Source organism: Bacillus rossius, chromosome 1 (assembly GCF_032445375.1).
Source record: "Bacillus rossius redtenbacheri isolate Brsri chromosome 1, Brsri_v3, whole genome shotgun sequence".
Lineage (NCBI taxonomy): Eukaryota > Metazoa > Arthropoda > Insecta > Phasmatodea > Bacillidae > Bacillus > Bacillus rossius.
Genome location: NC_086330.1, coordinates 335,322,378 through 335,466,556, shown reverse-complemented (window position 1 = coordinate 335,466,556; position 144,179 = coordinate 335,322,378). Strand labels below are relative to the sequence as shown.

General features: G+C 36.5%; 1 protein-coding gene and 1 long non-coding RNA gene across 5 annotated transcripts; both read right to left on the bottom strand.

Annotated features, from left to right (window-relative positions):
• Window positions 1–66,475: 66,475 nt before the first annotated feature.
• LOC134528087 (uncharacterized) lies at window positions 66,476–74,146 on the bottom strand. Its single transcript, XR_010074346.1, has 2 exons — window positions 71,974–74,146; window positions 66,476–69,731 (listed from the first exon to the last, which is right to left on the bottom strand). It is a non-coding gene; the product is annotated as an uncharacterized LOC134528087 (long non-coding RNA).
• A 7,029-nt stretch (window positions 74,147–81,175) lies between these two features.
• Window positions 81,176–126,050, bottom strand: LOC134528086 (uncharacterized). 4 transcript variants are annotated; one of them, XM_063361340.1, is made up of 3 exons: window positions 125,925–126,050; window positions 83,458–83,643; window positions 81,176–81,534 (listed from the first exon to the last, which is right to left on the bottom strand). In XM_063361340.1, exons 1-3 carry the CDS (start codon window positions 125,971–125,973, stop codon window positions 81,329–81,331), a joined length of 441 nt encoding a protein of 146 aa, XP_063217410.1. In that variant the 5' UTR covers window positions 125,974–126,050; the 3' UTR covers window positions 81,176–81,328. The 4 variants fall into 4 exon arrangements, with proteins under 4 accessions (XP_063217410.1, XP_063217409.1, XP_063217407.1 ...); XM_063361339.1 differs by lacking the exon at window positions 125,925–126,050 and adding an exon at window positions 88,549–88,668; XM_063361337.1 differs by lacking the exons at window positions 81,176–81,534; window positions 83,458–83,643 and adding exons at window positions 95,823–106,207; window positions 108,622–108,886 and having other exon boundaries at window positions 125,925–126,030.
• Between the last annotated feature and the right edge of the window lie 18,129 nt (window positions 126,051–144,179).

Genomic DNA, 144,179 nt, shown 5'->3' with positions numbered 1-144,179 from the left:
TCATTGGCTCCAATATTCATTGGCACCAATATTCATTGGCTCCAATATTCATTGGCTCCAATATTCGTTAGCTCCAATATTTATGGGCTCCAATATCAATTGGCTCCAATTGCTCCAAATGCTCCAACAGGGTCCAAGAGGCTCCAACAGTCTTTTGGTTCCTATAGCCATTGGCTCCAATATTCATTGGCTCCAAATTTATTGGCTCCAAAATTCATTGGCTCCAAAATTCATTGGCTCCAATATTCATTGCCTCCAATATTCATTGGCACCAATTGGCTCCAATATTCATTGAATCCAATATTCATTGACTCCAATATTCATTGGCTCCAATATTCATTCGCTCCAATATTCATTGTTCCAATATTCATTGGATCCAATTTTAATTGGTGAGACACTTCGGGTGTCTCATGTGATTTTGTTTAGTGTTTATTATGTTTAATTATAATTTTAACGTAATTTTTTAAGTAATGTTTTTATATTTATTTTTATATACGTCTTTACTAGTTTTAGTTAATATTTAATCAAGTACTGTGGTTTACCGTGCAGCCATTGACCCCTGCTGAATGGACTTGTCCACGCGTGAGAGAGGGGGAAATTAGCGGAGGAAGGTGGATGACGTCACGGGAGTGTGACGTATGCGGCGAGCGGACTGTTTGGACTCTGGGCAGTCAGAGTCGAGAGAAGCTTGCGGGCGTTGACCGACGGCGGGTCAGTTGTGAATATGGGTTCCCAGGGTAACTCCGTGCACGGGAGTTGGGACACGACCCATACTTCGTTATGAACGGTTAACCATGGACATTGCTACGCGGAGTTATCGTTGCCGCGGCCCGCATCAGCTGCATTATATTTTTTTTATAATTTGGAATGTATGGGAACGTATTTCGCATCAACAATTTTAAACTTTTTCGCAAGTCGCGAGTGTTAATCCACCACGCCCCGAAGTGCGTCGACCGGGCCCATTTGACCGTGCAACAGGTGTCATTTACGCCCAGTCTACAGCCCGGGTACCCGAGGCGCGACAGTTTTGTAAATTTCTACTGCACGGCGAGCACCAATGTAAGTAAAACTTTAATTTATTAATGTTGAAAGAAGAGGTTGTTTTTGGGACGGTAGCCAAGATTTCGTGTGGACTCACCCCCCCCCCCCCCCCCCCTCGCGCGGCGATGAAGGACAGACTTAGACTTATGCGATGGCAAGGTTTTTGTGCCGCAGATAACGTGATCGCTACGGCCGGGCGTCACGTATAGTATTTGTAAATTTTATGTCGTTTTTTATATATTTTATTCCACTTGTCTGTAGTTTATGTATTCTAATTTATCGGGAATAAATTTAAACGTTTGCATATAATTAAATTGGTTTGAACGCTGCAATAACCTACTGCACACCCAATCAATTTTGTAATTTAGTTTTGCGTCTCTACCGCGTTTACGCAAGTAGCCTTGGCGAAGTCAAGGTTAGCGGGGTTGAAAAACAATGCTTGTAACTGGCGGTGCAGGTAGAGATGGACGTGGGCTGTTTGCCCCCGCACGGGGTAATTTTTTACACCCACATTGGCTCCAATATTCATTGGCTCCAATATTCATTGGCTCCAATATTCATTGGCTACAATATTCATGGGTTCTAATATCAATTGGCTAAAATTGCTCCAAATGCTCCAACAGGCTCCAAAAGGCTCCATCAGTCTTTTGTCACCATTAGCCTTTTGGCTCCTATAGTCATTGGCTCCAATATTCATTCACTCCAATGTTCATTGGCTCCAATATTCATTTGCTCCGATATTCGTTGGCCCCAATATTCATTGACTCCAATAGTCATCGACTCCAATATTAATTGGCTCCAATATTCATTGGCTCCATCAGTTATTGACAACATCAGTCTTTTGGTTCCAAAAGTCTTTTCAAAAGGCTCCATCAGACTTTTGGCTCCAACAGTCTTTTGGCTCCTACAGTCATTGGCTCCAATAGTCATTGGCTACAATATTCGTTAACTCCAATATTCATTGGCTCCAATATTTATTGGCTCCAATATTCATCGGCTCCAATATTCATTGGTACCAATATTCATTGGCTCCATCAGTCATTGACACCAACAGTCATTAACACCAACAGTCTTTTGGTTACAAAAGTCTTTTGGCTCCAAATATATTTTGCCTAGAATTCTTCGAGTCTAAGAGACTATGAGGCCACATGACTACGAGTCTAAAATGATCTAGCTGGTTACGAGTTATACATGGCTTGCGAGGCTACAGAGATACGAATCCTCTAGAAAACGAGTTTACGTGACTGCGAGGATAGAGGTCTACAAGTCTGCATGAGTACTTGTCTACGAAGCTACTTGTCTACAAGGATCCAATTGACGCATCTGTCTTCGTCGGAATTTTCTCTTTTGCTCCAACTGCACCACCAGCATTACGTTATAAGATTACAAGGCTACTTGCTTAGGTAGCTTCAAGTCTGCGAGACTCCAATGCATCATGACTACGAGACTACGACCCATGAGGTTACGAGACTATGCGATAACAAGTCTTCAAGGTTACGTGATCGCGAGGCTATAGGACTACGAAGCTTCCAGAACGCATGGTTACGAGACTGCATGACTAATTGACCGCGTGGCTTCGAATCTTCATGTCTCTAACTGACTACAATAGCACTATTCAGTGGTGAGAGTTAATTTATCTTATGCAAAGGTACTTGCTGCAAGTAGTTCCGCTTTTCAACATCAGATGGCGTCACGTGTTGCTTGCAGGTAAATAATATTTATTTTATGCAGGATGCGGGATGCTCACTATCGATCGCATAAGAAGGATAGCTACGATAGTCTCCAAGGAGAAGGAAGTTCGTCCTTCCTGCTAGTGCTTCTCAGATTTCTCACGGTCCGCCATCTTGGTACCATGGAAGCTAACCTAGAGGTTACTGAGCCAGTCCTTACCTTTACTGTATCAAGAGGTGCGGAATGTTCGCGGATTCATATGGTCGCAAGCTGGATTGCGAAACTTAGCACTCTTGAATTGTTACTGGGACAGGACCCTCTACGAACTTGAGCCAACGATATCCATCTGGGAGAGAGGTGAGAAAATCAGGTAGTGCGATTAATGCGAGCAAAAAAAAAAACCTTCTCGCTCAGAAATCAGCCAAATGTAAAAAGCATGCTCTAGTAGAGCGAACACGAGGCTTTAATTTATGGACTGACTCCAAAGTGAATTTACTGAATTTCCGGGTCTGTAAGTAAGTACATCAGAGTTATTTGTAGTTTGTTTTTTTATGCTATCGAGGCCAAGAGAAGAATGTTTGATGCGGAGGAGAGAGAGCTTGCAAGTCTAGCCACCGAAGGAAAAGAGAAATAAAAGCGCAACGGCAGGTTTGTGTACCAGCTTCCAGAGTGCTAAGTGAGGTATCGTGTTTCGGGAAGTCTGCAGGATGTATAGGTATATATAACGAATAAGAAATTTAAGACGCGGCCGCAAAGAAAGAGCAATGGAGGGTTGCCGGGACGCGATAAATTGACTGCGGGACAGTTTGACGCGGAAGCTCCATCCCTTAGGGTGGGGGGGAGGGGGGTTGGAGTGTATCCGTGGACAAGACTTTGATTTTCCTCGGGACTCTGGCGTGTAGCGGAGATCGCTACCGATTTTCCGCGGAGTTTTCTGCTGTCATGGCGTGGCAAACGGGACGGAAAAGTTTTTTCGTGAGGGATGGTGAGAACTCCCGAGACATTTTGACACCACCAGACAGATACACGCTGCGGATCCATACATTGCCGGCTGCTCAACTACTCCTTCCTTGGATACTGGGAAAATTAGCACATTTATTTCATGATAAACTAAAATTCAAATACTTGTTCTTTTACACTGCGCCTTTAATTTGGTGTATATATATATATATATATATATATATATATATATATACACACACTTATTGCAGACTCCTGTGTTAATGGGAAACGCATAAAAATTATGAAATAATTGGAAACCGCTTTGAGACATAACTCAACTGAACAGCCAATGAGCAGGTGGCATGAGGAGGAGATTGAACAAGACTTTGGAGTCCATTCTACAGGTAATTGAAATCACGAATTTATTTGGACCCCTGCATATCATCCACTATATTAAACTGATTTTTTTTTCTAGTACAACATAGTGTTCGTTTGTTTATAAGTCAGCCAGTTTGGAATATGCTGCATTAAAACATGTTTTTTTTTATTTCAAACGTATTTTTTTTTGTCATTGTAATAGTGAATCAAATTTATTGAGAATGAAATTAGCTAGTATTTTTTAAAGATAATTTAGTGTAACAAGCTAAATTATTTCTACCGAATAAAATAGTAATAAAATAAAATATCACTAACTATGATCATATTATAAAATAGTGACCGATTTCGGTTTCGCACGGATGCGATCAACTTATGCGGCGCCATTTATTTAGTTAGTACCTATTAGTATCAATTTCTCGTAAATGTCTGGTGTTTTGAAAACAATTTGATACGTACTAATACGTACTGTTCGTAACACCAGGGTATGTTGAAAGCTCAAAACGTAATCTAAAACCGACTTATTTCATTAATAGATAAATAAAAATCACCTAGGATTCGTTGCCAGAACCTAAGTTCTAACTATCTACCTATTTTCAATCATACATTAGGAAGGTATAAAAGAAAAACCGACAAAAATAATTTGGTACATACCTACTTATTAAATAATATCTCGCAATAAAAAAGAGGTTTTATATAGCGCATATTATATGATTTAAACATCAGTTTTGATCTAGTGTAAATGCCTAAGGTAACTAAGATATTTAATAACATACCAATTAATACTATGTTGGTGATAACAGCTTCACAAATAACTCATTTTTCAACCAAATTTGAAAAATTTAAAATGGTTATTTTGAAATATCCTTAAAATATAGACATATTCTATTATGGACTGTTCGAAGGCCTTTTTCAGACCTCAAATTCAGTAGTATATTAATTTGATGCGTCAGTCATATGTAAGTCACCGTCTTAAAAGCGTTATTTTACGACTTGATTACCATACATCGAGATATATCTATTACCTATACATATAATAACCTTCCGGAAAGAATTCTATAAATGATGGTGAAAACAACATGAAAATCTTCCGAGTAGTTTGGAAAATGTTAACTAACAAATAGACAGACGAATATAATGACTTTATTTTAAACTGTTTAAAGATAATGTCATGGAAAACTAAATTAATTTCAATAAAACATTTGTTTGTATATTTATTTAACGATGAGGTGGCGCATAAGGAAGACACGTGACTCAAATTCCAGAGAACACGGGTTCGAATGCTGGTACGCCCATCATGATATCTGTCTTCCACGGTTTCTCAGAGTCATTTCATGTGAACCTTAAGATGGTTCCTTGTAATTATGACTTAGCTGATTTCTTGCCCAATATCCCTGTCTGTGTGCTATCTACTCTACTTTGTTATTAATTCTTGTAAATATAGAACTAAAATATTCATGCAAAATTACAGAGAAACTCTAAATGCCGAGACTGTGACCTAGGTTATGAAGTAGTTTTGGGCACACGCACTATATAACAGCTTTCATTGTAGATTTTCAACATAGCTACATTGATTGTGAGACATAATGCATCAGTTATTATTAAGCAAACAAACTAGTAAAAAAATTATTTCACTTTATTTCGGTAGCCACATATTTTGTGGTGTGGCATACCAGAAATACTCCATCTCCTACTTTTACACATACATACCTATATAAAATAATTCGTTTTATTACAACCCAGTATTATTTGTTTTTTTACACAGTGATCGTGTTCTACTAAACAATTAGTCATCAAGTAGTTAAATTATCATTATGTAGTCAACACTTTAGATTTGAACATTCCGCCCGAAATTTTTTTGCTAGTAGCTAAGGGCCCACCCAACAGATAGCATCACATGTCGCGCAAAACATGGTTTCAGTTTCCACTGAAAGAGTCGCACTTCTATGTCCCTCCTTGTTTTATTATCTTTACGTTTATGCAAAAAAAGAATACGTTTGTATTCCGATGTATTTATTTTCAACTCGGATTTTTAATGATGCTGTTTTTTGTGTGTGTTTGTGTTCAGGAACAAAGAGATCCTTGTATTTCTACTTCCTTGCTAAAAAAAAAGTTTTATTGTGTAAAATAACTGATGCTTAGATGGTATCTAAACGCATGAACCGATTTCCATCAAACATAGTCAACGCGATTAAACCATACTTCAAATAAAAAAGGCGGATTGAAATCGATCAATTCATTTGGGAGCTACGATGCCACAGACAGAGAGGTTTTAAACTTATAATACCACTCTTTTTGCGTCGGGTGTTAAAAATCTAAGACACTCGCCCACAATTACTTTTATAATTGGTTGCTGGTTGGTTTCCTAGGGTAACTCCCGGTCACTGGTTCAGCTACTTTTTTTCAGTCCGCTGTCTAACATCGTCTCCAGGATAACAGAGACTAGTTTCCTGCACTAAGCGATGCCAGCAGCAATCTTAGACGATCGACGAATTCGTTTGTGTCTTCCCAATACACACAGTCAAGGTTCCGACCACTTTCTAGCTTTTTTTTTTACACCTTCTCCATGAACTGCAAGTTCACTGAAAATATTAGCGAGGATGTAGATTTTTTTCACGATATTCGACTTTATGTATGATACTCTCTGGATCGCTATCGCGGTCGAGGATTTTGTGCGATTTCCTGTCACGAGACGAAAATTGAAAAATTTTTCCGAAACTGTATGACTCACTTTCCTCGTGACCACCCGTGAGTTGTGCTAATCAGCCCCTTTTTTTTGTCAAAAATCCACTGGGAGATCAAAAAAGATGCTAGTTAGAGGTTAACGAGTTCAGTTCAGCTCCGACATAGAACCAGCATTGTCGATGTATCGCTCTCGAGGTATCGCTGTAATAGTGTAGGATTGGGAGATTTGTTGGGAAAAAAGTTCCAAAAAGGGCGGAGAGGGGGGAAATCGCGCTCAATTGCCTTGCCAATTATCAGCGCGGCAGGCGGCAAAGGGAATCCCCGGGTGCTGTTTCAAATTGGCGGCGGCAGTCAAAGAGGCATTCAGGGGTGCCGTGCGCGCCAGGCGAGGCTATATTGGCGCCCTTTCCCCCCTCCCAGTCACCAGCAGGAGCAAGAGGAGGGGGGCAGGCCAGCAATAGTGGGTTAATTGCCGTCCATCCAATTACACTGATTGCCGGCGGAGTGGGGTGCTAATGAGCACGCGGTTCCGCTGCACCGCGCCGAGGTGAGTGGGGGGCTCGATGCCCGACGATACCCCGCCTCCTGTGAACGACAATGAACTGACGTACTATCTTTATTTATGCGTAAACATCTTAGTTCTCGGTATACGGCGTTTGGTTGGAGTCATTTCGTGAACGCGACGGAAGTAAAGGAACGGAAATGTGTAACAGACGATGCTGATATCTACGGCGAATGCAAAGTTCACAAAGCCAAAGCGAAACTTTATAGTATTATCTGTTTAGTGAATTTTAACATTATGGTTAGTACTTTTCCTTATTGAACTTCAGGTCCGAAGCCCGTTTTTTTTTAAATTATTTTTCGCTTTCATCACAGCTGTTTGGGTCTGCTAATCAAATGATTCGATATCGACGTAACTGCTCCATCAGCTAATTCTAATGGTAAGTACGGAAAGTACGTGTGATTCGCGTCCATAAATGTAGTTGTAAACACTATTTGCTTCCATTTATCACGCTCGGCCTTATTTTAAGAGTTCTGCGTAAATTTCGTGTCCGAGTTTCGTATTATATGTGTATTTGCAACATGAGAACACAGGAGTTTACTCGTTACCGCGGTTAGACGTTGCACATCTCTGACGAGTAGCATACTGAAATACTAGCTAACGGTTTTATAAGGTTGATTTCTAAGAAGGACTACCCTTCCGTGTTGATACTTTAGGAAATTTTGTAACTTGTCCTTGGTTTTACTTTCCCTAAATCCGAAAACCATCATTGAATTAATGTTTATGTAGTGAGTCAGAATTAAAACGGCGAAATTCGACTGCAGGTCTATTACGAAAACAAAATGAAAACCGATTTACGAACTATCAAATGAAGTGCTTTCCAAGTCTGTTGTGCGCCTTTAAATTGAGAGCTAAATAGCCATATTTATTACAAATATGAAACACTAAATATTCGAACAAAGATAATAAGACTGTTCTAAAACGACCACCAATATTTCGCTGTAGAAAAATGATTTGATTTAAAGAAATTAAGGAAACACCTTCATTTCCCACGAGTTGTTTACCCAGATATAATATAATCATGATATATATATATGATTACGGAAATTTTTGTTAATGGTTGTAAAATTATTTTAATAAACATAATTAAGATTCTCAGTGTTCCATTCAAAACACTTTTCTATTTATTTATTTTTTTTAATTATTGGTTAATCAGTTTCAACTTCAAAGGCGTACGCCAGCTTTAGGAAGCACATTAGACCTAAGCTGCATATATGATTTCAACTTATTGTTTTGTAATAAACCTGCAGCCGAAGTTTTTTGGTCGTTTCTTACTTATCCTGTGTATATATTTATATATGGTCTCACTATACTCGAAATGATTTTTATGGACAGGATAGCATCCATAAATTCCTACAAAATACTTTCAGGCTGATACATAAGATAAAGCGATTAAATATCGCGGCTAAGTTCGATCATGGACAAAATCGAAACACTGTATTGTAATTGTAGGCTAGTAGTATATAATAGCCAGTTCTGCGGCTGGCTTCTGCCTGAGGTGTCGAGGTGTCGGCTGCCATCTTTGATTATAACGACATGGCTGCCATCTTGGTGTCAAATTTTCTCAAAATTCCTCAAAAATGAATCAAAATTCCTAAATATTCCTAGTAATTTCCTTCTTTAGAAGGAAAAATAACCTTTCTGAGGGAATAATTCCCATTTTATTCCTGAAAAAAGCCACCAGCTTGAAAATTCATAAAAAGTGGCTTAAAACTCCTAAACGCAAGCCGCCCTAAGACGCTGATACCAGGACCTTGACCTCGAGTGACATCGTTGCACTTTTCGTTACGGTCGCCATCTTGAAAGTCTATAGTTTTCATGAGAAAAATTAGGAAAAATTTTAAAATTAATAAAAAAACTTAATTAATAAAATTGTATTCAAAAATCATCATGAAGTCCTCGATTCGAAACCGATCAGGTCAGTAGATTAAAAATAGTGACTGATTCTTCCTCCGCGGAAGCCACTGACAGATTTACCTCCCACCACTAATATAAAGTCAAATATTATGTCGGTATGATGTCATTATGGCCATCTTGTTTTCGTCACTAGATGGCACAGTTGCCATATTAGTTTAAATTTTACCTGATAGAGTGTGGTATTCATTTATTTCCAGGCCGCCCGCCACCATGTTAATTGGTTGCCATCTTGAAATTCTTTAATTATCAAGCTATGAATTCGGAAAAAAAATTCAAATTTTATCCAAAAAAAACACTTGCAAAAAAAGATTAATTCGATCAATTCATGTCCATGGTTTGATACCAGGCAGCAAGAACAAAAAAAATATCATTATTGCATGAAACAACAAGACAAGGGAGTTAGCATACACACCAAGTGCTAGTCACTCATGGACAATGTGATCGTTATCTACTCGTCAACTTCGGGTTTTTTTTTCTTGCCGCATTTAGAAAAACAAATTCCAATACATGCGAAGTTAAGAGTATTCACGCAACACTAGTAAAAGTACCTCAATTCAAGCTCGTTAACAAAAAAGTTTTTTAAATAATTCACGAGAATCGTCTGCCGGCGCGCGGGGAGAGATTCGCCAGCTTGCAGAAGTGTCAGGTAGCCGACCACCTCTGGCCTGGCGTTGCTTCTCAGCCGTGTCGCTAACATGTAAAAACTTCGCTGAGACCATAACCCAGTACATTAAAAGAACTTGCTGGAATGGCTTCAAAGTACGAAAAATTGAACGAGTAGAAAACTAGCCTACGAATGTAACACTTACACCTCGAAAATGCTGCAGTACATTGACCACAGTCTAACCCAGGCTATATGCCACAAAAAAAGACAACGTCCCGAATAATAAAAATCAACCAAGCTTTATACAGGTCAAGTGTCTCCGAGCCAAGAGGTTTTATTTTCGACAATACTCACGAACATTTTTAACAGTTAATGTTTAATATCAGGCGTAAAAAAACAGGCTTCTTCGAACCATGAGGTCAATCATGACCTGACTGCAGTCTTGACTACACACATTTAACGAAACGACACACATTCAACAAAAGAAAAGAACACACAATGCATTCAATGAACACGTATTACATACACTTGACAAGCAATGAACATGGAATGCACACACAGAACACGCAATGAACACACTGAACATGCAATAAATATGTAATGCACAGACCGAAAATGAAATAAACACACCGAACACGCAATGTATACACTGGACACGCAATGGACACGCATTGTACACATCGAACACTTAATGAACACGCAACGAACACACCGAACTCGTAACGAACACGCAATTTACTCACCGAACACATAATGAACACCAATGACACACATTTGATGAAGAGGATGTATATGTGCACGAACATTAAAATAAGAGGGGATTTAATAGTGTGTATATTATGGGAGTTATGAATTTTTTTGTCTTTTAACACCTGTTATTTTCCACCCCTTGCAGTAATGGTTGGCCATATAAAAAAATATTTGCTCTTGAAAATTGTAGATATTATATTAATGATTAACAATAAAAATTAATGGATTTAATAAGGTTCAAGATAAGGATTTTATGATTTTTGTATAATTTCCATCCTCATTTTTAATCCCCTTGCAGCAATGGTTCGTCTAATTAAAAAATTGTTTCAGGTAAAAGTTTTAGATAAAAATTATATATAAGAAATACGAACATTTTGAAAGTACTTGATAATATACATACTAAGGGATTATGATGTTGTTTTGTCCTTCGACCCTTGTTTTTTCAACCCCTTGCAGTTATGGTTGGTCGCATCAAAAACTGTTCAGATAAAAGATTTTGTTATTATTCCTACGAGTTATAATATGTTGAAACGTATGTGATAGTTTGTTTATTACGGGAGTTAGAAAAAACAATAATAAATAAACCTTCCCTCATTTCTACCCATTGGTCGGATATTGCCCATTAACGAACTCGAACGAGATTTTCCACTACTTGATTTTATGTCTCAGTTTGGAATTTATTTGTGAAAAAAATTGCTACAGTTAGGTATCGTTTCCACAAAATTGTGATATATGTGTGTGTGTAAACTTTTGAGTTGAATATGGATTTGGGGGTCTGTGGACCATGAAACGGAAAACTATATTAAATATTTCCGAAAGTCTCGCCATGGTAACGGCTACAATACGTCGTGTTTCTTTGAAGTCTGCCTTCTTTATTTTCATTACAGGAGCGGCGAAGACGCAGACTTTGTCTCCACCGGGTGGTTCGTCGGGACGATGACGTACAGCTCCCTCGTGTTGCCAGGGTTGCCAGGAGGAGGCTCCCCCCAGACATCCGGTGATTGATCGGCGCCGACTGGCTGCGGATGCAGGCAAGCCCTCCTGTGGCAACGGTTGCCAGGCCAACAGGACTAACAAGGCGATATTCCACCCGGAGCGCGATTCGGCGGGCCTTTATTTATCGTGTTCGTGGGCGGGTTTTTTTCCTTCCCACGAGCCGCGACTGACTCCGATGCCCGGCCTGACTTCCGCCGCACTCGCGTCTGTCCGCCCACGCGAGTTCCCCTCTCCGCGACGCCCCGTGGGCTTCTGGGTCCAGCCGCGTCCCTAGTGACGGCGACGGCGTGAATGAGTACGAGACCCAACAATGAGACAGACGAAGCACGGCAGCTGAATCGCAGCTATTTTACACGCATTTTCCATACCGTGTCTGTTTCAACACGCTTCCATTAGCTTTCACTTGCAGCGGAATACCTAACCAACCAAACTACGAATGTGTAATCCAATCTTGGAGGTCGATATGAATGCCACTTCTAACTGTCGTATCGATTTTTTGAATCTTTGCAAGTATGTGTATTCCGGATAACAATGCAACAGTTTTTATCACAATGGCTTAAAGAAATAAGTGAGTTCATAGGGGCCGAAAACACTACTTTCAAGCTATGGGCAATAACCATGATTTTTGTCTATAGATGACGCCGACCCTCCCCCCCCCCCCCCCTAACGGCCCGACGAGTTGTCTTAAATTAATTTTCTACCACTAATTTATATTCATTAGGATAGAGTCAGTATGAAAATGAAAGAAGAGAGCAAACAATTTTTTTTCCATGTCAATTAATTTTTTTATTGCTTGATTCTTATTTGAAATTTATTTAAAAGATAACGTTTTACATATTTGTAGGTCATTGCATTGCTGTTGAACAAATTACTTAAATGCAATGTTTATATTTTTTTTACTTTTTTGTTCAAAACAATCCAGTTATTTTTCTTGTTAGATTTTAAAAAAAAATGTGTTTATCGAAACTTTCACTTAACCATAAACTTCTTGCGAGCATTTTTTTCAATAGTTTTGATGTTAGTTCGATAACATTTCCTTTCCCTCAAAAAATATTTCGGAAAAACACAGGGCAAGAACGGTGAAAATAATAAGAATTATCCTGATGTAGTGGATACAGACTTGTGTGCTCAGTAGAAAGAGATAGGAAATGTGATTCTTTAGCTCCCCACGCGACGCCGCCGCTATATTAAATAAACGACTACAACGCTTTCTTCTGTCATACAGCGATAACTACGAATGTAATTTTTTTTTTGTAAATGAAAGAGAAATATTAATTTAAATTACAGCTATTTGTAAATAAGTACATTTACGTGAAAACAACTGTATCACTACAAAATAGAGTTCGCACTAATAATTTCATTGTGTTGTCTCAGTACCTCCAATTGTTAAAGTCAATTGTTAACCGTTCCCTGAATAGCTTTCCAGGATTCACTGCGCCCATTAGCAAGCATAATAAAACAAGGTATTTTTTTCCGTGGTTTAAAATGTTATGCTTGAGTGAAACATTACTTAAAATACAAATTTTTCTTAGTAATTTTCTTAATAAATACTCATTATATCTCGAAAAACGTATTTCATTTATGCGGAAAAAAAACATAGCAATGTGTTGTACATGGTTTGTACTTTTTTGTAGTATTACAAACTGTTTCATGGCAACTGGTTTCCAGAGGAATTGATTGTAAGAGTACCATATTTGTGTGTGGCGTTTATCCGGTAGAAAAATATCGTTAAAAGCCTTTTGTAAGCATTTATATTCAATGACCGCACCCCAGCCATAGGCCCGAGTGATCGACCAGAGCGTAACTGGGGCAAACTAGACTATGTGAGACAGCAAAGTTTATCCTTCGCCTGAAGCAGTTTGGAAGTGAATGAACAACACAACAACCAGTATTGTGCACGGGAAGGAAAAATTACCCGTCCTTGCCGGGAAATTAACCAGAGACCTTTCGCTCACCACACTTGCATTAATTACATTTAATTTACTAAATTCTCAATGAAAATTTCACCTCGAATAAACGAAGGGATCTTAGAGTTCCAAATAACCTCATCTCCGCAAAAAAAAAAAAAATATATGTATTGTTACGAACGTGAGCAAGGCCGCGTCACTCGCAGGTGCAGAGCTAGCTGGCTGACAGGTGGCCACTGCAACATGAGACATGCTGCGCGCACCTGGGTCGCCGCTTCCCCCCTCATCAACGCTCCCCGCGCGACGCTGATAGATTGACATCCGAAACATGACAGCTGCGGAGTTACGCGAGCCGCCGACACGTGCCTTCGAGAGATTTCTGCCGTCGGGTCGGCACGGAATGACGCGGCTGGCCCTGGCCGCGCTCGTGAGTTCTGGAAATGGCGGCTGATATATAAAACGAGGACGGCGGCTTCGGAGGGGAGTCAGTGAAGTTCAGAGTGAGGAGTTCAGCTGGGAGCTGGGAGTGTTCCCGCGGCGGAGCTTCCGGGGCGATAGTGCCGCGGGTGCGGCAGAGTGGCGAAGTCCTTGGACAAAGGTTCCAGGGCATGGAGGGTGTGAGTGGAGTCGGGAGTTTTACCGCGGCAGAGTTTCCGGGCGATAGAGCGAAGAAGTCCCTGGACGAAGGTTCCAGGGCAGAGAGTTCAGTTCCGAGCGATAGTGTCGCGGGCGCGGCGGAGTCCCGAGCGAAGTTCCAAGCGAGGCATCGGGTGGATCCTCGGCGAAAGCAAGTGCGTCGGCGGCGGCGGAGTGTGGTGACGGAGTCCCACGGCAGAGATCCACGAAGGGTGCGGCGAGAGTTGCGCCAGAGGTGCGGCCCAGCGAGGTGTGTGGATTGTAAAAACGAGTGACTGGGGAAGCAACATTATTTTTAAGTGCAATTGATTATTTGCCATTTTAGAAGATTAATTTGTAAGTGACATAAGTAGTGGCAATAAATAAAACTGCGTAGTGTGTAGTAAAATATATTAATTGGGCTATCCTTTACGAACCCGCGGTAAATCGTAACAATATACTGTATGCGCTGTATCCCAACATCTTATTTCTGTATTTTGTTTCAAACAAGTTAAACATGCGCGAAAAAAAATTATTTTTTCGTTACGTGAATACATCTATTAAATAGAGATTACAGTATTTAAATCGTAGTGTAACGAAAGCAAGATAAAACATAAACCGGGCTTAGTATTTTTAATTTGCGCATACTAATTATAAACAGTTATGTATATTTATGTATATGTGTGTATACATATATATAGAGAGTTCATTATGAGAAATAGGCAAATTTCTCGAACGTTCGATTTCGGGTGACTCACCTACTTTGGCGGGTTACGTGTGATTGGGCAACCACTTCTCATTGTTAATAACTCAGTGACGTCAAGGTCTTTACAAGAGCATAGCTATCCAATCATCATCATGAAACAGAATTTAATTTTGTTTCAAGTTTATTTTGTTACTTAATGAATTCGCAAATATACTGTGGCTCTACTTCATCAATAATCGCATTACGACCTCTAGTTTCTCAAAAAAAATCTCTTTAGGACTATGTAACCGTTATTAGAAATTTGAGTATTAATATTCACCACTGAAATGAGAAAACTAAAATCGTTTGTGAACGTCGACGCCAGTCTTGGTGTAAACGAATGACAGTGATATTAGAGCAATAAGAATGACAGTATCGGATCAGTGAACCTCTCTTATGTTTTAGGTGATGTTGTGGTAATATATTGCCTGAGACACATAATTTGTTTCAAATTTGTTAGTTCTCAAAAGCAGTACCAATGGTTCGCGTATCCTTCTACAACTGTTGTTTGTCAGCGTGTTTGTAAACAAATTCATGAGGTTGGCAGTGATCGTAAACTATTATCATGTGGTACTCTGCAAGAGGCATTTGGGAAAATGTTGATACTTTTTAGAAAGGTATAATTCGAGACAATTCAAATATCACTGATTATATAGTAGTAAAACTTAAAAAAAACATAGGTATATAACAAAGTTTTTGTTACACTGGGCTTTTAATTACTACTTTTTTGTGATTGATTCTAAGTTATGGCTTAATGGACGTGTCAATTTCTTTGTACTTTTTTGAGATACTTGGCTCGCGCGGTGTTAAGCTTGTCTACGAATTATACAGCTTGCGATTCGTTAATGGAGCTTTGGAATGCTGCCTCTACAACGTCGCAAAATTTATAACATAAATTTTACAATTTTTTTTAAACAAAAGGACAAAGTTATTATTATAGTTTTATTTTGAAGCCATTATTTTAAAGTTGCTGACCTTTATTTATTTGTTTTCTTTTCAGCGTATCGTCCTTTGAAAGGTTATGTTATTTATGACGAAAGTTGATGTTCGTAGGGGATTGAAGTAATCAAGCTCTGCGTGTATTGCGCTGGAAGGTGTAACTCGTCCAAAGCTAAGTGCGTGCTGCCAACGAGGAAGGGGGGGGGGAATATCGCCAGCTGCCCGAGTAGAAGAAATAAAGCCGCGGCTTCTGGCGACGGTGCGGAGAAAGTCGCGTCACTTTGGCCCCAAGGGCCCTCAGGAGACGTTTTCGTTGTGCCTTTCCGTCAACACACGCCTCCCTCGCTCGACGTCCCTAGGGGCACCGCCGATATTCTTCCTATTCATTCGAGTCACCTTCGAACGAGGCGCGGTGGGGAAATATAAAAAAAAAAAAAATGTGTGAGCTAGTTCTTCAGTACTCGCCAGCAAATCCATGTGTTTGTTCTCTCATGTTGCAATACACTTGTAATACGAAACTCTGACACGAAATTTAAAGTAAAATTCTTTAGAAATAATGCCGAGGGTGATAAATACACGCTGATTTAATTTTCAACTACAGTTCTGAACGCGAATCCCAGGTAGTTTCTGCGCCCGCCAATAGGATTCGTTGCCGGAGCAGCTACGTCGACTATTGAATCATTCGATTTTCAGAACGAAAGGTAAAACTATATAATGTATCGGCTCTGATAAAAGCGAAAAGACTTGAAAAAAATACTAAACCCTGGCTTTGGACTTGATGTTTGACAAAGAATTCTATTAAAACACAGTCCATCTTGTTAAAAATATTTAAACAGGTAAAACTATAAAGTTTAGTACTCTGGTACATGCTGTGGTTACACATTTCCGTTCCATGGGACTTCCTGTGCCATTCACGAAATTACTCCTACCAAATGCAGCATACCTGGAGCTAATATGTTACACATGAAATAGCGTTGGATCTAGGCTGACTGCGTTCGTCGATGGCGACCGTGCTTGGTCTTGATTGGCGGGTGATGATGCTTAGCGTAATTAGAAGTGAATCAAAAAATTCTCGTTTTATTGACTTCCAGTATTGACCACAATCCTCTGTAAACTCTGGCGAGTGTGATCTGATGATTGCCTGCTTACTGGCCAGAGATCTCAACTTGGCCGTCTGTGATTAGATTCTTCTTTATTCGAAGGTCGCTCAGACCAATCCAAAAGAAACTGAGGGAAAATCTCTGAATCAGTGAAAAGGCGAATGTGTAGGTCCCATAAAAATCTTAATACCATCGGTAGATTTGAGGTGATAATGTTTGTGAACTACTGGTATAAATTACTTATGAATCTTAATGATTCTTAGATTCTCAACAAACATATTGTTATAACTTATAACAATGATAATAATGATTCCAATTTAAGTAATTATTTGTTAAACTAAACAACATTTATTTGGAATAATTGAATTTGTATTTTTTCTCTCTTTTTTTTTTTATTTTGTGAAAGTTCAGCCACTCAAAACGTTTGGCGGGTTTAACCATATGGAACGTAAACGTAAAATAATGACTTTTAACGGGCACACAACCTTAAGGGCAGGGGCGTCGGTTCCAGCCGTAACTCCAGATGTTTTGGAGCCCAACTATAACAGTGGAGGCCCCGAGGCCTACGACATTTTTGGATTACAGTGTGACGTAACACCCATAATTATGTCCAGGCACTGGAATCGTTCTTGTTTTCAATCACATCTACAATTAATATTTTTTTAAACGGAACTAAATCATTCATGTAAAATTATAGATATTTGTAAATTTGTACATTCACATGAAAACGACTGTATCACTACAAAATAGTGTTCGTAGTGATACTGGGTTCGGATTATTTCCCGGGCATTTATGCTTAGTGTTGTCCCAGTAGGTACCTCCAATAGACCAAGTTATTTGTAAACCGTTCCATGTAGAGCTTTCTTGTAATAACTGCGCATATTAATAAGCATAATAAAACAAAATGAAGTATAAAATTAATTATTAAGTTATCTTTACCGTGGTTAAAAAAATAGGCTTGTACGAATAATCAATGTAAATATAAAATTATACGCCACTTTTCTTAGGAAATAGTATTATTTCGAAACATGTATTTCACATATGTAAAAAAAAACCATAGCCATGCGTTGTACAAATTTACACTAGGCCTATATTTCTTGTAGTACTATAAACTGTTTCTTGGCAACTGGTTTCCAAAGGAATTTTTGTAAATGTATAGAAATTTTTTTTCTGTGTAGGATAGCTTCCACGATATCTGCTTAGTCGGATAAATGCCACTTGTAAATCAGGTGCTGACTTGTGAGAGATCTGTAGTGGTTAGCCCGTAATTCGGCGCTCATTTTTGATAGCCTGTCAAAAGCTCAAAAGTTCACGTAAACTATGAGCAAACTGCAGAATCAGCAAAGTTACAACTATTTTAATTTTTATCATATCTTGAAGTGAAAGAAATTGCGAATTTTTTTCTGTTTGTACTTTTGTATTGATCCTTGAAGATAAGTGCTACAAGGCATGCTGAAACGCCTTGGAAAACATCATTTTTACGGGCGTGGGTTTTATCCAGGAGTCAAGAAGCGGTCAGAGATTATTATCACTAAAGCCTTTATTTATTGTTGGATTGGGGTTAATGTATGTACAGTTGAAGAAGTTTGTAATGCAAAGTAATGATAAAGAACGCAGTGTTTGGACGTTTTCGACAGCTGTCGGCTATTGAGCTAACAAAGTAAAAATACGTCCTAGCTCGCTTAACAGCTTCTAACTTGCAAGACTTCACAGGCGAACCACAGAATGTTTTTTTCTTGGTAACGTCCCTAAATTATTGTTATTATCAACTTCTACTATTGAATGAAATGTTATTTACACAAATATGCTATCCATGCCATTATCAATTATGAAGATGTCAAACGCACATTATTTGTATGGTACATTTACGACACAAGCGTGTGGGTTAATATGTGCTTGGAGCCACAATTATTTAGCGGATTCATTGGGCAGCAAAGTAGACTTGAAGCACACATACATCTGATTCACGTCGATGATTTGACTACAGAGCTCTTGTCACTCCCTTAACGATCCTGAGCCAGTTATAAACAAGGATGAGAAGGGTTCACCCAATCACGTGTAACGCGCCAAAAGTTGTTCCTTTTCATCAACCAATGAGCTCTCTAAAAAGGCTTGTTTGTATACAGGAAAGAATATCATCAAACTGATTTACTAAATTACTCTTGTGACATATGTTAGAACAAGGGTGCTTTGACTCATGTTACAGAACTATCTTGATACTACTACTACTTCACGACCACGAAAAGACGTGTGTGAGAGAGAGATGGAGGGAGAGAGAGAGAGAGAGAGAGGTCTAGCAAAATTACAACCTATTGCCTATCGCTCTTTAAAGAAACACCATTTGCAACGATTAATACAGTGTACAGTCCTGGATTATTTTAGATGACGCTAATCTAAGCTAACCAAACTTTCCTAACCTTCCAAAAGCTCAAAATGTGAGCGAATCTTTCAGTACGCGCGTGTAATGTGTACATCTAAACTTGGTAACGAGAAAATTCGTGTTCTCATGTTACAAAAATACTTATAATACGAAACTCGGATTCAAAATTTAAAGAAGATTTCTTTAAAGTGATGCCTATCGTTAGAAATCTACTGATCAATAAAAATATTCGTTTTTCAAATATACAAACTAAAATTTATAGATGCGAACCACACACACTTACTATCTGCGCCCGCCACTAGAATTCAGTGCCTGAATCGTAAATTGTGCTTGCCACCATCACCAGCAGATGGCAGCATGAAACAAATAAAAATCTTAAACTATTAGAAACGGCTCCGATAAAAGCGTAAAGACTTGTTAAAATTCACTAAACAGTTAATAATATAAACTTTTCGCTGACGTTTAAATTAATACTTCTGTAGCATTACTGTAATATTAATTTGAAATATATTAAAACACATATTATAACACTAAGCACTAAGTGTATGTTTGTATAATTTTTTTGCTTAAAAGTATAAAATCAGTCTCTAAATAGCTAATTACCACAAATAAACCTTATCCTTATTGAGCTGAATCAACATTATTTATAATATTGTTATATTAATATATTATTAAAAAGTAAAAACTAAATTCCAGTGACGAGAGTTGAACCACGTCCCTTAAGAGTAGTATAGGATAGCCGGTCCGGGCACATGGCGCCGGCGCGTGGATTGTGATTGTCGTTCCGCCATATTGGATAGTGACGTCACGGCGGCAAAAATTCCTCAAAATTTCTCAAAAATGACTCAAAATGACTCAAAAATTCCCGTTTTAAGAAAAAAATTCCAGTTTTCGAGGGAAAAATTCCCGTTTCGAGGGAAAATTTCCCGTTTTATTCCTTAAAAATACCAGCAGCTAGGAATGTCCATATGTAGGCTTAAGCATCCATGTCTACAGCCTCAGATAAGACTCTGGCGTCATCATGGATGATGACGTCACCGTTGCAATTTCCGTTACGCCCGCCATATTTAAATTTATTATCCGATTTTAAAAATTTTAAAATTTATAAAAAAAATTCAATTAATAAAATTTTAATAAAAAATATAAAAAAAATTCATTAAGGACACGGAGCTCGGAGTCCTCGGTTCGAACCCGGTGAGGGCAAAAAAATAAAAATGGCGACCGATCCTTCCTCCACGGAAGTCACCTACAGACTAACCTACCACCACCAATAACAAGGTCAACTAGTATGATGTCATGTCCGCCATCTTGTCTTCGATGCTGGAAGCCATCGTCATTGTATCGTCGGCTAGAGTGCGCTGACACCATGTTAGTTGAATTCTCACCCGCTAAAGTGCAGTTATCATTTATTATTGCTGTGACACCCGCCATATTGGCATTTGGCCGCCATCTTGGAATCGTGTAATTATATAGCTAGGAATTCGGATAAGATTCCAAAATTCATTAAATAAATCACTCATCATTTTACAGATTGATTCAATCAGTTTCAGTCCTTGGTTCGATACCCGATCGATGCAATAATGTTTAATTTTATGTAAAAAAAATAATAATTTCATTAAACCATGTTCAACATTCTTAAAGAGACCTAAATACCTCTACTACCATCATCCTATAAGCCATCAACACCACCATCTTGGAAATTTCGTAATTATAATGCTAGAGATTCAGGAAAAAGTTCAGAAATCATTAAATAAATTTCCATTCAATATACTGATTAGTTAGATCGACTAAGGTCCTTGGTACGATCAAGGATGATGCAAAAAAATTAAATATAACGTCAATTTAACATAATAGTAACAGGTTCGAGGAATTAAACACCGCAAGTTCTTTTACAAACTAATATTTATTACATAATTTCTATTCTACTACAGGATCACTTACGAAAGCTAGCAAATTTATAATCAATCCTTTAGTTCCGCATCGGTGTGAAATGACTAATTCTTAGCTCCAATCGGTTTATACTAGACAGAGTCCAACCAGAACCTTTACTGACATAGTTCTCCTCTTCTTGACAGAGTTTCTGGATACCGTTTTTAACAGTTTGCTTCACATCGTCAGAACTGTAAATTACTGCAGCCGATGTCTTGAATGCACACTTCTTCACTTTGTAATCTAACGGATATGGCTTTCCATATAGACAGTCCAACCACAAGTTATATTTTAATGGACCGTTCGTTGCTACGTCATCAGTAAGCTGATTGATTATGTCCTGTCTGATATCATCAATAAAAGTACAAATGTCCTTCGATTCACCGAACGTATTTAGATAATAGTTGTCATTCAACGTTCCACGAAATGCAGACTGCGCCAAGTAGAAGCCATTATCGTTTACTTGTAATGCACCGAGCACAGTCTAAGGTTTATTTTCATGTTCAGACGTCATAGCAATCGGTTTCTGCATATCTGTTTTTTTTTTTGCTTGTACGCTCACGAGTCACCAATCTAAAGCGAGGAGTGGAAATGTCGGGAGGTAGTTTAGCAGTAGGTGCACGGACTTCACCTTTACATGTCGGCGCAAATTATCGATTCGAGTAAACCATTTAAGGCACTCATCACAGCGAAACTTCATGCGAGAAGGATTCTTCATGCATTTGCTCCGCTCATGTCTTCGTGCATCATGGGAAAATGCGAACGACGTATCACAGTAGCTGCAAGGATGCCTAGTTGAAGACAAACCCGAACCAGATGACGTTGTAACTGTGGTTGTACCATTTCCAGGCACGCTCTTATGCACATCGATGCATCGTTGTTGCACCGATACCTTTACTTTCTGCCGCTCTGCAGGGCCTTTACATGTCTCCAAGTGATGCTTCAAATTAGCATTTCTTGTAAATTGCTTGCGACACTTAATACAGCCAAACATTTTACGATATGGGTTCTTAGCACATTCTCTCTTCTCATGTCGACGAGAATTGCTGATGTTTGAGAAAATCTTGTCACAGTAACGACATCGATGTTCGTTAACTGTTGAGGATTCGTCATCCATTGAAGTCTCCATCGAGGGTGAAACAGCGTCCGTTGAGGTTTCCTGTACAGCCAGCACTACCGGCATTAAAGTCTCTTCTGCTGGTGGTATCATCGCTGTCGAAGTCTCCTCCAATGTTGTCGTCGACGTTGCCAACGGGATCTGCTCCATCATCTTCGTCGCTGACGTCAAGGTTCCCGTAGACGATGGTACATCGTCCATCGAGTTCATCGTTAAATACGGTAAAGATGCCATGTAGTTCGCAAGTACAGGTAATTGACACGACTTATGCACCAGAAGAATCAAAATAGGTGATCCTTACACCGTCAACGCCAGTAACCAACTGAACGACCTGCTGTCTAGGACTCGCTTATATATATGCATCGTATGGAATAATATGCTAGTCAAATCAAAAACCAATTACTATAATACTAGAGTCAAATCAACATTTAAAAAAGAGTATATGATCAAAAAATTCGACGAGATGTTATACGTTCGCGTCTCATGAATTCAATCTCTCCAACAGTCATTGACTCCAACGGCCTTTTGCTTCATCAGCTCCAATGATTTTTGGCTAGAATGCTACGAGTCTAATAGACTATGAGGCTACAATTCTAAGAGTGTACAAAACTCCTCCAACTACCTTCAAGTGTATAAAGCTACAAATGCTTCAACAGCTCCAACACGCAATGTACGCAATGTACGCGCAATACACGCAATTTACACGCAATTTACACGCAATAAATGTAATGAACACACAGTACACGTAGGAAACGAAATGAAGAAATAGTACACACAGTAAACGGAACGAACACGTAATATTCACGCAATTGACGCACAGTACACGCAAAGTACACGCAATGTACGCAATGTACGCAATATATGCAATGTACACACAATGACTACGCTTCGTTCGCGCAGGACAAGCATTTAATGAAAACGAAGCACGTTTTGACGGAAATTCTATAAAACGAAAAGGAGGCCCATTCTCTCGTTCATTCAACTTGGTAGGATGCGATCGTCAATGATAAGTTAGGATATAATCTCTCCAACAGTCTATGAATCCAACAGTTTTTATTTCCATTAGCCATTGACTCCAACAGTCATTGGCTCCAACAGTGATTGGCTCCAACAGTCATTGCCTCCAACAGTCATTGGCTCCAACGGCCTTTTGCTTCATCAGCTCCAATGATATTTGGTTAAAATGCTACGACTCTAAGAGACTATGAGGCTACAATTCTACGAGTGTACAAGACTCCTCCATCTACCTTCAAGTGTACAAAGCTCCAACTACTCCAGCAGCATTATGTTATAAGATTACATGACTTTTTGTTTAAATAGCTACAAGTCAACGAAACTACTTGGCTACGTAGCTACAAGTATACGAGGCTCCAAGACATCATGACTACGCTACTACGAGCCATGAGGTAACGAGACTGCGTGACTACGGGTATTCAAGTTTACGAGACTGCGAGGGTACAGAGCTACGAAGCTTCTAGAACATAAGTTTACGAGACTGCGAGGATACAGGACTACAAGTCTACACGAGTACTTGACTACGAAGCTACAAGTCTACATGGCTCCAATTGCATCATCTGTCTTCGTCTGAATTTTCTCTTTGGCTCCAACTGCTACAGCAGCATTATGTTATAATAGTAAAAGGCTACTTGACTACGAAGCTTCAAGTCTACATGGCACCAATTGCGGCATCTGCCTTCGGCCAAATTTTCTCTTTGGCTCCAACTGCTACAGCAGCATTATGTTATAATATTACAAGGCTACTTGGTTACGAAGCTACACATCTACAAAGCTCCAATTATCCCATCTGTCTTCGTCGGCATTTTATCTTTTGCTCTCACTGCTCCAACAGCATTATGTTATATGATTCCATGGATACTTTGTTACGTAGCTACAGGTCTACGAGGTTCCAATGCATCATGTTTACGTAGCTTCCAGAACACAAGGTTACGAGACTGCGAGGCTACAGGACTACGAAGCTTCCAGGACACGAGGCTACATGGCTACGAGACTACATGACTCTAACTGATTACAATAGCACCAGTCAGTGGTGAGAGTTAGGTTATCTAATGCAAAGCAAATTGATGCAAGTAGTTCTGGCTGTCATCAACAGATGTAGCCACGTGTTGCTTGCAGGTAAATATTAATTAGTTATTTTATGTGGGATGCGGTATGCTCACTAACGATCGCAAAAGAAGGAGGGCTTCGCTAGACACCAAGGAGAAGGAAGTTCGTCTTACATGTTAATGCTTCGCTGATGTCTCATGGCATATTATTTGAATGAGTAATGGTTGTTTATTTCTTTAATTCCACCTGGTAAAATTATTGCAAGTGTCAATTTATTAGCAGAAATTCACTAATTAAATGTAACTCTGAATAAAATGACATGACTCATTAAGTAAATATCCTTCATGCAGAGATCGATTTCTCACAAATAATCAGCAGCACTCGGAGAAAAAAATTAGATGTCTAGCCGGGAATAACCAGAAACACTTGGAGAAAACCATCAAATTATTAACAACAATAATCGAGAGCACACGGAGAAAACCATACACATATTGAAAAGAATATTCATGAGCAAACATAATAACAAGAATAATCGAAAGCACACGGAGAAAACCACCACACGTTTTCTTTGATATAATAAAATTACAGGAAAAAATATTTAATAAATAACAAATAAATAATAAAAAATTTAAAATGTAAAAAATACAAAAATACATAAACAGATTCTGCTAGCTTGTGAACTTCTCATTGTTGAGCAAAGTTAGAGTTCTAGTACAAGCCAGAATTTTATGTATTTTTGTATTTTTTACATTTTAAATTTTTTATTATTTATTTGTTATTTATTAAATATTTTTTCCCTGTAATTTTATTATATCAAAGAAAACGTGTGGTGGTTTTCTCCGTGTGCTTCCGATTATTCTTGTTATTATGTTTGCTCATGAATATTCTTTTCAATATGTGTATGGTTTTCTCCGTGTGCTCTCGATTATTGTTGTTAATAATTTGATGGTTTTCTCCAAGTGTTTCTGGTTATTCCCGGCTAGACATCTAATTTTTTTCTCCGAGTGCTGCTGATTATTTGTGAGAAATCGATCTCTGCATGAAGGATATTTACTTAATGAGTCATGTCATTTTATTCAGAGTTACATTTAATTAGTGAATTTCTGCTAATAAATTGACACTTGCAATAATTTTACCAGGTGGAGTTAAAGAAATAAACAACCATTACTCATTCAAATAATATGCCATGAGACATCAGCGAAGCATTAACATGTAAGACGAACTTCCTTCTCCTTGGTGTCTAGCGAAGCCCTCCTTCTTTTGCGATCGTTAGTAAGCATACCGCATCCCACATAAAATAACTAATTAATATTTACCTGCAAGCAACACGTGGCTACATCTGTTGATGACAGCCAGAACTACTTGCATCAATTTGCTTTGCATTAGATAACCTAACTCTCACCACTGACTGGTGCTATTGTAATCAGTTAGAGTCATGTAGTCTCGTAGCCATGTAGCCTCGTGTCCTGGAAGCTTCGTAGTCCTGTAGCCTCGCAGTCTCGTAACCTTGTGTTCTGGAAGCTACGTAAACATTATGCATTGGAACCTCGTAGACCTGTAGCTACGTAACAAAGTATCCATGGAATCATATAACATAATGCTGTTGGAGCAGTAAGAGCAAAAGATAAAATGCCGACGAAGACAGATGGGATAATTGGAGCTTTGTAGATGTGTAGCTTCGTAACCAAGTAGCCTTGTAATATTATAACATAATGCTGCTGTAGCAGTTGGAGCCAAAGAGAAAATTCGGCCGAAGGCAGATGCCGCAATTGGTGCCATGTAGACTTGAAGCTTCGTAGTCAAGTAGCCTTTTACTATTATAACATAATGCTGCTGTAGCAGTTGGAGCCAAAGAGAAAATTCAGACGAAGACAGATGATGCAATTGGAGCCATGTAGACTTGTAGCTTCGTAGTCAAGTACTCGTGTAGACTTGTAGTCCTGTATCCGCGCAGTCTCGTAAACTTATGTTCTAGAAGCTTCGTAGCTCTGTACCCTCGCAGTCTCGTAAACTTGAATACCCGTAGTCACGCAGTCTCGTTACCTCATGGCTCGTAGTAGCGTAGTCATGATGTCTTGGAGCCTCGTATACTTGTAGCTACGTAGCCAAGTAGTTACGTTGACTTGTAGCTATTTAAACAAAAAGTCATGTAATCTTATAACATAATACTGCTGGAGTAGTTGGAGCTTTGTACACTTGAAGGTAGATGGAGGAGTCTTGTACACTCGTAGAATTGTAGCCTCATAGTCTCTTAGAGTCGTAGCATTTTAACCAAATATCATTGGAGCTGATGAAGCAAAAGGCCGTTGGAGCCAATGACTGTTGGAGGCAATGACTGTTGGAGCCAATCACTGTTGGAGCCATGACTGTTGGAGTCAATGGCTAATGCAAATAAAAACTGTTGGATTCATAGACTGTTGGAGAGTTTATATCCTAACTTATCATTGACGATCGCATCCTACCAAGTTGAATGAACTAGAGAATGCGCCTCCTTTTCGTTTTATAGAATTTCCGTCAAAACGTGCTTCGTTTTCATTAAATGCTTGTCCTGCGCGAACGAAGCGTAGTCATTGTGTGTACATTGCATATATTGCGTACATTGCGTACATTGCGTGTACTTTGCGTGTACTGTGCGTCAATTGCGTGAATATTACATGTTCGTTCCGTTTACTGTGTGTACTATTTCTTCATTTCGTTTCCTATGTGTACTGTGTGTTCATTACATTTATTGCGTGTAAATTGCGTGTATTGCGCGTACATTGCGTACATTGCGTGTTGGAGCTGTTGGAGCATTTGGAGCTTTATACACTTGAAGGTAGTTGGAGGAGTTTTGTACACTCTTAGAATTGTAGCCTCATAGTCTCTTAGACTCGTAGCATTCTAGCCAAAAATCATTGGAGCTGATGAAGCAAAAGGCCGTTGGAGTCAATGACTGTTGGAGAGATTGAATTCATGAGACGCGAACGTATAACATCTCGTCGAATTTTTTGATCATATACTCTTTTTTAAATGTTGATTTGACTCTAGTATTATAGTAATTGGTTTTTGATTTGACTAGCATATTATTCCATACGATGCATCTATATAAGCGAGTCCTAGACAGCAGGTCGTTCAGTTTGTTACTGGCGTTGACGGTGTAAGGATCACCTATTTTGATTCTTCTGGTGCATAAGTCGTGTCAATTACCTGTACTTGCGAACTACATGGCATCTTTACCGTATTTAACGATGAACTCGATGGACGATGTACCATCGTCTACGGGAACCTTGACGTCAGCGACGAAGATGATGGAGCAGATCCCGTTGGCAACGTCGACGACAACACTGGAGGAGACTTCGACAGACATGATACCACCAGCAGAAGAGACTTTAATGCCGGTAGTGCTGGCTGTACAGGAAACCTCAACGGACGCTGTTTCGCCCTCGATGGAGACTTCAATGGATGACGAATCCTCAACAGCTAACGAACATCGATGTCGTTACTGTGACAAGATTTTCTCAAACATCAGCAATTCTCGTCGACATGAGAAGAGAGAATGTGCTAAGAACCCATATCGTAAAATGTTTGGCTGTATTAAGTGTCGCAAGCAATTTACAAGAAATGCTAATTTGAAGCATCACTTGGAGACATGTAAAGGCCCTGCAGAGCGGCAGAAAGTAAAGGTATCGGTGCAACAACGATGCATCGATGTGCATAAGAGCGTGCCTGGAAATGGTACAACCACAGTTACAACGTCATCTGGTTCGGGTTTGTCTTCAACTAGGCATCCTTGCAGCTACTGTGATACGTCGTTCGCATTTTCCCATAATGCACGAAGACATGAGCGGAGCAAATGCATGAAGAATCCTTCTCGCATGAAGTTTCGCTGTGATGAGTGCCTTTAATGGTTTACTCGAATCGATAATTTGCGCTGACATGTGAAAAACTGTAAAGGTGAAGTCCGTGCACCTATTGCTGAACTACCTGCCGACATGTCGACTCCTCGCTTTAGATTGGTGACTCGTGAGCGTACAAGCAAAAAAAAAACAGATGTGCAGAAACCGATTGCTATGACGTCTGAACATGAAAATAAACCTAAGACTGCGTTCGGTGCATTACAAGTAAACGATAATGACTTCTACTTGGCGCAGTCTGCATTTCGTGGAACATTGAAAGACTACTATTATCTAAATACGTTCGGTGAGTCGAAGGACATTTGTACTTTTATTGATGATATCAGACAGGACATAATCAATCAGCTTACTGATGACGTAGCAACGAACGGTCCATTAAAATATAACTTGTGGTTGGACTGTCTATATGGAAAGCCATATCCGTTAGATTACAAAGTGAAGAAGTGTGCATGCAAGACATCGGCTGCAGTAATTTACAGTTCTGACGATGTGAAGCAAACTGTTAAAAACGGTATCCAGAAACTCTGTCAAGAAGAGGAGAACTATGTCAGTAAAGTTTCTGGTTGGACTCTGTCTAGTATAAACCGATTGGAGCTAAGAATTAGTAATTTCACACCGATGCGGAACTAAATGATTGATTATAAATTTGCTAGCTTTCGTAAGTGATCCTGTAGTAGAATAGAAATTATGTAATAAATATTATGTTTGTAAAAGAACTTGCGGTGTTTAATTCCTCGAACCTGTTACTATTATGTTAAATTGACGTTATATTTAATTTTTTTGCATCATCCTTGATCGTACCAAGGACCTTAGTCGATCTAATTAATCAGTATATTGAATGGAAATTTATTTAATGATTTCTGAACTTTTTCCCGAATCTCTAGCAATATAATTACGAATTTTCCAAGATGGTGGTGTTGATGGCTTATAGGATAATGGTAGTAGAGGTATTAAAGTCTCTTTAAGAATGTTGAACATGGTTTAATGAAATTATTATTTTTTTTACATAAAATTAAACATTATTGCATCGATCGGGTATCGAATCAAGGACTAAACTGATCGAATCAATCTGTAAAATGATGAGTGATTTATTTAATGAATTTTGGAATCTTTCCCGAATTCCTAGCTAAATAATTACACGATTCCAAGATGGCGGCCAAATGACAATATGGCGGGTGTCACAGCAATAATAAATGATAACTGCACTCTAGCGGGTGAGAATTCATCTAACATGGTGTCAGCGCACTCTAGCCGACGATACAATGACGATGGCATCTAGCATCGAAGACAAGATGGCGGACATGACATCATACTAGTTGACCTTGTTATTGGTGGTGGTAGGTTAGTCTGTAGGTGACTTCCGTGGAGGAAGGATCGGTCGCCATTTTTATTTTTTTGCCCTTGCCGGGTTCGAACCGAGGACTCCGAGCTCCGTGTCCTTAATGATTTTTTTTTTAAATTTTTTATTAAAATTTTATTAATTGAATTTTTTTTATAAATTTTAAAAAGTTTTAAATCAGATAATAAATTTAAATATGGCGGGCGTAACGGAAATTGCAACGGTGACGTCATCATCCATGATGACGCCAGAGTCTTATCTGAGGCTGTAGACATGGATACTTAAGCCTACATATGGACATTCCTAGCTGCTGGTATTTTTAAGGAATAAAACGGGAAATTTTCCCTCGAAACGGGAATTTTTCCCTCGAAAACGGGAAATTTTTGAGTCATTTTGAGTCATTTTTGAGGAATTTTGAGGAATTTTTGCCGCCGTGACGTCACTATCCAATATGGCGGAACGACAATCACAATCCACGCGCCGGCGCCATGTGCCCGGACCGGCTATCCTATACTACTCTTAAGGTTAAAAATCGCGCACGTGCAATAGAATATGCTACAGTTGAGCCTGCTATCTATGTGTCACAATTCCTGATCATAGGCTTTCGTTCCATTTCCACCAAATTACTCCTACCAAATTGCCTTACGCCGAGAGCTAAGATGTTTACATACCAGTGTATTATTTATTACGCCCTGACCGAACCTAACCTGATATTTGACTTCGGTGAACTTGGGAAATGTTCGGGTCGTGGTTGTGGGTTTCTCCATTTTGCAGTGGCTCTCGAGCCTCGCGGATTGCAAGCGAAGCGCAACCCGGGTGTTGGTTCGCAACCATCGAGGCGGCAGGTGTTAGCTTCGGCAGAGCGTGGAGAACACCGCGCGCGTCTCGGCGAGAGGTCGTGGTGATCGAGCCGTCCGCCAGGGGAGCCACCGGCGTGCAGCGACCCCTAGACACGCCCCAACTGCCGTCGTCGTCGCCGTCGGGTTCCCGGGCCTCTCCGCTCGGGCGCGCGCGAGCCAGAGGGGAATAATACTGCTTTCCACTGATCCCCAGTCGGACCCACGAATCCGTCAGCCTTCGAGCTACTTCGGGTTGCTTCGTTTTATTATCGGTTTCAATAGTAAAAGCTAATGTTAGGTTAGGAGTGCTGCACAAATTAAATTCATGCAGGAATTATTATTTATTTTTTTAGGGAAAAATTTTTACGTCAACGGGAACGCAACGAAAATGAAAAACGTAGCAAATAATACCTAAAATCATTATTTAAATATTAAAATGCTTGCATAAATATATTTATGCCCCCCCCCCCCCCCCGTCCTTTTTCTCGTTCTCTCTCTCTTTGTTTACCCAATTTAATTTTGGATTTTGCACTTCTGTAGTCGTAACTGAAATGAAAAGTTGGTTAGGTTAAGTAAGTAACGTTCAAAATATTCAAAATTGATTAATCATCGTAATCTTGTGTTTTATTTTTGTCCCGAATGTGAAATTGCAGGATCGAGTAGCTAACTTCGGGTATGTTTAGGACTGTTTGTTAGAGAAGAAAATGGGTGGGGGAAGTGCTAAAATGAAAAAGGTACATTTACACCTGGCCTTCTTGAAATAAGGGAAAAAGTGATTGGATGGAAAAGTACCAGCGAAAGTCTACATAATTTCTTCTACACTCCATAGGATGTGAACAACGGTTTTATTTTATTTAGAATTTTGATTAAGTAGTGTGTAGAATAAGTTGTCGACCACCAGTGGTTGCCTATGTTAACTTAAAAAAAAAAAAAAGATACCTCATCTGACGGTGACTAAATATAATTGCTATGTATCATAAATCAACTCCGTGAATGGCTCGCGAGAAAAGACTCTGTGGTCTTGTAACTATACTCGTAGTGTGTGTAATTAATTATTACTGTGAAATTCCGCTGGTACTTTTCCTTTTCGGTGGTTTCCCATCATGGCAATTTTCTCACCCTCCCCACCCTCCTCGAAAACAACGCCGACGGTTGAGGGTCAGTGAATCTTTGGCTTCCCGCGGCGAGGCCCACCTCCTCCCCTCGTACTAATTGCACTAACCCCCTCGCCCGGGGCACTTGGCGCATGGCCTCCTGTCGTCGCGAGCAGCCAGCCTGCTGCGTTGTTCCCTCCCCGCCGCACGCAACGGCGAGGACAGTGGCGCTCGCGTGGGCGAGGCGTGAACTAGCGCCGGCTGAGGAACAGCTCGGTCGTTGTTAAGGGGCCCGCCTACCCGGGCACACACACGGTGCGCAGAGCTTCAGGAAAAACAACGCGATTTCAAAACTACTCAAGATATCCTATTGGGGTATGTTTACGAAAAGTATTTAAGAGTTCGCTGAGGCCCGAAAAGTACTTTTAATTTTGGATCATGTTTTTAAACTGTATTTCTAGAAGAGTTAAAATGGCTAAAACGCATGTTTTCAGAGTAATTTTTAGGAGTAAAACAACCAGTACAGATTATTAAAAGCACTTAAGGGGCTTGCATTACATCTTTATCTTCATTTCTCCGCCATATAATGTTGCGGTCACCGCTAAAATTTCACGGTTATCCTGTGACGACGAGAAGACTGCGCGTCAGTTCAGAGCCTTGCGCTTAGAGGCGCCACCGCGCTAGAAGCACCAGCGAGCGTTGCGCTTATCATCCCGCCTCACTAACACACATACACCCCTGACGAGGCGGGCCCCTTAACTCAGGACGTAGCACGATGTGCGTTGCACAGCTCACCGAACCAGCCAAACTGGCCAACCCGACCGTGCCCGGTACAGGATGTGGCACAAGTGACTACGTAAGAAAGAATTACGATTACTGTTTCTGATTAACAACGCATCGCTGCAATACCATTTTGCTTACTTTTCTTCCCTTCCAAAGAAGTGTTCTGACGTGAATACGTCTTTAAAGTCGCTTCCATAGTGGGAGGCAATTAAAAAAAACGAATGATAACAAAATCGGGGGATACAGTTTGGTGTTGCAGCTACATATCTATCATCTCCATCCAAAATTTAATTGCACCATTGGTTAGCTAAAGGATCAAAGAATTCGTTGCGCTAAGTGAGGACTGTGACGCATCACGCGCGGTGGAAGGTGAAGCGCCACCATTTGAGGTCATTTTGCTGCGTTTCGAGATTTACATTTAGTAAAACTTTTGACTCGGAGAAGCTAAGACGTTCTTTTGAGTTTCAATCTTCAACTCTCGTCAAAATCTATCAATTCTATATACAAAAAATTAGTGTAAAATAGTTACAGTTAAAATACATATGGTGTTAAAATAAAAACTAGCGTATTTTATATTTTGTATAGAAAATATTACCTGTTACGTATACGTATTCACGTACAACACACGGCCGTGTCCATGACACAGCCACACCCAATTGTTTTAACTTAGCAATGTGCAGTGGGTATATTTTTCCTCTTTTGTTTTAAGCAGGTTTTTGAAAAATATCTTAACACATTATAATGTCACACTTGAAGTTCACTCCATCTTCACGCCGGATAAAATAACTTCATGACACAAAGTAAAACAAAAAAAAATTGTTTCACCCTTCACTATGATAATTTAATCTGTTAAAGTTATTTTTTAAAAATGTATGACTACCGTAAAGCTAAAAAAAAAAAAAAACAAGCTAAATTTTATGAAATACTACTCTTGATGTGCTTACGAATATAAATTAGCATATATTCAACAGTAACACTGATAATATTGATTAAATTTCCATGACCAGAAATATTGGCGCGTTTTTAATGAAGGTTTTGTCATGAACCCAAATACTTTAGCGCCCTCAAAAAAAAATTCTACGTCCAACTTTGTAAAAGTTTTTGAAAATGATTTTCGAACACTTATTTGAATAAAACTGTCTTCCACGGAATTAATGCATATGGTGTTTAAAATACTTATTTCTTTGAATATACAGTAGATAATTAATGTACTTAAGGAGCTTCTGTGTAAATAATATTCATAATTCTTCTTTTGGGAATAAGAAATTACATATTTTTCACAACAGTTCTCTTTTATGGATAGTCTGTTCCGTTAATGGCGTAATGATCTCGACATTTGAAGATTATAAGAATCAGACAGAATTGGCAAAATGAGGCTGAAAATCGCTTAAATTTTAAATGAAAAGTCTTTAAAATTGCCATAATTTAATTTTAATTTTAATATAAGGCAATTTGCGCGAACTGAAGATCCTGTGTATGACTTTTTTTCCCTTTGATCAGCGTGAATATGTGAAACTTTTGAACCCTATTATAATTCGATGCTAAGAAAAAAAATTTCATCCCGCCCTAATGAACAGTTATCTTCCTAAGAAAGCAGGGGACTGTGAAAGCTATCTTAAGAGATCGTTTTACAGCTATTTTTTTTTCCATTAGCTATAGCCATAACTAGAGACACGATTATTTCGCGGGTTCATCGCACTCTAGGTTGTACAATCAAGCCTTTTTAGCTTGCCCATTGGTCGACAACAACGTCGCATCCTTTACTTCTCTTCCGTGTTCATCGCCGTCTTGTAGTCGCCGAGGTCGTATCGAGAGCATTGCAGTGGAACCATCAACGTGCATATCAACATGTATGTGCGCTCGAGGTCTACTTTGCTACCTGATGAATCCGCGAGACATTCTCGGCTGTTGTTGGTGGCACAAATTGAGGAACAATAGGAGGCATTTGCGTGGATTTATTTTTTTCGGTGAAACTACGGTCGGACTTGCTTCGTTATTCGTCGTCGTCACGTTTTGTAGGGGTTTTGAGAGGGGGGGAGGGAAAAGGGTTGGCGAAGACATATTTTCCTCATAGTTCGTGCTGCCTCGCCGGGCGCCGTGATGTATACGTCGTCGGTACTTAACCCCAGGGGGCCAGCGTAGCGGAAGCCCGGCGTAAGGATTTACGACCGCCGAACACACACCCCCCATCCCGGGCTACGCGGTACGCCCGTGTGCAACACCCTCCGCATCGCTGGGTCGACCGCAGAAGAGCGGCCGTCCACAGAGCTGGCTCCTGGCAGGGTTTTTGACCTCGCCCGCGCGCCAGAAAGAGAGAGACGCACACACACAACAACCACAGTTGGAAACAAATGCCGGCGTTGCTGCTGGCTGCTGCGCGCGCGTTCATTACTCAAAACAAATGGCGTCGTTCCGTGAAGAGTTCGTGGCGTGGTGCGGCGGCGTGTGACGCGTTTAAGATTTATAACACCGCGCGGTCGGTGTTGCTCGACTGCAACGGTAAAACCACAAAAATCCTGCTAGCTTTTTTTTTTTAAGTTACGAATTGCGCATCTCTTGTTTCGCTACGCGGTACTTGGCTCATCATTTTGTTTGACCTCTTTCCTCCCTCAGCCTTTCATTCATAATATTTTTCCTTTCTACGTAGCTTGTTTCAAAAAATGTTCTATTCTCTGAAAGTACTACCTACATAATTATCTACGTATTCTTCTGCGACTGTTGTTCTTACTCATAACTATCAAACTTGAGTAAGGCTTCGGGACACAGACTTAAAAAAAACTGCTTGAATTTAGTGCAGAATGAATTGAGTCCACAAGTTGAGATTTAGAAACCGAAATGAAGAGCCAAACTTTCAAACCAAGAAAGCTTTAAATATAGGGCAACATAAAATTTCAATTTCCTTTGTCTTTATGCATTTTTTTCCGACATACAGACGTTATAGTCAGCTCTTCATTAAGTGAATCCTGAAAAAAGAACAGCCTACGAGACGAGACCATACATAACTGACTGGTACTGAAGCCAATGGCAGGAAAGCTGTACTCTCATTAGCTGGTACTAGACCCAATAGGAGGAGGCATCTCGTGATTGGCTTCCTGAAGAAGTCCCCTGATAGTAATATGGATGTCCGTGAAAGAATGTCCCAGTTTCAATGGTATATTTAAACAGTTTATTTTAGACTATTTACAACAAGTCATACATCAAATTCAAGGTAAACTAATCAAATTTTTCTTACAAATGTTCAATATGTGCACATTTAGTTATACGGCACACATACAACCTAAAGTCCAATTCTCCCCACACGTCCGAAGTAATGGAAGCAATAGCCTCGTCAGTTCTGTGTCTCAACTCTGGCAATTCATTAGGCCGAACGTAGACACGATCTTTTATAAAGCCCCAAAGGAAAAAAAAAATTGCATGGCGTTATGCCAGGTGAACGTGGAGGTCAGCGGAAAAGAGCTCTGTCGTCTTGACCATTACGACCTTTACAGCGGCCAGGGGCGTCAACGTCTAACCACTCTCGTAACAAGAGATTCCAATGGGGAACGCACGCTGATCTTAAATTACAGAATCAATATTAGCAAACTGCAGAACACAAAACGCTTTACGCTCAGGAGTCGCCATTACGCGTGGGTGGCGCTGCAAGCGAGAAAACAACAAAACAGGACTCGCGCATGCGCTTAACTAAAAAAATTTGGGTTACTTTTTAAATGTGATTTTGAACCAACACTATAAAACCCTCACAGTTTATACTGTTAAAATATATAACTTGGGACCTTATTTAATTTTTTTTTAATCTTAGTTAAATGCTCGTCGATTCAATCAAAGACATAAAATTAAAACACTAATTTTATTTTGATGGAGGTCTTCAAACATACCCCAGACATACGTTTTGTAGGGTTTTGAGAGGGGGAAAGGGGAGCGAAGACATATTTTCTTCATAGTTCGTGCTGCCTCGCCGGGTTATGTGAGCACAAAAAGTTATCTCTACGTTTCCTTACGAAATCATGTTTACTATAGCTCACTGCTTTTACTGAAGCACAGCTTAAACAAAAACAAAAGAGCACTAACTAAGGGAGGGTTCAAGTATTACGTAACGCAATTTTTTTGATATTTTTGACCCCCCCTGCCCCCCATGTAACGCGCCGTAACGTTTTTCTGTGCCCCCCCCTCCCCCCTAGTAAAACGTTACGTACCACCAAGTGACCATTTTTACCTAAAAGTCACAATTATGTGGCGTAACGTACCGGAATAAGTCACTAAAATATCTTTGTTATTGTTTTAATCGCAATAATGTTATTTATTAACATTTGAAATGTCTTGTTTTTAAAATCAAGAGCTTTCTAATGTTTTTTTTTGTCCTAATAAATTTTTACTACTCAATCATACATTTAGCAATCATACATTTAATTAAGTCGTTTTCCTGACTTTACACACCTTACACACTTTTTGCTTTATCCGCCATTGTTCTTCTCATGCATTCTCCTATTTTAGCGTTTTACTAATAAAGCTATTAAAATTAAATAACAATTTTTATTTCTAATAATTATTTTTACCTTTGGCAATGCAATTACAAAAATAAAACTAACTGAAATAAAATATATTTGTCAAAATATAATCGTATTTAAGAATACGATCGAACGAAAACGAAAAACATTTAAAATAAAATTAGCCATAATTAAAATAAGTAGATTGTAAAAAAAAAAAACAATTAAATTGGAGTTTTACTGCTCCTCTGTCCATGAGTTTGCCAGCCACTCAGATTCTTTCATTACCGGCATCCGGAGAGCAGACGAAGAGGGATCCGGAATTGTTAACCCGCTTGCATCAACTTCGTCTTCGTCGAGCCAATCGGCATCCTCAGACGATGTTTCACAGCGACGCACAATGCAGAGAAGCTCATTTGCCCTTCTTGCAGCAAGTCGCTGTGGCCGTACTCGACTTTCACGAAGGTCTTGGGCAGTCTTGCCATGCATGTAACGATTGTGCATTTGCACACTCTTGTGGGATGTAAAAAAAAAACCACAGGTTGAACATTCTCGGTTCTTTAGGTCGGATTGTACTGATGGGCAAAAGAAATCGTAAGGCATCTGCTTAAACCCTTCTAGAGGAGGCGACACATCAACAGACAACCTCACAAGAAGTGGCGAAAACTTGCATGATCCTCTGTCTATCTAACTAGGTACCACGAACTTGTTTGCGGTTTGAAGGATTGGGCAGGGTGGCGGCAGGAAAGTTTCTGGAAAGACAGATTTTAATGCACTCCTCAAGCTGGAACAGCAGGATTCATCCGCGCATTTAATAACTTGCAAGAAATATTGCGATTCACGGACGTGAGCGCTATACCACGCCATATTAGGGTCTGCTGGATCCTGCAAGCTATCTTCAGGGTTTCTATATTCCGCCGAAACATCGTAGTTTTCAATTTTCATACAGTCGGTCGAGTGCTTGGAGCACATAAACGAAAAGGGTTGCCATCTTAGGAGAATAAAATACGAACAATTCAATCGGGAATCCTCCGTAAAAAATAAACGTAAAAGGGTTGCCAACTTGGGAGATTTTAATTCACTAGTTTTGTTATTAACCTTTCAGACCAATCGTCTTTCATACCACAACATTACTGTTGTGATGAGAGAAAATCTCACACATAGAAAACATTTTTAATATCAATACCTATATAATTTCTAATATGGCGATTGGAGTCTACGTTGAGAACCGAAGTATAACGAAGCCATCCGAATAGCGGTATTTTTGTTTTAACTACTTTACTGGAGTGACGAGAAAAACTATCACAGCTGTTGATATATATATATATATATATATATATATATATAGCTTTACTTTTGGAGTTAAAAACAACAATATTCACTAATCCTGTAAAGCTAGCAGAAGCAATTTTGTGAAGGTAAAAAAAAATTTAAGCTATCATGCCATTTGAAATTTTGAGAAAAAAAAGTTTTAAAAAATGCGTGAAAGAATCTGTCTCTACGCGACCGTTCTGAAGGGTTGAAAAAAAAAACAATGTGACGTAACGCGTTGTTCAAACCCCCCTCCCTCCCCTGTAACGCATCGTAACGTTTTACAAGCCCCCCCCCCTCCCCTAAATTCGTTACGTAATACTTCAACGCTCCCTAATTTCTTTTTAATGGAGTTCTCCAAACATACCCAAGACCGCCTTACTTCTTACAATATAAAAGTGTATTGAACAATACACTAAAAAAATATTTTGTACTTTTTCCTAGGAAAATCCTTTAAAACGCAGTTGCCAACGATTTCACTTGTTAACTACATACAGAGCTTTGTAAAATTGCATATAATACAAAGCCTTTCCTTGCAATTTAACAAGTGATATCGTTGGCAATAGGGTTTCCAAGGACTATCCTTGTAAAATATAAAATATTTTATAGAGTGTATTCCATCTTTACATCAATAAATTCGCAACTATGTAACTGCCTTATCAAATTTTTAACGGAAGAGCAAAAAATGGAAACATATATTGTTTAGTGCCTAAGTAATATACTAAAATACAATTTTTTTTAACCTTAAACACTGTCATGAGCCACATATTCAAAATAATTGACAATAATAGGATTGCAGTGGTATACAAACACTAACGAACGGGTGCGCTTACGCATTTGACGACTATGAACACCTCAAAACTTACTGCTTGCTTAAGGTTCATACATAGCAAATTCCAGTTAATATATTAAAAATTATATTTCATATGAAACCCTTGCATATTACCCTAGTCCAACTGACTTTGCTAAAAGTTAGTGCAACGAGACATTTTACGAAATTATTGCGAAGCTAGCAAGAACTTAAGCCACGTGGCAAGGAAACATTAAGGTAACATTACATCTAAAATAAGACAAAGGGAATCCATGACGTTACTAAAAAAAATGAAAACTTAATACCAAACGACGGAACCAATCAGAGTTTTGGAAATGTCGCAAGAATACTACAAGAAGTTCCCTTACATAACACGCAGTCCCCGCGTCCTAACGCCCGTTCTACAATGGCACATAAACGGAGACGGATCACGTAAACGGAGACGAATCTCCCTAAACATTTCACTGTCGCGTCTGCTGCTTCCACAGTGAATGGAAACGCAACAAAGGGCAAACAATGAGATTGCATTTCAAGGCAACGAAATAAAAATTTCAATAAAAAAAATATTAAGCTTCGAAATCATACCACAGGTAGAATTTACATTAATAATAAAAAATAACTAAAAAATTTAAAATGGAACACTAGATATTCTTGTACTTGAAACCATTTTTAACGTACTTAGGGCATAAACAAACATGGCTTCCACCGCAGCCAAGTACTCGGCTTCTATTGGTCGCACGGAGCAACGTAAACGGAAGAGCTCAGCATTGCCGAGCTGATCCGTACGGGTCCGTCTCCGTCTGCGTGCCGTTGCAGAAACTCCGTTCCGAGAGATCCGTCTTCGTTTTCCGTGGCTTTGCAAAAATGTGCGTAATACCTAACGGCCCCAGGGAGCTGAATTAATTACGGCCAAGGGCAGTTAGAACATGCTTCAACAGCTTGAAGAAGAAGACTTCGCATCATACAGATGACGTAACAACGTGATCCAAAAAAACCCTCTTTCATGCGCACAATGTTCTTTTGTGCCCTCGCACTTTAAGGGGAAGGGAGTTAAGGTGAAAAGGAGAAGCTAGGGGAATGCAATCGTCTCCAGGCCAGGGGGAATACGGAGATAGAAAACTGCGCTCTTCAAAACTCTGGTAGCTGCCAGCTTAGTTAGAATAGTAATATTAATGGAACAGTGCTTATGCAAAACCGTACCTGTTGGCGCACGTTACCTTAGTTTTTTTTATTTGCTTTAGAGAGTTATTACAGAAAAAGTCACAGTGTAATAGCACTATCCATAAACGAGTATGATATTAAATACCTGTTTTTATAAATGCAAAAACTTTACCTTCCAGCCTTATCGAAACATATATTTGTATATTACGAAATTCAGATAAAGCAGAGTTGTGAGCTCAGACAGAAAATTAACTTTTTTCTTTACACGGCTTGATCTAACGCATAACACGCCACATTTTTGTGCAATGCAGCTACTTTTCAGTCAGATAAAGAACAGCTATAGGCCTACATGTATGTGCTTCCCATTGTTCCTAGACGACTGCTTAAACATTCGGTGTTCGCAAGAGAACCTTTTGTGTATACTGACAAGCTTTAATTTTAATTTGTTCTAACCTTTAATTGGAATCTCCGTATTCTTTTTAAGGTATTATGAAAATTTTGAACTCTCTAATACGTATGTAGATCCACAGTTAGTAAGTATAGCCCACATAGACCAGACTTTTGGGAGGAATTACTTTCGGAGAAAAAGTGTCCTTAAATTACTTTCAATTTAATGGGGTTTGTGAATAATAGGAAGGACAAGACAGTCTTGAAATATTATTCTTTCAATACATACTATTTTCTAATTAAAAGTTTTAAAATGAATACTTTGAAGCTGACACATATTAAAAAATTAAAATGAACTATAATTCAATAAAAACGCAATTTATTAATATTCATTCACAATCCTATGAAATAATCATAAAAATGAGGAATAGTATATTGTAAACACGAAACTATATTTTTCTATAAATTAAATAAAAATACTATATTTCATAATTTTTAATGAAATATCGACAGTTTGATTTGCAAATTATTTGGATTTCATAACGTGCAATAAATATTTTGAGGACATTGTAGGTTATTAAATAATTTATCATAACGTTTCCGTCAAGTGTTAAAAGTAAATGTGTGTAATTTTAATACAAACGATGTAAGTTCCATGATAAGGTATCAATAATAATAAAAAGGTTACGAAAAATTTCGTTGCATTCTTTTTGAAGACAAAAATGTCAACCATATGGGTCATCACTTGAGAAACATCAAATAATTTGGTTCCTATAGCTCATACTAGCTTAAAATCAAATATGTCTCGAAATTCAAATTGTAAATGACATATGTAGCTTTATTAGTCCAGTTTAGTCAACCCTGAGCTTACCTAAATTCAGTTTTTTTATCAGAGAAGATATTTTTATTATTTCTCAACCATAACAAAGTAAAAATACTGATGATTCACGTAGTCTGTAAGTGAACTGACACTGGGTATAACGTTACTGCACGTGGGTATTGCAGCTTGCTAAACAAAGAACTGCTACTGATCCTCGTCCTTCGTTAACTAACACGAGTATAATTTAAATTTTTCTTGCCTTAAACAAGTGTTCTTGCTTTCTTTTTACCCACTTGCATTTTATATTTATCAACAAACTAAGAAGTAGTGTTGTACGCAGGTGTGTTTGGAGAAATCGAAGTTTTTACAGATGACTGAAAAGTGATAAAATTCAAAAGCAAAACTAATATTCTTAACTGACAGAAATGATTTCAACTTATTAGACGCGTTTTTACAAGTCCATAAATTTATAGTAGGGACTCTTAAATATCCGTTCTTTTAAATTTTATCTGTCATATAATTTATTTTGTAAACTATATGACTTGCTCGGACGAAATACTTTATTGTAAACTACTTACTTTAACTCGGTTTATACTTTATAAAAATTGCACAAATATTTTTAAATTACATTCGCATATTCACAAAACTCGCAATTTATTACCTTCTACTGCTTAAATCTGTGTCTTCGAAGTAACTTGATATCTAAATTATGATACGAAAATTCGCGATTCGAGGGGTTTTAGTTTTAATTCTTGTACAGTAAAAATATAGCTTATGTGTAAGTTATGTGTTTGAAAATTTATGTAAACTTGAAAATATATTTTCTTGTAGTTTTAAAAGGTTGCAATTGCCGTATCCGCAGCAGGAAAGCATTTCCACATCAAATTTCTTGTTATCAACACAAAAGTACAAGTCTACCAAACATGGCGCTAAATAGAAATGCAGTTACGCCACCCTCTTTCTGATCTTTACTTTTTTCGTAACGCTCTGAATGTTACATTTTTTCTCGATTCAATTCTTTTCGTTATTTCATCGACTCAAAAAATTAAAAAAGCTATAAAACACTTTAAAATACGTGGCTGGCCTATTTTATTTTTCAGTGCATTAACTACCAAATTGAATCTTTCACTTTAAATATTTTTTTAAGGACAAAAATAATAATTAAAGGAAATTTTATTGCGAGTATCATTACTGTGATGTGATATAGGCCTACCTACGACGTTTTCATTATGATACGTCAAAAAAAAAATTTTGACAATGTAATAACGTTGAAATAATTTTACTTACATCTTTTAAGCAAATTCACTCAAAACTTTGTCACGAATCGACATTATATTTGTTGTTGTTTGGGCGGAGCGCGGTACGTAACGAGTTAAGCCTTGAACTAGTATTGGTGAGAAGACGATTTCGAATTCCGGTCCATGCATGCTGAATTTGGTTTTCCATGACTAACCGAAAACATTCTAAGCAAATTTTGAGGTATTTCCTTTCTGAAGGCCATGGATGAATTCTTTCCCTAAATTCGCTGACTGAAATATTGTTCGCCCATCTTCCTAATGGCCTTCTTTTGAAAAGTCGTAAATCCTATATCAATAAATCGTATTGCTTGAAATTTACAAATAAAATTTTTATGTTTTTTATCGAGTAACCATCTGCCCTCGACCACATATCAAGGTGCATATCATGGTTTAATTTAAACTTTAAACTACCTAAATGCCATTCACTATCTGATCCCTTTCTGTATATTTTAAATTGTATCCATGTTATTATTATACTATTTGAAAATACCATTACTTTTTTTTATGTTTAAACATCTCAGCTTTCGGTATACGGTATTTGGTATGAGTAATTTCATGAATGGAACAGAAGTCGCATGGAACGGAAATTTGTAACCACTGTGCTGCCATCTGTGGTGGATGGCACAAACCAAAGTTCATAAAGCTAAGGAGAAACGTTATAGTGTTATCTGTTTAGTGAATTTTGAAAAAAATATGGGCAGTATTTTAATAATAACTCTTTGTCATTAATCAGATCCAAAACCGGGGTTTAATATTTCTTAATTTTTTTTTTCTTTTATTGGAACCATTTTATTACATAGTTTAACCTTCCACTCTGCAAATCGAATGATTGGATAGTCGACGTAGCTGCTTCGGCAGCGATTTTATTGGCGGGAGCGAAATTACGAGTGATTCGCGTCGAGAAATATAGTTAAAAAAAAAACAATTTACGTATATCTATCACGCTGGAAATTATTTTTAAGAATTCTACGTTTAATTTTGTGTCAAAGTATCGTATTATAAGTTTATTTTCATATGAGATTACATGAATTCGCTCGTTATCGACGTTAGATTTTTACATATCACTGGCGAGTACTGAAAGACTCGCTCACATATTATTATTTTTTTTAAAAAAAGGAAGCCTGTAGGAACGAAGAATTTTGCGGGACCTGCACACAGATATTTTGTGTAGCCTACATAGCATTACTTCAGAATAATCTTACAATGACATTAAACCTGAGAATTGGTGCTTTATCTCTCAAAAAAGGAGCAAGCTTCGTCATATTATAAGATTAATTTTCCGATTGTTCTTCATTAAGGGATAATGGTCCACACACACACACACACACACATACATACACACATGTATATATATATATAGCTATAGTATTAACTATAACTTGTGTTATATCCAACGAATTTCATTTCAGAGATCGAAATGGCAAAGTTACTAGATTTGGGCAAAACATTTATGTAAGTGAATATTCATGGACTTTAGTAGTAATGTTTATTGTTATAGTTGCTCGCGAAATATAATCAGTTATTTCCTCGCGATAATTATGTTTAGCTTGGAGTCTACCTATGAATTCCAGAACGTAACATTTATAACAGCTTGGGAAAATGTTATTTATGACCTTTTATGGCAAAAGGTTTTAGATGAATATCTTTGAAACTGTTATCATATATCTACAATAAATACAATAAAATATTAGTGTGACTTATTCATCTTAACTTTTTATGCCGGTAGGCTAAACGAGCGACAGATTTTAAGTACCAATTTAAACTTAAGCTTAACCAACCTTAAGAATAAATTCGTAAACATGGTTCCACGTCTAAACGTGGCATTCGAACTCTGGTCTTTTATGCGCGCTGAAAAGTTGACCGACGTGGAAATTCATGTGCGGAAGTCGTCATTGGTGTAAAAGGCAAATATTGAACACCTGGGAGGTTTCTTTTTCTTTCTGAAAGCTTCGACTTCTATTGAGAACTGACGGCAAAGCAATATTTGCTGTAATACTGACTGAGTCGTCAGAACTACAACGTTATGGATTTCCCGGCTGATAAAAAATCAAAAGGAAGCCTTACCTGAAGACGAAATAAAGAAATTTATTTTTTCTTTGGAACTTGTGAAAAATTAACTGACAGATGATTAAAAGGAAGTTTAAGCTGCACGTATAAACATGCTAGCAGAACTTCATGGTGTATGCCCCGTTCCAGGTTATTGTTTTATATTTACGTTCCACACGGTCAAACCGGCCGAATTTTTTATAGGCTGAACTTTCACAAAATATAATTTATATATACTAACTGCAGCAGTACCTGGACTGAACACAGGGTGATATATTGTCCGTGAGTTGAAGCAAAAATGATAGAGCTATATGACAGTGTGGTGGACATAGAGAAATGACACACAATTTATGTTTGTATGACTATGACCTATGATTTTCTGCTTACTCTTGGCGATCGGCTGAACGATTTAAATGTTGATGCGCTGCAGCGCCATCTAGCGGTGAGTTATAAAAAAATGGATATCATAAAAACCTTCTCCGTGAAAAAACACTTCGATGTGCCAACTTTAAATTGAGATCGGTCAAATGGTGTCGGAGTTTATCGACTTCATACATACATACCAACTTCCTATTATATATATATATATATATAAATTGCAAACGTTTTGCATAATTAGCTTGCAAAGTTTAATTTTTAACGTTTTAGATCATTATGGCAAAAGAGAATTAAATTTAATATAAAATTTGAACTTTTGACGTGACAACGTCTAATAAATCGATGAAAGCCGGGTGCACGCACGAAAAAGTGTCCCACTACGGATGTGTCCTGTTTGCTCATTGTACGCATGCGTGGCATCTCTCTTCATGCTCATTGTACGCATGCGTGGCATCTCTCTTCTACTCGATTGGAACAACTATCGATTTGACTTTTCAATCATATTTTCGTCGTTTGAATTATTAATATTATGTAATTTAACGATCGTCCACCGATTTTCAGCACAATCGGTACGGTTATTCAAAAGTAATGTTGAATATTCAAATACGTTTTGAACCGTTTTGAAACGTTTTGGTGTTTTACAGTTACACATAATAATTCTAATTACACCCGGGATCTTTTGCACAATGTTTTAAAAAATATTATAACACATTATAAATAAGTTTGGTGTATTTGGGATGCGTATTTGTTATAAAATCGTGTTATAAAAACGAAATAATATTATTGCTCTACCTTGAACAAAATTTTTATAAATATGTATATAACATCTGAAACTATGAGTTTTTAAGTATGGTCTCATAGCCGATCGGTCAGCGTGGCTAACTTCCAAAGGTTTTTTAAAAACATTGCTAAAGGTTGTTTAAAAATTTCCTTTAATTTTAAATATTGTTTTACTATAACCATATCAGAAATGTGTATATATAAACTAAATTAGGTAAAAGAGCACTGGGTGCTGGAATGCCATGTTGCAATAACAAGATCTGCAAAATGTAAAAAGTTTGTCAATAAAAACCTATTGAATTGAATTCCAATCTAAAGGTTGTCGGTTCGAATCTCAGCAGACGCGAACTTTTTTTTTTGGTCTTGTAAAAAGAAATACGGCGCACGCAACATTTCAAAAGTAGTAAATATATTTGAATTAATGAATGCAAATAAAAGTAAATGTATTAATTAAATTTTACATTTCATTTCACTCTTTTGTATCCATACAAAATAGTGATAATTCAATAAAAATTATTCAATTTTATTCATAAAAGTATGCAGAGGTAGATTTTATCATACAAAAGATAGAAAAATTATAAAAAAATTCTTCTTCAAAGAATATAATATTTTTAATGCCTAACTGGTTTGATTGCAAAAACCTATTACGGCTCAGTCTCAGGCCGAATATGATATTTTCTTTTCTTCTGGATCAATCATTTCATCGATGTTTTGTTATGACGTCACGTTAAACTATCGTCCGTAAACCGACTTTACAGACAACCAATTTTTTAGGTTTGAAGACAATTTTACTGCCTGCTATATGATATAGTTTATTTTGTTTAAGGAAAAATCATTTAACCTTAGCTAGCCTTTTAAATTTTTCAGGATATTTATGATTTTTAAAGGTTAAATATCATTAATATTTTTTAAAATAAATGCGTAACATACCTCACAGTAGGACCCACCCACCCTCCCCCACCAAAAAAAAAATCCGTTTTTATTTCATTTGGTTTTCCTTATCAATACTGCACGAAAATATTACAGATTCCACTTTGCCAGATAATTATGCAAAACGTATGCAATGATATAATTATTTTATTTTTTTAGGTTAAACCACTTAAAACGTCTACAAGTGTAACCATGTTAAACTTAAAAATAAATAATTACCTGGAACGTGATGTACCCTCTTGAGGTGGAGAGATAAATACCGAAAGATGGCATCTTGGTTTCATTAGTTTTTAGGCCATAACAATGTCCAATCTTTTAATTTTCAAAATGTGTGCTTAGTTGATAGATAGAGCATTATCTAGTGGGATGCCTGAAGTTAATATTGACTGGGTGCGACAAATAATTTCGCTTGTGAAGTGAATTACATTTAGTATTGAAATAATTTTATAACATGAAAATACGGTCAATAGACCCTATGTTATGTACTTCGAAATTATCTTAATGTATCAACTCTGCCTTAACAACAGCAATTGTTTTTATGTCAGATGTTAAAAAAATCATTGCATGTTCATAAACTGTAGAAACCTATATGGTGTATTTTTTCTGCCTCTTCTCCTTAACTCATAATTAAAAAAATGCTAACAACTAGGAGGTAACAATGTGACACATCACTGTCAATTATATTGTTGTTACCTCTTCAAAGACTGGCCAAGTTGTTTGCTTTCACAGTAGTGATTTTATTCAGTACATGTCATTTGAGGTAATGGCCACAGTGAGTTAAGAGAAGCTATTAGGTTCCATAACAAATTATGGGATAACATGATTAGCAAAACGGTCGAACAATTAAGTCCAAAACCCACTTTTTTAAAATTCAACCTGTCTTTACAACAAAGCCACTCATTCTTAAATAGATTTCATTCTTGAAACTTTTATCCAACAAGTCCGCAAACTGATAAGGGAATAATAAATGCACAAAGGAAAACCTTCCTCCACTTCTATTGTCGTTTCATCTGCTCTTTCTTTGCTTCGTTAGCTCTTGTAATTTTGAAAAGAGATTAAAATCTTTATTCTCTCTAGTCAATTTCAATTCTCGGTCGTTATTAAAATAATGAAGGAAGCTCTTCAAATTTCAATATATTAAGTATTTTCTCATGCCGAAAGAGATAATTTACTCCTTTACGTACTATTAATTTTCACCTACATCTTTCTTGACACATTTTTTGGTGATTTGTGTATTTTCATCGATTTGGAAGTCTAATTACTTTTAAATAATATCCTAAGAATTTTCCGAGACACGAGGAATATAAAATAAAAAATATATAAACAATTTAAAAACTGATTTAGAGAAGTAATTTTCAAATCAATCACGATTAACGTAAAATACGTGTTTTACTTATGTTGCAAAATTAAGGCAAATGCTAGCCTGAAGATTATGACTGCAATTCAGGCCGAAACGTTTGCCTAAAACCTGCAATCAAGCTCATGAAGTTAATTTGATTTTTTTAATTTATACTACTTGCACCACAACAGATTATCTGCAATCGTTCGTGTCTAACAGATTGTCAGAGATTTTTTTTAATGACGATATCTAACAACGTCTGACAAACGGAATTTTGGCGCTCTTGCTAACATATTTTACGTGTTCAGAATACTTTTGGATGCTAATGTGTGACGTTGTGATGTAGGGCAACCACGTCAACACTCAAGACTTACAGGTTGCCTAAACGGCAGGCAAATAAATATTTTGTTTCTTTCCCATTTCTTTATCAACGCCTTTCAAGAAGAGCTAGAGCCAAATTTTCATAAACGTTTATGCCTATTTTGCATTTCTGATCCCGTTTTAGGTTATGAAACATACCTTTATGTATTGGGTTACGCACAACCCTTCATGTAAGAAAGAATACAAGTTATATATTAATTTTTAAAATTATTAATTTAAGTTTCATTCTTTTAAATTTGAAGAATGATAATTTAAGTTTCTGAATAATTTATCTATATTGCGTAAAACCCATTATTTGACAAAATATAGCAAGAAACAAGACAAAAGTAGTTACTGCCGAGAGACATTTTTATGTAAAGCCACGATTATTTCATGGATTCACTTCACTCCAGGCTAGACTGAATATGCATATGTATAATCAAGCATTAAAATAGTGCTCCTTGGTCGATGAAAAGGTTATATACTTTGGCGAGTTACACGTTGATTCTTTATGACTGGTTCAGTGTTGTCACATAAGTGTCAAGAACACGGGTAGTCCAATCAACGGCGCGAAGCAGCTTTATACCTGTATGTACTCCAAGTCGACTTTGCTAACGAATCAATTTTTCCGATGAATCGTGGCTCTAGAAATTATCAAACAAAAAGTGAGCGCCTTATGAAGGTATGAGATACGGGATCTTGAAAAGTTGCTACAGACAAATCACAGTTTATCCCTCGACGTTTCAATGGTTTATCACTGGATATTTCCTATGATAGGGCTTGCGTTCAGATAGCCATTCGCCTCTTTTGTTTTTGTCATCCAGTCGACCCCACCCGGCAGCCTCTGGCGCCGTCAGTTTCGCATTATAAACTTGTCATCCGTGGGATGGCGTAGACTATTGCAATTAAAACTTGTGTATAGCCGCGCACGCGCATTCACCTTCGGCAGGGCGGACAAAGGACAGTGTCAGCCATTGTAGCACGGCGATAAGTTCTCTTGACGGGTAGCTGGCACTAGACCGAAAGTCATTTGGTATACTTTCGGTCAAGTGCCTTTCTGTCAAGGGTCTGTTTGCTAGATTCAGGACATGTTCATAGTGACATAAATACTAAAGTTTTTGGTTTAGTGCCTTTTGTGCTGTGATTTTCGGCCTACTGCCGCGCCTCCCTCTTGGCTGCTTTAATCCGTCGATGTTACAGACAGCACATTGAGAAAAATTTAAAACTGAGTTAAAATTGTAATTAAAATTAAAAATAACCATAGCTTTTTATTGGCTTTATTAGTTTATAGGAAAAATACAATATACATTTTTAAAAAAAGTAAAAATTATTGTGTCGAGCGTTCTCACGGAATTACTACAAAATATTTAACTCTTCTTTATATCGTGGAAATACTTTCGCAAGAGCCACACTGTAAAATATTTTTTTTTGTAAATTGAATTGAAACAAGCCTGTAAAAATACATATATTTGTAAATGTGTACATTTGCATTGCACCTAAATGTTTTGCTACAAAAAAAAATGTTCTCAGTAATACTAGGTTTAGATTCTTGCCTGGACATTTGTGCTTTGCAATATCCCAGCACCTATACATTAGTTAAAATTATTTCTTAACCGTTCAGTGAATAGCTTTCTATTATTTACTTGCGCACATTAATTTAATATAGAAAAATTAATGTTTGTTTATTTGTTCGTATTTTATGTGCTGCCATACCGTTTATCCGACTGCGATTAAATTTTGCACATTGGACCTTCGAAACACGGGGAAGATCGCTGTTTATGTGAGATTCTGATGAAACCAATCCTTAAAGAAGAATTGAATTTTTCTTGATAAAATTTCGCCATTGCATAGATAACTCATCGTTAATATGTCTATGACATTTTGCACGCTTGACCTTTGAAACCATGGAGGTATTAATTAGTCTATAGAGTAGTTGTCTGTTCTGAAGTTGAAGTCAACAGGTTAGCAAATGGGTTGCAAAACATCGTAGCTGTATAAAGGCTAATATGCTATAAGTAGTTTGTAAGGAACTCGCCAGGAAGTCTCGTAAAGATGTAATGAATATTGCTTAACAATCATCATACCAAACCTCTGCAAGAAATTAGGGTTGAACTTCATCATAGCCAGAAATTGTTTTTCTATGCAAAAGGAAATTGTGGGAAGGGGGAGTTAAAGGTCGTTCTCATTTTGATTTCAATTGTTAACATGGCAAAGTTCGTATACATCAGCTACCTCATTATTTATAACACGAGGAAGGTAACTGTTTAGGTGAGAATTCGATAAAACCAACCCATAAAGGTAAATTAAGGTGGTGCGCGAGTAGTATCAGATAATTACCAGTAAGTATTTTATGTCAGTTTCTTATTTCTATGGTCCGAATAATAATGGTGGCGTGAGAATTGAGAGAGATCTATAGAAAGATAATGAGAGATAGACATAGCGATTGAGAGAGATAGAAAGATAGAGAGGCAGAGAGTAATAGAGAAATATAGTGATCGAGAGAGATATAGATATATAGATAGATGTACAGAAGAGGTATAGGGATAGAGCTGTAAAGAGAGTGGTGTATATATATGTATAGATTTATATTTTAAAATATATACATAGAGGAGACAGATATATAGAGATAAATTTAAGGGTTAGAATTATAGAGAATTATACAGCTGTATTTATATATACATAGACCGTTTTATGAGAATAGAGATATGGTTATATAGTGAGATATATAGATATATTGAGAGAACTGGAGTGATATGGAGTGCGGAATAGAAAGAAATATATAGAGATATTTAGATATATATAGATATATAGTTACAGAGAGATAAAAAATATATAGATAGAGACTTTGTATGTGTGTACCAACTTCAAATAAATTACAAAATTCTTAAAGAGGCTTTGCAACGCTTGCCGTGCATTAGCTAGTAAGTATAATGAAAGAAAATTTAAGTCCTATTGTTTCTAAGGTTTAAAAAATTTATGCTTGTATAAAACATCAATCAAATTTTTAAATCATGGGCTCATTTTCTTAAGCACAAAATTAGTATCTAGTATTGTTTTGTAGCAGCAAACCACGGTCTTATTACCATTTTTGTTTTGCTGGGTGGATCTTTAGGTTTCACAATGTTATTAGTAATGAACAGAAACAAGGCGTGATTCCGTCTGAAATATAATTACTTCATACTGAGTAAACTTATAGCAGATACAAGAGAATATTAACGTACAATATTAATTACATTCTTAAACAGCTCTCAGGTATATTCAGAAAGAAAGAAAAAAAATATGGGCCAGCCGTACATGAAATTATCAAAAGTTTCATTTACTAAAAATACATAAACCAATAAAAAACACAAATATATTTAAATAATCCCAGTTCAGGTATGTACTTAAAGTCCAGAAATTATGTTTGTATGATTAACTTTGTTTGACGGTGTAATTTAGGAAAGTTCAAAAAAGGTTGAACAATACAGTAGCGGCGGAGGTCGGGGCTTCGTTTCCCGGAGATCACGCGGGTACATGATGCCAGGGCGCTTGTGTCCTGTTGTGGAAGGGAGATGAACATGCCAATTCGGCGTCCGGCTCTCGGACCCTGTCTGTAACAGTCCGAATCAAAACTGATCAGAACTAGAACACAGACAGTATACGGGGCAGAAAATGCCCGGAAAATTTAAATTAAGGGGGAGGGGGTTTGGGGAAAGTCGCGGATCGTCACTCACCAGACAGGGAAGTTGGCTTCTATTTACCGATGCGTCACCCGCCAGGAACTGGATCCCGCGAATGCGCGGATGGACGTGGATGTTTTCTTCATTTTAAAAGAAATAATTTAAAAGCAAAATAACTGTTACACTTTGTACTACGCAGACGGACTAAACTACTTGAAAAAGATTATAGGGATAACATCCCTTATTTAGGCGACTACATAGTCGGTTGCGGCCGGATGGAAGTCTTGCAGTGTCTCGTCGACTCGCCGATAATCGCAAAATGGTCCGTCTGCAGTCGCGACGCGAAGTGTAGTGTCCCGCGGAGAACCGCGTCTCGTAATTAAAAGTAACTGTTCTATCAAAAGTGTAGGGGGGGGGGACTGGGAGTCCGGACCGAAAGGTTCCGAAGTTCCCCGAGTGGGCATCATAAAAAAACTCTGACTGATGTCTCGAAGTTGGTAGCACTGGCCGACCTTAGCGCTACCTGTTGAGAGGTGTCTGAAATAAAAAGTAATCGACTCGCCCAAGGCGTCTGCTTAATTAAACCAAGGGTTAAAGGAGCAGTCTGGTGCTACACTCTGGCGGCCTACGGGGTAAGTTGGCTGGGCAGTTAGCGAGTTTGCCGCTAGATATCGTGTGCGGTCCATCTTGGCACACACATTTTTTATGCAAGGCGTCCTTGGAGACAGTCGCTGTCTGCTGGGGTTTCTGACCGGTCATTGGTCTTAAGGCGGATTCTTAGAACCGAGAGGGGAGGGTGGAGTAAGGGGGGGGGGCAGAAAACGCAACGACGCTGGGAACAAGCATCCATGACGTGCTTTTGGAGGAGAGAACCTAATATGTATTCGTGACGGTAAAGTCTATGGTAAGCTCGTCTCTGAGAAATGGTAACAGCTCGTCCAGAGCTGCTGTATGCAGTTTTAGTCATGAAGTGAAGTAACGTTACAGGCCTGGGACGTGCCTGTAAACCAGGGAAATTTTAAACGGGCAGCCAACAAAGTCTTAGATCTGCAAAATATCCTATAGGTCTCTGGGAAAGGTGCTTCAGACTACTGGCACAAAGTTTAACTTAGGGGAGTACACCAGCCTAACAAAGTGTAAATCGCCCTTTAGTAACCAAATTATAGAGAAAAATAAAATTTCCAAAAATAATTTAAAATTATAGTAAAATTTAAAAAACTGTCGAAATTCCTAATTTCCGGCCCAGTTTTTAAATTTTATTTCATACATGTAAAAATAGAAATATGGTGTATAAATTTACAACATTTTTTTCCTAATTTTTCACAATACGAACTGTTCCTTGGCAAATGATCTCCAAAGTAATATTTTGTAAAAATACTAAAAAAAAATTCTGCACAGAGATTCAATATCGAATCGTTCATATGGTGAGATTATGATGACAGTAACTATTTGAAACAACTACTCTCGGTCGCAGCGTGGACGCGAGACCTGCCCGACCCGGTCATAGATGTGCGCCCTCACTCACCAACCACTGTTCCGACTTTCGAGCTCCGGGTTACTGTATAAATACGGAAAAAAAACACGTGGAAGCAAACAAAACCGTGCGTGTACTTATATACGTATATTATAACTTGTACGTACTTGGCGTGATTAAAATATAACTTTAATTTTGCATGCAAATAAATTAAGAGAATATCCTACCTTATCTCTGAAGGAATTCTTTAATTTGATTGATAATAGAGAAATTGAACTGTTAATATGTTGAATGGACTTGTGATAGCTGCTTCATGTTTTGCATAAAGTATCAAGTATCACTATACAGTTAAATTCTGTAACATGTTCTGTATTTTTTTTGCAAATTGCATCATTTAAATATTATTGTCCGCACATACATATTTGTATGTAAAAGAAACTAGGCTACATATAATTATAACGTGACATGTTCTATATCCCGGAGCCTTGACTCCATGTAGGATCAACGGAACAAAAATACAAAATAAATAAATAAATAAATAAAAGAAACAAAAATAATGAATTGACCGTAGTAATATTACATATACGGTTAGTAACGTATAAATTCAATCAAAACTATAAAAAAATCTGTAAGCGGGCACAGCACGGACAATGAAATCGGGAATTTGCGCCTAATGTCGGTAGATGGCAGCTAATGTTAAATGCGATCCAAACAATTGTATTGCAATTTGTCTTGCTCGTCGCCAGCTGAACTGTTCCCCCGATGATTATTTACAGTTCCCCTTATGAGTGTGTACCGGGCAAATGTAAAATACTTGATGGGTATATATTATCGTGGAAATATGATCATTTGTGTAGTTTGCCTTCGTTGTTTAAAATTCTAAAAAGAAAGCACATTGGTGTGTGACAAACAAACCTCACCCTCGTTTTAAAGACTCACTGAAACGCCAGATAATCATCAAAAGAACTTGTTTTGTTTTGGTATTAAAGTATGTGTATGGTGTTTCTTTTTACACCCAGGTCATAATATGGCCGTGCCCAGGGCTCATGTCTAAATTTATGTTTTCTCGTCATAGATAGTATTCTTCAAAAAGACTAATGTTTTGTTCCTTCTCCTTATGTTCTTTTCTAATTATCATATCAAGAATGGTCCACAATTAACTAGTGGGAAAAAAAAGTGTGATTACCAAACTAGACATCAAGTTTCTGTTTTATATTTGGGATGTCGGAATTACATTTAATTGTTATCATGTAAATACTTCTCTGCTGTATATTTTTATTGTAAGGTATTTTTTTATATTTCCCGTAAACAACATTTCCTTTAATTTAAATTTCCTTTACTTCAAACGTACTAATTATAATTGTATAGTGTGCGTGGAAGAGCGTTTTACGGCATTAACGCTTATTTTTAAAATGCATGTAAAATGCATGTATGGTCCTATATGCGAATAGAAATTTGATTCTGAATCTGAATTGGTTCGTAACTTCAACACTGTTAGAAAAACAGGATATTTGAGTACTTTACCACTGTTTGGTTATACATTGTAAAATAATTTAGTTATTTTACATCAAATACGTACGGCAGCAGGTTCTCCACCGATGATTGAGTAATCTTAAACCTACACGTGTTGTACTTTTACTCGGTGCTAAATAAATTTAAATATGCATTCATGTGTATATTTTACCCAACTGTTAACAAATTTTACTTCGTCGTTGAATACTTGTACACTTTTAAAGATTTTCACCTTAATTTTACGAGTAACTTTGGTTGAAAATTACCCAGGAATCTTCGTAAAATTACCGATTTCTTCGTAACTGTACAGATACTAAGTTCATTTACTTTAAACATGAAACTGCCAAAATAATTTCAGCATAGTATCAAAACATTCAAAAACTAGTTTATGCCCCTGCAAAACACTCCAATCTCTTCCACGTGTGCTTTACTCTCAAAACAAAACCTCAGAAGTCGAAATACGACATAGTTTCTAATGTAGAATGTGTGCTACAGCCTCTACCTTTGATAATGTTTATGTTGGCAGAAATGGTTAATTATTTTATTAACCTTTTCGGATGCCCTGGTAATAAGAGTTATTTTGGATTTTAAGTTTGTTATATTTTGTTTCAAAAAAGGAATTGTAATTCTTGTTTAGTCTTATTATTTTTAATTTTAAGATTTTAAGTTATTAAATTGGTCTGGAACGTTCAAGGACACTACCGAATATTTTGGTAATCGCGGCGCTAGGCGGCGCGCAGGCAGAACAGCTGAGTGTGACGTCAGGGGTGACGGCGAGTTAGTCGCCTGGTGGGCCCGGGCGGGCGCGGACGTGAGTAAAAACGCGGGTTGGCCATGGTGATGGTGCCACTTCGAAGGGACTTGCCGGTCGAACATCTGAATACGAGTGTTCCTTTTTGAATATGAACGGCGTTCATATATATATATATATATAATTTGGAACGCGTTGGTACGATGAAACGCGAGTGGTTGGCGTGTGTGAATGTCGCGAGGATTTTCCAAGGATGAATTATGTGCGCCAAAACTCCAAGACGGTATGGCGAAGGATTCGTCATATCCGTACAATCACCCGCAGCTAAGGTAACGTGTTATGGCAAGGGACATCACGACGTCAAAAAAAGCAAGTAAGTGCCAGCAGTGCCACCGCCCCGTTGACCCCTTTGACCCCTGGTGCGAAACTATAATCTGTGGATTTATGAGATTTAAATTAACGGACTAATAACACTGAAACTGGGATTTTACGTTCAGCCGGTCCATCCAATCCCTGCCAGACGTGGAAGAAAAAAAAAACGTTGACCGTTAGAAAATGACTTAACTGAGAAGGGCTTGTTAACCCATAATTTGTAATTAGCTAAATTATTGATATATTGATTTGGATGCTAATGTGGGTCAATTTTTTGCTATATTTCATTCTGTTAATTGGTATTTACAGTAGTGCTACACCCGGTGCGTATCTATATTTGTTATTGTATTAATATGTTCTTATATATTTTTAATGCCTTTTTGGTAATTACCTTTAATTTTACGGAGCTCCAAAGTATAGGATCAAATTATACTTTTTTGGGGGAATTGTTAAAGTATTTTTATTTAGTTTTATTATATAGCAATTTTTTATAAGTAGTAATAGGGTATGTATTTTATGATGGATGCACCGATTTGTGAGAAAACGATTTTATGGTATATTTATATATATATTATTAAATTTTGCAATATACAGTTTGCGTCTTTTTAACTTGCTGCTTCCTCTCACTGTTCGTAATCTTATAAGTTTTTTAAAGCCTGCCATTAGTTTGGGTTTTAATATTTTTTTGGGTTTACCTGCACTCGCGGTACGGGGCAATATAGGAGTTTTACTGTGTCGCGGGTTGCGGAAGTTGTTTGGTTTGGCCGGGGTTTAGGGCCAAACTTTACACTAAAAAGATTCAGTTTATTGAAATTGCGAAGAACTCTTCGTTTATTTGAGGTGAAAAATTCGTAAATTTACTGTAATTTCTAACAGTGTACATTAATTAACAATGGTGCCTTAGAGTGATTTTTAGTTTTATCGCCTTTAATTGTTCAAATAAATACTTCTAACAATTTGAGCGAATGAGCGGAAAATCTAAATCACGAACTTTTGGTTATTTGTCTAACGTCTCAACCTATGGTCCATTGTGCATACTAATAAATAATTAAGTACTGGGAATACTACTTCCGTAGCCTAATGTTTACTTATTGGAGTTTGTCAGTTAAAATTACAAAACACGTTGTGATTTTTGTAGTTCAATGGTAGATATAAATTTTCTCTGACAAACATTTTGCACTTTAAAGATGATGTATGTGTGTACCTACGTGTACAGAGAACTGATAAAAACAGGACACGTATTAATTGTGTGTGAATTGTTCATCTATACATACAAATGTGTGATCCATAATTTTAGTTATCGTAGCAACAGATGTAAGTTCGTTAAAGTCACAGAAGCTTATAACATAATTTTATTTTTTAGAATTATAAGTGTTACATTACACCAACTGTACTTACTAGTTTTTCAAAATTTCACTACAAAAAGTTAAATTACTATAACGTTGTATATATATTTTACGAATCATTTTACATTGTAGTTTAAACCACTTTAAACTTAATTTTTGATAATGAAAAGTGTTCAGTTTATAAACATATTATTTACTGTAATTTACATAGGTTGTATTATAAAAACACTTTTTTTATTATTAGTCACCATTGCTTACCAGTAAAAAACCGCTTTGTGGTCCTACAGTAAAAAACTTGTATTTTTATTACACTAATCATAATTTTATTTGAGTTATATCATGCCATTATCTTAATTTGGTCCTTTTAGAACTGTACATTGATATATTAAGAATTCATGTTTTTTTAATAGGAAAATGCAATTTTTTTTCTGCGCCTTACATGCGTCGCTTGTAAAAAATTACACCAGTAAATAAAAAATAAATGAGAGCAAGTATTTCAATAATCGCCAGTTTTGTGCAACATGTAACTTCGGTTACGAGAAAATTCTTGTGTTCTCGTGTTGAAATACACTTTTTAATACAAAACTCGGACACAAAATTTAACGTAGAATTTTTTTTATATAATGCAGAGCCTGATAAATATATGAAGATAGTGTTTTCAACTACATTTCTATACGCGCATCACACGTAGTTTCCGCAACCCCCACTAGAATTCTCTGCCAGAGCAGCGATTACTCATTTACGTTCCATGCGACTTCAGTTCCATTCACAAAATTACTCCTACCAAAATGCCTTACACCGACAGGTAAGATGTTTACACATCAATAAATAAATGCAATGTTGGTTCTTCTAAGAAAATACGTCATATCCCGACTATCCTCGAATTCCACGTCACGTTATAACAGGGTAAACAGGGACGCGGAAACAAGAAGGTGTCTACTTGTATCTTTACTATTTTTGAAACTTTTATAAAACTTTAAGACGATACTTGTGAGATCTTATAAAAAAATGTCAGTACCCGTGAATGTGCATAGTTATCCACAAGTATACGATATCCCCTGAATTATTTGTGACCAGTGTTATCATTAAGGTGGAATTTTATATTAGTGAAAGACATAGTGCCTGAACGAAGTGTGCTAGTCAGTGCTTCAGCCATGACCCGACACAGGGAAAATATCTATGTTTTAAAAACTAACTTTTGGGAAGTATAAGGTTACCTCGCACGTGCAACATCATTGTCGGAATTTTAAAAATAATTTGCAAGAATTCATACATTTTTCACTATTTTCAAGTTTTTACATAATCGCTGACCTAACCAAACCAAACTTTCATTTTTGTTACGATCACTTAAACATAAGAAAACCTACCCACCAGGGACAAAATTAATCATATTTGGGCGGATTTTATTTATGAAAAGGCTTTAACTAATTTACTTATTTTTGTAACACCAATTAAATGCAGTGATTCATGAACGCAAATTATTCGAGGGTTTGAATTGAAACAATGAATCTTTAGTGTCTCCCAAACGTCCACAGGATGAGCAAAAATGATTAGTACACATTCAAATATCATAAAATAGTAAACGGTGTAGACGATTTATCTGAAACTTATTTAAGTCAATAAAGAATACCTAAATGATTTTTTTTTTTTGCAAATGTGTTGGATTCCTTCGTTGCAGGTTTCCCTAGCTATAAGCAGCTAGTGTTTATAATGGCCCCTACCGCACAGCAGAAGAGTTGGTGCATGCGACGTGAAGGTAACACCTGAACACGCATGGCTGGGTCGTGCAGATGTCGACGATGCGGTGTGAGGCAGATGGCCACCGCGATCACCGGACTTGACCCCGTGTGGTATCCTGCAGTGGGGTCATGTCACAGACAAGGTGTTCGTGCCCCCTCTGCCGCTATCTTTGCCGAGTCCGAGACAGCGAGTCACAGTGGCAGTTGAGCCATCGCCACCGACACTGCACAAAGTGTGGGACGAGTTTGGACACCACCTAGATGTCTGACGAGTGACTCGAGGAGTGCATGTTGTCACTTGTAACTTGTAAAATAAAACTTTCAGAATATGAATATAGTTTCACGTATCCATCGCACCGTTTAATTTTTTATGATTTTTTTTTATTGTAAGTAATTTATAATTCCCTGCACTACTTTGGTGGTACTTCGGTTTGGCCACTGCTAACAAGTGCAGTTTTTTGTCCCGTAACATGTCTCAAACTCCCGTAGTTCTCGATGGTCGTCGAATCTTTCTGCCAATCATTGATTCACTTTAACGAAGAAATTTTCTGAAATAATCGATGTCTCCGTAGTTTTGGATAACTGGATCTTCGTAAAAAATTAAGCCGTATTCGAAGTTCCTAGTCCCGTTCTCCGCAGTAAATAAGGCAAACAGGCAAGTGTAAGGAAGAATGATGTTCTTGCTGTTGACTTTACAAGTTTTTGAAGGCTTTTGTGGTATAATGAGTTTAATTATTGTGTGTTGGTGTTCGATGTAAGTGATATCATTACCCGATGATTTAAGAAGATAATCGTAAATTTACAACCATTTCTGGATGATTTGTGACCACAGTTCTTGGTAAAATTAAGGTGAAAATTTTCAACAGTGTATAAATTTGAGAATTTTAAAGTTAGAAAGGAGTTAAATGGCACAGACTTCAAGCTACTCGTCCAATTGTTCTGTGAGAATTTTCTCTCGACACGGTTATCGGAGGAAACGCTCGGAGAACCACACTGTTAGAAATTTCAATAAACCTACGAACTTTCCAACGAAGAATTTAACTTATAACAAACTATATATCTGATAAGTTAAATATAGCTGAATCTACGTCATGTTCTGACTTTCGAGATGCGTGTTACAATGTAAATACGGAGGAAAAAAATACGTGGAAGCAAAATAAAATGTGTTGAATGTGGACTTAAAAAGTTTATATAAATTGTTCGTGAACTGCAGGGCATAAAGTAAAAGGGTTTTATAGAATGATGAAACAACTATTTTTTTAAAGGATGTATGTCCGTAATCGCAATCCTAGTCTTACATACGCGAACAACAGCGTGCAAATTTGAATTTTCCACCTAACATTCAGCGTGAAAAAAGCCACTCAAGTAAAATATGGTCTTTTAAACCCGTTTACACAATTCTAAACACTACTTTTGAACACGATGCGGACCAATCAGGTGAACGAAAAGCGGCTTCACCAATTGTCCATTCGCGGCCACTCCCTGGTTGTAACAAAAAAACAAAAAAGTGTCACTGGCGCGACACATATTCACGAGCACGACCCACACGAACGTAAAGAACGCAACAATCGCGGCACCGGCGTGGGAACTTCGTATGCCCGTCGCGTCGTAAACTCCGCGCTCGTATTTCAGGCGAAAAGGCGAACAGCTGAGGAGTTAACAAAGGGTGCCTTGTTGTTCTAGTTCGTGGTCTTGTTTTCTGCCGAGAGCCACTCGCAACACAGTGGCGTAGTGAATTCGCACCCACCTCGTAAATCTAGTGTTCCTTCCCTTTTTTTTTTTTTTTGCCGGTTTTGTCCCGACGCGGGGTAGACAGTAAGCGTTGCCGTTGCGGCGTGGTGGTACGGACGGGTAGAAGGAAGGGAGAGGGGAGTGTTTGAAGTGCACTTCTTCTGAAACCCCTCATCCTCCTAAACCAACGAGACGAGACGATGCGGCGGTTGCGCGCGTGCCCGGCGTGGCGATGCAACGACGTTATTTATTGGCTGGATGTTTCTTGGGATTCAAGGGGGGAGGGGGAAGATAGGGAGGTTACATTGTCTCCATACTATTCAAACGTGGTGAGAAATGAACAAGCTCCGGTATTTCTTCATTGTAACACTCACCTCCTCCCGTCTTTCGTCTGTCAAATTAAGTCATCGTCTTTTTTTATCACAATTTTTTTTTTTTTCGCTAAAATGTCTAGGTTTAGCTTTGGTAAGTCACGTTGGCTCGTTTTCGAAGTTCACGAATTCGAGCCTGCCGTAGATCACAGAAGATAATTCCCCTTCCTGTGGCTTATCCTTCAAATTTTAATATTTTGCGAAATTTTGACCTTAAGGTTGAAAAATTGTAAGTTTGGTAAAAAAATTCTGTCGCCGAATCTACTTACGAGAGAAGTAAATATCTGGGTGTTAATAAAATCCATTCTAAAATCAAGGCTACATGTTTTAAGTTTTATCTTTTTAATATTAAATTACCATTTTTGTTGTATTTTAATCAAAACCACCATTGAAATATACTTAAGGAATTGATAAATTTGGAATTATAAATATCAATTGAAAATATACGAATAAATTTTATAAAGTTTTTTGAATTTTCACCTTTGAGGTGATAAAACTATGTATGTTTGATCTTACTATGGCGATAATTATTATCACCTAGTTCACTTAGCCTAAGATGGAAGTGGGAATTATAAGATTAATTTATTTGACATTCAAAATAAAACAAACTTTTCATTTTTATTCCCAAGATCGGCGAAAAAAAAGTCGATCAGTAATTTTGTTAAGTTATTTTAATAAATCAAGATATATGGGTGTTAAGCTATATTATTTTTAGTTCATGATAGAAAAATTGCTAGTTTTTCAGCATTTCTTAAAGTTTTATACTTAATGAGGTGAAAAAGGCGATTTTTTTTGTTATTATATGCATACAGCCAAATCGAAGAAACAAGTAAATATGAAATATGGCATTGTCAACATAAAAATAAGCACATGTTTAACATATCATTTTTTTTTATTGGGTCTCTGAATGAGTGAAAAGGAGATACGTAAATTTAATTAACTTTAAAAAGTGCGATAAACAACCATAAATCATAATGAATATTGAAAGTTAATTAGCTTCTGTATTTCTAATTTTGGCCCTGGATGGTTTTGTTATGCATAAAAGCGCATATGAAAATAATACATTACTGTGTATTTTGCTTTACATGTGGATGTTTAGCATTTGATCACAAGATTTTATTACGTTATATTAATAGCTTTATCTTGATATCTGCACGAGCGTAGCCGCAGGTGTTCTGCTTCTACGTGCATGACAGGGAAGGTTGTGAATAACACAATTTCACAAACCATCCCGCACACCGCCACAACATGACTGCGCCCTTGCTCAAGTACGCTGAGTCCGTTGTAAATGTGTATACGTCCAGTATCGGTTTCTATGAAAGCCCTTTCTCGCGCTGCGCAGATCTCCGCTGCAAATACGGGAACCCGTGAGTAATGCGGCAATTAAGGAGCACAGTGGACTTCGGCCTCCGTTTCCCGGTCTCGAACTTTGCGTAATAATTTACTGCTAGGCCCGCGGCGCCAGCTGCCTCACCTCGGAAGCAAACAATATGTCAGCGGGGCGGGAAGGATTAACGAGTATCGGTGTCTTCTTCTCGCATTTGCTCCCTGCGCGGCCACGCTCCGGTGGGAGGAACGCCATTCTCGGCTTCTGCGGTTTACAAACCGAAACAATTATTCATCTTGTGATATTGTAGATTTGTCTTCTTTGAGGCAGAGAATCAGCGGGGGAAGCGAACAACAAGACAAGTATCGGTGTCTTCTTCCCGCATTTACTCTCTCCGCGGTCTCACTCAGAAGATAATTACAGGCAAACGCCATATTGTTTTACGCTGTTTTGAAACCAAAATATATATATATATATATTTGGTTTTATCCTGTGATATTGCAAATTTTTTCCTCTTTTAGAAAGACATCACACATTTAGTGATTTTAAGGCACTATACAATACCATGTATATTTAGACTAGGTACTTTCACAGTTGTGGCCATACTCATGGATAAATTAAAAAAATAAACGCATTTGTATTTACAGTTTTAACTTGATGTAGCAACCAAAATATTCTAAAATGCAGGTACTCAACTAAATTATAAACAAATTATTTTCTTCTGAAGACAAATGTCCGACATTGGCAATCAAAGGAAAATTTATGACTTTAAAATGTCTAAACCAAAATTGCGTCTTTAGTTCCTGGGTATTCCCACTATCCCTTGTAATTGTTCAAATTTTGGTTTTGTTCACCTATGACTTTTCCTAACGCATGGATGACACCTAACGTCCTCGTTATCTATATGCTTCGTTTTCTTAATATTTTTAACCTGAAAAGGGCAGGTAGTCAACCACTTTTATTTTTTAATGTTTTAGAGGGTTATTTACAGAATTCATTTTTCAAAATATTGTTACGAACCCGAGAGACAAGACCGCGATGCGGCGACAGGTTCGGAGTGGTCTGTCGACCACGCACGGCCGCTGATGTCATGCGCCGTCCATTGACATAACGTATGCCTACAGACCCGGAAAATTCGTGGGTTCAATAACCTCCAGGATAGACTCCAATATCCTCTACACACTCGGGCAAATGCCAACTGTTCATTGGCTGCTGACTTGTGAGTGGTCTCGACTGGGTGGCCTGTGATTCGACACTTCTAGGAGTGAGGGTCTCTGATTGACCCTCAGTCATCCAGATTAACAAAGAACCAATGACAGAAGCAGCACTAAGGTATAACTATTTGAATTTTAGCATAACACGAAATGAACCCGCGATTTTTTCGGGTCTCTAGGTATGCCATGTGTGCCTGGCCGGATTACAAGGGTCCTCGCTAACCACCCCCCTACACTCCCCGCGCACCGTCACGCCACGGGCTATTGTCACCTTTAGCGGCCTGGGAATTCCGGGCTTACAGAGGCCGCCGCGAGGAGTGGCTAGAATAAGCGTCGCGGTTCTGGGTGTTTCGGGCGTCGTGTCGACCCGGGATGATGCGACACGTCACAGCCGCTCTCGTCCCTTAGAGAAGGACGCCACGGATATATCAGCGATGACGTCGGCCTCCGCGGGAGTTCCGAGCGTTCGGAGAGTTCTGAGAGCAGCGGAGAGAGTCTCCCCTTCGGGGATTGGTACTGAAGATAACCGTGCTATCAGCGAGAGGTGAAGAGGGCAAGTGGCCCTTGCTGAGCGAACAGGATCTATGGGGAGGCAACACCTGCGAGAAGGCCTGGCGAGCCAGTCGGGTGCGACGAGCGATAGTTGGGGACTGTACTGCGGCGCGGCGTGGGTGAGTGTGCGAAGGATACGGACAGGCGGACAGAAGAGCAAGCCACTGTCGAGCCAGGCTCCGTGGAAAGTGTTAATGTTTCAATGATCAGTGTAAGACTAATTGCTATGGACAAAAACTTTAGTGCACTTATTAAATTTATAGTGTAGACATTATTAATAAATAAAACTGAACCAATTAATTAGGCTGTTACCCTTAAGAACCCAGTAGTTCCCCCACACCTATTCGTAACAATATTTTTTTTTTCTAGTGGTAAGGAAATCTTCATAGTGCAGTTGTATTAGAGTCTTTGGTAAGGCACGTGTGTCAATCTTTTTTAATAAATTCTTCTAAATAATTCACTGTTATATTTAACAAATCAATTTCAAATGTACGTCACAAAATGGGAAAGTTGGCTCGTTCATCATTTAAAAATTCCATAAGATTTTTCAAAATATAGTGAGTTGGTGTAATGGTATCCCACGTAGTGTGCGTACTTTTTAAAATAATTTGTTTACAAATGCTAAAAAACTATGAGATTTTATTTTCAAATGTTTTTAAAGTTGTGCTATCCTAATTTTTAATTGATATGATATTCAGGTGTATCGTTTATTTACACGATGATTTTTTTTTTTAGTTTGATTACTTTAACTTCTTTACTGATGTTTTCTCAAATATAATTGGTTTCTATTTCTTTTTCTTAGGTCAGTTTTTATCATCTTAACTTTTATCTAACAGATTAACTGCCTCCTTAGTAAATTTATACAGTTTACAAATTCCGAAGAGCCAATAAACTATTTTATGTATTACAGTGTGTTCCGTTCGTTAGTAGTAGAATAAAGTACAACTATAAATTGTAGACTTTTTTTCATTTACTGAATTGAACTACAGTTCTTTTAAAAACAAAGAAACGTGTGTATTCCAATTTTCTTCAGTTAATTAAAAATCGCGTATTTTACATAGAGTTGAGAAAATATGAATGCAGCTATTTTAATGTTGTGAAATATTTTATATGAGCTGACATTGAACTAATAAGTTAATGCATTATAAAACACAAATATAAGGATATAATAACATGGCAGAGTAAATAATTTTATCTGGTTACACTGCGTGATAGTAAATTGAGTGTATGTGTATATTGGTTTTCAATAAGTCCCCAAATTAAGTGTAAAATTAATACAAAACTGAGAAAATGTAAAAATACGATACAGAAATTCTAAACTGTTTGCAATTATTTGAAAAATTATGTTACATTCAAAACAATTATGTAAAGTATAATTTCATACTATTTGTATTAGCGTAATATAATCAGTATTGTAGGGAAAAAATACTATTTTACAATTGAAATGTATTTGCCAGAATGTAAAGCAAAATTATATTCCTTTGAAATGTTTTAAAGACAATGCAAAAAATAATTTGGTTTTCTTTGCCTTAATTCTTCCCAAAGCTTATTGCAGATGCCTGCTGTCTTTTGTTACGTCTACTATCTACAACAACATTTTTCCCCCGCAAACTTCGCGCAACATACGTACGCGTCATCTACCAGGTACCAAGTTATCTAATATGTCATGCATCAGGCAAGTAATATTTCAGATTATATCTCGGGTAGACGATATAAGAGAGTAATTAAACACAATTTGTTGGTCAACTCTTCTCAGAACTTTAATCGTCTGTGAACAAATCAGTTCCAAAGACGTATGGTGTGTGCTTACGTAACACAGTCACATTTATAACTTTTATATTGTCACGATCCACCTTCAGAGGGGCGGGGGGGGGCGAGAATCGTAGCTCTTTACATAGAAACAACTCGCTTGGCATCAACTAGTCTTAACTTCATAAAATACTTTACTGTACCTAGGATCATAGGTTCGTCATCCCGTACAGGATGTCTGGTGAGAGCTGAACTAAGGAGATTTTGCAAAATAACATAATACTTAATTAAAATTATTTTATTCTTAAAGTCAAATACTCAACATCATTTTAAAGAACATTTAAATAGCGGGATTACAATTTAAAACAATAATCTCTTTACTTCCTTAACGATTGAACGACCTTACAAGAGAGAGAATGAGAGAACTTCACTAAACACTTCCCTAGTCCTTCCGAATACCTCAAATCATAATTAATACTTAAAATTAAAACAAAGATAAGTCCATACTCACATTTTCCGAAAAGCCTTTCTTGATCGATTACTTTAAAAAAATAACGTAGGGGCCTCTCCTGCCCTTGAAATCCCGAACGAACATTACATTTTAAAAACTATGACGCGTGACCCCTGACGAGGGCCATAGCCTCCGCCCGAAAGCTTGAAGATGACTACATTATGACCTAACTTAAATTAAACGACTCGTGGCCTCTGGCGTCGGCCATAGCTTCCGCCCGAAAGCTTGAATTCCTACATCACGAACGAACTAACAACTCGTGACCACAGGTGAGACGCATAGCCTCCGCCTGAGTGAGCCTGAATTCCTACATCACGAACGAACTAACAACTCGTGACCACAGGTGAGACGCATAGCCTCCGCCTGAGTGAGCCTGAATTCCTACATCACGAACGAACTAACAACTCGTGACCACAGGTGAGACGCATAGCCTCCGCCTGAGTGAGCCTGAATTCCTACATCACGAACGAACTAACAACTCGTGACCACAGGTGAGACGCATAGCCTCCGCCTGAGTGAGCTTGACGACTACATTACTCACTTGCGCTTAAATTCGCGCGCCCTGCCGCGCCTACCATAACAAAAGCTCGTTATTGAAGTCAAATTTACTAAACAACTAACTAGAACATCTGGGAAGACTACCCCCCCTCTACCCCGATGTGCAGGCCACACCGCGCGGCTTGTTACGACAGCGCGCCCCAGTAACTGCGGCCCGTGGCTGCGCCAGCGCGCGGCCAAACAAACAAACAAAATTCTGCAAGCCCGCAGCGCGCCGCGCCGGCCCCGTGCCCCAATTACATGGTCACGCCACTTGCGCTGACGAGTGAACAGAGCAGCCAGCCCAGAGTCCCGTCAGTAAAGTCCCTAAATTTGATTTCAACAACCCTGCAAAATTTCAACCCGCGACATAACCCTCCCCTCACAGAGCTCGAGCCCCATCGAGCTACCTCAAAATTACAAATTGTCTTTTTCCATTAAACCATAACTATAAATTCCTCATTTCACAAAAATAATAATTTTCTTAGTTCCTTGCTGTCTGAACATACATCTAGATTCTGCATAAGATTTATTTTAAAACAACAAGTATTCATAAAATTAAATGTAAAACTTTTATCTGGTTTGTTCTCACAGGAACCTTCAGAGGCTCGAGTTCTCAATTCTAAAAAAATTGTTCTGTTAGTGAAGCTCTCTTTACAAATTAAATTACTGTTCTTAGTTTCTCAGTATTCGTTAAACAATGTGCAAATTCTTGATAATTATTATTATTATTTTTTTTTCGGTTTCCGTTTATTACCATACTTCTTTCGTTCTTCAAAAAAAATTAAGTGTCCTTACAGTGTTTCAATTAATTAAACTCTTATCTCGTGAAGGTTGGTGCAACTCCTCGAAGTCAGTGTTGTCGAGAAGAGTAGCTCCCTGGGCTGGCCATCAGCAAACACCACTCAACTCCAACAGCTACTGGACTGGCTTCCAGGGCAGCTCACAACTTCTCCCCACATCTGCTTCGGAGTTGTGCCATCCTCATCACGAACAGATTACAATTCTGAAACATCATCAACAGGCATTACCATCACGCCTGACAAATACAAAACTAACTACTAAACTGCAATCGATGGGCAAGGATGCAAACACACAAAAAAATAAAATTAATTAATTCAACTGCTAACATAAATTATCCCACCCTTAGCATAATCTAATCAGGCAAATAATTTGATAGGAAAAACTTAAGGAAGGGAAACATGACCTCCAATGATTTTCCCTACCTCTTGAGTCTTGATCTTCTCTATACAGCAAATAGTCCCCACGAAGTAACTGGGTTGAAGGTCAGTTCACATGACCCACCCATAACCTCTTCTACTCTTCTTTTCTTCTGGGGGCAACCACAATGCCCACCAATCTCTCTCCATGGTGCCGAACCAGCTATCCCATGAGAGTAAACAACGTAGTCAATAGGAGCGCAGAGGGGAAACACCAATCTCTGGCTTGTCGAGTCATAAAACTGCTTTATCTTCTTCTTCTTCTGAGTAAAAATATCTGACTAACCTTGCTTCTATTCTTCCAAACAGTAAAAGTTCATCAGGTATCTTCATGAAAGAAACATTCTAACTAATAATTCTTCATTTTTCTTCTTCTTTATTTCTGTTAGTTGTAATAGAAGGCCATGTTAGGGAGGTTATAGGGAAAAAGAGTGGCCAATTCCCACCCCATCACCCACCTAGATCATGACTAATTAACTTTTAAATTTTCTATTTCAAACAAATAAAAAAAACATTTTTTTATTCAAACTTTTAAATTATAATTACTTTTACTTCATAACCTCAAAAGCTAATCAATAATTCTAAATGAAATTGTGATTTACTGCATCCTTGTTCCATCCGATCTGTTTGTTTATAACCTTTCTTGTAAAGTATAAAATTTTCAAACATTACTAATTCAAAAAAAAATTAAATTCTGGTGTCCTTTGAGTTACAATTAACTTTACTATTTCTTAGCTTGAAATAATTTAAGTTTTCAGAACTATTTCATTGTCTAATTCACAACACTTAAAAATCAACTCAAAACAACAAATCATCAAAATCAATAAGATCATCTGACCTACCTATCAGTACTGTGAACTTGAACTGTTCGTACACATTTATAATAAGCTATTGTATTTAAATTCCAACCTAAATAAGGTTTAAAAAAAACTACTAATCCCTCTGTAAATTAAGAAAATTAACTTTAAAAATTAAACTTAAGGTATTAGTTCTTTTTGACAGCTACCACAACTCACTAGTTCCATCACATTACTATAACCTAAAAAGTTCTGTAAATAATGTTTATAACAAAAAAAAACTCCAGTTACTGTCTTCCATAAAAAAAAATAAAACTTTACATGACCTTATTAATCTCCACTTGTAAGTCCATGGCTGCCAGCTTTCTCTTCTCTTGAATCTTCAGTCTTGGCTCTTGTTTCAGTGATCTTGTATCTTGTCTCTCGAACTCTTGTCATCTTGTAAACTGGACTGCTGCTCAGCTCATCTTAAGGAATCTGTAACAGTTTCAAAAATACATGTTAATTTAAATTACATAATTCCTGTTCTTTGGTCCTAAAAAAAAATTGTATTATTAGTACACATTACCCTGAAACAACATTATTATTCATTGTTTATTACTTAAAAAAAATGCTTTACCATAAAATCCTTTTTTTGTTCTTTTCATTAGGCCTATTTATTTTCCTTCTTCTTAATTAAATTCTGCTTCAAATGTTAATCCTAACTTAAGACCTACCATCTATTTATTATTCATTACCTACATTATTTATGTTACCCTAAAATTCCCATAAGTTTCTAATACTTCCTATCAAAGACATTCTCTCTAAAAAAAAATTTACTTGTGACTCTTAACTTAACAAACTTAAAAAAAACTTTTACACTAGACTTAACTTATTATTCATTCTTAGTTACTAAATTTCTATATGTAAACTTTAGTACTTACAAACAAAAACTGCCTATTTCTCTCTACCTCTTAATCTCTTTCAATTATTACAATAATAATGTTACCTTGCATCTTTAAACTTTCTTCTTTTCAATTAAATTAGACATCTCATAACAATAAAAATTCTGCCTATACTCTTCTTATGGGTGTCCAACCCAACAACAAAATTTCAAATTCTCAAGTTTCCTTATATTTAAATTATGCAATACAAATAACCTCTGTGGTGCCTGTACCCTTTTAGGCCTACCACCTTCTCCTCTCACATCATGACAACTCTTATTCCTCGGGGTCTGTATTCACTGTTCCAAATCAAATATCTCAAATAAATTAAAAACAAATTTATTATTTTAAGAAAACAAAAATTTACATTGAATTTACTATGGAGCCTGGAAATCTTAATGTCTCACAGCAGCTAACATGACTAAATCCCATGGAACCCCAGGTTTACATAACCTGTGCCCAAAAATTTAAGCATACCAGGCTTTCTCTGCACTGGTTTTACAGCATCACACACTATTTAGGGCCCCTGATCTGCCATCAGTCCCAAGGAGTTTTCCCACAACCCCTCTCTACACAAGCGCCTACCGCATTCCTCTCAATTGGCTATCGGTTTTACGGCATTCTTTTGGGATCCGACCATCAAGTTAGGGCTAATCGAACACTAAACCTCCATACTTCCAAACTAATGTAAATCAATTAAATTTTCTCTGTAAATTCTAAAAATCAAAAAAAATTATTCCAACATGCCAAAGAAACTTCCAAAAAAAATTCATAATCTTATCTTCAAACCATTAAAATAAAAATAAATAGATTACTCTGTTTTCTCCTTAATAACTGTAAACTGTCACCAAATATCATGTCGTAAATTTTAACTATGCTTACTGACTCTTAATCATAAAATCTCATTTGTCCTAATTAATAAACAACCGATTTCCTTAAAATCTCACTGTATCTCTCACACTCAAACTTCACTGGCTGAATATCTCAATAAATTCAAAAACAATTATCTACACTCTTAAAGAAATTCCTCCCCAATTATTCAAACTTCTTCACATTATTTTATTTCATTACTTAAAACACCTTACTCAAAAAAATTAATTAATTATCTAGCTATCTTCCATTATTATTTATTTACCGAACAAAACTTTCTCCTAAATTAATTTAGTAAAATTCAATTTCACATTAGGCAAGTACACTAACTCTCTACAGCAATGTTTCTCATTTCCCTCCTTCCTAACTGAATCCAATCTTACTTAACCTCCAGGGAATTTACCTCACAAAATAACCAAAAATTTCACTGTAGTGCCTATCTGCTATAGGCCCACTACACAGCAAGGGATTCTAACCCCACCAACAAACTTCATTGAAATGGTACCCTATCCCATACAGGATAGCCACTTCGGTACTACCATGGGGAACTCCTGCCCCAAACTACTAACAACACTCAGGATTCTCCTAACCCTTAATTCACGTAGATAGCCCATCTCCTATGGGTCTGTTCTACAATCCCTACTTCCCAGGGACACAACACCTCACCTTAGGGTCCCTCGCCCTAAAGAAAACATTAATTTTGTCTCTCTGTTCCCTTGGAGTAAATTCCCTCTACACACAAAAACTATCCTTCCCACTTTTCTCAATGCTTATCGATTTTATAATGTACCTCCTTAATAATGTTTACAAATCCCAAAAAAATATTTTTAAAACCGAGGTAGAATTTAACTAACAAAAACATAAACAACTTACAACGAAACACTTCTAGCCTATACATCATACACTTCTTAAATTAAATTACTTACATACTGAAAGTTCCTCTTCTCCTAAAACACACTTAAATTTAAATTTATTTAACCAATAGTCTATTTTCTTATCGCTAAGTTACCGTACAGCTGATCAAAACAAGGTCACGGCCTGTCCACGTCTCCGTATGAGCCCGTGACGTCACCGAATTCCATCAGGTGCGCCAACCCTCGCTTGCGGTTCCTCCGTTCTCCGCTAGGTCTCAGCACCTCCCCGTCACGTGTTCACTCTGCCACGTCCACTGACGTGTCGTTCTGAAACAACTCTCAACATTTTTCTAATTAAAACAAAACATCACTATAAATTCTATAACTCTCTTTTACATAAACTCTCGTTTTCTCTTTAATTCCTTTCTAACGTTTATCCTTCCCTCGACTGATTTAATTCGTACGTCTCGTCTCCTACGCGCACGAAAACAAAACCAACTTCTCTTGAAAATAATTCCTATTTACGACAAAAAACTTTATTTTAAATTATAATTCTCTTAACCTACAATCTTAAATTAACTTTAATAAAACTAAACCACTTGCATTATCTTTATTAAGTATTTAACTTATAACGTATTCTCCTCACGTAATAATCCCCGATATAAATCTACAATAAATTCAACGACTTAAAACAACTTATCACTATAAACTTTATCCTTACAAGTATCCTCAAATAAACATCTGTTACGTCAAAAAAAAAATCTCAAAGACTTCCTCCACTATAGACTAAAATTCCGTAATCCTCTCCTCAAGTAAACTCTTAATAACCTGCTATCAGAAGCTGAAACTAACTTAATAATAAACATAAAAATCTACCTCTCTCTCTCTCCAGAAATAGAACCTATCCGGCGAACTCTACCATTTCTGTCACGATCCACCTTCAGAGGGGGGGGGGGGGCGAGAATCGTAGCTCTTTACATAGAAACAACTCGCTTGGCATCAACTAGTCTTAACTTCATAAAATACTTTACTGTACCTAGGATCATAGGTTCGTCATCCCGTACAGGATGTCTGGTGAGAGCTGAACTAAGGAGATTTTGCAAAATAACATAATACTTAATTAAAATTATTTTATTCTTAAAGTCAAATACTCAACATCATTTTAAAGAACATTTAAATAGCGGGATTACAATTTAAAACAATAATCTCTTTACTTCCTTAACGATTGAACGACCTTACAAGAGAGAGAATGAGAGAACTTCACTAAACACTTCCCTAGTCCTTCCGAATACCTCAAATCATAATTAATACTTAAAATTAAAACAAAGATAAGTCCATACTCACATTTTCCGAAAAGCCTTTCTTGATCGATTACTTTAAAAAAATAACGTAGGGGCCTCTCCTGCCCTTGAAATCCCGAACGAACATTACATTTTAAAAACTATGACGCGTGACCCCTGACGAGGGCCATAGCCTCCGCCCGAAAGCTTGAAGATGACTACATTATGACCTAACTTAAATTAAACGACTCGTGGCCTCTGGCGTCGGCCATAGCTTCCGCCCGAAAGCTTGAATTCCTACATCACGAACGAACTAACAACTCGTGACCACAGGTGAGACGCATAGCCTCCGCCTGAGTGAGCCTGAATTCCTACATCACGAACGAACTAACAACTCGTGACCACAGGTGAGACGCATAGCCTCCGCCTGAGTGAGCCTGAATTCCTACATCACGAACGAACTAACAACTCGTGACCACAGGTGAGACGCATAGCCTCCGCCTGAGTGAGCCTGAATTCCTACATCACGAACGAACTAACAACTCGTGACCACAGGTGAGACGCATAGCCTCCGCCTGAGTGAGCTTGACGACTACATTACTCACTTGCGCTTAAATTCGCGCGCCCTGCCGCGCCTACCATAACAAAAGCTCGTTATTGAAGTCAAATTTACTAAACAACTAACTAGAACATCTGGGAAGACTACCCCCCCTCTACCCCGATGTGCAGGCCACACCGCGCGGCTTGTTACGACAGCGCGCCCCAGTAACTGCGGCCCGTGGCTGCGCCAGCGCGCGGCCAAACAAACAAACAAAATTCTGCAAGCCCGCAGCGCGCCGCGCCGGCCCCGTGCCCCAATTACATGGTCACGCCACTTGCGCTGACGAGTGAACAGAGCAGCCAGCCCAGAGTCCCGTCAGTAAAGTCCCTAAATTTGATTTCAACAACCCTGCAAAATTTCAACCCGCGACAATATAACTAACACAACATTCATGCTTTTATGGAACCTCAATTTCCTTACTACTTCAAGTAAAATTTTGTCTACGTGAAAATAAAAATAACTCATTTAAAAATCAAAGATTTATCCTTTGACTTACATATTTCAGATAATCCTGTAATATAATCTATAAAATTTTCAAATTTTAAGTTTTTTCACTAACGTTTTATGTATGAATGCAAGCTCTGTAATACGTAAGACATATTTAATACCAATTGGTCAATCGATTGGAGTTACAAGCTGAGAAATATTGGAAAATTCGATCACCTTCATCATTCCTGTGGATATACAAGTGACTTAAAAACGCTAACTTTTACAATGCCATATTGCTAATAAGAGATAAATGTTTTTTATAATAAATAATTAACTGTTTTATAGTTGTTGGAAGTGAGTTTCCAGTTTATTTACAACCGAAATTATAAGTCGAGACAATTATGTCATCAGAGCGCAACGATAAAAAACGTAACGAAAAAAGGATAAAGACCAGAGCTAATAAAGTAGAAACTCATACAACTCTAAGACTTTTTGTAAGCCTCCAGTTCGAACCTCTTTTGTGTACTTTACTTGATATCAAATTACTTGCCGAATAAAATAAAGTTGAGAGCGGCACTCTATGGTATGTTTGCATTTTAACGTACTTGCATGCTTGCTTACAAGCATAGGCCGGTCTACTTGACCACTTCCACGTGGATATTTTCACGCAACCGTCCACACTCATATACCTGCGCACAAGTACAATTGTACAATTGTACTTGCGTATGAAATATTTGTTGGCAATACAAATTTTTCATCCCTCTATCGGTGAAGCTTCCCTTCTAACGCAATTACCGGCCACAAAAACCTTTTTATCAACCATTAAAAACCAGTTGGCGAAAACGTTAAAAAAATATTTGTATTTATGCATCAACTAATATATATATTTTTTTAAGTTCGTAACAGTACAATTGATATGTATTTAAAAATTTTAACTTGGGTCTGGAAGAACGGGAGACGGGAAAACGATGCCGCAGAACAAGTTTTTACTGAAGCGTGTGCCCGGCGTTATTCACGCACGAAGCGTGCCGCTGAGCTCGAGATGTACGGCGCAAAGTCTTCGCGTTTCGCCGTCCGTCGCTCGAATTAATTCACGTGTGCGCCGCTGCACACGATGGCGCCAGGAGCATAAATAATTTCTCCGGGTGCGTCGCGCAAGAAATATTCGGTCTGCTTACGGGACGACAGGCTGCTGGAGAGAAGAAAAAAAGAAGGGTGTTTCAGGAGGGGGGGGAGGTGAGTTTCGACGAGATAACACAACATCGGAGCCTGCGTCGAGTGCAAACAAAGGGCGGAGCACAACAAAGAGGAGTTTTCTTGCGTCTGGGCGGTCAGCGAGTGAAAGATAGCCACCCCCATTCGTGTTGGCTCCAACTGTTAAGCACGGGTTCACTGGGTGTTTTGAGGGGTCCGAGTGTGATGCGGGAGATCGGGGTAGGCGCCAGCAGTGCTGAGAAGGTCAGAGGGCTAAGAAAATAGCCAACTGTCTGGTAAGCTGAGTGAGGCAGGGGGCGAAGGTGGTGACTATGCTGGGATGGGTATTCCTGACCTCTGGTCATAGCTGAAGCTGTAACACCGTCCCGATCAAAGAAAAAGGGGGAGAAATCCCCATAAAGTTCTGGTTATAAAAAGGCTCTGGAATGTTAAATACGGTTCTGTAGACTGACTACCAAACTACACTGTAAGGGTAGCCGGCCTTCGGGTTGTAAAACAACGAACTACAGCCACGCGCGGAGTTAGGGAATTGTCCGGAGATGGCATGCTGCGACCCAGTTCAAGTCGCGCTCCAGCTCACCATTTGCGGAAGCGATGCTTGACCACGCCTTGACGACTAGAGACCGAGAAAATTCGCGGGTTCAATGACATCTAGGGTAGCCTCCACAATCCTCTTCTGACTCGAGCAAATGCTCCCTGTTAATTAGGCTGCTGACTCGTGAGTTGTCTCAACTGGATAGCTTTTGATTCGTTTTTTCATCTATGATTTGAATGTCTCTAATTGGCCCACAGTCTTCCAGATAAATATCGGACCAATGGCAGAAGCAATATAAATATGAAATTATTATAATGTAAGCATATCACAAAATGAATCCGCAATTTTTTTCAGATGGCGTTTAAAAAGTAAGAATTAGAATGGCCGTCGTTAAGACAGAAATCACATAAAAATACAGTCTTTTGATACAAGGACTACAATTCGCCCAGTGTTTTGAGTGTACAGAAAACATAGAGCAGATCATCGGTTGGACAAGAAGCGGCTTCATGCAGTGGCCACGAGGCAATGAATGAGTGGCTATTTGTAGACAGGATCTGACTCTGAGTTCGCAGGACAGAGTACGTAAGACTCCGTTTCATTGGAAACGCGGGTACGCGCCGATGCTACTGGAGTCCAGAACTGACACAGTATCTAATATTAATATTGTATTTAATGGGAATTTTATTTAAAGAAGTTTCGTATCACCAATTTAATCGGTTCGCCATTGCTACTGGAATACCATTTCGGTCGTCGAGGTTTTTCAGGTCGGTCCACTGCCGACGCTCAAGAAATACACATTTCCTAATGACACATCGCGAGAACATGTTGGCGAGGGTCCTTGGCCGACGAATACCGCAGTGGCATTCTCCAGCTCGCCGCCGATAACATAGCCCCTTCCCCCCGTCTGTCAGCCAATCACGGCCCTCCGCTGACTCGCTCTTCCCCTGGTAACAAATGGGCGTCCAAAATCCAGAAATAGCTATCCCACGTTATTTAAATACTTATTACATTAAATCATTTACACAGAGTCGGAACTCAAATATTTTATCATTACAATAATGCTTATAGATAATCTATATAAATAAAAATGTAAATGTTCGCTCAAAATCTTAAATCACCGAAAGTTCTTCTCCGATTGCTTTGAAATTTTGACACAACGTTGCATTCGAATAAGCGCGAGTTTTTATATAGGCTACCTATGTCACACCTGTGTCAGGTAAAAAGATAGATCGAATATAGAGAGTTAAAACATATTTTATTAATATTTTCATTGCTTTAGAGTGACATACATAAATAAAGAGATAATACAGTAAGAGATAGAGATATATAGATGATCATTTATAGAGAGAAATAAAGAGAAATAGAGAGGTTGATATATAGATAGAGAGATAGAGATATGCATAGAGATAAAAAGAGAATTAGAAAGATATAGATAAAGAGATGCATTGTATATGTGTACTTAAAAAAATTACAAAAAAAAAGTCGTTTGAGGCATTGCAACGCATGCTGGCCATTAACTAGTATTTAAATATTAATATTTTAAAATACACGAGGTTTTGGCACTTTACAACTGAATGTCACCCACTGTTGCCAGATTGCTACTAACCGGTTTGCTAATATGGAAATTCTAATTTTGTATTGTATCGTTAATTATAAGAGGTATTTTAAATTTTCTTTTTTTATTTTTCTAAGATTTTAATATAGAGTCTATTGACTGATAGAAAAAAAATTATTATTATTTCATAGTAACAGTCGATCACTATTAATAACAAGGTAGTTCATATATTATGAGCCAAGCTTAAAAGAGCAAACAAATTAGTTAAAAAATTTAATAAATTGTTTTAACCAATATTGCATCTTTCAATTTCATCTCTTTAGAAGTAGGATTATAATATATACATACGATGCTTTTGATGAAATATGACCCGAGACTATATTTCCTAAATTATTATACCAAATTTTCGTTTATAACAAATACGTTTCAAATACATTTTAAGAATTATTTATTTAATTTAAAAAGTTATGGCATTTTTTGTCTTATCATGGCATATGACTTAGCTTTGGCTACTTTTTTTAAATCAACACTTGTATCATGATAGTTACTTCCTCCTAGAGCTTATATACTAGAGCCTGTTAGTAAATATGGTGTCACATCAAAGTATAAAATGTCTGGGAGATATGATCTAAGCCTTGATGTGCTAAAAAAATTGAATAAAATACATTGTAAATTATAATTATAGCCAAAAATTGAGAAAATATCAATATAGAGTATGTAATTCTGTTTTTAATAATTATTCACTCAGTGAACATTAAATTATTTTACTTTTAATCATAAAACATATCTGGTACGTATTGACAAAACAAAATGTGTGGCAGGCAGTAGTTTTTTTAGAACAGTACTCTTTAGAAAAATAGTATCTCGTGAATTATGAAAACAAAAATTGACTTCAACAAGTAGCCAATAACTAAGTATTATTTCATGTCGAGCCAAAAAATTTAACACTAAAAGCTTTACTGAAAGGAGGATCAAAATGTTCGTAATTGCAAGACGGCGAAGCATAATACAACCCTTAGAAAACTCAGAGTCGACCTGTAGGCAGGTTCGAATATTGAATATTACAGTCTTCCAACATTAGCTCTAGACCCTCATGTCCGGGTGACGTGAACTTAGTGGCAGTGGGCATTTAGATGGTCAATTATAACAACTTATGCATGTTGTAGCTGCTACAACATGTTAGAAACTACGGTAATTTAACTGTTTTTTTTTAAATAACTGCTTCCACTCTGGATTCCTATATCCCAGCTCTGAAACTCTGTTGTGAACATTATAAACATTCATGGGGGAGAATGATATAAAAAGTTTTTTGTTAATACTCTAAGAAGAATATAAGAATTTTTACGTTTAAAGAAAGTAAACATAGTGCCCATTAATATCAAGAATATATCCATAGATTTACAAATATTCCTGCATGATTAGTAACCAAGGCTATTCTTTGATTGAATTTAATAATTTAAAAGTGTAAAATACTTTAAAATTATTATTTTTTGTTTGAAAACTTTGAACCAAGATGTAATTTTGGATGGGGATGACTACAACACAGTATTAAGGAACAGTGAAAAATAAGGTATCGTCTAGTTCAATAAACCATTCTAGCATGTTATGAACTTTCTGAACCTGAATACAAGCACAGTTATTTCCAAACCTGTTTTGTTTCTGTTTTGTTTTGTGCAGTCAGCAAGGTTCTTTATTTATATTTTTTCTACTTATTTATTTCTCGCTTAACGTCATGTCTAAAGCGAGGCCATTAAAAACGATGGAAAATAAATCCCGGAAGAGGGACGAGAGAGAAAGATTCGCCCTTGACCTAAATTTATGTCACCATTCCGGCATTTGCTGGGAGTGATTCCGAGGAATCAAAGGGAAGCACTTGTCTCATGGGTTGAAAATGATGGTTTCGGCATGCCTCGTTGCCACTTGCCATTAAGGAGGCACGTAGAATCGTCGGGAACATCAGATCAATTATCTGTGGCCTAAACAACCGAGAAGCCAAGAAGTAGTTGATGACTCCAGCCATTACGGACAACGTTCTGAACAGTGCTGAACGGAAATAACAAAAGCTGTACTGAATTCGTTACGTGTGCAGTATCTTATATGGTGTTTCATTCTTGGATTGCAGTAAGCATTTTAATGAGCTTTTACTCCTTCTCTCTCTCTTTCCTTTGCACGTTTTCTACCATTAGCGCTGTCGGTTATACGCCATAGTCCATAGAGCGCTATAGTTTCAGACACTGCTTTATAATGTAATGTAATTTTTCGAAACATTTATGAAATATTATATTTTGTAAAGGATAATTTGTAATTAGAATTTCGTAAATACAAATCATGTTGCATTTCATCAATATGTTCAATCATCAATAATCTGATAAAAACCATTTTACTTATAAAGACTCCTAACAGAAAAACGCCATCTTGTTTTCAACCGTTTTTATGAACAAAATTTTTTTATCATTAAATATTAAAAGTTGTGATTGAACATAGCACATTTTTTAACGGAACGGATTTGCTATTAGTAATGACTGACAGTTATAAATAATAGTTTATCCTGTGAAATAATAATTGGTGTTGAGAATTGGAAAATTTGGTTTCTGTCACAATGATTACTTATGCAATAATACTGTCAATAGACAAAAATATATGGTCTGTCTTGAAAACATAAAAATAATTTAACATTTATTTTAATCTACAGTTATGTACAAAATAAGATTTTTAGTGTTAACAAGCCGAGAAGTATCAATCTGGGGACAGTGGGTGCTATTTCCTCTGAACTGAAAACTAAGAGTGAGACACTTCATACTACTGCTTCACCTCGCTTCATAGTGGTTAATAGATATTATTATAATGAATGGGTGAGTATTTGAGCTTCATTGAGATGACGTACGCTAGAGACGATATGGAGCATAATACATAAAAAGATTTTAAACGAAGAACCCCCGGAATGACTGGGAAACGTCCGCCAAATTTCCCCTTTTGAGAAAAAAAATTATGAAATCAAGCCTGGTTTCGCAAGATCGTAAAGTTAGGTTTGGGGGGGGGGGGGAGGAAGAAAACGTGCTTCATTAAACATTCCACTGAAACTAATTATAAACACATTATGGATATACGCTCGTCGAATCAATCGGCTGTAAATGAATATCCCCGACGCGGATAAAATAACATGAAAATGTTTATGCGCAATTTTTTATGAAATTGTTATTCAAAACGGACATACTATCGATGGACTTTCAAACCTCGTGAACTTTCCATTAAAAGTAATTAGTGATCCATGTGTAGTTATTTCATTATTTTTTTGTTGTAACCATGTTAATACCATTTGATTTAAAATTTATGATTTGAAGATTTCGAATGAAATAAAATAAAGAGTAATATTACAATAATATTTATAGAAGTTTTATTCATTTCAGTCTAGCTGGAGAAGAACTTAAAATTGAAAGCATTATGAGAAAATGATAGCAGTAATTGGGAGGGGAGAGGGGAAATTTGTCACCTGTTCTAAATTTGCAGTAAAATGAACTTGGTAAACTTGTTTAGTTTACGCGACTTTTAACTCCAGTCCTATATTAGGAAATAATTTGTAAATCAAATAATTTGAAGGCGTTATTGATTAATTTCGATTATAAGAATATATTTCTGTTAAGTTACAATTTCTTCTATAATGGTGAACTATTGCAAAAAAAAAAATATACAAAATGAAATAGGCTACTGGTTTATTATTGATTAAAAAACATAGAAAATGTATTAAGTTTGCACATAATTGGATAGTTCTTTTAGATAACATATTACTTTATAAAAAAAATTTAGTTAAATAACTACGAGCATAACATCAACGCTATGGCCGCACTAAGAAGAGACCCTGCAGTGGATATCAGCAACGTTGGTGCTGAATTGCAACCGTCGGTGTCACATCCGTAGCAGTTTCTGATTTTGAATATGCGCACAGATGCCTTGATGGCATCGCACGTAATGGTTCTTGGCAGACACGTCTTCAACACGACGTCTTTTGAATTGGCCACCGCTGAAATAAATAGAAATAATTTCTTATATTCACTTTCAAAATAAAATATAACACTGTGAAAAAACTTAATTAGTTGATCTTGAAAAAACATGTTTAATCTAAACACGATAAAACAGGAGATTTCAAAGGATATTTTCCTTCGTCATATTAAACAACCAGAATTAATTGTGAATATTTAAGTCGGTGCACTCGTGTGATTTTCCTTAAGTTATGTAATTATTTAATGCTAAGTCTATGAATTAATGATTAAGGTATTAGCGGGGTCATTGAAGACGACCTTGTGTGAAGATAATGGAGCATCTTGGGAATGAATTATTTGGTAGGTAACTTCAGCTTCAAAATTTCATGGCAACGTCCATCACGAATCCCTCTCCCGGAAAAAAAAAACCGTATCCGACTTTGCCGGAAATCGAATCATTTATTTTCTTTGGTATAAGACGAGTAATTTGACCAATAAAGCATTTGATTCCCCTCCCACCCCCTTAATTTATTACGTGTAACAAGATAAACAATTTGTTGTCGAAATGAGGTGTAAAACTTTAAATTCGCCAGAGGAAAAAAAATATGCGTTTGAAATTATAACTTAACTGTTTGCTACATGTAGAAAAAAAATATTTCAAATAAAGTTCTGACTACCAATATAATGTATAACAGAAAAATTATTTGTATCCTGTTTGAAACTTTTCTCTGACACGAAAATGGCTAAATTAAGGTTGCGACCTGGACAAAAAAATATTTGAATTTGGCGCCATATATTGAATCACCAAAAACATACGTTTAAGGAAATGACGCAACTGGAAATAGGACCAAATACAAATTTGAAAGAAAAAAACTCACAAAATTCCAGCAATTAAATTTTTTAAAAGAAACTCTCAATTATCTGTTTTATACCACATATAGGGCTTCGAGTATAAGCTCAAGTGTACAGCAAATGATTTATGGCCACCCAATGAATAAATGCTGCTCTTATTTCACATTTTATGTTGCTTGATTAATTGATGTATCAATAATTACTCATATCCATATTCCCCATAAATATTTTTTTGGAATACAGTTCTGTAGTGGTAGATTGATTCCTAACCCCTAGACATGACCCAAATTCATGAGCATCAAACGAATACCAAGTGGTTTGGAGCCCACTATTACCATGAAGTCTCTTCACCTGCGACTTCTTCAAAATCGTGTGATGAAAATCCGTAATTTAAGGCTGTTTTTTATATAGTCCTATATTGAGTCACGAGTGCATTGTGTTTTTTCTTGTAGAACTGTAGTATGGTCACAAAAGGTTGCTTCGCACAAATAAGAATATATGTTCTTTTCCTTTAACTATTGTTTCTATGTACACACTGATATTATATTTGTATTTATTTTTGTTATAATGGCGAAAAGACTATTTTTCGCAAGACTTTCTGTTCCCTAAAAATTAAATAGGTCTACTTGGATACAAGCAATATAAAAAAGATGCTAGTTTTATAGACAAAAACCAAGTCATAAATGGGTATGGAAACAGCATTTAATATCAATTGAATCAGCCTGTTCAAAAAATGTCATAATTCCTTCAAACTAGAAGATTTACGATGATCATAAATAGCCAATTTATCCGGAGATGTCTTTTCAAATGAACTGTGATCTGGTTGCTATGTATCGGTGCGTTACAGAAACAATAAATGTACGTTAGTATTTATTACAAGGAACGTTCGTATTGTAAATTTAGCGAGAAACAAAAGTGGACATGCCTTTTTTCCAAAAGAACAATATATATTTTTTTTTTAATTGAAAGAAAATAATTGGTAACCATCGTGAAAGAATTTTTTTTTATCCCCCAGACGAGGCGTTTGTTTCGTCCGAGCGTTCTGCGCTTGAAAAAACAAGACTACGCGCTGAACCGTAGAGAATGCAACGCTCCTTTGACGTGGACCCCACCTGAGCCGGTGAGCTTCAGACACTGCACGCCCGCGGAGAAGTCCGTGTCGAGGATCAGCGCCGCCGCGAGGTACGGCGCGCGGCCTGCGACCTCTAGGAGCGTGCAGTTCTCAGCGCGCGAGTCCACCTCGCAGTCACCCTGCACGGGATTCTTGCAAGTCGACTGGAAGCACGTCATTGCTGCACCTGAAATATATATATATGTATGTATATGTATATGTGTAAAAAATTGTTTGTCTGTAAAGTCTGTTTACGGACGATAGTTTGACGTGACAACGTCATAACAAAAACATTGATGAAATGATTGCATACTTTTATGAATAAAATCGAATCATTTTTTTTATTGAATCATCACTATTTTGTATGGATACAAAGAAGGAGTGAAATGAAATCGACAATTTAATTGATGAATTTACTTTTATTAGCACTCATTAATTCAAATATGTTTATTACTTTAACGAAGATATTATTTTAACTATAACGTTTATACATGTTTGCTATTTTTTAACTTCTTCCAATCTGTGTTATTCTGTTAAGGATAGGACGATGATAGGAAAAGTAGGAAACGAATGGTAGTGTTTCAAGTTTAATGTGCCTCGAAAAAGTGAAATCTATGGTTGTTCCAATCGAGTGGAAGAGAGATATATGCGGCGCGAGCGTACAATGAGCGTAACGGGACAAAACTTAACGGGACAATGTGCGTTACGGGACACTTTTTCGTGCGTGTAGCCGGCGTTCATCGATTTATTAGACGTTGTCACGTCTAAAACAATGTAAGCTACTCTTTCAGTACTCGCCAGAGATCTGTAACATCTTATCTCGGTAACGAGCAAATTCGCGTGTTCTCATGTTGCAAATATACTTAAAGTGAGAAACTCTCGGGCACGAAATTTAACGTAAAATTCTTTAAAATATTCCCGAGCATTATATATACATACATAAGAAAATTGTGGTTTCAGATACATTTCCTGACACGAATCACGCCTAGTTTCCGCACCCGCCGCTAGAATCCGCTGCCGCATAGCAGCTACGTCGACTACAGAATCATTCGATTTGTAGAGCGAAAGGTTAAATTATAAAACGACTCCTGTAAAAGAGAAAAAAAGACTTGGAAAAATACTAAAACCCGGGTTTGGAGCTGATATTCGACAAGGAATTTTATTGAAATACTGCCCATCTTGTTTAAGTTCACCAAACAGTTAATATTATAAAGTTTCCTTTTGACTTTGTGATTTTTGGCTCAAGCCATCCACAACAGATGGCAGCACCGTGGTTACCTACACCTTTCCGTTCCATGCGACTTCTATTCACGGAATAACTTCTTCCAAATGCCGTATATATACCGATAGCTAAGATGTTACACATTTGAAAGGAAAATTAATTTTGTTAAAATATAAAAACAGAAAAAGCTTCAGTTTTTTTATTTAGGTTTTTTTTATATTTGGTAATAATATTTTACCGGTAGAAAATTATTTATACTCTGTGAATATATTACAACCAAATTTTGGTACCAACAACCTACAAAGAATCAGGTCCGTTTCTAGATTTTGGTAATAGAAGAGGTCAACTTATATAGTAGATGATATCATAAACTTTTCATTGGCTTGGCTATGTATTTGTGTTACTAAAATCGTAGTTGCTCATAAACCTATCAATGCAGTGCATCAGATCATCCCATTGTAATTTAAAATTTAAATTTGAAAAAAGTTGGAATCGAAGTCAGGTTTTTGTAATGGCGAACGAAAAAAAAAAGGAAGGGGGGCCTCGTGTCCCCTGTGAACCCCTTCTGAATCCGCGCCTGTACAGAATGTGTCGAAATTCTTATGATATAAATCAACCATACAAGCACCAATCACCATAGAATAAGTAATGCTTGGGACGAGACTGGTGAATCCGTTGAAGGTGGTATATGAGCGAGTCTTTCAATAATCGCCGGTGACATGTAACATCTAACCTCGGTAACAGAGCCTTTGGAGGCTCGTAACTCGCGAAAGAGCGACGCAAACAAGTTGTGTGTGTGTTTTTGTTTTCATAAGAGTATACAATATAATCCCCCTGTGGCTATTGGAGGGTCGTAGCATAAGCAGGTGTCGTTTACCAGTGATGGTTCGATTATTGTTGAGATAAATGGAGGCGTTTCCGGCGACCAGTGGGTACCCAGTCCCTGGGAATATTTTAATACGAATCATTGAGTTTATATTAAATTTATAAATTGTTATTTCTCAGCGTGTTTGCGTCGTGTTAGAAAAGCCGCATGGCAATGCGTCAATGCGTCCGATGTTCAGAAATAAATGTTCAAACGCCACGGCAACGTTTTGCGCTCGCTGACACGACGCAGGGGGGGAAAAAAATTGACTGGCGCGCTCTCCTGCCTAATTTCTGTTACACATTTCCGTTCCATTTCACGCAATCACTCCCAACCAATGCCGTATGCCATGAGCTGGAAAGTTACACATAAAAAAAATAGACGGATGAAAGGAAGCACTCCTTGCGCTGTTGGCATCCCCCCTGCAATTCGCGAACGAGTCCCTTTCCACAGATATGTCGATGTGGTCGCTGAAAGGTTCTAGTTTTCGGTGCGCTCCATGTCGGAACACGTTCCCGGCATGATCTCTGTGCTCCCCTTGAATTTCCGTCCGCAAGCCCGTATGTGTAATGCGTGCACTTTTTATTTTTTTTATTTTTTGTAAATAGAACAGACGTTCCCTGAATAGCTTTCCATTATTAACTGCGCGCATTAAATAAGCATGATGCAACAAAACATATTCAAATGGTTGAATATTCGATTAGAGTTTCCATGGTTTTACAAAAGAGGTTATGCTTGAATTAAAAAACAACAATTAAAACATAGAATTTCGTGCCAGTTTTTGAGAGAATTACTCAGCATCGTTTCTAAAAAAATAAAAATAAAAAAATACGTATTTCATGTATGAAAAAAACCCTAGACTAGAGTTGTACAAATCACAATGTATTTCTTGTAGTATTACAAACTATTTTTGGAAAATTGGTTTCGAAAAGAATCTTTTGTAAGAGGATAGAGAAAAATCACTTGTGTGTGTCGGCCTTCTCTTGATTAGCGTATTCGTCCATCTCGTTGGCGATCCACAGCACAAATGACTACGGTTTCTGTGAGGTGTAATTAATACTTTTGTATCGCTGGCAGGAAAGCGCCTTCTAGCGCCGAAGTCCCAAGCATGCATTGTACCGTTGCTTTTATCTCCCTCTAACGTGTACTACGAATAATGAAACATTCTGTAGAGGTTGCGAATGTAGGGACGCTTATAGGTTTGGCTTTTTTTGTATAGTAAACTACTTTAGTTTAGAGGGTTTCGCATACATACTTACAATATTGCTGGCATGAAATATATTTGTTACTCTGACCTAACAAACAGGTTATGTTGTCTATCTACTCGTGTTTCTCAGTGTAAATAGTTTAAACAATGTTGTTTGAACTGGTTATTTTATATACTTATGTGATTGTTGTGTGTTAGCGAATACAATAATAATCTTGAGAACATAAACTAAGTGCATTTTTCTCGGTACCACACTTTAATTTGTATTCGTAAATAAACATTGGAGTGAATATTTTTGCACAAATATGCAGATATACATAATTGTGTTAAATAAATATGAAGGTTTTTTATATAAACGTAGGGAAAACATGCGTACAGACTATAGAGTGCTCCAAATTAATGTAAGTTTTGGTGTTATATAGTGTATAAAAGGGAAGCCTGGTGCAGGCTTCAGGCTGTCCTGAATGGTGCGGGTCTATAACAGGACGCCATCTTGGATTTAGGTAACCATTACCTTCAAGATTATCCGTTTTTATCTTTTAAAAAATGCTAAAATTTCCTCTGAATTTCCCTTTTTCTTAACGGAAAAATTTCCATTTGTAGGAGTTTTTTCCACTGAACAAAAATGCTGTGGGACAATAATTATTCTTAAAAAGGAAACTTGAAAATAGGCTTCTGCTATTAAAACCAAGGTCATGGATTCAGGCTAAGTATAGCACAAAATAATATTTTTAGCATAGTTTTCCATCTTTTTTGACGAACGCACATATCACCCTACCTACGCAAAAGGACTCTATACATGGCAGCTGTCCTAATAATTATTGGTGCCATCACTGACATCTGACAGTCCCCAACAAGGTCTACCATACGGCCAAGAAAGGGAAGATCGAGCGTCTGCGAACCACAAGGCCATCTGTGTTGACACTTGGTATACCTTACAAGTCAGGACTAATGAATAGCATAGAGACCCAGAGTATCCAGACCACGAAACCTAGAGCAGTCGCACTCAACATACATTCAGCTGTTATTATGGATACAAACAGACTTTAGACGACCCTCATTCGTATTTTCAGAACGTGTTTCCGGTTTGGGTACGCTGAATTTTATCTACATCTAGTAGGAAAGTTATTCCTGAAGCGATCATCGTAATTTGATATCATGAAATCATATAGTTATCTGACTTGACAATTATAAGTAGTACCAAGGTGTAAAAAACCACCCATTACCTTAAAAATTCAGCTACGAGAATGAAATAGTTCATTACTTGAGGTTCTGTCTCACACTCCGCGTTGGGTTTTATTTTCTGGTAAATGTTATCAACTTAAGGATTTTCTAGTAAACTAATTACGATAGCTATTATCTTACGTTCGTTGTTGAGTCACTTATTCTCTCACCTGGTATTTACTAAACGTTATTTCTGAGCTTTTTAATGTCACGTGGGTGATCATTATAATGAATATCCACTCACGTGGCCTTGAGCCGAAATGTGATAGATAATAGACGTCTGTTGGAATAAAAAATGTCAAATGAAACATAAATTGCGTAATAGCTATTGTAAAAATTAGCATTAAATGCCCTCAAATAAATGTAACAACAATATGAGATAACCATTAATGACGTGTGAGTCCAAGCACTGTCATTTTGTTTAAACCAATGAAATTAATTACTTGCGTGGTTTTCATTCGCAAATGTTTGAAGATGTATTCAAAAAAGATCAATTTAAAGAGACAAAACACATACAGAAAGTATTACTAAATAATAAATTTTAAATAGAATAGGAGATTGAAAATATTTTTACCTGAAGAAACAGCTGCCAGGACGAACAGAAGTTGAGAAAGTCGAAATGTGTTTGATTCCATGGTAATATTTCCAGTTAATTTATCCAATGAGAGAGAAATTAGTTTAACGACTCCTTACGTGTGTGTCATTTGGAATACTTTCTTATACGTGCCTGTTATCTTTTACTGTCAACAATATTTCTTATCAGAAGAAGCATTTATATAAAGTACATAATTCACACAGATAAAAAATATTGCATGTGTGTAAATACATTTCTTGCAACTGTTAGTAATCTTAAGTGCAAGGAAAAGGCCTATCAAGAAAATTATTTTAAGAAGTTTCCTTGCACAATTTTTTCCTTGTATTTACACGTGATCTTAAATGGACTCGATTTTTAGAGGTATATTCTGTGTCCGGTTACACGGAAAAAAGTTTTCAGTACTTATTTAAAAACATTATTTGGAAACCAGTTGCCAAGATATAGTTTGTAATACAAGTAAAGATATTGTCTCTTTGTAAAACACATGGCTATAGTTATCTTTTTTTACATATGAAATAAGTCTTTTTGAATAATGTAATGCTCAGTTTTTCTTAAGAAAATTAGGGCGTAATTTTATATCTTAATTGATGTTTTATTCAAGCATAACTTGATTAAGCCATGGGAAAAAATACTCCAATATTCAATCATTGGTCTTTATTCAGTTTTATTATTAATGTGTTAGTTGATTATCGAAAACTATTCAGGGAACGGTTTACAAATAACTTTGACTATTGGAGGCACTGGGACAACACAAAGCATAAATTCCTGGGTAAGAATCCGAACCCAGTATTATTGAACATTATTTTGTATTGATAAGGTTGATTTTATGTGAATGTACAAATTAACAAATATCTGTAATTTCACGTGAATATTTATGTTCCATTAACAACAACAACAAAATACAGTTTGGTGCGTCAGGTGACCATTTAGGTTATAATTATGGAGGTACTAGGCTATATGAAACCGCATCATTGTCTTCCGCAGTGCAGAGGCGATGGAACAACACAACTCTCGGGGCTGAATTCAGAATCGCTTTTCGAAAGCGCAATCTACTTGCATTCACCTGGCAACCTCTCCCCCTCTCGTGCTTCATAAACACATTTTAAATGACTGTCAGCTGATTGCCTGCTCCCGTCCGCTTTCAGCAGAGATCTGGCAACACTGCACTACATTTTCTCGGACAAACTGCTCAGTTTGCGTGTGGAAAAGCGCCCTATATATTTTCGATTCTCCCTTGTCAAAACTTAAATGCTTGTTTGTTTCTTGGCGGTAGATGTAAATGTAACTTGTGTGGCGATGGATACAAGAGCTAAAAATTATAGTATTAACTCCGAACGAGAAAAAACTGATATGTATTTGGTAATAAAATGCAAAAAAAAAGTAATCGAAAATTCTGATGGAATTTTAAAAACCTTCCAAATGTTTTACATAAGAATGTTTTTTTTATAAACAATACTTTTGTTGAAACTCATGGTCCCGATACAAAACAAACTGGTCTGCCACGTTTCGAATATACCTTCTCGAAACTGTAATTTCATTTTACAGGCCGAAGAATTCTAAAACCTCGTCAATAGGATTCCTATATTCCTTCCAATCTTCTTCCTTCGCTATACAATTCACGGTGCTTATGCGATCCTCATCGGTACCAGTTCTGTAACGCGCGAAACATTTGTTTAATATAATTCGGAACCACACACAAAATTGTTTTATATGAAAAATTACTCATCAAAAACCTCACCTGTCTAGTCGACTTTCATCCGAACAAGCATTCCAATGAGCTTCAGACCACATTCACTTTTAAAAGATTTTACTTTCCTTTGTCTGCTGTCAACCAATTATCGAAAGACGTATCTGCCGAGAAATTTAAATAAAAAAAACCTTTCAGTAAGTGGGCACCACTGAAAAACGAATCTGGATTAAGCCATCAGTTCAAAAACCCGGCAAGGAAATTTTCCGGGAATGAAAAATCTCCGACCCATCTGGGAATCTAACCCGGCACATATGACTCACCATTCAGAACCTCTGACCCGGTTTTATCCCAACTAAACTTCTTAGCGTGTTTAATGAACATGTAATCATTTACAAGCGGGATGTAAGTTATGTGGTTTGATTTATAAACATGCAAAATCGACTAACTTTTTTTACTATGTGCTTAAGTTTTACTTCTTAAAGAGTGAAATGGTGTAAATATGGTTTTAATATTTTTAAAAAATTCTGATCACATAAAACATAATTTAAGATTTTGGCAATAATTAATAAACATACCTTAAGCTACAGTCTCTTATTAAACTATCTCCGAAATATTACATCTTAAGTTGTAACAGTGGTTAATATTATTTTAAATAGTTATGGAATCTACAAAATCAGCATTTGCAAGGTAAATTTTAATTCACTATAAATTTTCACATCTGCGGTTTAAATATTACCTACCATTAAATATATGATAATAACTGAGAAAAAACTAATACATTGAATAAGAAATTTGATATTTATACTCCGCATTTCAAATAGAGAAGCGATTGTATCAAATATCTTAAAATAATGGAGATATTTTTAGTAAGGTGAAATTGTTTAATTATTCTAAGCGTTACTTTAATAATAAATCAGCGAGTAAAAAATGAATTCACTTAATTAAAGTGAAATAGGTGCCGTTTAACAACTGTTTTAAATTGTCTACCTCATGAAATGAAATTAAGGTAAGTGTGATTTCATCAAGGTAAAATATATCCTCGAACAAAATAAAACAGGGGTTATAAAAAACAGATACTTAATCAATACTAAAAATTAAAAAAACCTACGTACAACCACAAAAAAAATAATTCTTATACTGTTATTTATGAATAAAAATTTTCATGCATCTTACAATTTATTGTGACTTTTTCTTTTGTAAAGATGTTTGAAAATAATCACATACTTCTCTTTCAATGGTGCAATATCAGAAATGCCGTGAATTTGCACGAGACAAACTGCGGGTTATTAGCTAGTGTATTGTAAAGTTAATGCTTTCATAAATATTTGTGGACCAACGTGGTAATTATTTTTTCATGAAAATAAAACAACTTGACGTGAAATGTCTACAGGTTTAGTAGTGGTTCATACAGTTATTAATAAATTAATGAAATTATACGTGCCATTAACCATAAATTTGGCTTCGGAGAACGCTTTGACTCACTTCCCGCCCCCCTCGTCAAATAAAGTAGCATCCAGAGTGGGAAGACTAAGTGAAATTTTAACTAGATGACTCCTGTTTCAGCGGCAAAGAAAAACTAGTTTATTTTTAATAGTTATTCAGACCTCCTGTAGTCTGTAAGTATAATAGACCCACTTCTCAAGCATGCACACACAAAAATTTGCGTTGTATCTTTTATTTGGAATTTTTCCCCATTGGGAAAGAGAAGGGTAGGGAACACACAGCTTGATTCTGGACATGAGTGAGGTGTTCGTGTGTATATGTTGGGTATTCGGCAGGATTGGAAGGGGGTGGAGAGGGGTTAAGCAGAGAGGCAAGGAAGCTACTGCTAGATGTGCCGTTTGAAATTCAAGTTTTATTTAAATTATTTAAAAGTCGGTTATTTACTGTGACATTTAATTTTTTGTCTTGGTGAAAAGTATTTGAACATAGGATAAGTATCACAAAGTTTAAATCATTTTTTTGTAAATCTGTAAAATTATATCAAGTAGAAATTTTCGTGCACAGGCAACTTGTTTGGTTCTTCAAACAGGTCATTAAAAAAAACAATGAAACAGATGTAAATGAAAGCTCATTCATTTTTCAAGAAGTTGAAATCATTTAACAAGTCGTTAATGATTTGTTATGAACATTTTTGAAGTGAAAACTTCTTTAGCCGCGTTGAGCGATTTTTGGTAGGGGCAAAAATTATGGGTTCGCGTCACCGACATGCTAGGGACGTGTTGCGCCAGACTGGCGAATCGCAGCGGTCTGTGTACATGTATACGCATATATAAACTTATACATTGTATATATACTCGACTGTATCATGTGCGTGATGGACTCTTTTTTGGATGGGTAAAATCTTGTGAGTTCGCATCACCACCAACATGCTGTAGTAGCAGTAAGTGAAGTTAATTCGACCACGTGAATACATGACCTAGGTCTGACATCACTGGTAAGTCATAGCTAGGTAATGAATTTTTACGTAATTTTTACATAGGTACCACTGACATATGTTATGACTAAAAAATGATGTAAGGATAAATTATATAATGCTGACATCGTACTGATATAATACCAAAATCATTTTCTTACGTACATTTTACGTAGAAATTATGTCATATTACACATTTAAAAACAGTTTTAAGTTTTCACTTCTGTTGACAGTCTCCATGACTGACTATTTTTTTTCATTATGTTTTTTTTTAATATGAAAGAGTTTAAAGGTATAAACTAATGCATTCGCTTTTAGGTACTTGTTATTGTAAAAAAAAAAGTAGGGTTATAGTTTTTTTGTTATTTGTTTGATTATATTCCTGTGGTAATTAAGTATTCCAAGTACCTATGTAATGAAGCATTTTAAATTTAAGAGGATTATTTTTAATAAGACGTGATAAAGTTACTGGAGAACATGTAAGTATATTTTTTTATCTCTTAATTGTGAATAGTAAATGTGCCTGACATATCCTCTTTCTGGACATTTAAAATATCGTAGTATTTTTCACAAATAAAATGTATATTCACGTATTAGCGACTTTAAGAGAGATTCTTCTGTGTGCCTTGGCCTCTGAACAGGACTAGTAGTGCCATCTACTCGATGCAACGCTTTCTACTTTCTCTTAGTTCATGTAGTTCTCGCTACGCAGCGTTGATATTTGCAAAGGTTTGCTCACTGTTAGTATTTTTAGTCGTACGTCGTACTGTAACTTATATTACAATATATATTTGTAAGTACGATTAAATACAATAAAACTATGCAAGATTGCCTATCACAGTGCCGAAATAACATTTTTTGTAGATAAATTATAAAAAATAAATTGGTAAAAATTAAATTGAATACATTTATTTAAAAACTTACTTTACTTACTGACACACGCTAACGTATGGGCCTATGTAGTAGCCGTAGGCGAAACAGCTTTTCACACAGTTTAACTTGCAGCTCACCTTGCAACACCCAATTTAACATAATATCTTCTCTTATATTTTGCAAATTCCCAAATTCATGTATTGGGGATGTATCTATTACCCCTTCCTGCGTCCGCCTCTGTGTCTATCCAAAGATAACTTATTTTTTCTGTAATATCTTAAATATTTAATGGGATTATACCCTAAACTGGAATCTTATTGACAAAATAAACGGAGATCTCTAACAAACTGTGAATACAGATTATCCACACTAATGATGCCTGATAATAAACATGTACGAAAAATTGTAGCTCCGGCTTGGTTACCATTCATAATGTAAAAAAACAATTCAATAACACTAAATTAAGTCATTACTTAACCAACGGAGCGGAATGACGCAGTGTTGAAGGTATGGAGATAGAAATTGTGGGAAGTCAGCATGCTGTGACGTGGCTGAAGGCACCTTTTGAACCCGCCATAGCTAGAGACCGGGAAAATTCGCGGATTCATTTCTTGGTATGCTTAAATTCCAGAAATTATACATTTGTGCTGCTTCTGCCATTGGTTCACTTTTAATCCGGAGGACTGTGGGCCAATTAGAGACCGTCAATCATAGAAGCATCGAATCACAGGCTACCCAGTCGAGACGACTCACAAGTCAGCAGCCAATTAACAGGTGGCATTTTCCCGAGTAAAACAGAGGATTGTGGAGACTATCCTAGAGATCACTGAACCCTAGCCACAATTTTCGCCCAAAAAATTGCGGAAAAGGCGCTTATAACGTCAGATTATCGTTGGTAAGTGATAAAAGGAATCTTCGTCGTAAAAAAATCACTTTCATAAAAAAAGTAATTTCAAACTGTTTACACGATGCAAAAAGAAACTACACTTCAGCCAATGTTTAGGGCGTCTGATCAATATGGCGAAAGTATTAACTGAAGAAGTAAAACGTCTTCATACAAGTATTGTGTAATCACGCAGATGTGGCCACCGTATGGGTGAAGGGCACCAGCCTCGCGCGCCAGACGTCCTGGGTTCTGGCCTCGGTTTTCCCACAGCCGCCAGAAATCACTCCAGGTAAATGCTGGGAAGGTTACTTACCATGGCTCACTTTTTGCTCAATATATCTGGCTTGCTGTGTAGGTATTATAATTACGTGTCTGCCGAAAAGGCGTAAAGCTTAAGGTCCTGTCTCACACGCCGTGTTGATGTTTTCCTTCTCCCCCCCCCCCCCTAATTCATTTTATTTAAGGGCTATTTTTAAAAATTTTAACACTGCACAACCCTTGCATTTGTTGTTCTGTCATAACTATTTTCAAAAATATTTACTTAGTGTTATATCATAAATGTAAAAATGCGCGCATTTCGAAGACTTGCGCGTCTTTTTACACAAACTATATTACACTACTAAGTGAATATATGTTTGAAACTATGTGGCACAGAACAATAAATTCAAGGGTGGTTTCAAACCAACTTATTACAAAAAAGTGACAAAAAATCAACATGACGTGAGAGACTGAAAACGCCATCTTGGTTTTAACAGTTTAGAATATAAAAAATTTCTGTCGTTCGAGTTTCAAAACTTGACTTCATTTAAGCATAGCTATAACATCCAATGGAATGCCTGAATGTAATAACGACTTTTTGCCTCAAATTTTTTAACCTGTGAAATTAATTAAGTTTGTATTTAAGTAATTTTTGTGAGTGACTAAAGCGATAATAAAATTGTAAACTGGTACGGTTTTTGTAAATGTTTTAATCTGTGAGCTCTGATTTAGCAAAGTCGTATTTCTTAGGCGAATAATGTGGAAGTATGTTGTCCTACTTCCATGAAAAATGCTTAATATGGATATGCAACCATAAGTTTCTATTCACTTTCATTACAATAATTATATGAGATTTATATAACTCAGATTAAACTTAGTACAGAAAAAGTTTAAAATAAAATTAGCCTTGAAAAAAAATATTAATACCTATTTTTTTTATTAATTGGTCCTGAACGTATTTCGTGCCTTAACCTCTCCATTTTAAACCAAGAAGAAATAAAAAACAAAATCTTTTACTTTAAAATGGCTATGTAAAACTTATAATTTTCATAAAATTCACTAGTAAAATTCACATGGTTCTGAAATGTACTGTGGATATACACTTTCATATCAATAAAAACTCCATAATGCTTGAAAAATACTTTTTTTATTTCAGGTCTTAATGTATAAACAGCGTCTTAGGCAAATAATGCTTATAACACATTCCTAATATAATATTAAACCTGGCGATTTTTAATGAGTAGTACAATCACATTCAAACATTCACCCTGGTAATTAATTTGGGAAATGTTTAGCAATATAGCTTAAGAGTAAAAAGTAAAAAAATTCGAAACATTTATGATTAATAAATTCATGCAACAAAATATATATTTTATAAATACTTGATGCGTGTGCAGTAAAGGGTAAACGTTTGCAAAAAACATCGTCATCACAAAATTTTAAAGGCAATGTCAGTAATCATACAAGGCATATACCTACATATAAAGTTTCGAATATTTTGTAAATTTCATCTGTGTAGTATTCTATCACTGTATTATTCTATATTAATAGCATTACAATTTTCATTTACTATTTAAGCTAAAGCTAAATGTTTATCTTTCTAATTATGAATGTAGCTTTAATCTACGTGCTCTAAGTTCATGGCAAAAATTCTAGAGTGCATCTATCTCTACGTTTCACATAATTTCTCTACAGTATACAATAAGTACATATTAATTTTTTTAAAGCTATGAGATTAAAGAGAGTTTTGAAAGGCTATCGTTATCACCATTAGAAAAAAATCTTAAGACTACATTAATTTCATAGCAAAAAATAGAAGAGTTTGGTTTAGGAGAAAGAATGACATATAATTCTGGATCTGATTCTGTATCGACACAACCAAAAGATAGATCAAATGAATTTTTTTTAAAACATTTAAGTTTTGCTATGTTTTGTGTGGCCATTAACTGAAATAAATAATTAATTATTTTTACTGTTAATAGTCTAAATGGTGTAACAATTTATTTAATTATTTTTTTAATTTTTATAAGGCAGACAGGCCAAGCGGTTACAAAGACACTTTAAACGATGTAATATATGTTAATTTAAGTAATTATACAGTCATGTAATTATACAGTTATGTACAGTATGCATGTGTATGTGTTTGTACATGGATGTGTATGAACGTATTTAATTACTAAATGTGTATGAAAATATGTAAGTGTGAATCTAAATATGTTGCGCGAAATATATTTAAACAATAAAATGTGTGCACTTCAAAATATAACGTTTTCATTATTTTTTAACGTTATAGTAGCATCACTAGCTGAAGAGTTGTCTTAAGAAGTCAACTAATTTGCAAACTGTGATTATCTCCTTGTTAGGCGTAGGCCTTATAACAGTTTATTTCATGAAATGTTCTACCATGTTTGATGAAACTTTCATTCAAATCACAAAGACCAAATATTCCAGATTTTATTTGGCTTTGAGCTGATTATTTCATGTTTTGAATGTCAAAACAAATTTAAAACCAGGTGTTTACTATGAATGAAGAAACAAAGTTAAATTTCTCAAAATTTGTAGAGAAATTTAGTTAATGTTTATACATAGTATACAAAATATATTTTATGATTTACAAAATTGGAATGCTAGTGTAAGATATCGGACAATTTTCTATAAGTATTTTTCTTGGTAATTTCATTAAATCAAACATGGCAGATATTTTAATTTTTAAAAGGAATAATTTCTTCATATGATTATTAACAAATCAAATATAAATATAACCTACAAAAATTGTTCCTCTAAAGTCTCGTTTGCAATGCAAATATATTTCATCATATATTCCACTCGCCATATGATTCTTTATTATCATGTAGGATCTTAAAGTCTCTTATTGTTTTAACCAGAAATGTGAGTACATTGTGAGGCTTTACTCCTCGGTGTTTCTTATGATGATAGACTCACACTCTTAAATAAATTGACAGTTAATAAGTAATGATCAGGGATGAAATTGTAAATTTATTTCTCTATCTTAGAGTACTGTTTAAATATTTTACTGACAAAACAATTATTTTTAAAATAGGTTTCAGCAAATTAAGAAATAATTTTGGAACATATTAAGTTTATAAATGTTATGCATATTCAGGTAAACGTTTAAACGCATGCGTGTAAAATTAATACGTTTTAAGGAACCATCAATAATACTGCATTATTTAACGTAAAAATCTTTTATGATTATTTTTAAGTAGGAAGCTAAATTTTAAAAATGACGTAATTTCCAAAATGATTCCGCGTTACGTTTCAACCCTTTGCAGTGGCAACCAGAGCTTTAACAAACTACAACTATTTTCCACTCGTGTTGTAAAATATTTAAATTAGATATTTCACATATTTTTATGTGTGGTTGTGTGACACAGAAACAGTCCACTCATTTTGTTTTTAACTGTAACTCTTTGAATATCATATTTACAAAATATCACTGCAAAATTTTTCTTCGACATTGTATTAATCATCTCTATAAGTTACACTACAAATAAAACAAACTTTGTGTGTCCTTAATATGTGTGAGGCAAGAAAATTTAGAAATATAATTACATAAGCATTTTCATATCTGTGTCCATATGTACTATACGAATAATTTTGACGTACGTGTACAGTTTTCGTAATTAATTAAATATTAAATAGAAACAACTACATTTCATATTTGCACATTAATTTTTAAATCCATTGTCTAGCACATAGATTCAACATAATTAGCTAAGCCTTTTTAGTTTCCGAGGTAGTTTAGTAAGCAATAATTTCACAATAATTGTTTGGTGTATGAAACATGGAGGCCAGTAACATATAATGAATACTTTCATATATTTACTGTAATTAAGCATCATAAACATCAAGTTTGAGTATTGGAACAAATGTCTTCTTGTGCAGGAATGAATATCCATTACGGGATGGCATGTTATTAATTTGGGACTTTGGCATATCAGTACGAATCATGATCACAGAAGTTACCATAAATAATATTAATAAACCTGTTCACAATTAAAGAGCTGAGCTGATAGTAATCATCAACTCACAGCACTACTATTAGTTTCACGCGTGTATGTACAAAAGGTGTAAATACGTCATGCTTAAATAACATAATTAGTGAATTTGTGCATAAAGCAAAGGCTGTACCCACGGCACCATCAACTCGCATGACTACTATCAGCTTTACAGGCACAAGCACAAAAGAGGCCAACACATTATGCTTAAATAACATTATTTTACACTTTGACTGAGTAGGCTAAAATCATAGCATGTATTCAGCATTTACTTAACCATAATAGTCAGTGTTACTTAGTAACAAACATAAGAAACACTTATTTCACGTAAAATATTTCCCTAATCATTACATGCTGTTTGTACAGGAAACTTTTAAATTACATGATTTGCATTTTTTTTTAAATTTTAGTTATATGAAGTCTTATAGTCTCACTTAGCTTTAGAAACATTAATCCATAAACTTACTCTTCCAACATACAGGAATTATGTAGGACTTGTCAAATATGTTACAGTAAAAGTAAGCTATGGACATTCCTGCTGTTACATCTTACACTTTAATATTCAAAAAGTTTGGCAGTGTCTCAAACGCTGCAACTAAAATCAGTTTTGCTATGGGAGGCATATAAAACATTTTTTTTCATTCTTCCCCAAGATGTTTTTCGAGTACGAAGAAGAAGCACACAAAACTTAATTCTTAAAATTTTTTTTAATTTTTTTGGAAACTTTCTATTGTTAATAACTTTGAGCGAACGTGGTTGTTTGTTTTGTTAACACAGTGGCCTAATTCAACATGTAACAACCACAAAAAAAATGTTACACTGGACGGTTTCCATATTTAGGCCATGTTTTGGATTTTACATCTCATAAAATACAAACAAAAAATACTTAGTTTTAAATAGAATACATTTATAAATGTATGAAAACAACTTGGTGTTTAGATTAATTTTGCGATTTTTTAAGATTGGGTTTCTTCATATTTATTTTTTTTTCCTTGTAAAATATAAGAGTATTGCGAATACCTTCTAGTAATGTATTTTACAAGTGATAAATCTCTTCTGGTGTACTGTTACGTAGCACCAGGCTTTAATTGTAAAAAAAAACTATTTTCATTAACAAATTTCATTGCATTTTTAATTAAAAGATACATGTGCGATGAAAAGTTTTTCAATGTTTTTGGACTGTCTTCTTAGATTTTTATTTAACAATTTTTATAGTTTTTTAAGATCACAGAAAGCTTCTAAATTAATTTATAAAGGGAAATATATTTATGTATCATAAGCTTAAATCGCCATTTGGTGTAAAATTTTGACTCGAATCTGGGTAAGCTTGTCTAATGACTTTCAAGCAATATTTTGAAATAATAGCGTAAAGGTTATTTGTATTTAATTAAAGTTTTAGATGGTTATCATGCAATCCATTTGTTTTAGCGGGATACAAAGCAAAACCTCATTTTTAAATATATTTATAATAATGAATTTACGGTGCATAAAGAAAATGCAAATACGTTTACGAAATCGTGAATAAATCGTCAAGAAAAAATTTGCCTTTAGATGACTAAAACCTTTTTAACTTAACGTGGAGGCTAAGAAAAATTATTGTTGAAAAATACATAAGATGTTGATTTTATAGCTTCATAATTATTTTTTTATTTATTATAATATGTTGCGTGTAAAATAAAAATGCAATCACTTATTAAATTATGTAAGAATTTATGGTCAAATTATCAGAATATCGGAGCGTTAAGCCAAAGAACTTTGGTTTTTTACTACTGGCGGGGGAATAGGACTTTTCACGTTCTATATGAGATGATTTTGCAATGGTCCGCCATGCCTTTCGCAAGAAAGGGGAGGATGGTAAAGAGACAAGAAATCACCCAGGATTGAACAGAGGAAATAAATCTCCCAAAAGTGGAAAAAAAAAACCTTACCCGACTGAGAATCGAACCCAAGAGATCTTTGGTTCCGACCCCTGATTAACTTCCAGGGAAATAAAAATAATAGCCCGGAACAGGAGTGCGGTAAGAGTTGTGGCGGACCGATCCCTTGACCGCAACTAAACCCAATTTAACAAATTCAATACAATTATAAAAATATACGTCCGTGACTTGCCGTTATCTTTAGCATGCAAAAATCCTGTCGTTAAACACTTTATGTAAACCTCATTCTTGTTTTTATTTGTTGTAAATTCTAACGCCTCCACTAGTTGACGCATAGGAATATGTAATATAAGATTTAGAACTATATACCTACTAATCTATTTTCTTCTACGCTACCGAATACATGTAATAAGTACATGATAAATCAATGAGGTTGTTAGAAGCAATCTAGAAGCCGAGGCATCATTTAAAATGACTAGTGTAATTTTTAAAGAATATCCCACGACCTTATTGGAGTTACGTAATTTTATCCTTATGTTTGGTTCCTTGTATCTATCGGATTAGATATTTCTACGGAAACTTACTAAATATAACTATTTGAAATTATTAATTTGATACGAAATTTATTTTTTCTAGCCTTTGTCTATTTTTGCAAAGAGTTCTTCAGAGTGCTTGGTTTCCTTAATTCTATAAAATTTGTTAGTATACTGTATTATTTTTTTGGTAAATGAAAAATAAATATTCACGAAAAATCAAAGATATTTATAAATTTGTACATTCACATGAAAACAACTCTATTACAAAACAACAGTGTTCGCAGTAATACTGGGTTCGGATTCTTACCCGGGAATTTATACATTGTATTGTCCCAGTGCCTCCAATGATTAAATTATTTGTAAACCGTTCCCTGAATACCTTTCCAGTATTAACTGGGCACATAAATAAACATAATAAAACAAAATAGAGTTCAGCTGCTGAATAATCGATCATCTTTTTATGTTTTATAAAATATGCTATAATGAAACATCAATTAAAATATATAATCATTGACCAATTTTCATAAGAATTTTCGTATTTTCGTATTATCCGAAAAAATGTATTTCATACATGCAAAACTAACCACAGTTATGAGCTGTACAAAGTTACAATATATTTCTTGTAATGTTAAAACTATCACTTGATACCTAGTTTCGAAGGAATCTTTTGTTAAATTACAGGAAATTATAATTTTTGCATTCTCTCCATAGGTTAAGCTGCTTGTGTTTTGCATTAACCTTCAGAAAGTGTGTAAAAAAATCCATAATCATTGAGAGTTTGATAATATTGATTCAGTTTTATTTCGAAGACGGGTATTTTAAAACCATTAGCTTAAAACTCTGTTTTTTATTGGCTGCAAAACTGGTTTTCTGTTCAGCATGGGTCTTTGCTACAGAATGTTTGGAAATAATTTTCCAGAAAGCTGTACGCATTAGCTCTAGGTACGGTTTTCAACTACTTCAAAGCGTATTATTAATAAATACTGTACTATATTAATATTGACCGACTCTAATTACCACTGATTTATTTTTAGTAGAATTTATAACCAAATTCTAGTGAATTTTTCCAAGTAATTATATTTATGAAGGTTTAAAATAGTTACATTAAGTGCTATCAATTGTTTTTTTGTGTCTTGAGTACCCAGTGAAAGGAAAAATTTGTACAGGAAACATTGTTTTATAAAACTAATTTTTAATGAGGCATATGTCTTTACCAAATTATGTTAATAAAAATATTACATGAAAGCCAAATATGTATAGAAACGTGGCTTTGAATCAATATATGTTTAAGCATTTATTTCCCCAAACTTTCCAACTATCATAACATATTGTAAATTTAGCAAAAGTATATGCAGTTAACAATCGAAATCTCGTCTTCAGAAAAATGGAAAATGTGGTGAATTTATATCCTTTACAGGAACATTTAATAAAACCGAGTCCATTAACATATATTTCCTTACAAGAACCAAGACTAGGAAATAGTATAAAAAGTTTACAAAATTTGCTTCATGTTATAAAACATATGGTTGCAACACAAGACCACCCGACTGCACTTAGCTAGGGGCCTAAATGAGTTTTATCCGCAATGAGTTTCTTCAATAGTAGCATAGCCATACGTGCTTAGACATTTAAAAACCTACTTGAGATTTTACAAAGGTATCTCATTATGTATACAATTTATAAATGTGCTCTCCTGCAATAATTTATTTTCTTCATATAGTTTAAATTTTATTTATCCAGGTAAAAGAAGTACTAACTTTAACAGAAGCAAAAAAAAATTTATATAAACTGTTACAGTAGGAAATTGTGTTAAACGAGGATATATATAAAATTATATATACACACACGTAAAGTGAAATGTTTAGACTTCGCCAAGCAATGAACATGGTGTATTAATTAATGTCGAACTACACGGCTTTAGTTTGAAATGCGTGAGTTCTATTTTTCCTAACGTTCAGGGATGATGATTTCAGAACTACCCAATTTCTTTTACAAGAATGCTAGCCTTAAAAGTGTTACAAGAAATTCCTGCTCATGAATAGGAAATAGCCAAATTAGATACAAAATTGAGCCATTTGTATAAAGTGTACAATTGCGTGCCAAGACCAACACAGTTCTTTTTTATATTTTGTTTTGACGAAAAATGTAATCGTAATGTATCCAAATGGGCTTGTATGTAACAACGTGTTTTTGTATTTAAAATCAAGCTTTATTTGTTGATGTTACAAAATTATTTTATATTATTCAGTTCTGTCGAGAGAAAATAAACGTTCGGGGGCAAATAATTGCATTTTGGGACCTATAATCATTATTCAATGTACAACTTGTCAAACCCTACAAATAAAATAATTAAAATATTGTAAACTTTAACGTGGCCATAATTTTAAAAGTGATCTGTTCGTATAGCATAACTTGTACACAAAAAAAACTCTGTACTTTTACAAAAGATTCTCATAAAAACCAGGTGACAAGAAACAGTTTTTAATACTACAAGAAATATATTGTAACATTGTATACAACACATGGCTATTTAATTTTTGCTTATATGAAATAATTTTTTCGAGATAATACTAAGAATTTATTTGGAATATATTTTTAATTTTAATTGATGTTTGATTCAAGCATATTTTTTTTAAACCGTGAGGAAGATAATAGAATATTCATCATCTTGAATTTATTTTGTTGTATAATGCTTATTATTGCCACAGTAAGTTAATATTGAACAGCTATTCAGGGAACTGTTTACAACAAACTTTAACTATTGGAGGTACTGAGACAACAGAAAGCATAAATGCCCAGTTAAGAATCTGAACCCAGTATTTTTGCGAACACTATTTTGTAGTAATAAAATTGTTTCATGTAAAGGTATTATTTCACAAATATCTGTTATTTTACATGAAAACTTTCAGGTTAAAATGTTTAATTAATTATATTAGAAATAGTATCGTAATTTTCGTCCCAATATAAGGGTTCACAAACGAATTGAAAAATATTTCAAAAGTTAACCTAATCCTTTTGATGGCCATGGCTATCACAACAAAATGTTTCGTGAGGTGTACACGGAAAAAAAATTAGGTAGCCGTAAGCACGCAGTTACGGTAAACGTAAACGTACAGGTCAACTATGAAGGTCTTCTGCCTGGTAGAAGACCACGTGGTACGGATCTATCAGCCCTTCAACTAACTACGAAAACAAGCGCACATCAAGCGGAAACAGTTGCAGCAACTGGGCTAAACGACGGAGGTAAAACAAGCCCTCATCAAACCTAAGCAGCGAAGAAATAACTTCGCGGTCGCAACATCTGAACGGCTTACTTTGCCGACAGAGTCTACGAGAAACGTGCGTTGCGGTGGACGCAATTGAATGTTCCAGTTTTGGAGCGGTGGTTGGTCGACATCTCGTGACTGGAAGAATGGAAAAACACGCATAGCGTTCAAAATACAAGTAAATATTCGTTTGAAAATCGTAGGCTTAAGTTGGAGTAACAAATAGAGACTTGCGAAATTCGTGTTATCATTCGACGACTAACTAAGATTACGTACCCTTATACATTTGAGCAATCTCTCTGAGATTGTATCAAGGCGTCTCCTGACACACGTCAAAATAATGCTGGTAAACAGCAGACCTACACAGCCTGTCCAGGAGGTAAAAAAAATTCAAGCACCCAATATAATTTATTACGCTGTCTTGATCGTATAACAAAAAAAAAGTATTTTTGAAGAAACAGAAATATGAGCTGGAGCTACCACCTATTTGTTCTTGTAACAAATGTTTTATGATGTTCTGTAAAATGTTTATTCTGTTACTGGTAACAATTTATGTTTTTATGTATTTTCTTCATCGAAAACGTTTTCATTGGAAAAATAAATAAAACCAATAATTTTTGCCATAATGAATACCCCACTAAATATTTTGTGGTGACATACAAATATTTTTTTTATGTTATTGATGAAAAAAAATTTTCCATGAAAAACAAATCTTTCTGTCCCTTATAAATAAATACAGAAAAAATCGCGGTTTCATTTCGTGTTATGCTAAAATTCTAACAATATTCAAACCTCTGTGCTACTTCTGCTATTGGTTCGCTGTTAATGTGGAGGACTGTGAGCCAATTAGAGACCTTCAAGTTATCTAGTTGAGACGCGTCACAAGTCAGCAGCAAACAATGTACAGGTCGCATTTGACTGAGTGTGGATTCTATCGTGGTCATTAAACATGCGAATTTTTCCAGTAAAAAAAAAAACGTCACGGATTCAATTCAAAATAGGCTAGAATACAAATTGATTGGACCACAGTTCATCTGAAAGACTTTTTTTTAATGAAAAAACTTTCAACAAAAAAAATTATCGAATCAGGAGAATTCCAGTTAACAGGTGTCTCAAGTCAGTAGTCAATGAGCAGATTTAGTTTTCCCGATGGCATAGAGGATCATAGAGTCCATCCTACAAGTCAATCAAATCGCGAGTTTTTCCTGTATCTTTTTTTTAATAAGTAAAGCCACGATTATCTCGCAGATTTTTTTCAGCTCACTGGTCGATAACGAGGTCATCGTTTAGCCACTATTTCTCCTTGTTTATAAACCGGCTGAGGTTATTAGTCAAGGGTTATTTCGTGAGCACTTTAGTGTAATCGTCAAGAAGTGAAACCGATTTACATGAGCGAAATAATCGTGAAGCTATTTGGTGGACATTGAAAAAAACAAACCATTCTTTATATAGTCAACAGACAATTTTTTGAGGGTCAATATATTGGCAAGAATTTGTTTTTGTTGTGGTCCTTTCCGAAAGCAGGTTGACGTCGGGAAGCACAGGACGACCTCACGGCAGCGCGCCGGGACGCCCCAGTAAGAGGACCGCCGCCGCCGCCGCCGCCGCCGCAGTAAGGCCCCCGCCGCCCGCCCCCGGCGCCCCGTTGCACCGGTCCTCGCGGCACACCACGCACTCCCAGCTCATCTGCAGGTCCATCACGCCCGTGCGCCGGATCGCGTCGTCGAAGATGCGCTCCATCATGGCGCACTGGTTGTCCACCTTGGGGTGGCACAGCCGCAGCGTCATCTTCTTGTTCTCCATGCCCAGCTCGCTGCCTGCGACACACGGCACACACGCGTTGTACTGGCCGCGATCCAGTGAGTTGAATGCACGTGCACGCGCGACACTTCAATGATGAGTTAGAGACTGGAAAAATTCGCGCTTTCGATAACCTCTAGGACAGACTCCACAACCTCCTACATACTCAGGCAAATGCCACCTGCTCATTGGCTATTGACTCGTGACACCTGTCAACTGGGACGCTTGCGATTTGACACTTTTTTGGTTGAAGGTTTTCCATTGGCTCAAAGTCCTTCAGATGAACTGTAAGCCAATCATAGAAGCAATATAAAGGTACTGTTATTTGGATTCTAGCATATCGTGAAATAAATCCGCGAATTTTTCCGGTCTCTAATGATGAGCCACTTCATTAATACTTTAATACAAATAACCGACTACGAGGACAATGCAATGACGTAGAGACCTGCGAAATTCGCGGTTTCGATGGCCTTCAGGATAGACTTCACATACCCCTGTACACTCAGCAAATTAACGCAAGTTCATTGGCTGCCGACTTGTTAAGTCGTCTCAGCTGGTTTGTCTGTGATTCGATCCTTCTTTGGTTGAGGGTTTATAACTGGTTGAGATTCGTCCAGATGAACAGTAAGCCTATCACCGAATGAATCCGCGAATTTTGCAGATCTCTAGCAATGAGATTGGAAGTTTAAAAAATTACTCAACGGCACGAATGGTATGACTAAATTAAATGTGACAATATAAAAATTAATTAATTTTTAATATAATTAATAAAATTATTTAAATGAATCATTTATTGAATTAGAACTGAAATTCTCGTCTACATCCAGATATGGCTTATAGACAGAGGTGCGGTGGTGGAGTGTCGCTTTTCCACTGCCCAACTCAGCTCAGGTCGTTACACAAACGGTTTTTGATCAACCTAAAGCAGGCCCGCCGACACTGGAAAAAAAAAGTATTTTGGTAACATCTGTAAACATGAGATGGAATGTTATTTACGTGTACACTGGGAAGTATACCATACGAATTTTGTAGTCTTCCTGCAAATTTTCAAATATCCGTAAATAAATATTGGGGAGATACCAAGTATTGATATGTGGGTACCTTCCATTCAACTTAAAGAATGTGTCTTTTAACTCGTCTGAAATTTGCAATTCTCAAAATTATTTCCCAGCTGCCATTTGAAAATCAAAACATTGTGTTAGTTGCCCTGACAGCCAGCACTGAAATAAATGTTTGGTTTCATTCCCGAAGATAATATGATGAAATACTTGAACCTATACATATTTATTTTAGATTTGCCATACCAATATGGTATATATATTCTTACCAAAAAAATGTGGAAAGATACCATGTATGTATGATAATTATCATTATGTTACTATCTTCCATTACATTTCCAGGAGGTTAATTCCTAAATCCCTAATACCTACCTCCCCTTCTTGTATGAAAAATATGTCTTGGCAAAAAAAATTCAGGGATAAGTTTTATATAGTATTTAGAAAGCTTGCAAGTAGAGCCACGACTATTTCGCGGATTCATTTAACTGCACGCTAGACTTAACTTGACTATATGTAATCAAACCATATTTAGAATGTCCATTGGTCACATATCTTTGGCGGGTTACGCATGGTTGGGTAACTATTTCCTTTCCTTGTTTATGACTGGCTGTGTCATCAACGGTGAGTCAAGAGCGCTGCAGTCCAATCATCAACGCTAAGCAGATGCATGAGTAGGGACTGGAAAAACTCGCTGGTTCAATGGCGTCTTGGCTACTTTCCACAATCCTCGGCTTGCTACGGCAAATACCGCCTGCCCATTGGCTGCTGACTTGTGAGGCGTCTCCTCTGGTTTGCCCGTGATTCGTGACCCTCGATGGTTTCTCATTGGATCAGAGTTAATCAGACGACCTGTGAGCCAAGGTCAGACTCAGCAAAAATGTCTAAGTATTTGTATTCCAGCATATCACGAACTGAATCTCCGAATTTTTCCAGTCTCTATGTATAAGTGCTTCAAGTCTACTTAGCTAAACAGAAAAAAATTATTTCTGTACTTTTACAAAAGATTCATTTGGAAACCATTTACCAAGAAATAGTTTGCAATACTAAAGAAAGACATTGTAAGTTTGTACAACACACGACTATGGTTATTTTAGCATAGATATATATAATACCTTTTTCGAGATAATACAGAGTATATCTTACAAAAATTGGCACTTAATTTTATATTTTAATTGATATCTCATTCGAGCATAATTTTCTAAAACATGGAAAAGATAGTCAAATATTTAACAATTTTACATTATTATGTTTTATGATGCTTATTATGAGCTAAAAAGCTATTCAGGGAACGGTTTACAAAAATCTTTAACTATTGTAGGTATTACTGTGAACACTATTTTGTAGTGCTATAGTAAAAGAACCAATTGACAAACATGTGTAATTTTGCAGGAATATTTGTGTTGCATTGCGGTGTCCCGGGTGCTGGAGCGCTCGCCGACTCACTGGTGCCGATGAACTTGACGCAGTTGAAGGGCACGGACGTGTTGACGCGCAGCACGTGCTCCACGCCCAGCTTGCGCCGCATCACGTAGAAGGCCGTCTCCCGGTCGCACGCCTTCACCTCGGCGGCCTCCGGGTCGGCGCAGTCGGCGCGCTCGTGCGGGAAGCACTTCGACTCCATGCAGTCCAGCGCCGAGCCTGCGAGGCACAGCCCACACGCGCCTCAGCCCGTGGCAGTGTCCTGACTCGGGAGTGGGCCCTTCGGTGGGGGAGAGGGTCAGGGGACTCGGGAGTGGGGCCATCGATGACAGGGGTAGGAGGCTTAGGAGTGGGTCCATCGATGGGGTAGAGGTTTTTCGGGCTCGGGAGTGGGGCGATCGATGATGTAGAGGGGAAGTAGGTTTAGGAGTTGGTCCGTCAATGGGTTAGAAGGTTAGGGAACACGGGAGTGGGGCGATCGATGATGTAGAGGTGAAGTTGGCTTAGGAGTGGGTCCATCAATATAGTAGAGTATTATGGGACTCGGGAGTGGGGCGATCGATGATGTAGAGGGGAATTAGGCTTAGGAGTTGGTCCGTCAATGGGTTAGAAGGTTAGGGAACACGGGAGTGGGGCGATCGATGATGTAGAGGTGAAGGAGGCTTAGGAGTGGGTCCATCAATGTAGTAGAGTATTATGGGACTCGGGAGTGGGGCGGTTGATGACTAGCATGTTAGATGATTTAGGAGTGGCTCCCTCAATGGATAAGAGGGTCATGGGATCCGGGATTGGAGCTATTGATTAAATAGAGGGTTAGGAGACTTAAAAGGAGGTCCATCAATGAGGAGAGTGTTAGGGGAATTGGTATTGGGTCAATTGATGACGTAGATGGGTAGAAGACTTAGTGGGTCCATCAATGAAGGAGAGGGACAAGGGATTTGGGAATGGGGCTATTGATGACGTTAGAAAGAGGTCCATCAATCGGAAGAGGGTTAGGGAACTTGGTAGTGGGGCGATTGATGACGTAGAGGGATAGGAGGCTTAGAAGTGAATCCTTAAATGGAGGAGAGGGTTATGGGACTAGGGAGTGGGGTGATAGACGACATAGTGATATAGGAGGCTTAGGAGTGGGTCTAACGATGGGGGAGAGGATTAGGGTACTCGGGAGTGGGGCGATTTATGACGTAGCGGGTTAGGGGGCTTGGTAGTGAGTCCATCATATTGTTAAAAGTTAGGGGACTCGGGATTAGGGAAATAGATGACGTAGGGGGTAAGAAAACTTAGAGGTGGGTTTATCATGGGGGTGAAAGGTTAGGAGAGTCGGGAGTGGGGCTATCGATAGCGGTGGATGGGAGAAGATTCGGGAGTGGTGCGATCAATAGTATCTGTATTATAACACACTTGTAACTTGAGACTGGCATACTTGCGCATTTGTATACTTGCGCACTCGCATGTTTCAATTCTTGCACACTCGCAAACTTGCTCACTCGCACGCTTGAACACATTACAATGAATTCTCATACCTCTATTAATGAACTCGCGAGGTTGCCATGCACCCGTGTCATTATTTTTAATTTATGGTTCGTTTTTTATGTCCCGTCAACAACGAGATAGCTAGAGACGGTTACACACGAACCATACAGACTATGAATATTTGATAAGGCGTAGGCATTGGCCTATAGCATGAGTCTGAATTCGACTGATAAACTACGGCTTCGAATTCATCCCGGAAAAAAAGTTTAAAACAAATGAATTATGACATGTGTTATCTTAAAGTGCTCTCTCAGAGCTGGTGCAAGCCTCATAAGTTCTACACAATGTTGTTTTATTTCTGCGGCTTGATAAATTATTTTATTTGACCAAGGGTCACAGGAACGGCAAAGTTCCTCGAGCCATTTAAAAACTCTGTATCTCAGTTTAAATTTAAAATAAGGTTCTGTGATTTTTCTGTTACCCGGTATTAAATATTTTCATGCAAAAATAAAGCTCTGTAATTTTAATTTATGTGTTTTAGAGTGATAGACCGCAACCATATGCTCCGAATATTTCCCACAATATCCGTGATTTGAGTTGTTTGTGTTTTTGCTTGTAATTATCTTTTTCTCTACAAGACGCAATGCATTGGATAAGAAAAAATACAAAGAAAGTTATACTTATGAGGCGAGCGACGGAAGTTTGATCCTAGCACCCCGTCATTATTCAAATGATGGCCCAAGCAATGCAAGAACTAAACAACTACCAAAGAAATAAACATAGGGCGTATTTCACAAAGTTGACAACGTACTAGTTTACAAGTTGGATTTTATCAGTGATAGTTTCAAATGTACCCATTTGTAAACTGTGTCTCACAATAAAATACCTAATATTTGTAACATTTGGTAACAGCGGTTAAGTATCTCTACTAAAACGTAATAAATACCACCGTATGTAAGGTATTGTGCCAGAAGAACAAAATTTTATTTTGAATATTCTAATTTTCCCATCAAATTTTAAGTAGTATACTGCTACACATCTTGAACTAGAACTATTTTCCTAACGTTTCTCATTTCAGGTGGAGCTATTTTTTGTTCTTAGCAAAATGCAAAATGTAAAAATAATTAATTAATTTTCTCACTGAAGCTTAGCACGACTTCCTCCTCCCCCCACTTTTTTTTCTACACCTGAGTATAGGAAGTGTTGTACCTAAGGACAGGCCAAGAATGTGGAGGACAAAATCAATATTATTTACCGAAACATAAACATATCAAATACTTACATTGAAATAATACTTAAAGACGAATAATTTACTTAAGAGTTTCATTTTTCAATTTTACAACAAAAAAAATCAGCTCATTGAGAATTTCTTTCACGGATAAAATCATATCAGACTTTTAAATTAATAATATAATTCACAGCAAAATAACTAGTTATTTTTTTACATTTATCTTTCAAGTAGTTCAGAAATTAGGAAAACCATACACAAAGTATCTAGTCCTCATAAAAAACTGAAGTATTTATTCATTTATGACTGGCCCACAAATTGCTATTGTAGCAGTGTCTTCAATCTCATTCTCAAAACAACTGTCGTCAATAAATTCCACCAACTTTTTTAGTTCCTCGGGTAGCAAACACTTGTCGAGGGTTGTGCACTGTAGAAAATCCAGTTTCTCACTATTCCATATGGAACTTGTATCATAGTTGTGGTACGACTAATTATCTTCATAGTTATGAAAAAAATTACAATTACTTTATTTAATTCAGTTGCATGTGATAAGCTTGTAACCTCTGCTGTACGTAGTGATATTCCTATGTTCCTTGCTTTTTGTCTTTTTATGTTAAAATTTGACAATCCTTATATAATTTGCAACACTCATTTCATAATGTTAAATTATTATTGAAGTAATGGTAAACTACAAGTAGCAGTTAATCACTGTTAAAATCAGGTATACAATTGAAATACATAATATGAATTAATGAACTCAAATTTTGAAAAATAAAAACATAAAAGTTTTGATCCAAAGAAATTATCAAAACCATGATGGTATGTTTATTCCTATCCCTCGTCCTTAAACAGAAAATCAAGAAGCAGTTGGTTCCGTATTGAACATCTTGGTAAATCAATTGTCAGCGGTCACCATATAAATGGTTAGAACTACAATAATCTTTGAGGTCCCTTCACCTTATTTTATTGATACCTGTGGTTTAACTACCCAAAAATATCAAACATTCTAAAAAATAATTCACGGCTTGTGTGTAGAGACAAAAAAAATGGTGTTCCTTTTGTGATAGGATAAACTCCAAACACTCGTCCCTTTGCGCTTTTTATGCTATTGGTTTTAATATATCTGGAGGACTCTGGACCAATGAATGACTATCAACCAGAGACGACAACTAGTGGAGATGTCTCAGGTCAGCAGCCAATGAACATGTAGCATTAACCCGAGCAAGCAGAGGATTGTTGAGTCCATCCTAGAGTTCATTGAACCCGCCAATGTTTCCAGAACCTACTTAATTTTAATCTAAATCAGTAACTTTATGTCTCTTAAGTCAAATTTCATATTATATAATCAAGGAGGGAGGTAAAATATGCACACCCATCTTTAAAATTGAAGCACTGTACATGATAAATATTTAATAGAATGTAACTGGTAAAGCAAATTACATGATAAAGTCGGTGCATGAGTGATGTAACTAGCGGTAAAGAATGGAGGCCTTACAGGAAATGTACCACAGCAGCTAATTTCCGGTAGATTAACTTAGAGGAGATTATTTTTCCATGATAACTAACGCTTGCAATAGTTATTTTTGCCTTGATATTTTCCAACTGGTGATAACAAAATAAGATTAGCCTAAACGGTGACCAGTTATTTCAGTCATATTATTTAACTCCAGGCTAGAATAAATTTAAGTGTTTACGTATTTATTAATTTGAATGGTAACAAGGTAAATTCTTTGGTGGTCAAATGACTTGTGTTCCAATGACAAAGGCCACTGGCGCTATGTTTCTCCCGACGACCTCTCGCTGCGTCGGATGACGGAGGGGGTGTCCGGGGGGAGGGGAAGTAGGGCGTCCGCGGAGAGGGGGAAAGGGGAGGTGGTGTAACTTCACCCCGGGAACCGAACTGGCGCCAGTGCCGGTCTCTCCGCAGCGACGATCGATTCTTTTTTTTTAGGTCCACGGGATGCTGTCGGCACGATTCCCGGAGTTGCAACTCTCGCACTTAACGCCCTCTCGCGTCGGTTCGCAGACTCAGGGTCCGGTCCCCTTCCTCCCACGTTTTGAAATAAATATATATTTAAAAAAAAACGTGTGCGAGTCTTTCAGTACTCTTCGGTGATGTGTGACATCTAACCTCGGTAACGAGCACATTCATGTGTTCTAATGTTTACATATACACTATTAATACGAATCTCGAACCTCAGTCACGAAATTTAAAGTAAAATAAATTCTTTAAAATAATGCCGAGCGTAAAAAATATACCCAAATTGTGTTTCAAAACTACGTTTCTGAAAAACGATTCACGTTTATTTTCCGCAACCACCGCTAGAGTTGTCTTGAAAAATTCGCTGAACCCGGGTTTGAACCTAATTTTCAACCACGAATTTTATTAAAATACGGCCTACCTTATTAGAATTCATTAAACAGTTAGTGCTATAAAGTTTACCTTTGGCTCTGTGAACTTTGGTTGAACAGATGGCAGCTCCGTGGTTACTCATTTCCGTTTCATGCGACCCCTGTTCCATTCACGAATTATTCTCACTAAATGCCGGCTACAGAGAGCTAAGATGTTACACATCCAAAACACAAGTGAAGGCACAATACAAAAATTACAGAAAATTAGCTACATAAGGTTACAAAGAGATAATTATATAAGAATTATTGTAAATATTAATGGGAAATAATAATTTATTTCCTCCCCATTACAGCCCGACATGCCATTTACACACAAGCAGTAGGAATTGTGTTTCCAAGTAATTTATATTTATGATTTTTTTAATAAGGTCTTTTTGGTCATTAAAAAATAACTCTTGAGAAAAAAACCTTTCAATTACAGTTTTAGTTTACTGCGTATCTACTTCGCTTTTCCAAATAATAGCCATTCAGTTCTAAACAATTTTCGTAACGCTTTACTAGTTTCTTCAACACCTCTGTATAGAAGTTCGCCGCCTGCGAATTCAAACCAGTTTTCGAGCGGCAATATTTAGTTCCTCGTCGTCAGCTTGACAACGGACCGTTTGCAATCACCCACAAAGCGACCGCGGCAAAGACAGTCCAGCGAACTGCAATCAGCAGCGACAGCAGCCAGTCTCTCGGATCGCCGAAGCGAGTAGGCGAGTCACGCGCCAGGAAGTGCTGCTACCCGCAGTGCAGACGAGTGAAGCGGGAAGCCCTCACACAGGGGGCATTTATAGTAGCATCCCAGACCCAGCGACGATCAAGACGACGGCATCTTCGCTAGTCACGTGCTCGGAAAGGCATGGCCTTGTCAACTGGGGTTTCCGGCGAGTAGGCATGCCTGCCGGGCTCGTGACTCACCTGCTCGCTTCGGTGATCCGAGAGATTGGCTGCTGTCGCTGCTGATTGCCGTTTGCTGGACTGTCTTTGAAGATGTTGCCGCGGCCGCTTTGTGGGCGACTGCAAACGGTCCGTCGTCAAGCTGACGACGAGGAACTCAAAGACTGCCGTTGTCAACTGGTTTCATTCCCAGGCGGCGAACTTATATGCAGAAGGGTTAAAAAAATTATTTTATTATATTATTATTATTATAAAAAATATATATATTTGCGAGAATTCATACATTTTTCAAGATTTTAAGATTATTTTCAAAAAAATAAGCACACTCACCTAACTTACGTTGCTTTATCGTTAGTATCACTTAAACTTACAAACCTTAATTTACTCTGAACTACTGAATTTAAGCATCAAACTTATGTTAACTTGTGAAAAAATAATATTACTAATAATATTTAAATTCAGGGAGGACTTTTGAAATGAATTCAAAACTTTATATTATTATTTTATTTTCTTATAGTAAATACATTCTTTAGTACAAAGATCTAAGTATTAAATAGGTTTAAATAAAATTCATGTAACTATAAGTGCCAAAAATACCCTTCCGTCATCAAAGAGATTATATTTATTTTTTTAACTATAAGTTGTAAATAAATATAAGTATTCTTATGTTGAAGTAAGCATAAAAATTCAAAATTATAGCTTTATAGTTCATATGATTAGAAAGTTTAAAGCCTACATTATTTCTCGCTCATACAACTTGATCGAGTTTTTATGAAAACTTTGTGTGTGTTTCTGTAGTACTTTTAAAAAAGTGCTCTTTACAGTTTATAGTTTTAATACTTAATAAATTCCATTTTCTCGTGATAAACACATACCAGAATAATACATAATAAGAATTATATTATGGTAAAAATTGTTCTCGCGCGGTATGAATCATAAAATTTTCTACTTCCGAATTATCCTGGTACCCCGAAATTTCGTCAACTCTTTAAACTGGTCTGCCACGTCCATGCTTTAGTCCACGCCGTGCGTTCTTTGAAAGCTGGAATATTACGTCTTACGTTTACGCGCAATAAAGTCTAAAGTAAACGGTGACTCAACGAATTATTGCTGGATTTAGCGCATAAAAGCACATTGCGTGCAAGTGATGCACCCTGGTACAGGCGATGTTGGCTAGTAAATATAATGTATCAACTCTAATACCATTGTTATATATATCTTTTACGAAATATGTGCTGTTAAAAATATATACTTTACATTTATAGACTCACGACAACATCTTGGAGCGTTCTAAAAATCATTCAAAAACGTTTACTCGGATTGTGTTACTACTAAGAAAACTTCGTAACCGTTGAAAAATACGTAAATTTTCTATTATTTATTAGAATGTACTTAAATAATCATACATAATAAACTCTCCAAACCCCTTTGACATGTTAAACCAGATTAATCAGAATATTAGGTCTTATTTGATTAAAATAAACACAGTTTGTTTTAACTCTCACGTGATGACGAGAAATACGTCTCACGTACCACAAAGAAAGTTCTATCTAAATAAAAAAAGTATTAAATTAAATTATAACGTATTACAGATGGAATGGCAAATATTTATATCAGATTATAAAAGGTACACTTTTCCGTTACAATTACATTAGACACACTGCAGTATTTTTTTTTTCCACACTAGCCAAAAACGCGCGGAGTTTGAATTTTAAACGCCGCGAAAGCAGCCCGTGTAAAAACTTGGTAATAAAGATTATTTGTCTCGGAAAATTACGCGATAATCGTACGCGATGGGGAATTGCATTCGCGTTTCCCCTCTCTCACCAAAACCCCAACCAAAAGACTGGCCCTTCCCCCAATTGACGTTAGGCATCGACCCTGACCTACCTTCTCAATCCCTTCCCCTCCCCCCTTTCACACACACACACACTCTCTCTCTCTCTCTCTCTCTCTCTGACGTCATCCTCTCGGCCATGCAACCCCTCCATTACTCCGTCCGTGTTTGCTGGACCCAGCACTTGAGACGCTGCGTAGTGATACCAACGATGTCGGCTCAAATTACAACCGTGTTCACTGCTCCAGATGAGAGGGGGAAAAATTGTTGAAATTATAAGTATCAGGCGAATTTTAAACCTTGCTTTTTTTATGAATCTTATCTGTGATCATTTCGATTTTTTATTTCATTTTATTATCTAAATCGCTTTCAGCATCTTATATATATTTCATTTTTTATATCTTTTTATACTTGCTAGTATTTTTTTATGTTTGTATCGTATTTTTAAGTTTGGTTTAGTCGTCTTGGTTATAATTTTTTTTTAATTATTTTTGAATGTATTTGTTTTATTATTATTGATTTGAATTTTTTTTAAAACATTGACATATTCACCTTAGGAGACAAGGCAGACGCGCCATAACTTCACCACATAAAATATGTCAGTAAAATTAATAAATAAAACCAAGTGGATTGGCTACCAGGGCACTGGACATACGGGCATCACATGGACACGGCGCGGCGTAAAGAATCTTTACGTTTCACTGATGGATGGTCTGTGCCATGTCTACGTAACACACAGAACATTGGCTAAAGTGAAAAAAGTTTCAAAAGTCCGCGTTTCAAGGCAAGTGATTGTGTTTTACGATGGAAATTTTAATCCGGGATTGTTAACAGTCATAAAAGGCGTGGCCAGACTCCATCTCCGCAAGTTGACGGGTGTTGCAACTTGACGATTGTGAGGCAGACAGTTACAAAGTGTCTATAAAAAAGTCCTAATTTCAATCACGGTTTAATTTAGACTATTTAAAACAAATCATACAGCAGAATGAAGGTAAACTAACCTAGTTTTTCTTGCAAATGTTCAGTATGTGCGCCTTTAGTTATAAAGCACACATCCAACCTAAAGTACAATTCTTCCCACACTTTGGTTAACACGTCCGAAGTAATGTGGAAGAAATAGCTTCTTCAATTCCGTGTCTCGACTCTGGGTCAGTCATTAGTAGGGGCAGGAAATTTTCGCGAAAAAATCTGAACGCCTACTAGACTGCAACAAGGTATACCCACACCAGCGGTTTCTTCCTTGTTATTGGCGGCCGTCTGCGAGAGAAGTCGTTGCCTTGTTTGCACGAGCCACTAAGGACGAGTTTGCTTCCACACTTAATTAGTGTGATTGGTTGTTGTAAAAATCGACATGCACCTCAAAGTAACTCACCCATTCACGAAACACAGACGATGCTACAGTGTTTTAACTTCCAGCTACTCACGGAATCTTTCCGCGAAATTTTCATGGCCTCAGTCATTGGGTAGCGGCGGAACGTAGACACGATCTTTTATAAAGCCCCAGAGGAACAAATCGTTTTGCGTTGTTTCAGGTGAACGCGGAGGCCAGAGAAAAAGAGCTCTGTCGTCTCGACCATTACGACCAATCTAACAGTCAGGGACTTACAACCACTCTCGTACAAAAATGATTATAATGTGGAGAGGCTCCATCCTCTGGCCAAATAAAGTTTACAGGTCCAGCCTCTACCAATTGGGGGGAAAAAAATATTTCGCACTGCAAGCGAGAAAACAACAAAGCGGTATTCGCGCATGCGCTTGTCTAAAACTGTTTGAGCTACTCTTTAATTGTGACCTAGAACCAACGACTACAGTTGATACTATTAAACTGTATGAATGGAACTTATTTAATGGACAATAATGTACTCAACCACGTCTCAGCCGGTCTTCAGCTGATAATTCCCAACTCCTTGATGATCACTGAAGAAGAGCGAGTGCTGGACTGAGCGGTAGTGAATTTTTGTGAACAACGTGTACTTGCAAACACGCGCAGAAAGATATTGTCTGTGATTTTATAAAATATTGCTATTGGAAACCAGTTTCCAAGAAATATGTTTGTAATACTACAACAAAGGTATTGTAACTTGGTACAACAAATTGCTATTTTTTCTTTTGCATAAATTAAATAAATTTTTTATAAGTAAAACTGAGTATTTCTTAAGAAAATTGGCGCATAATTTCATATTTTAATTGATATCTCATTCAAGTATACTTTTAAACCACGAACAATACATTCAAATATTATCACTTTGACTTTAATTTGTTAAACAGTTAAAACTGGGAAGCTATTCAGGTAAAAGTTTGCAAATAACTTTAACTATTGGAGGTACTAGGTAAACACAAAGCATATGTCCGGACAAGAATCCGAACCCAGTTATACTGCAAACGCTTTTTTACAGTAGTAAGTTGTTTTCAAGTAAATGTACAAATTTTTCAAATATATTTTATTTTACGTGAATATTCTGTTCCATTTACAAACATGTTCGTCTGATCAACCAGCATAAATATTTTAATCACTGGAAAGACAAATTAAAACTTTTTTTTGTAATGTAAGCACAACCATGTCAACTCAAATAAATCCGTTTCCTTTTTTCTTTTGCCTCAGACTTTACTATTGCTAGAGCCTCGATTACTGTACGGATTTCATTTCACTCCAAGCTAGATTCAACGTGCCTATACATAACGAAGCCTTTTTTAGTGTCTATTTGTCGATAACAAGGTCAAATTCTTATCTTTGAATATACATTATATAAATATTCAATATTCTTATGCAGGTTACTCTTGATTGTGTAATCCCTTCATCTCTTTGTTTATGGCAGGCTCAGGGTCGTCATGGACGTGATAAGAGCACTGTGGTCCAATCATAGACGTGAAGCCATTTATGTACATGTGCTTCAAGTCTACTTTTCTGCCAAATTAATCTGAGAAATCTTCGTGTTTTTACCAGTCAGCAACACTGTTTCGTACTAGGAAATAAAAACCATCTAATATTGGTAGTTTGAATGTAATCATAGCGATACAGCTGAACCTGTATATTACGGCTTGGGTTATATCTTTATCAAAATAAGGACAGGGGGAGGAAAAATATCTTGGCGCTGTGCGCAGAAGCTTGAACCTCCTCTTCATTCTCTGGATGTTTCACTGCAGCCAACAAACAACCCAGTGTGGCAGCTTAAATTTCTCTGACTAAATAAAATGGTGGTTTTTTTATGGCAGTCTTATAATGAAATCTTCAGCTTAGGTTGGGGGAAAGTACCTTGAAAGTTTCAAACTTTCTTGTGTGCGAGACGGGAAAACTGCACTATAATGGTGGCCTACAATAAATAAGAAACTAGAGTAAAATTACCATACAAAGGCAGCGCATTGCCTCATGGCAAGCAACCGACAACGATGAAGTTCTGTGCAAATCCTGAACTGCCCTTTTTTTTTTGTTAAAATAGGATTGCCATAAAAATTATAGTCGTGTGCTACTTACTTTTATTCATCTCTGCCTTTGTTGAAAACTATAGTAATACACTGTTATAAGTATTTTTACAAAGTAACAATTTAGAAATTATTTGACAAAATATTTTATTTGTTGGTTTACAAATACAACAATTTATAATTACCAAATAATATTTTAAAAATAATCAAAATCATTTTATATAAAGACGCAAATGTTTTAGTTTACTAAGCTGTGATAAACATGGCGATATTCCATACATCTTGAAGTCCCACCTAAATGTGTTAAAAAGAGTACAATGGTTGCTTTTCAAAAAAAATATTTTGACTTTTGGGTTGGCAAAGTATTGCTTGTAGAATGTAAAAAACATTTTTAATAGTGTGCTGATAAGGATTATCTAAACCATAAATGAGCAGATTATGTTGCTATAATTATTTACCACGTATTTAATTACGTAATTTTTTATGACAGAAATATCTGATTACAGTCACTTAAAAAATGATTTAATTAGTAATTGTTTATGTTTTATAGCTTGGCAGCTATACCTCATTCAGGCTGGAAATACGCACTATAATCAACATGTGAGCGATAACTTGTAATCGTACTTGCAACCGCCACAGACTACGACCACAAGTGATAACTTATAATTGAAACTACAGGGTCCGGCAAAAAGACCTCCCGGATTTGGAGAGAGCGCTGCGTGAGTTGTGGTGGGGATACGTCGATGGAGGGGATGTCGATCGATAGCGGTAAACGTGCCATTGTCAGTAGGTGCAATGGCGTGGCGTGGTAAACATCGTGCGTTTGTTGTGGAGGACTTTATTCGTAACGGAAGTTCTGTGATTAATACTCAGCGAGCATTTCGCATTCGGTTCGAACTTGGCCGACATGATTCTGTTCCGTATAGAAAAATTATTCACGTTTGGGTATCAAACTTTAGAGCAACAGGTTCTGCACTGAAAAGAAAATCGCCTGGCCGACCTCGGACTGTTACAACGCCGGAAAATGTGGCACGTGTGAGAGACCATCCAGCAATCTCCAAAGCGTTCAGCACTTAAACAGGCAGCTGCCCTACGATTGTCTGATAGGAGTGTAAGAAGAATCCTGCACAGAGATCTTCACATGCACCCATACAAAATGATGGTTTCCCAAGAATTAAGTGGGAGAGATTTTGAAACTCGTAGAGCTGTGTGTGGGGACATTCTTCAGAACATTCCCCCTGGTGCTGTGTTGATTTCTTCTTTTGAGGCCCACTTCCACTTGTCAGGTACTATAAATAAACAAAATTTCCGCTACTGGGCAGTAGAAAATCCACAGGAACTTCACCAACGACCACTTCACAGTCCTCGTGTGACAGTTTGGTGCGCCGTTGTGTCCGACGGTGTTGGGGTCCGTATTTTTTTTTGAAGAAGATGGGCTAACGGTAACGGTTAATTCGAATCGCTACTGTCACATGATTGAGACCTTCCTCTAACCTAAGTTAAACCAGTTTCTTAGAGACCATGCAGAGGGAGAAGTCTGGTTCCAACAAGATGGCGCCACAGCTCACACTTCGCGGCGATCTCTAGCAATTTTGAGAGAGTTGTTTCCTGGACGTCTTGTCTCTTTGCGATGAGACATCGCCTGGCCCCAGAGATCGCCTGATTTATCACCTTGTGACTTTTTTCTTTGGGGACATTTAAAGGCGCAAATTTATAAACATCGTCCCACAACCCTGCAAGCACTAAAGGAGGCAATCACCCAGGATGTGGCTGCCATTCCACCGGATATGACACGACGAACTTTGGACAACTTCCGGGAAAAGCTTCGCCAATGTGTCAACAATGGAGGACGCTATTTATCTGACATAATGTTTAAAACCAAGTAATTTGAAATGGCATAGTATTTGTTGTTCACAATTAAAAGTATTTTTTCTGTATCTGTATAATCATCTGGAGTCATAAAATCCACACTCCCAGTGACAGAATGAATATCCATGACTAGAGACCGGAAAAATTCACGAATTCATTTTGAAACAGGCTAGAGGCCAAACAAGTTTATCTTTTTCCTGCTCGATTTTACTACAGTTTGCTAGAAGGACTCTGAGCCGAAGATAAAAGCCCTCGGTGTGAGACGTATCGAATCGCAAGCGACCCAGACGACACAGGCCTCAGAAGTCAGCAGCCAATGAGCAGGTGGTAAATTTCCCGAGTACATAGAGGAGTGTGGAGTCCATCCTATAGGTAGGGACCGGAAAAATTCCCGGGTTCAATGACCTGTAAGATGAACTTTATAGTTCTACGTTCACTCGGTCAAATGTCACCCACTCATTGGCTGCCGTCTTGTGAGACGTCGCAACCTAGCAACCTGTGATTCTATAAAGCTGTGGTCGGGTGTTTATCATTGGCCCAGAGTCATCCAGGTGAGTGGTGAGCCAATAGCAGAGGCAGCACTGAGGTAAAACTATTTGTATTTTAGCCTATCGCGAAATGAAGTCGCGAATATTTCCGGTCTCTACCTATAGGTCAATTGAACCGCGAATTTTTCCAGTCTTTAGTTATAACACGTGAATTATTATATTTTAAAAATCGATTACAAAGCAACGTTATGTCAGGGAAAAAAAGTATCATAACTTCATCGAAATGCGTTGTGATAGTGAAAGTTTATTTTACTCGCCGTATGCATTCTACACTCGGTGAGGGAACATGCATACACACGTATGGGAATGTCGTCATGAGTACCGAGTTAACTCACGCAGCGTAACGGAAGCTCTAACGACCACGGCCTCGGTTGGACAGGTCCTGGGTGAAGAATAATATGCAGAGTGAGTCTGAATTTAACCGTCAAACTTCGACTGCAGGTTCTTCACCAAATTTACCTGAAAACATACACTTAGCATTCCAAACTAAATAATTTCTCAATTATTTTTACTACAAAGGCGTATACCAGCCTTTGAACACAACTAAAACATTAGATGTAACTTTTTTTTTTCGTGATGTAACTGCACTCTTATTTTGTCAGTGGAATTAAGACTCAACCTGTATATGTGTAGCTCGCGCTGGAATATGGGCTACCTACATTTTTGGCCGTTTTCCATGGCGCCTACAAACACGTTATACGTTTGCTTATCCAATTAGCTTCAAAGATACATTCACTATGAAAACACTTTTATGACAAAAAAATTTGTTTGGCATACCTATACATTTACAGCAAAAGCAAGCTTTTTTTCTCCTTTATAATAATGCAAAAAAATTCCTGAATTCTATTCTATAAAGAAGAGTTTGTGCTTCGATCCAAACTATTGTAACCTTGAAAAGATTTTCATGTGTTAATACACCAAAAATATTAGGAACAATTTTACTAGCAAAAACCATAATTTTGTTGATTTTTATCTTATCAATAATCTATATTTATTTGATGGTTTAACAGTGGTTTTATCAATTAGAATAGTATTATTTCATGGTTTGAAGAACCTTACAGTCCAATTTCATTTCAATCCAGGCATGAATTGAGAAAATTAAATCACGTGGTACGCAATTTTAAATCAACATTTTGTTTGTAGCCATTGTCATAAAATTCTTTAGCTTTTCTACATCATTAGTAAAGCAATACATTTTCCCCCAAACTCTCAAAAATTAATGTTTATATTGTTCTAACTAATCCAAATTTTTATTCATTTGTGAGGAATAAAGATTTTTATGACAAACGCTGTATACAAACTGTTAATTCGAAACTGTACACTTCACCATTCATTAGGCATGATCAATTCTAGCGACAAAATAAAAATATGCATTTAAGTTTGCCAAAACCATAATGTAATATCTTATTTTAACTATTAATAATCAAATAATTACTTTTAAATTATTTATTTTAATTCATCAATATAGGCTAAATAATAAATTTTAAAAGAAAAATATTTTAAGGTACTTCTGCTTAAGGGGCCCACCTAGTCAAGGGTGTATCTGTGTTAGTGATGCGGGATGTTAAGAGCCACGCTCGCTGGTACTTCTAGCACGGTATAGCCTCTAAGCGCAAGGCTCTGAAATAGCGCGCAGTCTTCTCGTCGTGTGTGTGATTTGAGAGGTAACCATAACATTAGATAGTGAAGGAATTAAGATAAAGTTGAAATGCATAACCCGTGTATCGGATGTTTCATTTCTAGATAATTATTCTGAAAACACCCGTTTTAGCCATTTTCACCCTTTTATAAATGCACTTTAAAAAACGAAATACGGAAACAGAACTACTAACCTATCCCTCCTCGGATCATTCTTTAAAGCTTTTCGTAAACAGACACCACTCTGTTAGCGGAAGCAGTTTTCAAATCACACCGTGTGTGTTCCCGGGTAGGCGTGCCGCTTAAAAGGAGGTATCGCCGCATTTTACTTGGAGAGATCTCGGGGAATCTTGGGAACCCGGTATGAACAGTAATTCGAACCCCGAGACGAACGTTTCAATCTTCGCAATGTCTCACTTTATGACTTGCGTGTGTGTTGAAGCGGTGCTTTTTACGTGAAAAAAAATGTACGCGCATTAGAAGATAAACGTACCTACTTTTAGCGTGATGAAAACAAAACTTCAATTTAGCAAGCAAATTATTAATAGAGATAAACTATAAAAAGGACAAGTATGATATTATAAATAAGGTTAGTAAATTATAAATTCAATATTAATATAAACAAGTGTATAAAATTAATATTTAATTTAGTAAAATATTCGAGATAAATTTTAATTAGTAACGAAAGTCATTTAAATATGCTGAATGTTTATTCTAACTTATTAATTTTAATTATTTAATAAATAATAATGTAATAATATTTAATTCAAATAGATTACACACACGGGAACATAACCTCACAATCACACCCATGAAAATGGCCAGGGGACTAATAAACCTTCCACTCGCTGCCACCGACAATGGAAGCTTAAAAGCAACCTGACATACAGCTGAACTCTCAGCAGCGCCACGTGAAAAACATAGCGCGTTGATTTTACCGTGAAGTATTTACCCACCTAAATATTTAAATCTTTCCCGGCCATTAGATGTGCTCCAGATATACGTCAGTTATACATTTTTACAACAGAAATGTATTTAGTAATCTAAAATTAACGTTTGAATTCAAATAAATAACTTTGAAAAAGTTTCTAAGTGCATACTCGCCAGTGATGTGCAAACATCTTAACTTCGGTAACGAGCAAATTTCATGTGTTTTCATGTGGTTCATGTTACAAATAAACTTATAATACGAAACTTTGACACGAAAAGTAACGCAGAGTTCTTTAAAATTATGCTGAGCCCGATAAATAAAGTTCTTAATAAAATATTAGCTTTTCAAATAACAAAATTTCTGGACTAAGCAAACTTTTACCTTATTGAGCTAATTCAATATTATTATTTTATAATATTATTATATCATAATGTTATTAGGAAATTTTTAAAAATGTCCAGTTACGAGATTCGAACCACGACCCTTGAGGGTACCCAACGCGCGCTCCACCGCGGGGCTATTATGCCATTTGAGAAACTATGAGGTGAATACGTATTATAATAATTTTAGGGAAAGTTTTATTAGGTATTTTAGAACTTGAGATTACTTTTTATTATCAATATTTCAGTCTACCAAATATATTCCGAGGTAGTTTCACTATCATAAAGTTTCATTCGGCACACCGATACGTTTTGCATGTACCCTGATGTTTACGAAACTGAATACGTACGGGTTTAAGTTTCGACACGTGGGTCCGCCATCTTTGGCGTCACATTTCCGTTCATCGACTTCCGTTCCATTTTCACGAGAATATTTCCACCAAATGCCGTGCACCGAGAGCTACGATACTTAAACATACTTCAAAGATGCGTGAAGTAAACCAAAACCCGTAATTAAGTAACTAAATTAATGATGTAAACAATGCAACAGAAAGCAGGAAAATTCGTATCGTCGCGTGTTTCAGATGTCTGTGACGTGGCAGGAGCGGACGGGACGAGGGGTTGTTGGCGCTGCCTTACCGGCCCCCGCCACGGACAACAGCACGAGCGCCGTCCAGCCGGCGGCCATGGCGCTGCCTCGTCGCCTCGTCGACGCCGGTCGCTGCGGCAACTGCCCCGTCCGCGAGCACCGGAGTGGGGGGAGAGGCCTGGCGCTCACAGGGCCCCGCTCAGGGACCCGAACAAACCCGAAGTATGCCGATCTGCTCGTGCGACCGCCATTTTGTACAAGTTACCAATTCTTCAGGCGCGTTGCGAAAAAAAAAAAAAAGTTTTAGAGTGAACATTTACAATGCGCGCGCATAATGCAACGTAATTTTCAAAAGGATGAAAGAAATAAATACATAAAACTATACAAAAGTATTATGTGTGCTTTTAAATCTTATACTTTAGTGACTGATATTGAATACTGGTCCATATCATTAAATACATTCATTTTAAAAACATTTAAAACAAATATAACCACTTATTTTTAAGTGTATTTATATAAATGAGTTTATGTTCCCGTATGTGAAATTTGTTTACATTATTATTTAATAAGTACTTGAAATTAATTAATTACAATAAACATTTGGCATGTTTATTTATTTTTATTTTAAATTAAAATTTATCTTGATTATTTTACTAAAATAAAATTATAATTTTATACAAATGTTTATACTAATATTGAATACTGAGTATTTATTCAAATATTTTAATTTGATTTAATTTAAACTATACCAACCGTATTTCAAATATCACAAAAAATTTTATTATTTTATTTTTATTAATTATTGCATGTAAATTAAATTAGAGCCTTTTATTACGTAAAGTAATCATAGCATACGCATACATAAATACATACAAACATATTTTTTAAGACTTTAGGATATTTGATATGTCGCTGATCTAACCCAAACTAGTTCATTGTATTACGATCTACTAGACAAGCAGAAACCGACCCTCCTGGAGGAAAAAAAAAACTAACAAAGAATTTTTGCAAGAATTTAATTTAATACTTTTTTACAACAACAAAAAATTCCCGAGGTTGCACGAATTATGATTTATTAAGTGTCGAGCTCGGGGGTTAATGAGTCCTTAGGTTTGACTCGGTTGCCGTGGGTGAAAATGATAAACTTGATGTTCACTTCGTCGGCTGCGCAAGCCCGAATACTTCCGAATTTTCGTTCTTTCCCCGTCGGAAGTTCCTACTGTTCGATGAAGAAGAAAAAACGCGCGTAAAAATTAAGTGCCAGTGACACGTTAAAAATATATAATTTTATACATTAATTGGCAGATGATTTGCAGGATTGTTTTGCAAAAAAAAGGTAAGTCTTTCAGTACTCTCCAGTGAAGTGTAAACAACCGAACGTGATAAATATACTGATAAATAAAACATTCGCTGCCCTAATCGTATATGTTACTTGCCACCATCTCACGCAGATATCAGCATTAAACATACGGAAATGTTATAGTATTAGAAACGGCTTCAATTAAAGCGAAAAAGATTTGAAAAAAATCCTATACCCCGGCTTTGGACCTGGTCTTCAAAAAATAATTTCATTAAAATATTGCTCATCTTGTTATAATTCCCTAAGCAGTAAATATAATACACTTTCCGCACCATTAGAAGTTATACTTCTATGGCATTACTAAAATACTAACCTGAATCATTTTAAAACACACATTATAACACTAAGTTTATGTTTGTACATTTGTTTTTGCTTAAACGATTGAAATCAGTCTATAAATACTGCCTGCAAACAAACCTTAAACATAGTGAGCTGAATTAACATTATGACATAGTATTTTATTATTATTTTAATAAAGAATAAATTTTTCCAGTGATGAATTTTTGACCAGGCAAAAAATTCGTCCTTGAACATTGCAAGAACGCTCTCTACCGCTGTGCTACCGAGCCTATTGGAATTATGCAAGGATAATATGTATTATGATCATCGTAATGCCAATTATCTTACATAGACTATTTTAAAACTTGTAATTACTATTTTTAGTTTACCAAATATATTCCAGTGCAGTTTCACTATTATAAAGTTTTATTTGGCACACCAATACTCATGGTATATCCCCGAATGTTAACGAAACTGACCATATAAGGGTTCATGTTGCCACACGTGTGCCCGCCATTTTGACGACTTCGGCACCGTGGTTACACACTTCCGTTCATTCGACTTCCATTCCATTCAGGAAATTACTCTTACCAAATCCCGCATACCCAGAGCTAAGATGTTTACACATATAAAAATACATCCCTCACTATTTCTGATTTGGAAACAAAATATGACTTTTGTATAACTCCATGGTAGGTTAGGTTAAACCTGAGCATTCCGTAATAATTGCTTGCCTCTTAGTTAACTCCCTATGCGAAATATAACCAAAGAAATTATTTTATGCAAACACCATGATCTTAACACGATTTCCGTAGTTGCTCGAGAAAAAGTTCGGAAAAGCTCGGCCGTGTACATCCAACATAGCAAATGGTTGGCCACTTTTGGCCTCATCTCGTCGGCCATAGGAAACCTGCTATTCATTGACCCTGAATTAAAATCCCGAATAGTCAAAGTAGCAGCTTATTTCCATTTTCATCAAACCCCTCCCCACCCCCCCCCCCACCCCCCCTCAAACTTAATTTGTAAAAAAGTAGGATATAGGTTACTTTAGTTGTTTTGCAATAACAATTTTCTTTCAAAAATTTATTCTTAATATTTTCTTCCCAAAAAAATTATGTTTTCATTTGTCGAATGTGATCATAACTTAAATGTAAGTTCAGTTTGTTTACATGCGAATAATTCGTAAAATAATTGTTAAATTAGACGAATTCTTGCGAAATTTCGTTGTTTTTTTTTCGCACGTCTGGGTGACGTAATTAAAATTATACTAACATGTTAAACCAGCGACATTTAAACATATATTAAAATCTTTAAAATGTACTGATTTTTTTAAAAAAAAAATGGTTTTTATTCCGTCCGCGAAGTTGCTTAAGCGATTGGCGAAGTTCGGTCGAGTTCGGAACTGATGCGGGCTCTGTGACTCGTAGCCGACGAAGGTGCGAAGCTGCGCATGCGCCGCGCCGGGCTTATCGATCCGAGGGCGCCCCTCGTGGAGCGCGCCGTAACTATCACGTTCCAGCGTGCCGGAACTATCGGCTTCCCGCGTTCCGGTGCCGTAGAGTAACGATGACGTAGACTGATTTTCGTCTCTGCTCAACGATTTAAACCTCTGTCAGAATCAGGTAATGTAAATATAAAGCACACGTGTTGTGTTTACATTTGTTCTGAAAAGCTCTAGTTTTTTACTATATTTAGTTAACGTTTTGTGTTGTATGTGTTTTTTAGTTTGTTTGAATTTTTTTGAATTATTTTTCACTCAGTGGTAAGCAAAATTAAATTATAATAAAGAAGAATAATAGCACCCAAACAAATAATGGTATTTGTGAGAGTTAAAATTTCTGAAACATCTACTGTGATTCTATATATAACTTTAAAAAAGTAAATTACAAAAATTACATATATTATTAGATAGACAATTTTCAGACTGTCACTTACGAAGGATGATGTTTTAACACCGACAAACACGTGGAGTTGTTTGGGAACACAGTTGACAGGACAACAGCAAAAAGTTACGTAGCCCATTGAAACAACTTTTGATATCTAACAAACTTCAGACAAATCATGGGACCCACTTTGGGGCAATTTAGTACATTACGCATTTTAATATATAACTTAAAGTACTTTCGGAATACTTTTCGCATTTAAAAGAATAGGAAAGTTTGCATCGCGCATGACTGTAGAGAATATAAAAACAATAACAGAATCTGAATGACTTTACAGAATTCTCTGGGGTTAGTTTAGTTGGCTAGACATTTTCATAACGGAGATCTCAATGTAGGAACATAAATAGTCAATAAATGGTAAAGTTTCAAAAGAAATCAAAATTTCAAATTTTCATAAAATAATAGCTTTAAACCAAAAAAATTAACAAATATGAAAAAATTGGCTGTAAAATTACTAAGATCGCTCAACAAATACCTCTTTAATAACCACATCTTATAACTTTTTATATATATATATATATATATATATATATATATATATATATATATATATATATATATATATATCAAAGGTACCGAATTAAAAACGGAAACTTCCGGTTTACGATTTGTTGCCAGAAAAACTTTAAAAAGTTTAAATATGAGGTTACGGAATACGTCGTTAAATGTCGTCAACGATTCCAGAATCACAGCCGTGTTAATTTATACGCAAGCGGTCATGTTTACACGGAGCATGTACAGCCCTGTTAACTTCGAGAAATTTTCTGCTGCCAGAAACATTTGCGAATTTGAGTCAATCTCAAGTGCAGTTAATGTCTGAAATTGAGGAGAGTGACATCCGCTGTTACGTTTCAAGACAAGTTCAAATAATAATGGTCAAAGTTCCAGCCGTCCGCCGAAAGGTTCATTGATGAAACAGAAAAAGGAATTAGTAGACATACGTTTACCAATGTCCTTTAGGGGCCACGCGAAAAATAAATCTAGCGATTTTGTTTGACCTGATAAATATGCAGCTTGCGGTTCATGTATGAATAGCGGTCTGCCTAGCTGCCAGGCGTAAAAGACGCTGGAGTAACGAGGTGTTCTATCGATATGGACCCGGAGGGGGTAACGCGGGTTCATTTCGCGATAGGCTAAAATTTAAACATTTATACCCCACTGCTGCTACTGCTGAAGGCTGACAACTCATCTGGAAAATAAGAAAATCTTAACCAAATCTTTAACGAATCACATGATACTACGTTGGGACGTCTCATAAGACAGCAGCCAATGAGTGGGTGACATTTTTCCAAGAACAAATTGTCCATAAAAGAATGTCCCAGTTTCAATGGTATATAATAACATTTTAATTTAGACTATTTACAACAAATCATACATAAAATTTAAGATAAACTAACCTAGTTTTTTATTACAACTTGTGTAACACAAAAAGCCCATGGAAACAGGGTTGTTGCTGTTCCATCTATGACGTTTCCACGATTATTCTGTCAAGGATCTGCCGCTGTGTCCAACAGAGACTTCAAGGCTAGAGGTCGAAGTGAGACGCGATGATTATGTTTACTTGTATAGACTCGTAGATTACCGAAGGGAACTAAACTAAGTAGAGCACTTGAATCTTAATGCAGTAGAGACTCGTCCATCCAACCTTAGCTTATCCAATATTCCGTTTTGTCAGACGTCCCACCAAAAAAAAATGCGTCAATCGGCAATAAGAAGTGCAAGTTGCGAGCGTGAACGTAGTCAATTTTTTGTTGCTCCCGACTATACCACGGCTAGTAAGTAAACTCGATGATCAAACGTTTCTTCGACCTGAACTTGTTAAGTACTGTAATAAACTTCAAACAATTCTATAACTGTAAGGTCTTTTTTTCAGTTATTTTTGTTTTGCTTAAAAGATGATTAAAGTATGCAATGTTTAATATTATTAGTTACATAATTTGACGTTTAATAGGCTTTTTCTTGACATTTCCTATTATGTCACATTATCGCTTATCTAACGTTCTGCCCACATGTTTATGTCGGATAGGTGAGATACTTTTACTGCAGTATATTTTACTATAATAACCCGTCAAAAAGTATGCCATCTATATAATTATGGTTCTATTTATAAACCATAGAGATATTAAACGTAAATTTATGTACATAGCATAGCCAGCATGTCAATAAAGAGATTTCACAACATGTTGTTGAGTTTAACTGGAATGCACTGTGCATTAAAGGGTTCCATTTGAGGCAAATCGTGCCATAGAGTCCATGTTCAGTATTGTCAGTAAACGTTTAGGACCAACCTGGCAAATAAAATCACAGTCCATTTATATGAATGAGTATACACCTGAGCTTGGTCTGTTACAGGTGTATTGAAGTTGGCAACAAGCTGGTGAAAATAAATGCTTGGGTTTGCAACCACTAAAATTGGTTTCTTGTGTTTAGTACAATTTGGAAATAGAATTTGTGTGTAAAAAAACCATGGAGATATTATTTTCTAATGAGTGGATGTTTGTTCAAAGTTTAAGTCACTCTGATTAACAAAAGAATAGCAAATCAAAAAGTAGCTGTATACTGGGAAATACTAGAAAACAATTATTTTGATAACTTTAAACGAACTTACTAGAAACAATCTTACAATGTGAGTAATGTAAAACAAAGATTTCAGCAACGCATAAACAAGTACCTAAGCATTAAACTTATTTCATTAAAACAAAAACAAAAAATCTATAAAATTGAAGTTGGGTGTGAGGATTGTTCGTTCTCTTTTTTGACTTCAATTATTCAAATGGCAAATATTGCCAACACCAACTTCCTAACGTCTTATATCCATAGTAGGATTGGCATGTTTGTGTTTTTTTATCTACAACACAGCTGTGCTTGATCAGAAAACATGCAATAGTCTAAGCCAGTTATATTTATTTTGTTTTTACGTGCAGTTGTGGTTACATCTGACATGGCTGTTGTATTTTGGATTGTTGTCAGCAACGTGCTATGTATAGACGGGGACGCACCACAAAATGGGACGGGAATCTGTCATGACTAGAGACCTGCAAAATTCGCGGTTTCGATGGCTGGAAGAATAGAATGCACATACACCTGTACACTCGGGCAAATAACGCAAGTTCATTGGCTGCCAACTTGTTAGTCGTCTCAGCTGGTTTGTCTGTGATTCGATCCCTCTTTGTTTGAGGGTTTATAACTGGTTGAGATTCGTCCAGATGAACAGTAAGTCAATAGCAAAATTATCTAAGAGGTATATGTGTTTGAATTCTAGCCTATCACCGAATGAATCGGTGAATTTTGCAGATCTCTATTCATTACCTGTGATCTGAACCTAAGTCAGGTAGGATGCTAGTACAGAGTATTATTATCCACCTGCTGCACCTCGCTAATGGGTAATAATACTTCACTTGTAACAGAGGTTTTTTTTTCGGAAGCCCTTTGTAAAAATCTACTTTATTTATTATTTTGGTGATCAGTTCATTTTTTTATTATATTTAATTATTTTACTGGATACAATTTTATAATGACATTAGATATTATTTTGGGTATAACGTTATTATTTTAATTATCTTTTTTTATTTTTTTTTGTCATTTGATGATTTTATGCTGGAGCCCGATGGTAAAAATAAACACTCACGTGGGCCTATTGTGTGCGTGACGTCGAACGTCTGATAAATACCTATGTTAATTTCATCCCAATTTTTTTTCTGTAATGATTATATGTATAATATTTATAATTTTTCTAAATCTTTATATTTTTTTTTTTTTTTTTTTTTTCGCAATATTCGTAAAAGTGGTGTTCAAAGGTTTCAGATGATTTTATGTACTTTGGTTTATAAAGTGTGGGGTTGTTTATGGGCATTCTAAAGCTAGTGTTGTCTTTGGATATACCGGCATGGGTTTCTCACTGTAGCTCTTCTCTCAAACCAACTACGAGGGATGTCCATAAAGTAAGTACTGTTTGGTCATTTTAAAAATAATAAAATCGTGAGAAAACGTTTTTATTAGGAATTTTAGTTTACTACTTATCTAATTCACATTTTCACATGGTCACCACTAGTTCCAAACACTTTTAGTAATGCGGCACCAGTTTATTTAACTCCTCCTCTGCATAGAAGTTCGCCGCCTTTGAATGGAACGGACGTCTTGGACATAGGCATCATGGACTTCGAATACGCAATGCGTGTAGCCTACATACAGGCGCTCAGAATAAGTCTCCCGGAAAACGTTTAAGCAATCTCCGTACTAGAATCCAAAAATGATGACTACCGTTTTTTTTTAACAAAAAAAATACGTAATTATGGATCGTTTAATGAGACGTGGATCAACAATTATAGCAAAAATTATAAAATTACGAATGTCAAATGGTTTGATTTCCAAACGGCTAAATTCTATGCAGAGAGGTTAAAGAAACTGGTGCTGCGTTACGAAAAGTGCTTGTAACTGAGTGGTGACTATGTGAAAAGGTGAAGTATACATGTAGTAAACTAAAACTGACAAAATAAAAAAATTTCTCACGAGTTAATTGTTTTTAATGACCAAACGGTACTTACTTTACGAATGCCCCTCGTACGAATCGCGAAGAAATAATGTGTTCATTTCATGAAGCCTTAAGTGTGAATGTCCGGTTCCAGGTTATTATTTTATATTTATGTTTAACACAGTTAAACTTGTAGCCATTTATATTGGCTGTACTTCAACAAAATGAAACGGCATTGACATAAGAGAAGAAACTAGGTTATATGTATAAACACGACACTATAAACTTAAGCTACTCAATTAAAAAATACGATACACTATGATAAGACGGAGCTAAATGTTTCTGCATCTAATAATTTTACTATTGGTAGGATCAAAATATGTTTACCAATGTGACATACTTAGGGTCCAACTCCCCCCAATAAAATGACATTAAGTGAGAGAAGTCCTTTTATTTTGATATTGTCAATATGATAATGTGTAACCCTGACCATTTTGGTGTTGGATTATACGCAGAAAAAAAAGTATATACTTTAACAAACGATTCCTTTGGAAAAAAGTTGCCAATGCCAAATTTTTTAAACTACAAGAAACATATTGTAACTTTATACAACAAATTGTCTATGGATATGTTTGAATAATTATATTAAATACGTTTTTTGAGATACTGTTAAGAATTTCATACGAAAATTGAAGCATATTTTTTTTGTTTCAATTGATGTTTCATTCAATCCTAATTTTTTAAGCCATGGAAAAGATAATCGAATATTCAATAATTTGTCTTTGTTTTGTTCTACCCATTCTTTACAATGTGCGTATTTAACACTGGAAAGCTATTCTGGGAACGGTTTACAAATAACTTTAACTATCAGAGGTACTACTGGGACAACACGAAGCACACAAATGCCCCGGTAAGAATCCGAACCCAGTACTACTGTGAACACACTTGTGTTGTGGTTAAACCTGAATGAACTGCATACACACGAGCCCGCAGTCCTGAGGTTGATGACCTCCTACCTGAGCCGGTTGGGGGAGGGGATGGGGGGAGGTGAAGAAGGGAGGGGGTCGCTGGGAACGGCCCGTGACCCACAAACCAACTCGACTGGAAGTCCCTTCGTAACACGCCGCACCGCTTCGAGCCGACTAACGCGGAAGCTCTAGTTAGACTTTCAAAACAAAATTCATGGACACAACGTCAATGCTTGTTTACACTGGCCATCACATGAAAAGCCTCAAGAATGGACAACGAAAATGAATACATAAACATATGTAAGGTGATCAAGCCAATATCACGTTCTTTGAATGGTTCTTGCAATGCGGAAGATTGGTTTGATCATTATTTTGGACATTTGTACATCGCTAGCAATGGTGCGAGTCGAAATTAATGATTAAAGTCAAGCCAATTTCATTTGATATCAAATGTTAAATGCCTCGACCGAAACACATAATTTTGTGGTAGCAACTTAGTGGGAAAACAATTACAGAATAGACGAAAATCGTGGGCTCACAACGACAAGACAGTTGCGGCATTAACAGTAAATACAAACCACAACCTTGGACAGCACAGTGACGCAACAACAAATCCAATGGATAAATCTTTAGCTGCTGTTTTGTCATCATTGGAAGCCTACTGTGTTCATCATCCGTGCTGTCGTCAATGTGTTGTTCTCATTATCTTTTTTGTGTCACCGTTAAGTTCGTCTGTACGTCGCTGATGGTCAGGATTGTTGTTTTTCTGTATTTACTGTTCTTGTTACAAAATTCCCGTCTTTGTCAACCCACTGTGTTCATCTGTGCTGTAATCTTTTTCTGAAAAAATTCCTTCCAATGAATTATCTGTTACTGTCTGGGCATGTAACTTAAGCCCTTATCAGATATTGTTTTTTTTTCTTGTTTTTTTTTTTTGTATTTATAAACCCATCACTCAAGTCAAATTATGAGGTTTTTCTATTAAAAAATACGTGCAAACCAGCAATAAAATATGTCCTTGAAATTGTTTTAAATTAATCGTCCCAATTGCAGGGATTATTCAAAGGACGTTTTGTTAGATTGTTGCACACGTGAGAAGTAAGCAAGAATTTTTTATCTGTCTTTGAAAACCATTTCCGGGATCTTATATTTAGAAAATTATCTATAAATTTTTAAGGGTCTGCCCATTTTGAGACCAAATTACATGTAAAATAAGATTAGGAGTGATTCAGGAGTTGTTCATAAAATCACTTAAAAAAAAGCAATATATATAATATATTTTTTAGTAAACTACAGGATGTTGATTATTAAGGGTAGTTGAGTAATTTTATGCAGAAGATATCGAAGCTTTTTATATTTATGTCTGAGATCACCTGCATATTAAAAAGCTAACCATAGAAAAAAAACTCGTAATAATTTATTAGAACTACAAGTGTTAGTATGTATAAGAGTGAAATTTTCACTCTCATTCATTCAATCAATGTTTAGCAACCCAGAAATATGGTCATGTGAAATTATTTAAGTTTTTTGGAATAGATTGTCTTAACTGTAATAAATATGTAGACATCAGAGTGACAGAGATTAGCACTTATATGAAACACATAGAAATGTATTTAATTTTGATATGACAATATTTTGTCTCTTGGATCTAACATACTACATTTTTTATCATGTATAAAACGGTTTGACAACATTTGGATTGTGTATCCTAAAATTTTATTTCAAAACAAAATTTTTGCAAACATGCCGAACACAATCGTCCCAATTGAATGTAATTCAGAGTCATTTTAAAAATTATAATACTCTCTTAAGTACAAAACTACGGTTCACTTACCCTAATGGTACAATTTTTTTTAGTTGTAGTTGTACATCGTCTATATGTTTGTGTTTATTATAATTATTGTGTATTATATTGTATACTGTTTGTATTATATAATATATAGTATATTGTATTTTATTAAGATTGTATTGTACGTTGTAGACAGGAGTTCATGATGTTCTTGAATAGTAAAGACTTTACCTTTCCCAAACCCACCTTAAATAGTTTATTTTAATTTCAAGGCTGAAGTCCGTGAGAAAAAATCCGTGAAAGGATACAATATAAAGTTTTGAATTCTAGCTCAACCTGGTGTGTCAACAAAGAAATATTTTTGGCGGTCATTTGTTTGCATTTACAAAAATTTTAGTTCTTTTTTCAGGCAATTCTTTATTTGTATCGGTTCCAATTAGTGATTTGACAGAAATAGATGAACATTAAATGGCGCATACGTCAGTTAGTTAGCTAACTGAGTATTTGTAGACTTATACTATAATATTGCCCCACAACCCCTCCTAACTGTCGCAAGTTTGAATGAAAGGACGCAAGGCTGTATCCATAGAGACCAGAAAAATTCACGGATTCATTTCGCGACATCTTAGGAGCCAAACTCGTTTACTTTTTTTCCTGAATCTGTAATTGGACCACAGTTGGGTAGAAGGGCTCTGAGCCAATGAAAAACCCTCAGCGTGAGACTTATCGAATCACAAGCTACCCAGACGATGGGTCTCACAAGTCAGTAGCCAATGAGCAGATGGCATTTCAATAACACGGTGAATTTTCTAGTCCAGTCTAGTCCAGGCGATTCATAAGGGTCAATGCAAAAATAGCTGACATTCTTTAATATGTACTTTTCAAGTATCCTTTAGGCTAAATGAGTTTTTTAAGGAGTTATGCGGAAACAATAGTTATATGTGAACGTAAAGTAAAATATTTCACAAAATAATATGCTCAAACATACCCAGGCACCTTACGTATAGTCTCAAAGTTATCCTATGTTTTGTATGTGTGTTATGAGGCTGTTCCTCATAAGTTCAGGTAAACCATGCATATTTTACGTCAGAAGTCTGGAGGTCTGCTTGGGAACTTACTGCAAGGTCGCTCGATCTGATACGGGAATAATTTGCAAGTAATGACTTTTAAACACGAAACCTGGAAACACCATCAGCTCAGGAGATTAAAAGTTTCAGTTCTGGCTTAACCATAAACTCTCGAAGTGAAAAACTTCATCGTTTGTATATTTCCATACCGTTGATATATTTATTTTGCCACTACTTAGTGCAAGACCATTTTACAGCTAATATTACCTGTGTCGTGCACCGTCTCTAAAATATTTCGAAGTTTACAAAAGCAGTGCCAGTGGCACCCACTTCTCAAATGTTACTTTCAAAGCACCACATTGCATTTGTTTACGAACGCCTGCAATCAATTTAATTGTTCACAAGCATTTGTTACAGAACAACAGAGCCAGAACTGTTAAATTTAAGTCTTTTTACACGAGATAGAATATATTTGTGTGCAGAAAACGTTTTCAATTACCTTTGTGCATGGTATTTTATGGGAAAATTTTATTTGTAGTGAAACATAAAAATATTGTGCTAAATAAAAGGATCTGAAAAAACAAATTGTAATGGATAAAACGAGCAGCTCTTTTTAGTTCCACACTTAACATTTTACCTTCAATTTACGAAGAACGCTGGTAACTAATTATCCAGGTATCTTCGTAGTTTTACAGACCTTGAGTTCACTTTCCTTGAAAATGAACTAAAAACAATATTCTTAGGATATTAAAAAAACTTTCCAAAACAGATTAAGTCTACAACAAGAACACTCTTTTTTTTGTACACGTGCGTGTTTACCTTTGTTATAACGAAACATACGACTCGGAAATCTAAATACGGCGTAGAGTCTACCATGATCAAGTTATTTGAATTTACGAAGTACTCTTCGTTTATTTTAGTTTAAAAAGTCGTTAAAAATGCCGTCAATTGACTTTAATTTCAAACAGTGCAGTCGAAAACAAAATGTGTAGTGTTAAAAACAGAATATATATGCAACTTTGAGAGCGCTAGGTATATTTCATTAAGCTTAAGATTGGTGTTTAGATGATGGTGGTAGTAATTGTAGTTTCTGACGTCCAGTTGAGAAATGTTATTCTGCGTTGAACACAAAATCAAAATCGAAAATAAAAATCCACGACCTAATCAATAATTTAATCCACAATATTTTAACCAACATTTATATGACTTGAACCCTTTAAAAATGTGTTCACAATTTGTAATGATTATGAAAAAAGCAAAAATTGTGTTTGGAAAACATTGCGACATCATTGTCAATTAAATTCCCTACATGCGCAGCTTCTACTTCCCTTTTTTTATAAGTTGGTTTATGTGCAGTGAATTTAGTACGAAGTTTTGTTTTATGTGCTATAAATGCCTCGTTCAAATAAATCTCGTACAGCAGTTAAAGCATCCAAAAATGGAAGGAGAACAGCTTCGGTGTCTTATAGTGTAAAATAGATTATATTAAAAAGTTGAAAATTATAAATTGTGTCGTATGAAGATGCAACAGGCCAACATGTATTTCAAAATGTGAACATTATAAACTGTCCCCTATGGAGATGCAACACGCCAACATATATTTCCAAATGGAAAAATTATAAAGTGTCCTCTGTGGAGATGCAACACGCCAACCTGTATTCCAATGTGAGTGGCCGACTTACAGGGGTTCGAATTATTTCCTCTAAAAGCTACAGCTTCACAATAAATAATTGTTGTATACAGAAACGTAGCAAATTAAAACACAGTGCATTCATGTTAGATAACTCACAGACACGTAACTCTGGTTATAGCTGTTCAGGTATTTTATTATTAATTGTCCTACAAAGTGGTATTTCACAGAAAATCTGATTGCTTGTTGGTTTTATTTGTGATCACGTTTGGTATAACGTGTTTGATAATTCAAACGTAAGCTTTTAAATTATTTTTGTTTGAGTGCAATTAATTTTTAATTCAGGCAATTTTGATCATTCGTGTAATGTCATTGTATGACTTTTGGACAATGATTGTTTATCTACGTGAATAATTTGTGTGTTTTTAATGATTTTAAAATGACTTGATAAAAGTTGGTAAATTTTACAAATAATGTCGTATATGTTTCTGTATTGAAGTTAAAATTTTGCTAAATTGAGTATGTAGGGGATTATGAAGTCTATCTTAGAAGTAATTGAAACCGCAAATTTTTTCATTCCCTACCAATAGTATGACAAAACGCACGAAAACAATAAGACAGTGTTTTGAAGTCTAGCAAATATTAATTATTTTCTACTTCAAACTACAGGAGTCTCTATATTTACGAAATGTCCATGAATAATAGTGCGACGTGGATAGGGGGAACTGGAATACATACATCTGTAATTATTCCCTGCTGGGCTTAAATTGTTATGCAAATACTCATGGCAGGTTTGTGTACAAGTATTTATACACACATATATATAACTTTTTTTATCTGAACATACACAACAAATATGGCCATGTAGTTTTGGAGAAAAGGTTTTCATATCAAATGTGTGTCTTTGTAGCATTTTCCGTTGTTTCGTGGTTGGCTGGGTATATTTCGGATACATTTCTACTCTCAGCACACCAATCATAACCATCCATTGTGAAAGCATGCGCATAGTTAATGGCCTGGCCAAATAGGACAATGTCTTCTCATGCAGACAGCCGCCAATAACAAAGGAACAATCGCAAACCAAGCCATACCTTATGAGCAAGCAGAATATTTCGTGGTAAATGCATTCCCTTAATAATAAATATTGTTGTTGGATTTGTTACATCTCTCAAAACAAAAATAATACATTTAATTTAGCTCTTTCACCATTTGAAAGCAGATATAATTATGAATACTAGACGCTAATTTCCATTTATGAAATACAAAAAAACTTAATACATTTTACCCAAGGATAAAAATTCTGAATAATAAAAAATATAATTGTGTAAGTTATTTTTTAGTTCTATATATAGATGTATGTTTCTTTACAAATCATAGGTATATAGTAAAATTTATGTTAAAAATACTTTTTTTGAAATTAACTGATTCAGGAAAGTAAACTAATATAGGTGATAGTATTTTAATAAACCAAAATATAGCCAATCAACGTCAGGTTACAACATACAGCAATTTAAAGACACAGAGAATAACACCGCAATTATTTATATAAACTGGTGAAATTTTTTTCTTTCGTGGTTGCTTGCCTAGTGAAACTAGTGCCTTGCTCGCCTACTCAAGCTAGTATTACGAACAGCGCAGGTTTCACTTTTTATCTACACGCCTTCATTACCTACTTTTTTTTTCGCTCAGGGGAAGCGAACTTTCTCTTAGGCCTCTCACGCACCGTTGCGGTGGTGGGTGCGTTAGCGAGTTCATGAACTTTCACCAAGTTTCAACGAGTTATGTGCCTTATTCAAGCATTGTTTAGTGGTTTCATGTAGGTTAACGTGGTTGGTTGTACACGTGAATTTACTAACACATTCATACAAGAACTCAACACGTTTATATAGAGATAATAGATGAAAAAACTTTGAAATTTTTTCCAGTTCCAATTAACTTATTAGTATTACATACACAGTATTGTCTAGCTCATGTTTCTACACTAAAAACAAAATTCCATTCCACACAGAAAATAAAATTCCTGTACTTCAACAAAGGATTCCTTTGGAAACCAGTTGTCAAAAATAGTTTGTAATACTACAAGAGAGGTATTGTGAATTTGTACAGCCCATGGCTATCGTTATTTTTGCATACATATGAAATACGTTTTTCGAGATAATATTTTGTATTTCTTACCGAAATTGGTGCATTGTTTTATATTTTAATTGATGTTTCATCTAAGCAAATATACGTTTTTTTTATAATCTTTGGAAAAAATAATTTAAATTTAAATAATTGAACTTAATTTTTGCATTACGATTATTATTTTGCGTGGTTAATAATGAAAAACTATATATATACCTTTGAACTTTTTGTTTCCAGATTAGCGAAAAGTTTAAGTGAATGACTCTGAGTCAATGAGGAACCATTGAACAAGGAACAAACGAATCACGCGAATCTCATTTGATACCTCTCTCAAATGAACAGCCAGTCAACAAGTCTCATTTATGCTTGGATTTTTAATTTAAGCAGGGACTGGAAAAATTCGCGGCTTCAAAGACCTATAGGATAGAATCCACGTTCCTCTATTTACTGGGACAAATTAAACCTGCTAAATGGCTACTGACTTTTAAGAACCGTTAACTCGGATGCTTGGGGTTCGATCGCGGTTTCCGATCTCTACATATAAGTACGTAGAACCTTGATTATCCGTGATCCGATAAAGCGGGCATCCGGTTAACCGGGTTCTAAATTAAAAATTAAACTTTTTATGGGGGAAACCAAGCTCACGAAGTGTAATTCATTAGGGAAGGCACAATAAAGGAGTAACACTAAAATCTGCGTATTAAAAGTACAAACTAACGGACAAAGCAACGGACTAGAATTGTAAATATGATTCATATTTTTCATTGAAACTATATTTTTAGGTCATTACAAATAATTTCATTCAAACGTATTTTTTTTAAATTAATAATTAGTGTCAGGAATACTTGTACATTTGTTTTGTATAAATTACTTATGAAATTTTGGCTATATTGTATAACCTAAATACATTTGAATTCGATTATCCCTGATTTTCGCTTACTCCTGTTGATCAGGTTTCTGCTGTAACATTTTCAATAAGCCTCGCGTTATGCTCGCAATGAAAACCATTTTCATGCGTATAACTAATGCTGGTGCTAAAACATGTAAGATGCTTGCGATCGCGTTACGCAAGAGTTACCAGTTGAGCTGCGATGAGGAAAGTGACCAAATAAGGCGTATGTACGCCCACGCGCGCACAGCTTTCGAATGTGCGTACCATCTTTGCAGAGCCGTTTTCGCAAGTGCGCGACAAAAATATTTACCATCTGGGTTCCAAACGGAAGACACTTAGGACATGCGTGTGAAATGCTGGGCATGTAGTTAAGGTGACCCGTTTGCACGCGGTCGGGCCAATAATCATGAACTGTTCGCTAAAACCACATGCAAACATGAAAATGAACTTGCAGGTGACGGTGCTAAATTTTTGACACCCTACTAATAAAGCGTAATTAGAGGGCAAGGAAAAGTTTGAAACAGCCTTATAGAATACGTGTGCTGACCTTCAATGCAATTTTCGCGAGAAAAACATATTCGACCGCTCATTGTAATGTATAAAGATAGTTTTCCTCTCCAGCGGTTTCTTCCTTGTGATTGGCGGCCGTATGCAATTTAATCAACTGCCAGTTGATACATTCTTGCACTGTGTTCATGATTGGACCGCATTTAATTGGACACGCCCATTTATGACCGTTAGCATTCGATGACCAGCTAGGAGATGAGTGAGCGAATCAGGTAGTGCCAAGAACAAGTATAAAAATGTTCTCGCTAGTAATCAACCAATGGGAAAGCGAACACGGGTATGAATACACCTATGACTTTGTATTCTACCCTGTTGCCAGACGAATCCGAGAAATTTTCGGGACCTCTAGCCATTGTCTTACTTGGCTGGGCCATTCAGGAAAATATTTGCTCCCACGTAAAATTGCTGTGAATCGTGTTCCAACAGTGGCCGACTACATAGAAGAAACTCGACCAATAGCGAAACATAAACGACAGTGATTCAACACACGGCTGGTACCGAAATATTTCGGCGGAAAATACATATTGGTAAATATATGGCTTTGGTGGGGCTAATATATAGCTGCACTATTGAAAGCTGGTTGCGTACAGTTAAAAAAGTTGAACCTCCAGCTTGAGATTTTTTGATGGTAGTTATGGGCTGACCCAACAAAAGGCGTTACATATTTCGTCAAACATGGTTTGAGTTTCCACTGTAAAGGTGGGTTTACGATTGAAAATTAATGATAATGAATTAAGCATTAGTCGTGTACTTAACATAAGGCTATGCATACTAGTGGAATGGTTTATGATTGTTGTCGTGTAGGAATTTTGACGGGTCCTCGATTTTGTATTGTGTAAGCAGTCTAGGCTACGAGCTGAAATTTTTCAATATTTATATTAAATCGTAGCCATGTGTTAGTTTTTCAAGTAGGTACATATCCAAATTCACCATGGATAAAAATGTTACGTTAAACGAATTATTATTAACTAACGATTACAAACAGAAATGCATTTCAAAATGCATACGATACCTACGAATACAAAAAATTCAACTTAACATGTCAGATATCTCTCCTGTTTTTATTGGCTTGAATTAACGACCACTAATGCAATCATAAACTAGATATTACTTAAACATGTGCTCTTCGGCGTACAGATTAAGTTTATAGGTAATTCTTAAATTTTTTCCATACAGAACACAATTTAAGAGTCGCACATCTATAAACCCCCCCCC

What these genes read in the sequence shown, in the direction of transcription:
- LOC134528086 (XM_063361337.1), bottom strand. Translation starts at nt 125,973, where the DNA reads ATGGCCGCCGGCTGGACGGCGCTCGTGCTGTTGTCCGTGGCGGGGGCC. An exon ending in GTTGTCCGTGGCGGGGGCCG is followed by an intron (nt 108,887 to 125,924) that starts GTAAGGCAGCGC and finishes TGTGCCTCGCAG; the next exon opens with GCTCGGCGCTGGACTGCATG. An exon ending in ATTCCTGCAAAATTACACAT is followed by an intron (nt 106,208 to 108,621) that starts GTTTGTCAATTG and finishes CGTGTGTCGCAG; the next exon opens with GCAGCGAGCTGGGCATGGAG.